The following is a 144,179-nucleotide window of genomic DNA, read 5'->3' as shown; positions in this document are numbered from 1 at the left end:
TAAACAAAATGAGTCACGTGCTGTCCAGAGCTCTATACATCACACCTGTATATATGGCGGAGTTAGCAGAAGCTGCTAATAACCCGTTCTGGTTCTTCTTAGAACTGTAAACACAAATATTCACGTCTTTTTGTCTTTTTAAACCATTTCTCGTGCTGTGAGCAAACTCAGTCATGTGACGTCTGAAGTTCTATTAACCCAATAACCCAATTTTTGCATGTTTCGGACTGTGGGAGGTAACTGGAGAACCTGGAGAGAACATGCCAAACCGGTGACGCTCATGCTGTGAGGCAACAGCGCTAGCTGCTGCTCCACCGCGTTAGCGCTCTCCCAAATGCACCAAAGTGAATCCCTTGAATTTTTTATGACGTGCTCGGCACCAAAGCAAATTTTTGATTGTGTTTGTGAGACGCCTCACTCTGTCACACTCTTCTTCTGTAATTGCCTTGATTGATGTCTTCGCTGATTGTCGGGGCGTAAAAAAAGCATGAAAAATAGATGTTGACAAGACAGACGAGGACGAGGAGGCGATTCATTTTTCCTGTCACCACCGCGGACAACAAGGTCGCTCTCGGGTGAGAATGCGGACGTCCCACTTCAAAAGTATTGTGTTTTTTTTTTTAAACCAACGTCGTCTCTAAAATATGAATGAAGCGAGGCCGAGTCAGGACAGAGGGATGTTAGACTCCTTCATGTGAGAGCGACTGATGTTGTAAGGGAGGATCAGAGATGTTACTTTTGATCTCAGCGGGGCTTCGTCTGCTTCATGTAGATACTGTAGATTCAAAGGCTCAGCTCTGACGGACGGAGATGCAGACGCGAGGAAAACAAGAGCTTATAGGATAAACTCACCTTTGCCGCAGGTGCACACAGAGGGGAAAAACACATTTCACTGACTTTAAAACTGCACCGTGCAACTTTTTAATGTAAAGAAGTGTCCGTTAGATTCAAAACATTGTGCAAGGAGTTCACACAATGCTGATTAACTCTCAGTAAAGCAGTGTTTCGAGCTGGTGTCACGGAAAGTGCAAACTCCAGTCGTTCAGCAGGTTGTTGGTTGGTTTGTTAACAATTCTTGTCTCCGTCCGTCCCAGCTCTGCTGCTGTATATATACAAACGCTCCCTGCTTGTGTTTCCTGACCGATTTCCAGATGCAGGACGCAACAACAAATAAATGCATTTCTAATTTTGCATTATTGCATTTCTGCAGCTGAAAACTGAACTTTCTTCATCCCACACCAAAGTCCATAGAGAAAATCAGTGATTTTAACATCACAGCACACAGGAGTTGCTGGTCTACTGCTGCCTCGTGTGGTCAGTTTATGTCACTGAAGTAAATCTGAACAAAGGATTTTAAATGGCGAAGTGACAAAATAAGACATTTGAACTTAGTGATGGAGGCAGCAGTGGATCAACGACTCCTGTGTGCTGTGATGATAAAATTGCTGTTTTTCTCTATGGAGTTTGGTGCGGAAAAAGAGTGTTTTACAAAACTTTGGTTTCTTTATAAAATAAGTGGCTAAATGTGTGTGTTTTTGTTTTGTTTTCAGTGACCGTGAACCTGGTGTGAAGTTCAGTGGACACTCTGGATCACAGTCGGCACCATCTATGTGTGAGTACCTCAAAACAACCACACTGTAATAACTTTTAATAAGCTCCCTCTCAGTGTGATGGGGAGTTGGTCTGTTAAGTTTAACAGCTGTGAAGTGTGAGCGTACACACGCACACACACACGCACACACACAGCAGAGCTTTTCTGAGTCACTGATCACAACAACTGCAGCTAATCAGTGTTGAAACATCTGTTAACACGGCGACGACGCACCGGACTCACAAACTGCTCACAACACAGTCAAACAAAGGCTGAGTTCCACGTCATTAAACTCATTCCTACTCACAGAAGAGAGGGAGGAAAAAAAAAATCCTATTTTCAGATATCATCTTTTATTTAATCTGTAACAGGAAGTTGAGAGGATTTAAAATGTAAACACAGCAAAAAATAATCCAGATATTTCTGTCTGGTACATACAAACTATAACCTGCATACGTGTACTGCACTATGTGTGTGTATGTGTGTGTGTATATATATATATATATACATATATATATATATATATGTACATATATATATATATATATATATATATGTATATATATATATATATATATATATATATATGTATATATATATATATATATATATATATATATATGTATATATATGTGTGTGTGTGTGTGTGTATATGTATGTGTGTGTGTATATATATATGTGTGTGTGTATATATATGTGTGTGTATATATATATATGTGTGTATACTATTAATGAGGCGACAGAAAAACACAGTTCTCAGATGAACCAGCAGATGTCGCCCTTTCACAAGATTTAACATTCACTGCTTCTTTCACCTCACTCCAGCACATAATATATATATATATACACTGACACAAATACATGTGTTTTTTTTAATAATTAAAAAAGTGATTTTTCAGCGTCTTAAATGTGAATATTTTGCTTTCTTTGCTCCAAATAACAAAGAAATCATTTTTTTAAAAAAACATAATGTACAAACAATGAATCGATTTATCACGAAAATAATTGAGAGATGAGTAATTTGATTATGTTCAAATATAATCCATGAGATTTTGCGGAATGTGAAATTTAGCATCATTTAATTTCATAATTTTGGTTTAATCCTGTTTTAACAAGAACCCTAAAGGTTTTTAATGGGAAATTAATCACATTTTTTTGTTTCAAATTAATCAAACGTTTTTGAGAGGGTTTAAAAAATAGAATTCACATAAATATACAGTACAAGACCAACACATCACAATTTAACATTACATTACATTAAACTGCAGCATCCTCATGCAGTTCATTCACTAACACAACCACTAGGTGGCCCCAGAGGTGCAACAACACACAACTTCCTCTGTAGACTGATATAATATAGACTTATGTGAATACATACAATTTACAATATTACATCATTGATAAAGAGTTAAAGGGACATTTCACTCAGTTTGAAGGGAAAGGGTGAATACATTTTGTCTGGAGTGATTTTATCGAAAAAGTGTAACGACAAACAGTAAAAAGGTGTACATTTGAAGATAAATTGCAGCCAAAAAATGTGAAAGTTATACATTGGACAGGTGATTGTGCAATCAAGATGACTGTATGCTGTATTTAGGGGGTTATAAACAAAAAGTAAAAAAAAAACCCACAATTTCTCAGTTTCTTTATCATAATATTTTATTAAAATTAAAAAAAGATATATGTACAAAATAACTTAAAGATAGACAAAATTGAGGTTTATCTGAAAACTACTTCAAAATGTGAACACCAACTATTCCCTCAAACGTAAACTTTCATAAATCACTGAAAATATAATATTTAGTCTATTAAAATTGGAATAATCCCTTAGTGAAAAGATAAAACTTTTCAGACACATTTGAGTAATAACTCCTTTCAAAATACTCATCAGTCCTCCCCATTATTGCTATATTGCTGCTACCTTGTCTGCAGCAGCAGTGAATGTTGTTGCCGCTCGATGAATGAGTGAACTCTGTTTCACAAATGTTGAGGCCAAACTTTGGGGGAAATCAGTCATAATTCTGATTAAACAAGAAGGTCACTAATCACTGAATAACCCTGGTTTTCACATTTTTTTGTCGTGTTTTTTCAGTTTGTTTTCTGCTTTTGGCTCACGGCAATAGTCCAATAATTATGTCGTGACATGGTTTTATACACGACACAAACACACAAATGTAATCGTTTTTGTGTCATTGTTGGGTCAATTCTTACCAAAATTGAATGGGAACAAACTTCAACTCAAGTCAAATTTTTACTTTTTTGGTTGCAAATCGTGTTGTTAGTGTTGACCTTTGTGCGCCCGGAGATGGCTAAAATTATGCAGACCCGCTCAATACGAGATGACGGATGACTTTTATTCACTTTTCCACATTTTTCCCTTGTGATATGTTGTTGATGAAGAGGAGGAGACGGTGGTGGAGGAGGAGGCGGAGGCATAAAAGCAGGATTAATCAAAGAAAAGTTGCAACCTGCCTCAAACTTTGGTTTTAACAAATGAACGGTAGCATTAATGCACTTCACCCTCAGAGACTGATGGAAATTGAAAAAAAGTGAAAAAGTGAGCCTTTTCCATTTCCTTATTTTTGCAGATGCAGTGAAATGCAGTTCACCCTCATACTTATTGCTAGTATTTAAAGACATGCAAATGGATTATATAGCGTTTTTCTTGTCTTGATGACATAGAGCACTCTACGTGCTCAAATGCATGTAGAGTAGCAGATCCGGGAAACAAACCCACAACCTTCGAGTTGAAAGACGACTTATTCACCACTGACCATACTGGTATTTTTGCAGTTAAGTTAGCGTTAGCGTTAGCTTAATGCTAGTATTCAATTCAAAATTAATTGACAAACAGTGCTAGCTAGCTCATCTACCGTAGCTAGGAGTCATGTTATCATTAGCCACATCTGCCTTCATATTGTTATTAACTGGCTAACAACGCGCTATCAACCCCGACTTCTCGGACACCGAGTGGTGCTTGATTTATGCGCTGCCGTCAGCAAGTGCCTCAATCCAGGCTTGAAAACCTACGCGAAACTACTTCTGAACAGGAGATGACGGAATACAATACTGCTGGTCTATTCGCACGGAATTAGTATTACTTGGCGTCATTGTTCTGCACCTTTTTACCACAGTTAAAAGTGGCCATACTCTTTACTGACATCGTCTGGTAATGAACATTCATATGGCACTAAAATCACTGAGAAGCTCTGGTAATATTTACTTTACCTTCACCTCTACATATAAAACTAATCTTGTCCAAATAGGGCTTTTGCCAACACTTAATTAACTGAGAAACAAGCATGTCGTGTTAGCTAGCTACATAGCACATCTACTACTCGAAGATGGTGGTCGATGTGGCTAATGATCACATGATTCCGACATCACGTTATTTGGACAAAACTTACTTAATTAATAAACAGTCATGCCATGTAAGCTAGCTTCATAGCTAGCATGTACTGTGCGAGCAGAAATATCCCCAAAAACTAGCTTCCACTGTGACATGTCTGCTTTAATGCCCATGTCGTTTTAGCACATTTTCTTTCATGAACATTAACTCATCATCGTCAACAACATCTCCGTGCAAAGGTGATTTCAGTTTAAGAGCTAACATTTCCTTTGAAGAAGAAATGAGAGAAATAAATGGATGCAGCGTGTGTCGTATTAGCTGCTGGACAATTAGGTTTTTTTTTTCTTTTTAAAAAAGCGAGCTGCTGTGAGCAGCGTCTGCCTTTTGCGTCCATGCTGTCCTCTCATTAGCACCAGCCCTTGTGTGTGTGTGTGTGTCACAGTAATGTATTGGATGAGCAGCGCGTGTCCTCCATGGTAATGTGGCCATCGTCGTCCGTGTGCTCCCAGCTATTACAGAATATTATAAAATTAAACCTAACCTCATTGCGTGAACATACAGAGCCAAAAAAAAGTAGTTAAATGAGGTGAATCAGCGTTTGATACTCGCACTAAATCTTATTTGTCAGACAAGTTATAAATGCAGCTAAATGGACAATATTCACAGAGACACTGGCACATCTCAATATTCTATTTAACACACAGCAGACCACACTGTCGCCTCATTATTTTACATTATCTGTGCATATACGCTCTTTTTCTACCAACTCAGTCAACAGATCGTATGTTTCCACTGTCAATTTCTGCAAAAATGTACAGTAATGTACAGAGTGAACCACAGAAAAAAAGTGTAAAGATCCTCCTTATTTCAGTTACTTTTCCAGGTAATGAATGTGTTTTGGTTTTAAAACGCTAGTTTTTGCTCCATCATACGACCACGTGACCGGATTACGACACATTATTGTGTCCCGTCTGGTTTATATATTTGACATTTTCCTCCCGTGCTGCACATCTGGACAATTTTCTTGTGTCGCGGTTGATGCGGTTTTCTGTCATGCAGTGTGATTGATAGCCATCGTCGCCATGGAGACGTTTCGTCTTCACCTGTTGGACCAAATCCCCTTCTCCCCTTCTTCTGCTCCCATCGTCTTCTCTGTAAAAGTACATTCAAAATTTCTTCCTCCTCAATCATATCAGTTTGGTACAATCCTGAAGACGTCCAGCTGGAGGAAAGTCTGTGGTTACCATGGCGATGATTGAAACCTTTTTGCCAAATTATTGCGTGACTATTTAAACTATGCCAGGTGATGGAACAAGTGACAACTTACGACATACAACTGAAATAATAATGTTAACTCGTACAAATTGGCACGTTTTTTTTATGTCAATTCAACAAACTTCTTCTACTTCAACTACTTCAGCTTCTTCTTCATTTTTACTTCTACTACTTCTTTTTCTACTTCTTCTACTACTTCTATTTCTTCTTCTTCGGGTCAGTATAGGATGCAAATGGCCAAAATGGACGCCAAAATTCACCAACATCATAACTCATAACGCCCTCATAACAAGGCCTTTAAAAATAGAACCTTTTTCACGGGGTAAAATCAACTATGAATATCCTTCTAGCGTCGCAACAATCTGAAAAATGTTGATATGATGCATATTTGCCAAAACACTACATTCAAAAAACCACTCTGTTCCCCGCTGTGTAAACAAAACCATGACTTTTCCGTCTGCTCTTTAGTCCCCGGGAGCTTTGCAGAGCCTGATGGATGAAGAACCGTCTCAACAGGAACTAATTTGCACCTCAAGCATGTTGAGATGTTTCATCTCTATCTTCACTCCAGTGTGTGGTATCTGATGTTTTGTTCTCTAATGTCCTCTAATGTCGTCTATGTGTGAGTGTTTGCACTCAGAAATGAATCAATCTACTGTCGGTTTGAGTCCTTCTCCTCACACTGAGCTTGTGTTTGTTGTTCCACACTCAGATTTCTGGTCTTTTTTGTTGTGTTTGACCAATAGAAAGGTCTTGTTTGGTGCTGATGACCTATGAACTTGTGTTTGGACAATACAAGAGTCGATGGGTGACGTTAATTCATGCACTGATATAAGCACCATTGGAGTAGGTGCTTTTTATTGGGAGCAATAATGATTGTGTTGCTCTTTGAGTACTCACTCAATTCTCAGGTTTTTCAGTTACATCCTGTTGTCAACAACGGAACCCCTAAGGAACTGAGGGTTGTTTATGTTAAATACATATGTCCACACTAGAAAGAATAAATGTCAAAAAACCCTCAAGAGGAAGATAAAATTGCAGTGTGCAGTGTTTAGAACCATTAAATGTACAACTGAAGGAATATGTTTTAATCCAGTTTAAAGGTTACGCAAACACCAATTTTTTTTTAACTCTATCTCCTTAGTTAAAACATCTTGTGATGAAAATTTCACAAAAACACGATTGACATTTTGGAATTTTGTGTCAACAGCTCACTGTAGCGTTTGATTTGTCCATATTTGCGGTGGACACCGGCTCTTCTTTGACGACTTTATTTTTTCCGATGTCATGTGAAGAGGATTTCAGCAAATGACTGAAGTTGAAAGTTTATTTTGACTGTTACCTCGTTACTTATGTGACGATTTCTCTGCGACAGATTGTCTTTCGTCGTGGGTACAAAGCAGACGGAGTTAATGTAATCACCGTCTTAATCATCTAAGATTCTGTAGTTCTTTTTTTTGTGCCACAGTGCCAGTGCAAGAGCTGCAGACACACTCAGGCTTTGACGGTGTCCCATTCATGCGACTGTAACGCACATCTGAAGAAGGACTTTCTTTAGCTCTGATTTCGGGACATTTTTATCCTGCATTTGTCCGTTTTTTTGTCCGTTGTGAAGCTGTGTGTGTGTGTGTGTGTGTGTGTGTGTGTTAATGGTTGTGGAGTTGAAAGGCGGCTCTCTCCATTTAGCCTGAAATTCAGCAAATTGCTCACCTCTGGCCTGATCCATTGCAGGGAAACATTTTAGGGTAATTACACTTGGGAACATGTCATTGTTCCATTTAGGCCTTTTTTCCCACACCGGAGGTTGTTTGTGCTGCTGTGTGATGTAACTGTAATTACTTAAACACAGAGAAAACGTGTAAAATTTCCAAATTCAGACATCTAAAAACGTCAGGATTAATTTGATTTGTGTTTTGTTGAGTGGTGAACCTACATCAGCTTAAATGGTTTCTGTTTAAACCCATAGAAATATGTATTTATATTAAAGCTAATGGACTGTTTAATTTCAGTCACTTATAAATGAAAACAACCAAACAACAATAGAGCTTTTGTTTGCATGTCACGCGTTTTTCAGTTTCGAATTGCTCCATGTTCTACCCACAGATATTTTAAAATGTGCATGTGGTCTTCTGGTGAATACTATACAGCCGCCACTGAATATCAGTGGACACCAGCGTGATTGACAGCTGGTTTCGTCCAATCGGAGCCGAGCTGTAAGTGATTCCACTCTGCTTCGTCTTCTGTTGTTGTAATTGAGAGACTCCTCGTGGTAGAAATGATGTAGTGTTTTTAAACATTTCAACTCAACTGTTGCACAGAACTTAAAGTTCAGTTTCTTCTTCTACTTCTACTTCTTCCACTCCTTCTTCTACCTCTACCTCTACTACTTCTACTTCTGCTTCTTCCTCACTTTTACTTCTTATTCTACTTGTTCTACCTCTTCTTATTCTACTACTTCTATTACTTATTTTACTTCTTCTACGTCAACTACTACTTCAAATACTTTAAATACTTCTCATTCTTCCCCTTCTTTTTCTATTTGAAATACTTCTAGTTTTACATCTACTTTGCATTCTACTACTTCTATATTTCTTTCTTTCTTTCTAGTTCAACTACTTCTATTTCTTCTTCTACTTCTTCTACCTCTAGTTCTTCTTCTACTACTTCAACTACTACTTCTTCTACCTCTATTTCTTATTCTACTACTTCTATTTCCTCTTCTGCCTCTACTTGTCCTTTCACCTCAACTCCTTTTACTTCTTCGACTTCACCTACTCTTAATTCTTGTAGTACATCTTCTCCCTCAACCACATCATTTTCTTCTTCTACACCTTCTTCTTCATCTCTTCTGCTAAAACCTCCTCATCATTGTAGCTGGTAACTGACAAACACAGTTTTATGGTGAAAGGTTCGTGGTCTAATCTAATCATGAAACTGCAGATAGTCGAGGACTTCTTCACTCACTTTTCTTAAGTGCATCATCGAACTACAGTGGCCTTCACAGACCAGAAAGTATGTTCTCAGTCTTCCTTTTTCAAAACACAACAACTTGTTAGTTTGTGTATTTATACTGAAGAATATTGTTCAGTTGAACGTCATAAAACTATTCATCATCTCCCGAACTTTTAACCCCGATTGTTGCTTATTAAGACACATGGAAAAACATTTTTAAATATGCTTAAGATGATGAGTTAAGCGGTACAAGGTCATCACTAACCTAAAGTAGCATAACTGTCAGACTGAGCTGGTGAAACGTGCTGGAACAAAGCAGCAGAGGAGCCTGATGATTCCCTCAGGAGCTGGATGATCGTTATCGGCGCCCTCTAATGCTGGACGTGCGAGCTACCAGCTGTTTTCTAACCAGCTCTATCTGTTTTAGAGTCGATGACGTGTCAGTGTCGCGTTCTCTGCCAACCTCTCAACTTCTGCTGATTGCAGTTCAACTCTCTGGTTTTGATTGAAGACCGTCTTGTTTTGTTGTGTGACCATGGAAACTGCAGAAACCTCACCGAGATCACACAAAAGAGAGTGGAGAGTAACAGCATCAGCTTCAAAGTCACTATGCTACCAAATAATCCTGGTATGATATTAGTTAAAGGTGCAGTATGTGAGATTTATTGGCAGAATCTGAATATACTGTACACCCCATAAGTATGTCTTATGTATGTATGTACATTACATGTCATTAAGCTGATGCTTTTATCCAAAGCGACTTATATTGATCAATTCTCACATTTTTGAGAAGGGCCTAAGGGCCTACGTTATATGTATAAGTTGACCCCTGACCAGGATTTGAACCCCACACCAAGGTCTGTGGACTATACCACTGAGCTATACTAGCTATACTATACTAACTAGCACTAAATAAATAAAGGGGAACACAACAACACTAGCTTTAATGTTTGAGTTGCTATGCTAACCGATAATATTGATTCACAAGAGAAATTAAATATGGAATGTACTTCTGCCACACACTGTGGATCAGTGGTAGAGTGAGTTGTCTTTCAACCAGAGGGTCAAGGATTCAATTCCCAGCTCCTTTAGTCAACGTCTGAATGGAAGATTTTGTGTGATAGATTGCAAACACACAGGTAGTTTTGAGTTGCCATTGAGTGGATAAAAGCGTCATTTAAATACAGACCCTAACCCTAACCCACAATGCAGTTGGGCGGCACTTGACGTTGCCCCATTCAATGTAAAGCGTTTTAGTTGACGCCTACAAGCACCGTCAGCTGTCAAAACTGTACTGTATACGGTTTATTTACACACAAACAAATTCATAATCACATGGAAGCAAATATAACTTGAAAGTTTTTGCGAACTTTGAACTGCATCAGTTTTGGGGGAAATTAAACTTTGAGTTAGTGGAGAAAGCAAAAAAAAAACCTTCATCTTTCCTGCGAGTTTCTGCTGACGCTTTGACAAACGCTACTCATCTGCAGTCAGTGGGACAAAATGAGAAGCAGCGAATGACTGAGCGATTCACCCCACAGCTGCATGACATCTCCCTCAGCCGATTGTCTGGCAGTAATGGGACTGTTAGCGGGAATTAACCTGATAATGAGTCGAAATTAATCACTCTGGGTTTTTTTTAATTATAGATACTGTGCCGCCGTCGTCGCATCTCGTGAATTGTAAGAGGTTTTACAGTCGACATAAGGACGTTTTTGATGAAACCGCAGATTCCACTTTGTTTAAATGTCAAGTGAAGGTGATGGGGACATGAATTATACTTACATAGATTATACAATGTATGAAATTATATATATATAATACATATCAAGAGGGACGAGGTGATGTCAACTGAGAGGAAGCTGCAGGTGAGTGCTTGTCTGTGTGTGTGTGTGTGTGTGTGTGTGTTAACAAGTCTGTACTAAAGGTCAAATTGACCCTTTTCACTCCTGGCTGTGTCCACGCATCCTGTGTGCTGCAGACGCTTTTCTGACATAAACACTTTTTAAGAGGACTAGTAGTTCTCTTAAAGACCCCTTAAACGAGACGGACAGAGCCCTAAGTCCATACTTTGTGTTCATATATACATTTATACTACACATGGTGTTGCTCTGTTCAATCGTCCAAAATAGTCCAATGGTCCTCCACCGCGTGGAAAGGTTGACTTTGGTGTAGTTCGCCACATATTTGTTTTGCTTTTCCATGAGGAATGGTTCCACAATAACCAGCCCCAACCGCTCCATTCTTTGGCGCCCTTCCCTTTGGGTACAGTACGATCAGGGTGGATCACGATTGGGCGATAAAAAACGTCACTCCATTGCGATTGGTGTTTCTTCAACATCCACAGTCCATTCTTAAGGCCACATTATACTTCTCCGACTGCGTAATGCGTTATCGGACTGCGTCACCACGGAGACCCCTCCAGCCTTCATACTTTGGACAGATACGCGCTGCAATTTCCCTCCCGATCAGTAGGGGTCGCTGCGCAAGGTTGTTGTGCTTTTGGCTACAGTGAGCAATGGCGTCCGAGAGAGAAAGACTGTTGTTGTTGAAACAGTGGCCGTTTATCACTTTTCTGTGTCACGGAACGCAGTTTTTAGATAATTTGAGGCGAGAAATTGGCCATTAAGAGTCTAAAAATTTGCTGTGTGTGTTAAGATATGACATGTTTATAGTTTGACAGCGACATTGTCGGCGGTGATCAGCCCCGCGTCTGTGGACGCTCGTGCGCACTGTGAGCCGGCACAGAGCAGCTTTAGCTTGGCCTGTCCTGAGGACCAATCGCAGCTCTTGCCGTCTCCGTTGTCCCTTGACGGAGTGACGGACACTTAAAAAATATTTCGTGCAGTCGGCGACGACGCATAGGCTCTACGACAGGCTCTCGGACTCTGCGTAACCTACGCAGAGCACTTTACGCAGGAGTATAAATTGGGCTTTATACAAAGCTTGATGTCTTCTTGAGACAAACAGCCACAAACCCACCGAGCTGCTGGATGGACCCCACACCCCGCCTACCATGGGAAAGGTCTTGAGCCTAACCCAGGACTGTTCCATACTCTACCAAACCAGACCATACCATGATGGAAACACAGCAGTAGAGACAAAAACTTGGTCCTAATGAGGCAGAATGTCATTTTTGTGGAACTGGTTAAGTTTAGGACAAAGATTTGAATTGTATTTTTTGTGTCAAAATGAATGGAAGTCGATGCAGAGTCCTAAAAGGAATAGCTGCACAAACCTGTGTGTGTCTGTAACGGAGTGTCCTAACCGTCAAACTGTTTGTCTCCTCGCTGGCGTCCGCGCTTCCTGTGTGCAGATGTGTGTCCGTGTGTGAGTGTGTCTCTTTAATGAAGCCTGATTTTGCTGCCGCTGAGTCAAAGCCGTGCGCAGGTAAAGATAACAGCGAGAAAAACAGGAATAATTCGTTCCGGCGGCAGCAGCAGCATAACAAGAACATGCATGCAAAAAAACATATAAACCCCCATATAAATCGACAGAGGCCAACAGAGTTTGTTTGTCTTTCAGAGTCAATGATAACTTTTAATGTGTTTTCTTGAAATAACAAATAATGTGACACATCTTGCAAGAAAAAAGAAATATAAAAATATATATACACAGTATGTGTGTGTGTGTGTGTGTGTATTTCATCACCATGGTAACAGCTTTTACAGATGCGAAGCAGCATTAACTGTAGTTTTCAGTCATGTAACCACAGCCTAATGACTCATGAAGTAGAGATTGCACTTTGTAAATTAATGTTCAATTCTATTATTATTGAATTAGTTTCTGCAATTTGTTTATTTTAATCTACTTTAAGTTGTGGCTGTGCTCATATGTTTATGTTTTAATTCTTCTATGACTTATTATTTGTAAAGCACTTTAAAGTTGTTTTTTTTTTAGTATCATAGCAAACACATTTTTGTTTCGTGTGGGTTTCGATGCCCAGGAAGTGAGTTACTTTAGAGCCCCTTAATTTGTTTTTTAAAGTTGCATTATGTAATAAATCTAAAGCAACTGGCCATAAAATCCTCCTAATATGTCACAGAGACTCAGGAATAATGTTTATATAACAAACTGAACTCACCAACAACAACAGTACAGACAAAATATTTGCATAAAAAACAAATATTTTGCAGACTGCAAATCATGTTTATGTTTTGAAATCATGTTTTGGCATGTGGCGCCACCTACTGCCGTCTACCAATCATCGCAGTCGGTAGAGTCTCAGCTGCCGAGCAACAACGGGTTGCCAGTTACGTCAAAAAACGAAACCTAAAAGACCTCTGTATTTTGAATTTGAATGTAGTAACAGTTTTTTTACCACATTCTTACATATGGCACCTTTAAGTATGGATCTTTTCCCTGGTGTATCGATTATATTGCATGAGGAAGGACGACAATATTGACCCACGCCTACCTTTGACATAGTTTCAGCTGAGATCAGTTACTTCCACGTCCTCAGGTAGTGGACAGGTTCAACCCTAAAACAATACTGTTCTAATGCCTGTAACTGGTGACAGTATAGAACAGTGTAGTGAAAATGCTTCAAGCGTTGTCTTACCATTGAAATCTATGGGGCATTGTACCACAAACACATAATGGATTGTCTGTTATTGGCAGTGGACGTGGTTATACATGATGCACAATAGCAGAAAACACCTCGTTCAGTTCTTTCAGTATAAAATACTCAGAAAACTAAGAAAAGAAAAATAGCTCAAAGCTCAATAGCAACAGTTGTTGTTGTTAGCGATAGCCTTGGCTTATTGTGCTCTCTCTGAGAGACAAAGGAGTCACACAGCGGGGTCGTACCTATGTTCCCCGGGTCCTATGTTCCCCGTTTTTTCCCAAAAAAGGTCCACTTTGTATGTGACAGGGGAACATAGGACCCTTTTATTTAAAAAAAAGGTTAGGATTAGGGTTAGAGAAAGGGTCCTATGTTCCCCGGTCACATACAAAGCGGGGAACATAGGACCCGGGGAACATAGGTACGGTTCCCACACAGCAGTAGAATTTATACACACACATTGTGACATAATGTTTGTTGATGAAATGTGCCCCGCGCTCTCTGAAAACCTGCTCTGTTAACCTGCTGCTCTCGCGTCATCAAAAACCACAAGGCCAATGATAAATCAGTGTGTTGTAGCAGAAACTGTCTGTGATAAATGAAAATGGAGTCACACTCTTCTACAGGAGGCAAAGTTTCTCTCAGTGTCACACGATCACCATTATATCTTTGTTTATTGGTAATAATCGCTATTAAAGGTTGTTTGTGTGCCGTGGATAAATCCAATTACACTCACAGTTACTGTATTTTCACAATAATTGTTTGAAAGATATTAAAACAGGACGGAGAAGACATTATTTCACAATGTAAAGGTGATCGTGAGGTGAATCTGTAAGAACTGAACGCATCAGCGCAGAAAAACAAAAGGATTAAGAGAAACACTCTACATCTGCTTCACTTAGATTTGCATAAAAAGAACTTTGTTCCCAGTTGATAAATGCTTCTTCTATGTTTGCCTTTGTGAGTTTGATGGCAATATCTGCAGCATGGATTATCATAAATGGGTCTTTTATCTGGGACCACTGTTGAAACTTGCTTTCAAGATGTTTCATCTCATGATTTATGCAATGCACAGAGACTTATTTTTAGTAACCACCTGGACAAAAAAACCTCCATCTGTGAATATGTATAGTATTGTATTTTATTACTACTACTACGAGTGTTTATTTTCATTTATGTTTTTACTTGCTAGCTAGGTAGCTATACATGTCAACTTTCAATACATGTACAGTACACTTGGAATATTGCTAGTTTATGTTTTTAAAAGTAGTCATTGTTTAAATTGTATAATATCAAAACACAATTTAAACTGAAATAGATCAGAATCAAACTTCTGACTAACTAGCCTGCTAGCTAGCTAGCTAGCTGACTAACTAGCCTGCTAGCTAGCTAATAGATAGATAGATAGATAGATAGATAGATAGATAGATAGATAGATAGATAGATAGATAGATAGATAGATAGATAGATAGATAGATAGCTTAGATTTCAAGTGTCAGTACCGCAGTTTAAAAGATCAGAATTGTAATTTTAAGGTGTTTATTGACACTAATTAACCAGTATTTATGCTTTATTTATATGTATTTATTTTACATTCTGTGCGACTCAGTAAAGTTTGTCCTGTACTGAATAAATACACGTTGGTGGATTTAGTTTTGCTCTGAAGCTTGAATGATCTCATTCATCTCCTCTCTTTTAATCCACCCTTTTTCTTTTGTGTTAAACTATACCAGCATTTATGAGAGTGACTTTTCCCCCCCATCTTATATCCGAGCCAATAGAGCGATATTTATTAATTAAATGTTTTTCTTTGGTGTGTCATAGAGGGTGGCAGCTGCAATGCAGTTGTTTCTCTGCTCAGCGCCACTTTCTAAAGGAACAGACCTTGAACAATGGACTGACACATTCAAAGAGAAACAAGCTGCATCATCTGCCATGGTTTATATAACCTGCATATTTGTGAAGTACAGAGCATAGATAGATAAAGAAAAAGACTTTAAAAAAAATATCCAAATATTTCAAGTTAGCTCAAAGTGGAGGTTTTGTTTAAACACTGGTATTTTGGTGGCATTTCCTTTATTTTCCTGTTGTGGTTTGGTCTCTCTGCTCCCAGAGTGTCCAGCTTTAACCATGTTTAACGTAACATAACAAAATATGTTTTACATTTTTATTTTTATTTTTATTTATTTTTTTGACTGAAATATCTTGAGTGCTTGGGTCAACGACCAATACCAATATGGTTTTTTTCCCTGCACTCAATTGCATGTTATGTATTATCACAATATTTAAGTCATGATACGATATTATAACGATATTTAAGTCATGATACGATATTATCACGATATTTAAGTCATGATACGATATTATCACGATATTTAAGTCATGATACGATATTCTCACAATATTTAAGTCATGATACGATATTATCATGATATTTAAGTCATGATACGATATTATCATGATATTGAACTCACAAGATGATATTATATATTAAGCCAATAACGGCCGATACCGATATGTGCTGATAACATCGTGCAGCACTTACTGAGAGAATTAACTCATCAGGAAAACTTTACTGACCTTATAAACACAGAGAGCTGCCCCCTGGTGGCTATTCCATGTATTCTTACTTCCTAGTTAGCTTCAACTGGCAACCTGGCAGAGCAAATCCACTTTTTTATGTAAATTAAGCACTTCCTGTGTGCAGCGTCAGGATTTAAACACAGCTTTTGAGTTTGTATGGAGCTCAGTGTGAATGTGTGAACTCATTTGAACACACATGTATTTAAATATATATAGAAGTTACACACGCAGGCAAAACATCAGAGCTGCGTGTCGGTCGGCTTGTTGTGGAGATAAAGTGCACAGTGTAATTACATGTAATGATAGTATTTAAAATAATGAATGACACAGTTGTGCTGAATCATTAGTACAACATTGTGAAAAATAAATGTAATTAATTGCAGCTCGTCTCTGAAAACCATTTTAATATCCATTCGGTCTTCTGCTTCGAGCCGTGCTCCTCCCCCTCCTGTCTTATCAGCCACCTGATAGGACGGACATCAGTGGAGTGTGTGAGTGTGTGTGTGGTATAAAGAGGGTGAGACGGAGAAAGAAAGGGAAAATCCACAGCAGCTCTCTCCTCCACTCACTCTTCGTCAGTCTCACATGTTTTTCTTTTGCACGGCAATCGGGACTTTTTAAGAGACATTTAAAGATTCCAGGTTCCTACTCCCTCGTCTCTTTGCGAGTGAGGAGAGGACGAGTGTGCCACAGCTGCAGCAGCAGATGTTTGACGGTACTTTTTCATTCTCCTTTGAGGACGCTGAGGTCGTCCTCTGGATGACGAGGATGACTGAACACCGCACGCCCTGAGAACCACGTGCACAATTGAGAGCAGAAACCAGGAGACATCATGAACACCACGGGACATCATGGACTTATCCAAGGCTTCCAAAACACAAGCCAAACTGTGGCCACTTTGCCACTTCACAAAGACCTGTCGGCCGACGACAAGGACCCGTCTGCGGGATGCTACGAGCAGCTGCTGATCTCCACGGAGGTTTTCCTCACGCTGGGCATCGTCAGCCTGTTGGAGAACATCCTGGTCGTCGCAGCCATCGTCAAGAACAAGAACCTTCACTCGCCGATGTACTTCTTCATCTGCAGCCTCGCTGTCGCGGACATGCTCGTCAGCGTCTCCAACGCCTCGGAGACCATCGTCATTGCGCTCATCAATGGCGGCAACCTGACCATTCCTGTGACGCTGATCAAAAGCATGGACAACGTTTTCGACTCGATGATCTGCAGTTCTCTGTTGGCGTCCATCTGCAGCCTGCTCGCCATCGCCATCGACCGCTACATCACCATCTTCTACGCGCTGCGATACCACAACATTGTCACCCTGCGGCGAGCCATGCTGGTCATCGGCAGCATCTGGACGTGCTGCACCGTGTCGGGCATCCTCTTCATCGTCTACTCAGAGAGCACCACTGTGCTCATCTGCCTCATCACCATGTTCTTCACCATGCTGGTTCTCATGGTTTCTCTCTACGTCCACATGTTCCTTCTGGCCCGACTGCACATGAAGCGGATCGCGGCGCTGCCGGGCAACGCACCCATCCAGCAGCGCGCGAACATGAAGGGCGCCATCACGCTCACCATCCTCCTGGGCGTGTTCGTGGTGTGCTGGGCGCCGTTTTTCCTCCACCTCATCCTCATGATCACCTGCCCCAGGAACCCGTACTGCACCTGCTTCATGTCCCACTTCAACATGTACCTCATCCTCATCATGTGCAACTCCGTCATCGACCCCATCATCTACGCCTTCCGCAGCCAAGAGATGAGGAAAACCTTCAAAGAGATCTTCTGCTGCTCGCATGCGTACCTGTGCGTTTGAGACGTCAGCGCGGCGTCAAACTCGATGCTCTGAGCTTTAAAGGAAAGTTGGCCTACGGGGACTTTGATGTTTGGGGCTGTAATATCTGCTGCTGCTGCTGCTGCTCTCACACTGGCTTTAAATGATTGATGAGCACAGTGTTTGCCTCTGGCATCATGAGTCAGGTTTGCTTATTGAGGACGTACGTTTACAAACACCTTGTAATATAGAGTATTGATCTGCAGATAAATGCTTTCTGCTTTGCTCTCAAGTGCAATTTGAAGTCAATATGACCAGCATGTATATAAGGAAAATCAAATCCATCATGATTACCTTAAAGAAATGTATCTATTATAGTACTCTGAAGTGATTGTTCAGGGGTTTATTTTGTTGTTGTATGAGGTACAGACTCTCACTGACAACCACTTAACAAAAGACTCATGCCACTGCTTTACCTCATTGTTAGACAGACTTTTCCACCAGGAAACTGAAGTTTAGAAATCGCCACACCAAAGTCCGTAGAGAAAATCATCAGTTTTGCATCACAGCACAAAATAAAATCCTTTGTTCGAATTTGCCTCAGTGACACGAAATGACCAAAGAAGGCAGCAGTTAAACCAGCAGCTCCTGTGTCCCTGAGAGGTAAAAACACTGGTTTTCTCGAGTGATTGAGTGACAGAAAATGCTCTCTTATGTCAAGAAATAAGAGGAATACGTCATCTAAAGACAGGGTAGACTTGAGATGGTGTAGATTTTATGAATTGAGCCTTTTGTTCAGTGGCTAAAAATCTGTCAGTACCTGAAAAAAACCTGAATTATCCCCTCAGCTTAGAACCTTGATGCCATAGTGCATGTACTTTATACAGTAAATATAACATTACATTGGACCAACTACCTCCTTGTTTGAGGACATAATTCACCTCAGAACAGAGAACATGAGGGTATTTTTTATACACTGGTACGTTCGTCCCTGACATCTACAGACTGAGCACTTTATTCCTGGAGATCATTTACAATCAATGGATTTGCTGTTGTTGTTGTTGTTGTCTTCATGAAAGCAGTTGACTTTTATTCCTGGTCATGGAGCTTTATCCTGCTGGAAGTGAGCTTAAGAATATAGAAAACAACTCTTCGATCTGTAAAGTTCGATCTGTGCAAAGCAGAACATTGACTAATTGGGTTTTAATGGACCCAGTTTGACAGCACATGACCGTCACCACCAGCCTGGACTGTCGATGTGACCCTACGAGGTTTGACTCTGTGTCGTGAAACCACCCCGTCATGAATGTTCTCACCTCACGGTTGGAGGCATTGTTTGTTCTGAACGTTTTTGACCAGCGACCTGCTGCTCACTGGACATTTCTTCACATCAATATGGGTAAAAAAAAAAAAACAACAACTCAAACCTGTATTTGAGTAAAAAACAACATTGAATTAAATACTTAGCACATGGATAATGTGATTAATTAGCAGATGTACAGGAGTTTCTAATAGATTTCTGGTGTAAATACAGCGTACATTCCTTTTGTTCAGCATTACAATGAAAGTAAAGATAATATATGTGACAACAAAGCACTTATGAAGTGTATGTGCCAATCATGAGGTCAAGCGATCGAAGTTAGTAGGAACAAAGGTTAATTTTTTCATATCAGACCTCAATTTATGAAATAAATCTATTTATTTTTGAGTTAATTTGGAATTTTAATCTGTAAATAGTGTAATACTATGTTTCTCCGCTGTTTTTGAACGTTTACGCACAAGATTGTGTTGTCAAAATGCAGGGTTTGTAAAAAAAAACTGAATCATACACTGAACTTTAGCGTATAATTGAACATGAATACACTGAATGTACAAAAACAACACATCTAAAGTACAACTTTAAAATGAGACACCTGAATAATGTGAGTTCTTTTTCTTACTCAGGCATGAAAATGTCACTGGCTATGTAACTGGCTAACCTAGCCTTTAGCACATTCCGAGGCTAAGTGCATCACAGTTTCCATAAAAAGTTGCCTATTCAGGGGTTAATTTTAGCATTATAGCTAGGTCCGCTAACAAGCTAATCTAGTCCATTTTGATGAACACCTTATATAGTTCTTTATACGTAAAAACACAGCAACAACTTACATAATGGTAGCACAAACAGCCAAGTGAACATTGACTCACTTAAACACAACTGGCGGCTACTTGGCTGTGGCTAATGCTATAGCTAACCGACAGGCATGTTAGTATTTAGTAGCATTACTTGTGTTGTAAACACATTTGGCTATTTTTGGCTGGGGCTAATGCTAGAGCTAACCAATAGCCTGTTGACTTGCATTACTTGTGTTGTGAACACAACCAGCTACTTGACTGGGGCTAATGCTTAAGCTATTCAACTGCTATGTCAATATTTATTTGTATTACTTGTGTTGTAAACGCTACCGGCTACTACTTGGCTGGTGCTAATGCTAGAGCTAACAACAGTTTTTACTCAGTTAAACACAGCCGGGTGCTTGGCTAAGGCTTATGCTAAAGCTAGCCAACAGCCAAGTCATCGTTTACGCTGTTATTTGTGTTGTGTACTGGCTACTGCTCAGCTGACGCGAGTGCTAACAAGCAGCTAAGTGAATATTGTGACAAAACAGTATTTAGCTCCACTTTCTCTGTGATTTATTTCCCAAATTTTTCTTACTGACTCATGGTGCGCACACACAGCAACTGTCTAGCTAGAATTTGCGATATTGCCTCACGCTAAAGTTCAACGAATTTAACTCAAGCGAGCACTCAATTTGGAGCTATTTTACTGAATTTCACTGAGGACGGGTGTAATTGTCTCTGGTTTAGAAATATAATTGTTCAAGAGGACAAATATTAAGCCTACAGGACATTTTTGCTAGTGTTTACCCTCTGTTTCCACATTTTTTACAGAATCATCAACAATGTTTTTCTTCAAAAAAAGTGACTATAATTTGAATTAAATCAAAATTTCCTGTGAATAAGCTGGTGAAACCTCCGATTCCTGTTGATTTCCAACCAGAGCTCTTGTGAATTTGTGGCGTCTGCACACATGAATGTATAAATTTGCACACAAGTCGTTCACAGCATGCACATGTGACTGTACACAGATCTATTTTTGCATCACGTATCTATCTTCATGTTTGTATAGTGAAGCTTTTGACCCTTGCCTTAAACACTGTCTGTTGCACTGTGACGTAACGAGCGACCATATCCTCTGTGACAGTTCTTCACACACTGATCGGTTTTTCTATTTTGAGCAAATGATATTTTCAATATTGACTTATTTATCTGCTTATTTCTGCCTTTTTAAACTTGAGAAAGTGCTTAATTCTGGGCTCATGAGAGACAAGAGGCATAAACGTGTTTGTTTCAAAAAGCTTGGAGTCATTTGTGCCAAATTGTAGATGTTTGCTTGACGACTACGTCCTCTGTAAATCCCTTCAGTTTGACTTCAATAAATCAGATCCCAGCATCGACTTGTTTGTCAACGTTTGTCAACGTTTCTCTGAGCTTCAAACTGTTTTTCAGGTTGCTCACTTCACATAATTAACTCTTAAGAACAAATGCGCTGAGAACGAGTTTGTTTCAAAGACAAAATGTCACTGCTCGTTATATACAGATAGATGTACGGTTTTCTTGTTATATACAGAGATAGATGGACAGTTTTCTCGTTATATACAGAGATAGATGGACGGTTTTCTCGTTATATACAGAGATAGATGGACAGTTTTCTCGTTATATACAGATAGATGGACGGTTTTCTCGTTATATACAGAGACAGATGGACAGATTTCTCGTTATATACAGAGATAGATTGACAGTTTTCTCCTTATATACAGAGATAGATGGCTATTTATCTTGTTAGATAGATGGGCAGTTTTCTCATTATATACAGAGATAGATAGACAGTTTTCTAGTTATATACAGAGATAGATGGACAGTTTTCTCGTTATATACAGAGATAGATGGATATTTATCTTGTTAGATAGATGAGCAGTTTTCTAGTTATATACAGAGATAGATGGACGGTTTTCTCATTATATACAGAGATAGATGGACAGTTTTCTCGTTATATACAGATAGATGGACGGTTTTCTCGTTATATACAGAGACAGATGGACAGATTTCTCGTTATATACAGAGATAGATTGACAGTTTTCTCCTTATATACAGAGATAGATGGCTATTTATCTTGTTAGATAGATGGGCAGTTTTCTCATTATATACAGAGATAGATAGACAGTTTTCTAGTTATATACAGAGATAGATGGACAGTTTTCTCGTTATATACAGAGACAGATGGACAGTTTTCTCGATATATACAGAGATTGATGGACAATTTTCTCGATATATACAGAGATAGATGGACGGTTTTCTTGTTAGATATAGATGGACAGTTTTCTCGATATATACAGAGACAGATGGACAGTTTTCTCGTTATATACAGAGATAGATGGATATTTATCTTGTTAGATAGATGGGCAGTTTTCTAGTTATATACAGAGATAGATGGACAGTTTTCTCGTTATATACAGAGACAGATGGACAGTTTTCTCGATATATACAGAGATTGATGGACAATTTTCTCGATATATACAGAGATAGATGGACGGTTTTCTTGTTAGATATAGATGGACAGTTTTCTCGATATATACAGAGACAGATGGACAGTTTTCTCGTTATATACAGAGATAGATGGATATTTATCTTGTTAGATAGATGGGCAGTTTTCTCGTTATATACAGAGATTGATGGACAGTTGTCTCGTTATATACAGAGATAGATGGACAGTTTTCTCGTTATATACAGAGATTGCTGGACAATTTTGTCGCTATATACAGAAATAGATGGACAGTTGTCTTGTTATACAGAGACTGATGGACAGTTTTCTCGTTATATACAGAGATAGATGGACAGTTTTCTCGTTATATACAGAGATTGATGGACAATTTTCTCGATATATACAGAGATAGATGGACGGTTTTCTTGTTAGAGAAGATGGACAGTTTTCTCGATATATACAGAGACAGATGGACAGTTTTCTCGTTATATACAGAGATGGATGGACGGTTTTGTAGCTATATACAGACAGATGGACAGTTGTCTTATTATACAGACACTGATGGACCGTTTTCTCGTTATAGATAGACAGAGGAACAGTTTTCACGTTATATACAGAGATTGATGGATATTTTTCTCGATTTATATATACAGGGATAGATGGACAGTTTTCTTGTTATAGAGAGATGGATGAGGAAACCTTCTTGTACTGTACATCGTCATCATGTGATAGTTTCTCTTCAGATTCATAAATAGCTTTCTCGTACAACATGATAGTTTTCTCCTGAGATGGTTTCTGTTTATTCATTGATTGACTGTTATCATGATTGTTATAGCACCTCATTATTATGAGAAAACGTTCTTCTGCTCAGATGTTTCCACTCCCCTGTGGCAGTTCTGACTCTTCTGTACAATCATTAAAAAACGTAGACACAGACACAGAAATATCTCGTGTTGATTATTAATAAAAGCAGAGCGAGCGATAAGATCTCGTCATTTCACCTCAGCTTCTCCTTATCGCACATCGTCAGCCTCCGCTTTTTTACGCCTGGGCTCTTATCGTCAACCTCAGGAGAAACTCCACCTCTGTCCAGGTTTCAGTGACACGCTGAGACGTCACCGTGTCGCTCGGCCTTTAAACAATCATTCTTGACATGTTTTGACACAGACGGAGCAATTTGCGTGTTTCCCTCGCAGCACGATGGCGGAGTTCAGGTTGTTCAGTGACATTCACACAGCGAGAGTCGTTATGCTTCACAAAGACAACTCTCCACCCTTTATTATGTTCAATACAGAATGAATCACATTTTCACACCACCCACACACACACACTTAAAGATGCTGCTGAATGTCTGACCTTACACCTGAAACAAGGACTATTTTAGTGAAATGAAGAATGTGTCACTGGAATTATTATGTTTATTTTGCTGTATGGTCAAGGTCACAGTGGCACAGAGGGACTCATTATTCCTTGTTTTTCTTTATCAAGAAAATCTTGATTTACTGACTGATTTTTCACCTTTTTTATAAACTGGTTGTTTCTCTTTTTTCACACATTCCCAATTTTTTTGGTCCGTTATTATACATTTCACGATAAATTGCTGCTGCTCTTGCTCGCCTTTTACCATTCCTTTATACTTTATATTGCAAATATCTGGTTAGAAATTTGAAATGACCTAAACCTGAAATAAAACAACCCATTCTATCACTATATAGAAAAATACTATTCATTTTTTTAATCTCAATTATCTTAATTGCCTCCATTTTGTTTGGATTCTGCTGTGTCAATATATGAAGATCAGTCAATATATTATTGTGTTTCATCTCATCTTATCATGTAATATTGTATTGTGTCCTCACTCATCGCATGGTGCATATCATATTGTATATGTTATCGTATGTATCGCAATTTATCTGTCGTAATGCATCGCATTGTATTATATAGCATTATATAGTATCATATCGCATCTTATTGAATTATATCATCATGTATCGTATCATCATATCGATTGCATCGTATCGTAACGTATCACATTGTATCGTATCGCATCATGTCATATTGTATCATATTTTACAGTATCATGATCATGTATTATCTCATATTGTATTATATTGTATCGTATTGCTTCACAGTGTATTTTATTACGTCGTATTGTATCGTGTGATCATATAGTATTGTGTTATATAGTATCATATAGTATCGTATCATATAGTATCATGTCATTTAATATCGTGACGTATAGTATCGATCCATATAGTATTGTGTCATATAGTATCGTATCATATAGTATCGTAATATATAGTATTGTATCATATAGTATTGTATCATATAGTATCGTATAGTATGTATCATATAGTATCGTGTCATATAGTATCGTGTCATACAGTATTGTGTCGTATAGTATTGTGTCATATAGTATCGTGTCATATAGTATCGTATCATATAGTATCGTGTCATATAGTATTGTATCATATAGTATCGTATCATATAGTATCGTGTCATATAGTATTGTATCATATAGTATCGTATCATATAGTATCGTGTCATATAGTATCATATAGTATTATGTCATTTAATATCGTGACGTATAGTATCGATCCATATAGTATTGTGTCATATAGTATCGTATCATATAGTATCGTAATATATAGTATTGTATCATATAGTATTGTATCATATAGTATCGTGTCATATAGTATCGTGTCATACAGTATTGTGTCGTATAGTATCGTGTCATATAGAATCGTGTTATATAGTATCGTGTCATATAGTATCGTGTCATATAGTATCGTATCATATAGTATTGTGTCATATAGTATAGTGTCATATAGTATTGTATCATATAGTATCGTGTCATATAGTATAGTGTCATATAGTATTATGTCTTATAGTATCGTATCATATAGTATCGTGTCATATAGTATCGTGTCATATAGTATCGTATCATAAAGTATTGTGTCATATAGTATAGTATCTGAGCACATCCGTATCACAACCTTCATGTGGGATTTTAACATTAACTCTGAAAACATGTGAATGTTTGAAATAACCTTGATGTGAATGAAGCCTTGAAGTAAATGCATCAGATTAAATTCTACTTTCATTTAAAAGTGGACACAGGACACTGAACAGGACAGAATAATGATATTTATTCATTGATTCATTGATCACATGAACGATAATATCTGCTTCCATTGTGTCGTCCATTAATCCTCTGGTCGTTCTGTTCTTGTCTTTTCTCAATCCCTTCAATCTCCTTGTCTGTCTGTACTTATAACATCATCTTATTCCATCCTTTTCCTTTCTTTTTTTTTTAAATGAGCGTAATCCACATGTGTGCACTGTGACACAGTGATGCACCACTTCATCTCAGCTCCTGACTCCAGGTGCACAGATGAATCCCGATCAGCTCCAGAGAAGCCGACTGGCTCTCAGCGGCGCCTCGCTGCCTCGTGTGGATCATTTACATTCTCACCGCCGTCTCGTCCTGTAATCACCACTTCATTCTCAGCATCTTTTTCTCTTTTTTTTTTATCCTTGATTTACAGGAGGTAAAGGATTCTTCTCTCTCTCTGTGTTTCCTCTTTGTGGCACAGCATTACTCCTGACTGTCTGCCATCATCACTCCGGTCTCCGCGGGGATTTGTGCACCGAGCTCGCCGCAATAAATGAGTCCGTGTTGACTCTCGCCGCGTCAGCGCCAGCCTCGGGAGATAATGGTGGAATCTCCTTCCAAGTCAGATTCTCTGCGTTAGGTCTAATCAATGCTTTATAAGAGGAAGAGCAGTGAGACTGCGGGGGTTCTCTGAGAGATTTGTGATTTGGAGAAACTACAACTAAAGGTCGATGATGGTTCAGTGTTCAGTGATCGCGGCATAGCCTGCACGAAAGAAAAATGTATAGAAAATATCAGATATCATGTTGACTGACAGGATATTCCAGGAAAATTTACGAAAATAACAGTATGCAATTGAAGGTTCAGGGTGTATATGGGTGCTGGAAATCCTAGATGGACGAATACATACATAAATAAATAAATACTAAAAACTGGGCCTGAATCCCGCTTTAAAACAAAATTCCATTTCTTTGTATTTGGTAGAAAGAGAAGAAATCATTGTGTATTTATTCATATTAATTTACCGCAGCTGCAAGGTGCTGGAAAAGCATTAAAAATAACCTTAAAAGTTTGACCCTGGAAAGTATTTTTTTTAATAGAAGGACAAACTTTGTTGTAAGGTCCCCAAAGACTGGGTTGGGAACAATAAATGGGTTGCAGGCTGTTTTCTTTTTAGTAAAACTAATTTACCAAACATTTCTTCAAGTCAGTCAAGATGAGCTGTAAATGAGTCTCTACAATGTGTTTATTTCCATAAAAATTGCTTATTGGCTGAACAGTTTGCTTATTTGATAAATAAACACCAACAAGTTGGCCAATTTTGGTTGTTAATAGCAAAATGATTGCTATTTTAAGGTGGTATAAAGAGTAAAACCATCATTTAGATAGTATTAATTTACCCCAGCTGCACGGTGCTGGAAAAGCATTAAAAATCACATTAAAAGTGCTTGAATTTGACCATGAAAAAGATTGCAGAACTTTTAATAAAGATTTATATTTATATGTTTTAAATGGCATTCATAGCAAGAATTTTTAATTTATTTACCAAACATCTCTTGGAAATGATTAACGTACATCATTAATGGGTAGAAAAGAATCAAGGACATGGAGGTTTCTGACAGAACGACTCACTCAGAGATGTCATCACAGCAGATCCTTTCCTCAGCTGGTGCTTCATGTAGTGATTTTCATGAATGCGTGTTGTATAACTGAACCATCTGGTTTTCCATTCACAGTGTGTATCTCTATATCTTTTTGAGTGCGTGTGTGTGTGTGAGAAGCCGAATTGGTCACCATAACAACGCATGGCCCTCTAGGATGTCATCTAATGAAAGTTGTCTCCTTTGCAAATAGAGAAGCAGGTACATTCGCAGCACTTCTTCAACCTCTCACTGAAAACCACGAGGGAAGAAAAACATAAGAGACATAAAGGGCTGTGAGAGGCTGAGGACGCCCACGCAGCAAACATCCCGGCAAACAAACACAAAAACCTTCACGCGTTCTCTGAAAACATGAGTGAATTAAGCACACAAGTCTTAGTCAGCGTAACACATCTCGCACAAGAGAACTGCATCTTAGAGACGTTTGTTTTGTGTCTGCGGTGCTGTGAAGAGCTTTTGCCAGAAGTATGTTTATATGAATGTTTTATAGCTTTAGAATAAAACTCAAAACTCAACTTTTTATGAACTTTAGACGAGGGCTTTGCTCGACGAACGCCGCCGCGTTGCACTGCCGTATTTCTCCAGCAGAGTGCGTGTTTCGCATTTTGAAACGCAAAACAAATAAGAACAACTCGGTTTCATGTTACTCCGATGTGTAAACTGAAAGCGAAGAAGAACAAATCGGTGGAGAGTTTGTTTTACGTCCTTTTTGGTACGTTAAAAGGAAACAGCTGTTGTCTTAGCTTGGCTAAGACTGCTAATCAGGGGTTAGCAGCTAGCATGGCATAAATCTCGCACAAAATAACTGCGTCTTTAAGTGGTGGGATTACTTTAAAGGTTCAAGGTTCATTTGTTGACCTCTACGACCTTTCACCATCAGCACACGTTCCTGACTGTGTTTATGATCACACGATCTTTAGGTAGTAGCTGGTGAGTGGTTTCTCTTGAACAAATCATGGAGAGATGAGGTATTGATTCTCCCGTGACCCTGGACCAAACACTTAACTGTGACTACTGTAGAAGCCTCAGCTACAGTCGCACAGAACATTACTTGCTATTATTGTCATATTGTGTGCTCTTATTTGTTCACTTACCTTTTCACAGAAGATGTTTCATTACTGTGTCAAGAGGGAGCACAGACACATTAGCATTGTTCAAGGATCTGAGATGTCAGGTGGAGGCGATGGCGCTTTTCCACGACACAGTTCCTGCACGACTCGCCTCGGCACAGTACCTGCTACTTCGATCAGATAAAAAGACTTGAAAATCCTTAAAAACTTAAAAAAATAAACATTTAGCAAAGGAAATGTATAATATCTCAGTATTATATAAGTGCTGGGCATGTTAACGCGTTAACGGTGCTTAACTGTGTTAACACATGTTAGCGCATGTTAGCACATGACGCGTTTCCATGATGACCGACTGGAAAATGATGCGCGTGACATCATGTTAACGTGACGTCCCAATTGTTAAAATTAAGCTCTAAAGTAACGCTAAACTTTAAAACACATACGCAGTACACAGGTTATTTCTAGCGCTGTTTTTCTCCTTTAATAAACAGACAACTCCAGTTCGACTGTAGGCACACTAACGGCTAACGAGCTAACGCAGCTAACGGAGCTGACTGGTAAATGGTGCCTGGACGCGCGTCTTTTTCAGGTCAGTCGGCATGGAAAAGTGTCATGCGTTAATGTGTGTTAACGTTAACGCCGTTATTGTGCCCAGCACTATATTATGTAGATATAGTCGGGTATATTTAGCGACAGCACAACTCGTTCAGCCATATTTCAGTTCACTAATAGTGAGGATTCCGTAAACAAATCTTTTTAATGAACTGATTCTAATGAATCAGTTACACAGAAAACAACTGCTTCACAAGTCACTAGTTTGTGTGTTTGTGTCGCGTGTAAAGCTACGTCACGGCGGTTTCGTGCAGTCGTGGCGATCCCGCCCAAGTTGAGGAGGAACCAAGGAATAATGGAAAACCAAACAGATAGAGTCGAGCTGTGTCGTCGTTCCGAGTTGTGCTTGAACTGTATAGTGGAAAAGTGACAAAATTATTAAATACAATGGGAACTTGTTGACAGTAAAGCTGTTGTGGGTGTCCATCATCACTCACTCATGTTTGTGTGCATTTCTTTGATTCCTCACAGAGACGGACGTCAGCACAGCTCAGGATGCGGAGCAGGTCCATGTGTCCGAGAGGTCACCGAGAGGTCACCGTCCCCCCCGTCAGGAGCTGACAGGGCGGCCTCCCTCGTCCACCTCCATTGCTGTGTGAGTGTCTCTGTGCATCCTGATCACCAACACCAACGCTCCATCTTTTATTCATTTCAGTCACTTTCAGTTTCACTCCAGAAACACCAGAGATTCAGCCTCAGCCTCACTAAACCTTCAAGGAAACTTTTATACTATTCACTATTTCCTTTATTTTTTCCCCTCTCACGTCTTTTTTTCCCACATATTACATGTATATATGTACATATGTATATATTTACATTTCTTGTTCAAGTGTAGAGTCAGACATATATATATATATATATATATATATATATATATTTATCTTATATACTTTAGAGTTTACAGCTTTTCATCTTATATAATTTACATATTTTAGATATTACTACTTATTTTATCTTTAATACTTTAGATTTTACAGCTTTTTTTTTTTATCTTATATACTTTACATATTTTAGATTTTACTACTTCTTTTATCATATATACTTTAGATTTTAGTACTTCTTGTATCTTATATACTTTATATATTTTAGATTTTACATGTCAGTGCTGCAGTGAAGTGGAAATAATCCCGAGGCAAAGGTATATATCTAAGATATATCTTAGATATAACTGCTTTTGATATCATATACTGTGCATATATTTTAAATTAAATTACTTATTTAACTTTTTTTTGCCTAAACTCCCAAACTGCATGATTATTCATGTTTCAAACAGCATGTTTTTGTTTAGATTTATTCTGTATAATTCGGTCTTTTAACCCACCTGTAAGTAACCCTTGTGTCACTGACCTCTAACTTTTGCCTCGGGATTATTTCCACTTCACTGCAGCACTGACATGAGTCACCAGAACATGTTGTTTTTTAAATGTCTATCATGGAAATGTATTTTAATCATCATCCTCTGTGGGCTGTGGTTTCCTCTGGTAAAAGTTTTCTAAAAACACATAACGGGGATTATTTTAATGCAGAAGAGAGAGAACAGTGTTGAGCAGAGGCTGAGTTTAATGACACAAACTGTCAGAGTGCATAATGAATTCAGGTGAGAGCTTTTCATCCCAGGCCTATTTATCTTTTCACTAATGTGTTCAGCAAAAAACCCTCAAAACCAAAACCCTCGTTTTTTCCCTTGTAAGTGAACAACTTGAATACATTTAGGACATAAATCATGCAGGAGGTAACTTGGTTTTACATAATGGAGACATTTTTGAAAGCAAACAGCCGCTTTTTCAGCAATGACGTCACACACACACACACACACACACACACACACACACACACACACACACACACAAACACACGCACACACACACACACACACACCTACACTTTTTCTGTTCACATCTTGTCTGTTTTTCTCTCTGAGCAACAGCAAAACTTTAAACCTGCACCTGAATCTTACGCCGTTATTTTTGTTCCATATTTTCCTTTAAAAAAAAAAACCTACTAATTTTTCCCCAATGACAGAAAACACCACCTTCTTAAAAACTGCTTTAAAAATGTAATATATTACTATATATAATATATATATATATATTATTATATTTTTACAGCAGTTTTTGGCACAGTGACGTTTTCTGCCACTAGGAAAAACTCACAATACATCAAAATCAATGTTGCTTTTTTATCTCATATACTGTATATATTTTTGTGCTTTTCTTAATCTCATATACTTTACATATTTTAATTTTTACAGCTTTTATTTTATCTCATATACTATATATATTTTACATGTTAGTGCTTTTTTAAAATCTCATTTACTTTACACATTTTACAGCTTTTATTTTATCTCATATACTGTATATATTTTTAAATTTTAGTGCTTTTTAAACTAATTTACTTTACATAGTTTACAGCTTTTATTTTATCTCATATACTGTATATATTTTTGTTTTTAGCGCGTTTTATCTCATATACTATATATATTTTACAGCTTTTATTTTGTCTCATATACTGTATATATTTTACATTTTATTGCATTCCCAAAATTTTTTTTCAGCTTCTTAAATCTTAATATTCTGTTTTCGTTTGTTCCACATGAGCAAAGACATCTTTTCGTTTGTGGATGAAACAAAAAGCCATTTTGAGAACGTTGACAAACACTGATCAACATTACATGGACCAAAACAATGGCTCAATTCATTTTAGTTTGTTTGTATAATAATGCACAAAAGCAGCTTTTTTAAATAGATTTTCTCCTCATAGTCTGTGAAGCTGAGCTCTGAACAAACATTTACCCAAAACCAATTTCCATCTCAACAACAAAACAAGAACGGTGTTTTTACCATCATTTCAGTCTCACTTTAATAAGAAAGTATATATATACAGTCTATATACAGACAGCTATTGGATTTTTGGGGGGATAAAGGAAATAAAACAACATGTGGATCAGCGAGTAATAAAAATAAAAAGCAATTATTCATTCTTTGACATTTATCAAAAAAAAATCTTTGTTGACGTTGAGAGATTATTACAGAGCTGTTGTTTTCTAATGAAAGGAAAAGTGCATTGATTTCATTCACTCACTCAGATTTGTTACTTTGTCGCATCATGAACCAACTTTCACTGAAATTCAACCAATCACTAAAAACAATCTTCATTATTATATATTTCTATAACCCTAATGAAGTCAAATTTGTCCCAGAGACAAGATTTTGGTCTGATTTTTGGTCTTATTTTAACGTATATATCACCTTTAAATAATCAACAATGTACAAATGTATGTATAACCGTACTAAATAATCTTAATTAACTCTGATCAATCATTACTTAAACATACTTTACCTTTATTTCCATTATTGTTAAGTGTAAAACACACACACATCCCTTAACTATGACTTCATAAATGTATAATTAAACATGTATTAATGTTTACTGTTGCCCTTTTGTAAAGTTTAAACTCCTGTTTTTGTTCCTAAAACACTACATTTGTCATTTTAGTCTTTTTAAACTGATCTACAGTTGGATAGTTTGCTTTAGATTCTCGTGACTCTTCCAGTGACGACACTCTCTGATCTTCCAAGGCTGGTTTTCCTCTAACAGACAGTAGGGGGCAGTGGAGACGACACCCAATCTCCCACACAGCAACAAGACTCAGAAACTATTGAAGTCCTGCATACTTTCATTCACCCTTTCATAGTCATCGACCTGTTCACAGATGGAGTGGGCGACTCTCAGAAGCTCTAATGAGCCGTTTACACCTGTTTAAAATGTAAAGTGACTCACAAGAGACGATGGAGTGCAGATGTTTTATTCCGGTGCTGTCACCTCATCAGGCCTCCGCTGCTCTTCTCATCCATTAACTAAAGACTAATGAGACTCACTTGTGTCTCACTCGGGGTTAAATTGAGACCCCACTCAGTCAAACACTTGTTGACTCCACTTCAATCTACACCTGGAGGTTTTTGCCACTGCCGTGTGGTTCACTTTTGTTTGGTGTGAACGCAGGAGAAAACCTGCACAAGAACCACCAGAGACCAGTAGAGCTGCAACTAACGATTCATTTCGTAATCGATTAATCTGTTGATTATTTTCCTCCATTAATCGTTTGGTCCAGAAAATGTCAAAAAAAACATTAATCAGTGTTTGTCAAACCTGGAAATGATGATGTTCTCGAATGTTTTGTTTTTTCCACAAACCAAAATGATTCAGTTTTAAAGCAGACCTAGACCGGAAGTTCCAATTAACGCTGTTTTTTTGTGTGTATCTGTGTCATTACCTTGTTTAAGAAGCCCTGAAGGTTCAAAACAAACAGTTCAGCCACTGCTGAGAACGCTGTGTTTTATTGTAATCTCGGGCTCAGCGAGATCTCTGAAAAAATCCGGTCCGGTTACGTAAACACCGGTTCTCCTGAACAGCAGATCGTCCTGCTCCGGGCACTAGTCCGGGCACATCCGGTTGCATACATTGAACCGCAGAAGAAGAATAACGTCCGTTGTGGAGGCGTCTCACGAACGACAGTGTCTTCTGACTCTGGGTCTGACTCCGGGTCAAAGTCATAAAAGGGACTGCGGCGGGGAGTCGTGAAGAAGCTATTTTTAAATGCTGTTAAAACAATGTTTTGATAATGAGGAGCAGTGCATCCACCGTTCCAGAGGGGGGAGCTGCGCTTCTGAGAGCGGATGTGCTGAATATACTGGCCAATCACAAGACTCTGTCTTCTGGGTGAGAGAGTTGAGTCTCAAATATCGCGGCTGGGAAACAGCGTCAGAAAAGACAGATTTCTATCGGCTCATTTACAGCAACTAGGAAGTTTTTGAGCATAAAAACAAGTTAATGTATGTAAGTAGACCGCCATAACTAACATAGATGAGCAACAGGACCACTCTAGGTCAACTACTTTCAGGTTTCTTCAGTTCTTTTATTCCACAACCACAGAGGTCATGACTTTTCTCTTTCTTTCAGTCGTTCAGTGATTCCACTGAATGTTTTCGTTGCTCCACACGTCTCGTACAAATGACAGGTTTTTGCAAATGGAGTCTCCGACTGCTCTGTGTGTTTTTCCTTCACAGAGGACAAACAATCAGGAGGAGGTCTCACTCCTCACTCACGCAGGAGTTCGTATGTCCAATTTCCACGTGCCCCACTTTGATCGCGATTGATTTGATCGACTGAAATAAAAGAGTCTGTATCCAAATGTGAGTCAGAGCAGCCTTCGCCTTCATGACGCCGTCGCCTTTAGAGAAACAGTTTTTCTATTTGAATTCAATCAAGGTCAGAAACACAGAGACACACGGAGATGATTCACGTCCAATAATTTGTTTTTTACGAAGCTCTGATGAATCCCTGCAAGTCAAACTAAAGTCAATACAGAGCATGAACACACAAATACACCAATCCAGTTTTTTAAAAAAACTATTTAATAATGAAATGTGAAACCAGTGTGTTTCATTATGTTTGTTTGTTTAACAGACACATTTAAAGCAGGGCTCTCACTCAGAGTCATCCGTGCTGGATGTTAAACTTTTCCTCCACTTTAATGAGTTGTGATATCGCCGTATAAACGATTACAGAGATGAGAGAGAGACAGAGCGAGAACTCTGTGGACTTCCTCAGAGGTGTTGGATCCAGGATCAGTGCCAGGTCTTTTATCAGGTCCGGAGCAGACCTGAGGTCAGTTCTGCTCCGGCAGCCGACCACAAACCTGTAAACAAAGCCTAATGCCAGCTTCTGTGCTCAGCCTGGTGGAAAGCACAGAGCCACGGGCGTCACCGGTGAATGTGAGCTGGCTGCTAATGTGACAGCATGTTATTTCATAGCCGTGTGCGATGAAAGCCAGTGTGAACGTCCTGTGAATATAATATCAGCTTTCACTTGGAGTCAGCGAGGTTGTATCAGAGAAGCAGCCTAAGAGAGGCTGACATGCTCATTAAAAACACATTTAACCACTTAACAAAAGACTCTCCAAATAAAATATATGCATGTTTAAGTCTACAAGTTCTTTATTTCACTGTTAGACAGCTAAAAATTGTGATTTTCTCTATGGACTTTGGTGTGGGAGAGTGAGCGTTTTACAAACTTTAGTTTCTGAAGATATTGTAGACTTACACGGGTGAAGAGTTGATTATGGGAGGATGGCAAAAAATTCCTTGTCTTTGTCTGGTAAATGTCATAATCATAATAATCATAATTACAGTCACTCTGTCATTGTATTTATAAATATAATGACATGCTAATTATGCTAATTATGGTTTTAACCTTCATGCTTTTGAATGTTTCAACAGCATTTGAAGCAGGAAAGGGTTTGACAAAATAATTTAACTGAGAATATTTATTTTTACAGTAAAAACAGCAAAAATATGAGTGGAAAACCAACATTCTACATATTTTTACATATATACATATTTTTGAAATGTACCATCATAATAGTTGGCATCGCCCTGAACAAGGATGTGTTGAAAATATTTGCAAACCTCTTAAGGAATAATTTTAATGAATTTTTGAAATTCAGGAAATGATCCATTTACACTGTATTTTCCATTTACAGGATTAACGTACTCTGTAGTCAAAAGTACTCTGCCTTTGCCTGGATGATTGTAGAGGGAAGGCAACATGTTATATCTGAGGTGAGTTTGTCAACTAAAGCAGGTTCAGTGCACAAAGAGGCTTAAATCTGCTGCTGCTGCTCTTCAAGATTAGCAACATCTGAGTGGTCGCATCAAAGAAATGCTATATGAGCTGATGTTGGTCATAAATTACAAAGTGCAAAACATTTTTGCCAAAATTCCCCCAACGAATTGGCAAATAAAAATGTTTGTCTGATCTCAGTCTCCCACATGAACATTTGTATTTTACTTTTCTGCAAACCTATAGGGAAACAACAACAGTCGATCAGTTGATCTTTTATACTATCACTTCCTTTTAACCTGGCTTTCAAAATAAGAGCCGCTGACTTTGTCTTTTTACTACTTCTTATATATCAAACTTTTGCCATAGTAGAAGAAAAACATATATTTTTCCTGGATGTTCTGATTCTTTGCCTGCACCCTGTTTGAGTTAATGCTGCGAAACAAAGCTGACAACAGCTGAGCGCGCGACAAACTTTGACCGAGAAGTTACTCATTAACTAATTGAAATCCGCACTGCCGTCTCCTGCAGAAAGCCTCGGCTGCTGTCCACCAGACTTAACCTCCTCAGTGAGAGTTTGATAATGAAAAGACAAAGAGACAGGGGATTCAGCTGAATGTGGAATACGTCTGTCAGGAGCTCAGCCGTGTGACAAATTGCAGAGCAAAACTGTCAATCGACATCAGCAGACACGTGTCTCCTCGTGTTGACGCGTGAGGAAAATTATGTTCCCCCCAACAACATCAGAGACTCAGCTGGCCCAAGTCGGCGTCTGATAATTTACATCTTCTTATACAGAGGAACCAATCAGGCACATGTGCCACTTATGTTCCTGATGTAGCATCTCAGCATCATAAGAGACGCTTATGTCCACTTATGAGGAAATGGAAGTGGACGAAGGAAATAACGTTGAGACATGAATTCCCACATGCAATTATGCTGCTATTTGTTTCATGGCACTTACAGGATGTCATCATCATGCTGGTCTATGCTGATCCACCACCATCATCATGCTGGTCTATGCTGGTCCACCACCATCATCATGCTGGTCTATGCTGATCCACCACCATCATCATGCTGGTCTATGCTGGTCCACCACCATCATCATCATGCTGGTCTATGCTGGTCCACCACCATCATCATGCTGGTCTATGCTGATCCACCACCATCATCATGCTGGTCTATGCTGATCCACCACCATCATCATGCTGGTCTATGCTGGTCCACCACCATCATCATCATGCTGGTCTATGCTGGTCCACCACCATCATCATGCTGGTCTATGCTGGTCCACCACCATCATCATGCTGGTCTATGCTGATCCACCACCATCATCATGCTGGTCTATGCTGGTCCACCACCATCATCATCATGCTGGTCTATGCTGGTCCACCATCATCATCATGCTGGTCTATGCTGGTCCACCATCATCATCATGCTGGTCTATGCGGGTCCACCACCATTATCATGCTGGTCTATGCTGGTCCACCACCATCATCATCATGCTGGTCTATGCTGGTCCACCATCATCATCATGCTGGTCTATGCTGGTCCACCACCATCATCATCATGCTGGTCTATGCTGGTCCACCACCATCATCATCATGCTGGTCTATGATGGTCTTTGCTGGTCCACCACCATCACCATGCTGGTCCATGCTGCTCTATGCTGGCAGATACTGGTCTATACTGGTCCATGCCGGTCTATGCTGGTCCACCACAATCATCATGCTGGTCCATGCTGGTCCACCATCATCATCATGCTGGTCTATGCTGGTCCACCATCATCATCATGCTGGTCTATGCGGGTCCACCACCATTATCATGCTGGTCTATGCTGGTCCACCATCATCATCATGCTGCTCTATGCTGGCAGATACTGGTCTATACTGGTCCATGCCGGTCTATGCTGGTCCACCACAATCATCATGCTGGTCTATGCTGGTCCACCATCATCATCATGCTGGTCTATGCTGGTCCACCATCATCATCATGCTGGTCTATGCGGGTCCACCACCATTATCATGCTGGTCTATGCTGGTCCACCACCATCATCATCATGCTGGTCTATGCTGGTCCACCATCATCATCATGCTGGTCTATGCTGGTCCACCACCATCATCATCATGCTGGTCTATGCTGGTCCACCACCATCATCATCATGCTGGTCTATGATGGTCTTTGCTGGTCCACCACCATCACCATGCTGGTCCATGCTGCTCTATGCTGGCAGATACTGGTCTATACTGGTCCATGCCGGTCTATGCTGGTCCACCACAATCATGCTGGTCCATGCTGCTCTATGCTGGCTGACACTGGTCTATACGTCTATACTGGCCCATGCTGGTCTATGCTGGTCTATATATATATATATATATATATATATATATATATATATATATATATATATATATATATATATATATATACATATATATATATATATGTATATACTGGTCTTTCTAGCAGGGTTTGAAGATGTTTTGCTCTGTTTTCAGAGTGATCTGAAATGATCTTTCCAGTTTGACATCATCATCATTCATCTTTTCACCTGCTTGAGAAGCACTCAGCAGTATTATTCTCCTGTTTCAGGCTTCAGGAGAATAAAAATGATGAAAGAATGAAAGGAGTAGAGGCTGTGTATTTTCACATATATACACACACATGCACACGTGTACCCTCCTATAGTGTTTTCCACTTCCGGTTATTCACTGGCTCTCCATCAGTTTCTCTTTTTCAGAGCTTTAAATTGCCTCCTTTTTTGTATCAGCAAACTTTTGAATTGATATGTTCTCGCTTGACCACTGAGATCAGCTGATGAAGGACTGTTTGTTATCCCCAAATCTCAATTTTTGATAATAGAAGATTTTAGAGTCTTTGCTGTTAGAGATCAGCATCTGAAACTCACTTCCTCGTGACCTCAGACAAATTAAACATGTCTTTATTTCATTCTTCAAAAGCTTTTGCGAATAATTGTTTTGTTGTATTTAGACTGAGATTTGACCTTTTTAACACTTAAGAAAAACACGACTTTAGTCATCATGTAAGTTTTAAAAAGTCCTGAGCCTCTGTCACGAGTTGTTCAAAGACAGAAGTGTGTGCTTCACTTTGAACAAATAACTCAAGGTCGTGACAAATAAGTCTTCATTCATGATTCTTCCTTGTGTTTTAGGTGAAGGGAAAAACAAAAATCAGCTTTAACTTCTCCCACTTATTTAAGAAATAATGGCGCGTTCCATTTGGAGTGGAAACTCGGAATATACAACTTGAAAACTCACGTAAATCAGTCGTACACAGACTACTGTTAATTAGGGCCCGCAAATCAGAAGTGGCTGGAAAAAATTATAAAATAAGTGTAATATGTAAAAGTAGTGCCAAATGGCTCAGTAGCGCCCCCAAAAGGTGAAACCTAGTAGGACAAAGCCAAAACTAAGTTGCACCAAATTTCACGAAACTTGGTGGAAACATGTCACAGCCCAAGACGAACAAAAAAGTAAAGTGGGACCATGGCCTCAACGCAACAGGAAGTCGGCCATTTTGAATTTGCCGTCCACCTTGGCTAATGAAGGAACTCATCTGAGCACGTTAATTGTACCAACCCACGTCAATTTGAACACACCACATCATAATATTTTCCTTTAAAGAAAAGTATATCACAAATTGTGTTGTTTTTCATTTTACCATTATTTTTATTATCGTGTAAGATTAGATTTTATTGAGCCATTAACTGGTGACATTCAGTGCCAAATAGCAATAGAATATAATATGTAATTATCCACAGTTTCTTTCTGGTTCTGAAGGGGAGAAACTACAGAAAAATTTAAAAGCAGTGCAACATGGTGACATTTATAATATGAAAGTATTTATTTATTTATTATTTATATTTATTTAGGATAATATATTATGATCCATGATTAAAGAAGTACAAGAATGATTGTGAAGCACTCCCAGTATGGTTCAAGACTTGACGCTGCTTCGGCGTAGGAGACACTGCTGTGTCCTTCCTCTTGGCTCATCTCAGATCCTCAATGATGATGATTTCCTTGAAACATTCACAGAACAGATGAAAGAAACCGTCTCTGAGAGGCGTTCGTTGTTTGTGACTCTGTCTCTGGACTCTCGTCTAATGTGTCGCATTTAACAGGGTTTATTGTCAGAAATTGAATAATCTGCCTGTGTCAGTGAATAATTGCTTTAAAATGTTAAATTGTTGTTTTTTTCTGGTCTTTTATGCTTCTACAGTGGCCTGGAGTGGACAAACTAGCCAAAGCATGCGTTTGGTGTTTTCAAGCATTAACTACACAAAACAACTCAAAACAATGCGACATGTTTTGAGTCGCTAACCCTAACCCTAACCCTGCAGTCTCACCATTAGATGTCACTAATTCTTACACACAGCACTCATAAGACTCTTTTTCTTGTTTTTTTTTTTTTAAATGTTTGCATTTTTTTTACGCTGGAACAGTGCGTAGAGCTGCTTTGTAGAGCGGCCAATAGGAGGCGCCGTCGCTCTCTCTGAACTGTCCTGTGATTGGACAAAGTCGACTATGACTGTGAGTCGTCTAGAAAAGTGGTAAAAGTTTTGTTCTCTTCTGATTTACATCATGATGAAATGTTATTATGGAATTATTGATGACTAAAGACAAATGTGTGTTGCGTAGCCCAGCTTTAATGCACTGACGTCTTTTCCACGCTGTCTCCTTTTACTTCCCCCCCCCCCCCAAACCTTATAATCAGGTAAAATGGCAGAGTGACTCTACTGACACTCTTGCCCCTGGTGAACCTTTGTTTTTCTGTGAAACTCATTTCCCTCTTCTCGGCACTCAAATATAACCCGTCGTCCTCTGCCAGATGAAAAACCTGTTCCGGGCTCTTTGGTAATTATACGTATCCATGTATGCACGTCCGCTGCGCCGCACACTAAACATGTTGACCTAGGTCATTCAATGCGTTTCAGTCTTGACAATCACAGTCATGTTTTTCGCTTTTGAACGGGGGCTTTTTTCATGAAAAAGAGCATTTGAATTTGTCTTCTAATTCACTGACTTAATCATTCTTATTAACGATGTTTGTTTCAAAGCCTCCTGCAGATTTAAGAAAATGAAAACGCTCACCAATGAGCGTCTTAGTCTGTGTCTAATTCTGGACTGATAAGTCTTTGTTATCTGAAGAATATGTTTGTCACTTTACTTCATCCTTAGACGGTGTTTTCCAACAGGAAACTGATGTTTGGAAACCACTTCTCCTGCACCAAAGTCCATAGAGAAAATCAATGATTTTGGCTCACAGAGGCACAGGAGCTGCTGGTCTACTGCTGCCTCGTGTGGTCACTTTGTGTCACTGAAGTAAATTTAAATGATGGATTTCAAACACTGAATTTACAAAATAACACATTTGAATTTACTGATGAAGGCAGCAGTGGATCAACAACTACTGCGAGCTGTGGTGTAAAATTGTTAATTTTCTCTATGGACTTTGGTGTGGCAGAGTGAGGGATTTAAATGTCAGGTTCCAGTCAGAATAGACTGTGAGGAGCAAACATATTTTAAAGATTATTTAGACTTAATGTTGTTCAGACTTGGCTTATGGTCAGTCTGTCACAGCTGATACAACTCTGCTATTCGTTATTTTTGACCTTTTCTGTTCCCAGTGTGAGTTTAACAGCACGTTGTGAGCTGTTATTGTGCAGAAGACAGCAGATCACAACAGATGTGGAACACTTTGACTTTGACCCAGGTCAGAGATGAAAAGACCAGTTAGAGTTCCTTTTTTTCAATTTTATTCCCCCCCCAAAGGCACCAAACCTCTAAAATGTCCACTGTGATACTCTGTATTTCCCCTCACGATGCCGCCACCGCGATTCATCTCCTCTCTCATACAGTTTTTAGATTTTGAACCTCGGATAATACACTGCTCTCCACCTCGCTGCTCAAACCTCTTTATTTTGCGTCTGTGAGTTATCCTGCAGGTTAATGTAAAGCAGTGCTCACATCTGACTCACGCACATTGAAGTCAAAGGGAACTCGTTGGCCTTGTTCTGTCCTTTTTTGGAGCACAAGTACAATTCATTAAATTGAGTCAGCGTTTCTATTGAGCTAATGCATCACTGTCGTTCCAGCTCTGAGATGATGAGAACCTTGATAACCTGCACAACAGAAACATATGTGGACATTTTCTGTCATTGGCTTAGTACCTGAGGACAGCAGAGAAAAGTGGCTTTTTTGTTAACATCGAGCGTGTAGGCTGAAAAGATAATTACTGGGATGTGGAGCAGGGCACGGGGACAGTAAATGTGAAGAGCGGAGTATAATCATTTTTATTTATTAGACTCCGGGACAGCAAAGGTCTCACCTTATTCTCATTAGTCTCACTGACAAACCACGCTTTATCAAGACAGAGGACAAAACATGCTCCTAATTTACCTTTTTACAAATTAATAGTTAAAAGTTAAATTGTAGCTTAGCACTGTGTGAATCTGACTGAACTCTCACTGAACTTGTACTAAATTGGATTGAAGTTGGAGTATCGGGAGTCGAGCTACTACTGCATTAATGTGTTCATTTGGATTAGTCGGACTTGAGCTGGCCCGGGAATATCCGGAAATACTATTGCTGGCCTCAACGTTAGCGCATGTCACGTTTCCATGACGACTGATCGTGAAATGTGCATGACGTCATGTTTACATGACTCTACGCTGGTTATTTGTAGCGCTGCTATTTTTGTTTAATAAACACACCGCTCCAGTTCGACTGAAGGTGCGCTAACGGCGCTAAAGGAGCTAACGGAGCTAACGGAGCTAACTGGTAAATGGTGCCGTGGCACGAAAAACTGCGTTACTTTAGAGACTCATTTGAACAATTGGGAGTCACGAAAAACATGACGTCACAGGCGTCTTTTTCAGTTAGTCGTCATGGAAACGCCTCATGCGTTAATGTTAACGTGCCCAGCACTAGGAAATTATACAAAAGAATAAGATAACTGCGACAAAAACATGGGGAAGCTAACCGCATGCTAACCACGGCAACTGCCTGCTACGTTGCATTTGTAGTCGGGAACAATGAATTTCCGAGGTCAGCACCCCCTACTGACAAGTGGTGGAACACACCTTATAGTTTGGTCGTTTTTGTAATTTGACTCGTAAAGTTAATTGAAAATGACTTTGCTAATTGGAATGCATTTATGTCACATATACAACATCACCCTGAGGGAAGGCAACATCGACACTCGTGGACGGATAATAATGTAATGTAAAAAAACAAGGGGAAAATGGCGTCCCTCGTTATTGCATCTCACCTCTCTGTGCTTCTTCAGGTGTTGTCTCAATGCCTAGCAACAACACAAAAGGTCAACACTCACGGTCTATACTGTGTATTCTCATTAATAAACATGAAGGCAACATTACAGCCCCTGAATAATAATCACACAAGTCGTGCTAGAACTGTATCATGGAAAAGCGACACAACACGGTTATTAATTGTATGAAAATGTATTTAATATAAAACAGCAGATTCAACATCTTCTCTAATATCAGTGCTGCAGCTTACATGTATTATTTAATGACGTAGAAAACAACATGGGGCAAAGAAAATGGATGGTATGTTTCTCCCCAGCAAGGTGATTAGTGGTCAGATATGAACGTAGGAGTTTCCTTCCAGCAAACTACAGTGTGTGGGCTTTTGACCTTCAACCTCCATGTTAAGTTAGCCAGCAGAGAGGGAGCAGCTGTGTTTGTAACCACACACCGAGGTTAACAAGTGGGCACTGAGGCGTGGACTCAGCCCCGCGGCTCCAGCGCTCATCAATGCAGAGAGCTCAGGCTTTCCAGTCAGAATAATAGTAATGCAGGAGAAGGAGTTGAAGCATCATTAATGCACTAAATGTTCCCCAGGTTCTTTGACAATACAATAACAAGAGTTTAGCCTCAGGGTGTACATGTACTATGTTGATCTGTTTGGCCTCCACATTCATTCATGAAATGAACAAGTGTGTTTCCATGGTAATGTGACTCCCAAGTCATTATTGTTGAATTTAGTTTCTTCAAAAGAAAATCTTCTGCCGCCCTCCAGTGGATGCTTGACACAAGTACAAGTTATCTTTTTTTTTCTTTTTTCTTATAATGCATTATTCATCATACATTCATATTCAGTAGTTTTGTGTCACATATTTTAAAATATATGGAAAGAATTTGATACAAAAAAATGACAGAATTCAAAATTTCTCCAAGACATTGACTTTTTAATGTGTTGTCTTGTTAATATTATAATCACTTTTGCCAAATTAAAAAAAACGAATAATAATCCTGGTATTTAAAGATAAATTCTTAGCAACAAGTGAATCAACACGTTATAAGAAATACTATTAATATTGAAACATTCTAGTAAAATGAATAAATTATAGGCATTAGTGTTTTTTTCAGAATGAATAGTCATAAAAACAAAACACAAATAAACAAAGGTGTATTTGTCCTTCATTTAATATACTAGTTTAATTTATTTTTTAGTTTTTTATTATTACTTGGTGTTTGTGGAGTTTGTTTTGTGCTGCAGTGAAAACCCATCCGTCTAGAAACCATACATCGCCTCTCATTGGCCATCGACCAAAACAGCGCAACTGTGATTGGTCACTTTGGTGTTTCCTAATTCCTACCCTCAAAGTCTTCCGTCTGGAAACACAGACACATACTCGGAGAGCGTGATTCAAACCGGGTAAGTGATTTCATTTGTACAGCACATCAGTTACAATTAACATATGTTCAGCTATTATAACTCATATAAGGGTACGTTTTTGAACCGGAGATGATGACGCGGATATACGTGTATCTGTTGTTTCTTCTATGTCTTTCCCCCGGGTGTATATATTTCCATTCGGGATTCTGGCGTGATGTGCTAGCTGGCTATGCTAACAGGTTACCCGGTTAGCGATGGAAGCTACACTTGGCTGCGTTTGCTTCAAAATAAAATGTTGTTGTTGTTGCTGCTGTTTTTGTCAAGACTTAAGACTTTTCCCGCTTATATTAACATTAATACTCTGGTGCTTTTAACCACTTTCGTGTCTTTTTTACGAGTGCTTCTTCTTCTACTCGCACAGTCACACCGCTGTAGCTCGTTAGCTGATGAGCGAGAAGTGACGTTTAGCCGCTGTTTTAAAAACAATTCAGATTTGTGACACTTATAGTGCATGGCAAATTCAGTTTTAAAGTACATTTTTATTTGTCATATATTGTTTAAGGACATTGCCCACTTCCAAAGACAGTTAGGTTTAGTAGTATTATTGTTTATTTACAACGTGTCCTCTTGAGTTGGTCATGATTTTCGGCTGTGTTTTTTTGTAATGATGTCACGTAATTATATTTTTCTAACAGATCAATAGAACTCTATCTATGGTCAGCTATACCAGTCGATAACAACACTCTACAGGTGTAGCAAACATGTCTACGGTTAATTAATTATTAATTAATTAAACACTTTATGTGTACAACTGATTTACTGTGAAACATAAATGGACAATAATGGGAGAGGGAGAGATAAGTGACAGGCAAAAAAACCCAAAACCAAATAGGCTGATTTGAAACCTCTACCTAAACAAAATAAACCTGTTTAAAAAATACTATTCATATCACAGGAATAGTTATATACATATACACAGAGTATATTAGGACTGCAACAGTAAATCAGTTATTAACCCATTACTTAAATACTAATAAATACTTGTAACACGTTTTCAGATTAACTCTAATGCGTGAATCCAAGTGAGTATACATTTTAATTAAGATATTTTCTGTCTTGTCCTCAGTCATGTCTTTCCATCAGGACCGTGGTGGACCCAGAGGAGGAGGAGGAATGCCTCCAGGTCAGCACGGATCCCCTCAAAGCTACCGGCCCCCCAACCTGAGGGCGCCGCCCCCTACGCAGCCTCCTTTACCGCCCTACCACTACGATCCACAGGCTCCACCCAGCTCTGGCTACCATGGAAACAGCAGCTACATGCCTCCACGCTCTGACTTCATGCAGTTTCCTCCTCCGGCGCCATCCCAGACTCCCAGTTCTCTCAACCAGTGTCCAGTGCGTCCACCTTTCCCCAAACCTCCAGTCCGGCAGGGTTTCCCTCCTCCCAACTTTCCACCTCCTCCGCTGCCCAGCTCCACAGGAGGTCCCGCGTCGGGGTCGCAGGTGTCCTCTCAGAACGCCTACCATCCCTACATGATGCCACCTGTGCCGCCACCACCGTTGCCACACCCCCCCGTGCCTCATCCAATGGCTTCGCAGTCCATGAGCTACCACCCACCGTACTCAATGAACTACCCCCATCCTCCACACCCTCCCTTCCCTCCTCCCACCTTCAATCCCGGCTACACTCAGAGCCCGGGCTCGTTCAAGCCGGACCATAGCTTCAGACACGGGGGCCAGTTCAAGTACGAAAAACCAATGGACAACAGGAGGTCCTCACCAGAGCGAGGCTATCGCCACGATGACCACCGGCAGAAGGGCTATGGCTACGGCAGCGCTGGAGGCGGCCACGGTGACCGGCACAAGATGGAGTTTCCCGCAGACAGGAAAGACCACGAGAGGAGTCCAGACAGACGCGTCAGACCAGAGGGAGGACGGTACAGACCCGAGTACGACAGAGGGAGGACGTCACCTCGACACAGGAGCAGGGATCGCAGCAGGTTTGCACATTCATCACCGCTCATACAGAAGACCACATATTTTAGAATCTACTGAAAAAACACAATCACATGTGATAATATTAAGATTAAAATGAAGGTGGAATGACTTCCCCCCTAACGCCTTTCACTCTGTTTGTGTTTTTGTGTGTGTTTAGAGAGCGGCATCGCCACAGAGAAAGTCGGAAGTCGCAGTCTCCTGACAGGCATAGAAAGAGGCCTCGGAGGTACATGAGTATTCCCTAATTTGTCCTATTAAAGGCTAGTTCACGTTTTTGAGAAGTGTGGTTGAATGAAACATAATTAATACTGCCCTTTTCTTGGATCTGCCTGAAAGCTGCACACATGCTGTAATTGATGACATAGCTTTTTGCCAACTCATAAAAGGGTCCCTGAATAAAATCTATGTCAGCTTAAATCTGTGATAGCCTCAGCCTCCTTTAACTCACAATGAGACAGCATTTTTAGGCTGGAAAAACAGCAGATTCTCCCACACCAAAGTCCATCAAGAAAATCAGCAATTTTAAATCCATAGTTTGGATTTACTTAGTGTCACAAACTGACCACACGAGGCAGCAGTAGACCAGCAGCTCCTTTGAGCTAAAAAAAATTATCCATGGACTTTGGTGTGGGAGAGTGAATTGACACATTTTGGAGAGACAAACGTCTTTATCTGTGCGAATTTTCTGGTGTTGCACAATTTGACATGGAGTCTTTTGTTTGGTGAATAAAATGAGATGCTGTGAAAGAGTGAAGCACACGACAACTGTCAGGTTTTTACCCGTCACCTCTGCTTACTGCTGTTTTGTCGTTATCTGCAGTCGGTCCACGAGCAGAGACAGGAAACGTGGTCGCTGGGAAGAGGACAGGGACTGGAGGTCGGAGAGCTCCTCGGGGCTGAGCAGGGAGCGCAGCTACGCGTCAGCCAGGAGCAAAGACTCTGACGAGGCTTTCAGCGACAGAGAGCGCGACAGAGAGCGCGACCGAGAGCGGGACAGGGACAGAGAGAAGGAGAGAGAGAAGGTCGATGAGGAGAAAGAGGAGGAGGAGCTGCTGAAACCTGCCTGGATCCGCTGCACACACGCAGAAAACTACTACTCCAATGACCCCATGGACCAAGTGGTACTGTAACATTTATCTGCTAAATGTCATAGCCTGCAGTTAAATCAATCAGTCTAACATTATTAAATGCAGGAGGTTAAAAGTCAATAAAATTAGATCATGAAAAACAAAATTATTCATAATAATGATAAAAAAACAACTGTAACAGAGACTTTAAGTTAAATAACCTTTGGTCACAGAAACCACTCACTCCCTGCATCAGTCCATTGAGCAAATCAGTGTTTTTGCTTGCAAAGACACAGGAGCTGCTGGTTCACTGCTGCCTCGTGTGGTCAGTTTGTGTCGCTCAGGTAAATCTGAAGGATGCATTTCAAACACTGAAGTGTGAAAAATAACACTTTAAAACTTAGTGATGGAGGCAGCAGTGGATCAACAACTCCTGTGTGCTGATTTTCTCTATAGGATTTGGTACCCGGCGGATGAGTGGTTTACAAAGTGGGACAAACTTCAGTTTCCTGTTGGAAGAGTCTGTCTGACAGGGAGATAAAGCCGCCAACATATTCTTCAGATAGCATACACTTAAGATGGTGTAGATTTTATTCAGTTGATCAGTGCCGAGAATCTGTTTTCCCCTTGTTATCTTCACTGGCAGCCCGTCTGTCTCCGGCTGGTTCTCGAAAACGAGCGAGCAGAGCACAGCCAGCATTAACTTTGTGTCGGGACCTCATTCAAAAACCCCAAAAACCCTTCAAAAAGCCCTTTGTTCAGTGAATAAAATTAGTTTTTCAGTCAAGACGTTTTGTCTTATCTCAAGGACTGAACACACGAGAGAAAGCGTTTAGAAGAATTCGCAAAAGTTTTATATAGAATCAGCTTTTCATACACGCAGAACGGGGATGGGGGTCCACGTCGTCTGTATATCTGTCTGTGCCGCATGCAGGCTTGGCATACATACTCCAGTTTTTAGAGAGGATTTTTATGAATGAAAAAGATCATATAGGGAACAAAGCTGTGCTTCTCTGTGAATAACTATCCATTTTAACATATTCTTAGTAAAACGTGGCAGCAGTCTTCCATGATTTTTGTTTTGATTTGATCTTTTATTGATGTTTTTTTAAAGAATTAACACCAGATGACTTTCTGCACCTGATGTTCAAGACATCTTTGCAAATCACTCCTCGCACTCTTGTGATCTTTCCCGGTGTCGACTCATTTTTCTTTTTCCCCCTTCCTTTTTTTCCCCCAAGACTCTGACCTTTAGCGGTAGTCCATGAAAACTCACTCCACGCCGTTCCTTCGCTACCTCCTTCACGCAAATTATACATTCTGCCAGAGTCCTGACCCGTCCTTCAGTAAAAACTTAAGTGTAGGTTAAATGTCAAGACAGGGGCCTAACTTAATTTCTTCACAGATTTATGACTTTTACGTCTCTGTCTCCTCCACAGTGACGGCGAGGACACTTCCTGTGGGAGTTAGTCAGTGGAGCTGCTCTGCGGCGCGGAGAATTTGACAATGATAACGTTAAATAATTCGATTTATGTTGCATTTTCTTCTCAGCTTTCGCAGCAAGTTTTTATCTCAAGTATCAAAAATCAGTTGAATATATTAAATTGTAACTAAACTCCCTCTTCTCAGGCTAACTTTGAAGTCTGTCGGGAGCTCATTTGTCATCTCTGAATTCTCTGTGTTGTGGGTTTTGTTCCGTTTTCCTTCAGGGAGACTCCACGGTCGTGGGGACCAGTAAACTGCGGAACCTGTACGAGCGCTTCGAGGAGGAGCTGGGAGGGAGACAGGAACGAGCCAAGGAGGCCCGACCCAAGTGGGATCCTCCGAAGACCAAACTGGACGAGGATCAAGGTTTGTAAAGCGTCGAACTCGTACTCGGGAAGGCTGAGATTCAGATTTATGTACCACATTTATACTGTGCGTCTTATTTGTTGCGTCTTTGTTCCCAGACAACAGCAGCAGCGACTCGGACTGTGAGTCTGACGGAGAAGGAAGCTCCTGCTCCAGCAGCTCGGACTCTGATGTCTTCGACGTCATCGCCGAGATCAAGAGGAAGAAAGCTCATCCCGACCGTCTGCACGAGGAGCTGTGGTACAACGACCCGGGACAGGTGGGTGTGGCTTCACAAAGATGGGTGTGGTTATAATATCACAAATCCAGAGGTTGACCGATATGGGTTTTTCTTTGGCCGAACTGTTGCTAGACTAAATAACAATAAGAAATGTACCAGTATAAGCTCCAGTGGAAGCGTGCTCCCGTGTCGTACGCGGCAGGTGGAGAGCCTCGCCTTCTGATTTACGCCCATTTCCCCCCCCCCCCCCCCCTCTCTATCCAGATGAATGATGGCCCCTTGTGTAAGTGCAGCGCCAAGGCCAGACGTACAGGAATCCGCCACAGCATCTACCCGGGGGAGGAGGTATGACAACGCCGGGAATAAATCACCACTTCATACATGACCTTGAATTTCTGCCACACGGACGCCTGAGTGCACTTTCTGTACAGAGAGAGGAGGCCGTTTTCTAACATGTTAAAGTTTAAGTGTGTCACGCGTAGGAGGGTCTATGTGTATTAATTCCATCTCAGTTGCTATCTCAAGCTAGCCATCGCTACTCTACGCAGTATTTTGCGCATGTACGCTTCGCTACGTGACCAATGAAGACGAAGGCGAAAGGAAACGGTGTTTAAGAGTAAAAGTTTGCCTCCTTTCTGGTATGTGCCACCCTAGTCTATTAATCATTTTTAAATTCAAAAAAACCCACAAAGGCTGCAGTTAATCGTTGTATTTTTGATTGCTCTTTGATTAAAAAAAATCATTATATATATATATATATATATATATATAAATATATATATATATATATATATATATAAATATATATATATATATATATATATATATATATATATATATATATATATATATATATATAATGATACTTAAATTTTTACTATTATTATTATTATTATTTTTACTATTAATGTTGCTTGTGTGTGTGTGTTCTCTCTCAGCCTGTGAAACAGTGTCGCCCCATGAACAACAACGCTGGTAAACTGTTTCACTACCGGATCACAGTGTCTCCACCGACCAACTTCCTGGTAAGAAAAATTTCAAAATAAAACGAGGTGCTGTAACCCTCCATTTCTGGCTCTACCTGCTGCGGCACTTTATTCAGAAACAAACAAACGTGAAAATTGCTTTGTTTGTGCTGTGCGTCCTCTTCATTTGCTCCTCAGCAGTAACGCATATCCTGATATTTCCCTTTACTATACGACACTGAATGTATTCAAATAGACCTTGGTGTTTGGAGAGATATAATAATTACTAATTATGTGATTTTCAAGCAAAAAAAATAGGGCGTATGGTTTTGTCAACAAATAATTTCATGTTCTTATGTTCTTAAATTGGCACTAAACACAGCAGCTATTTTGACACAGTTAAGCAGGAAAATCATAGGTGTTGCTGATTACATTAACGAGAAAAATGCAACTGGCCGTCGTTATTTTGATTATTTTCACCTGTGATTTTCCTCCTGTGACCTTTCAGAGTGGCTGCTGTACAAACCGCCCATGATTATTATTGTTTTATCTTTATTTTAAACTGTCATCGTTTTTGTATTTGTATTTTCTGTAGACGGACAGACCGACGGTGATCGAGTACGACGACCACGAGTACCTGTTTGAAGGCTTCTCTCTCTTCTCACACACTCCCCTCACTAATGTAAGTCTGTTATTACTTCCTTTTTTACATAGATTACATTTTATAAATGTATGTTTCGTTTCGCGTCACGTTTGAAAAGGAGTAGGCAGAAGTATAAACTTCTGTTTCTGTTACACACCGCTCAATTTATCGACTACTTTATTACATCACCAAATATTTACACACTATTTTCATACAATGTTCTTCATGTTCTCAGTACAGCACAGGAATATTTCTGGCTTTAAACACACGACCATTTCCATTACTGTGCTGCTGTTCTTCGTCCTTTCAAATTTGTATTTGGTACATGCTTTTATACAGATTTACTCTGCTTATAGCTTAGCCCCTGAGATTGAAACACACATATTTTGTATGCTTGTCCTGTTCACACTGCATTTTCATATTTTTAGTTTCCACTCTTAAATTAAAGAATGTTGTGTCATTGCTTGGGTTTTGAGTCTTTTTCGCTGAAAAGAAAAACCTCATTCAACTTTGGGGTGAAGACCAAAACCATTATATGAATATAGTAATTTAATGAGTGTAACATAGATTTCTATAATGCGTTTCAGTGTTTTTGAACTCCTCGACCATTTGTGATGGCTCTAAAATTCAAAAAACCAACGTAAACCTGAGTAATAGAGCCTCACGCCCATATACTGGTCATTACGGTAGCCTTCATGTCTTGCGCCGAGCGACCGTCCAATCAGACGAGATTCAGCAGCGCGTCACACGTCTGTGACATCAGCTTATTACAGTGCCGTAATTCCGAAAACGGTTGAATAACTGCCAGATATCCAGAGTGAAGACAGTTTTACAGCCATAAAATCTAAATAAATCCAGGCCGCCTGATTATAACTACGGTCATAGGAGGGTTAAGCAAGTTTTCTGATGCCATGTAACTAAAAACACAATTGAATTTTTTAGTGTGGATGTGGCCTTAAAGTTGACGTGTCCATAATGACTTCAATTCCCCCTCTTCACACACAGTCAGGCAGCAAATATCGTTTTAGATTAAGTGAAAAATCTCTCCTTAACTGTATCTCGGAGAATCAGCTCTCGCCTTCAGCCGCGTCTTTGTAGCTCCGCTCCCGCTGCGCTGACCTTGCTGCGACTTAAAAAGAACCTGAACTCTTTCTGTAGCCACTTCTTTTTCTTTTCACACTCTTCTTCCAAGAATGACGTTCAAAAGAAATGAAAAATCGACTACAATGTTGTTAAAAACCATGCTTTGTCCTGATCTACACACACATGCGTGTGTGCTTTTGTTCATCACTGTGTGAGTGTGTGTGTGTGTTTTCCCTCTCTGCATGTTTGAATAATAAACGACTCAGTCAATATCTGCCAACTCTGAAAAGAGCTGCGAGGATTACGGATGATTTGAACTGGATAATTTAAGCAGCCCTTGTTAAAAGCTGGGGTAAACGCTTTGTGGCGGCGAGGGGATTAGGAACCTGGGAGCGCGGCGATATTTAGCCCCCCTGCTAGTTAGCCGCCAGGATGGGCAAGAACGAATGTGACTCCCAGGTTAATCCCTGAAAATGGACTCCAGCGCCGAGACAACAAAGACCGTGTAACTGGGGAGATTAAACACAGAAGAGCAGGCTTATCTGTTCACTGAGAATTTAGTTACTCAATTTTTAAGAGTCAAGTGTGTGTGTAAAGGCATGTCACGTCTCACATTTAAAAAAAAAAAAAAAAAAAACGTGTTTTATTTTTAAGGGATGCTTCAGGGTTTTTGTTATGTTTTTGAAGCATCCTCAGACACGTGGACATGTGGACACAAAATAACAGATTTTAGCCACTTAACAAAAGACATGCACAATCAAATTTAAGTCACCTTAAGACTATCTTTTAGCTGATTTATCTTACCGTTTGACAGCCTTCTTCTCCACAGGAGACCTGCGTTTGTGCTGCTTTAGGAACTGCTGTCTCTCAAACTCCATAGAGAAAATAAGTGATTTTTCCATCGTGTCACACAGGAGCTGTTGATCCACAGCTGCCTCCATCAGTCATTTCATGTTTGTCATTTTGTGATTTCGGCATTTAAAATTCTTCATTTAGGTTTACCTAAGTGACTCAAACTTGCCAAACAAAGCAACAATAAACAAGCAGCTGCTGTGTCACGACAAGCTAAAATTGCAGATTTTCTCTATGGACTTTGGTTTGGGAAATGAAGAGGTTGATGAACTTCTGTTTCCAGTCAAATAAAGCTGTCTCATGGTTAGATAAAGCAGCAAACATAATATTAAGATACCATAGCCTAACGTAGATGTATATTTTATTATGTGACCCTTTTGTTAAGTGGCTAAAATTGAACCAATCAGCCTTTTTTTTTGACAGAAAACTGAGATTGTGTCACTTTGGTAACCGTCTCTCTGCACCAAACTCCATAGAGAAAAGAACTAATTTTACACCATGTCATGCAGGAGTTGTTTATCCGCTGCTGCCTCTATCAGTCAATTCAAAGGAGTTATGTTGTGACTTGAGCATTTAAAATTCCATGTTTGGGTTTACCTCGGTGGCTCAAACCTACCAAACAAGGCAGCAATCAACAAGCAGCTGCTGTGTCTCTACAAGCTAAAATTGCTGTTTTTCTCTATGGACTTTGGTGAGGGAGATTAAGCGTCTTTCTAACTTCACTTTCCACTCAAATAAAGCTGTCTCGTGGTGAGATGGAGCAGAAATCATATTATTATTAAAAAAACAATAGATTTGAGCAGATGTGTATTTCATGATGTGACCCTTTTATTAAGTGGCTAAAGTCAGTTTTTCCTCACGTCCCCGCTGACTTGTTGAAGTTTTGTGTCGCAAGGCAAAGTCGTGTCGGTGTTAAATCTGCCAACTGTCGTCCGCAGACTTCAGCGGAGTGGGATTATACGTATACGTTTTCTTGGCCGCGCGTCGGTGTCATCTCGGTCAAGCTCTGAGTTTTTTAATGAGTTTTCCTTGAAAAGCTGTAACCTCCACCTAACGCCATGGTAATGAGTCAGCTTGTCCTCTCTCTCTTTTCCCCCCCTCTTCTCCCTTTCATCATCGCAGATTCCATTGTGCCGTGTGATCCGCTTCAACATAGATTACACCATTCACTTCATAGAGGAGATGACACCGGAGGTCAGTGAAAAGCCACTTTATCTCCACAGCTCTTTCTCCTCACTCTTTTGTTTTTTTTTATCTGGAGTGGTTCAGTCTGGGAACAGCTGAGCCCGCACGTACACCTTGACGCCTGGCCGAGCAAAGGTGCTAATCCCTTTTTTAGAAGAAGGGGAAGAAGATTCTTTTTTTTTTTAACCTGCTGAAGTTGATTACATCAATAAAGTAGCTTATGTGATAAAGTCAGTGGAAGTGGATTTACTTATCGGGCATATTTCTGAGTCTGAAACCGGTACTCTTACTTTCTCTGTCTTTGTCTCTCTGCAGAACTATTGCGTCCGTGGCCTCGAGCTCTTCGCCTCCTACTTGTTCCGGGACATTCTGGAACTTTACGACTGGAACCTCATAGGTACGACTCAGAAGAAGAAGAAGAGACGGGTGTTAGAGCAGAAGCTTTTACACAGAAAACGCATAATATGGCAAATTTGTGCTTCAGAAATAATCATTTTAAAATATATTTGATTCATCTTTGTTAAAACGGGGCTAATAAACCAGGAAATGTGCACTTTTAGCTGAGAAATTATATTCAGAGCTGATATAAATTTAGTAAAAACATAGATAGACAGGTGCTTAATTAATGCAAAAAACCTGGAAAAAAAGTACAATAACAGATAAGATAACCTGCTATCAGTTAAGTTGATAATAGGAATTTTAATGAGCCATAAGCCATTTTATTGTGAAAAATAAACCCTTATTCTCTGTCCAATCAAATGTCTTTGTCCAGGTCCTGACTGCGACGACGAGACCTCCGGATGCCAGGGCTTCCATTTCATGCCACGCTTTGTCCGATTCTTACCTGGTGAGACTTTAATTTCATTTATTTGTGCACACAAACTGAACGTTCAAAGCAAGGATTGCTCTCAGTGGGGACACGTGGAATGTATCCACTAAACATTCTCCTGCTTGAGTATACAATATCTTAAGAATGTGTTTGCTGCTTTATCTGGCAATTAGAGGGACTTTTCTGACAGGAAACTAAAGTTTGTTCAATAATTAATGAAACTTTGAGCAGTTTTACTTTCAAAAGCATTCCACTTCACAACAATGAGGTTTTATAAGTATTTTCCATCTATATCATCTTTTAAATCCCCTGCCAGAAAAATAAAACAGCTTTAACTTGCCGTGCTTCACCTCCTCTGCTGTTCATCCGTGGAACACACGATGGCGCTGCTGCACCACGATTGCCACGGCACAGAGTTTTGTTGTGACTGATCTGTGCCACCCTGCTTTCTTTCCATCACACAAAAACACAGAACATTGGGTTCACATCACAACACAAACACACGCATGTGCTTCTTTCATGAAAAGCACAAAGAAAAGTGTCTGATTCACTGTTTCTGTGTCGTTTAAAAAGAGACCGACCTTGAAGAGAGACGGGGATTTAGAGCATGAGAACTTACTGTGTGTGTGTGTGTGTTGTTGTGTATTAATGCATTTCCAGCTCTGAGAGGGCAGTGCATTTTTGTGTCCACATAAAAACACGCGCGCGTAAATGGAGGTCAATCAATGTCGCATGAGTGGCTCTAAAACTGTATCTGTGTACTGTTCTTGTGTTTGGCATAAACTCTCTGTCAGTCTGTTTGTGTATGAGTGAAGACCTGGTTTTAGGGTTAGAATTAGGTTTAAGTTGAGGGTTAGTTTGGGCATTTTGTTGTCATGATTATGGTTGAGGTAACTAAGGCTGCTATAGTCCAAACAGAGACCTAAACCTGGTCCGAATGAGGCAGAACCTCATTTTTGAGACCTGGTTTTAGGGTTAGAATTAGGTTTAGAGTTCGGCATTCAGTTGTGATGGTTAAAGTAATGGGGCGATGCAATGCATTGTGTCTGTGTCCTCACTACGAATGCTGAATTCTTGTTTTTGTCTTCTCTTTAGGACACTTTCTGTCACGTAAACACTGATTTGTCAGGACCGCTAGTTCTCATGCGGACCAAAAACCTGGTCCTCAACGAGGCAGAACCTCATTTCTAGTTACTAAGATTTGAATTGTGGTTATTTCACCGCACATACAATCGTGTTTCACTCTCCTCACTGTAATTCAGATTCCCCTGCTCCTCCTTGAGTGAGTCATTATTAATGTGTTTTGCATGCCACCCGACCTTTCCCCGGCGCTCTCACTCACCTGTTCGCTTCCTGAACAATGCAGCTGCAATGCATCAGGGACATTTTTTATTTTATATTTTCCTCAGAGTGTGTAATATTGGTCTCAAAATCTCAGGGTGAGGACGATGAGGTGAGGCACCTGCTTAAAAACAGTCGGTCTTCTTTCTTTCTTTTTTTTTAAAAACATCCTTGGCCCAAAAATCAGCATTCATGTTAAAGAAAGTGTTAACCTTCATTTCTACTGCGGCTACAAAGACTTTTACGGCTGTGCATGTGCATTTTCAGAACAAATCCCTGTCAAAGTGTTAATATGAGGTGTGAGACACAGCTCATGTATTTTAAAAGTACAGTTATAGCCAGACTAACACAACATTTGTTTCTAACTTCATATAAATGTACTGGCACAAACACAGGGAAAAGCAGGGTTTATAGTCACTTAACATAAAGGTCACCTTATAATATCTACACCCACGTAAGCCTATGATATCTTAAGAATATGTTTGCCACTGTGTCTCGCTATAAGACAAGCATTTTTTTAAAGGAAAACTTAAGTTCGTACAAAATCAGTGATTTAACTCACATGGACACAGGAGCTGCTGGTCTGCTGCTGCCTCGTGTGGTCAGTTTGTGTCACTGAGGTAAACCTGAACAGAGGATTTCAAACACGGACGTCACAAAATAACATATTTAAACTCTGTGATGGAGGCAGCAGTGGTTGAACAACATGTGTGCAGTGATGTAAAATCACTGATTTTCTCTCTGGAGTTTGGTGGGAGAGTTTAGTTTTTGAAGTTATGTTTCCTGTCAAAAGAAAGCTGTCAAACATTGAGAGGCATTTATATTCGTAAGATATTTTAGATTTAAGCAGGGGTACAATTTTTTTTTAACCTTTTGTTAAGTGGATAAAATCCGTTCCTGTTTGAAATTTGAAAAGAAAAAGACATTAACTTGTGTAAAAAAGTTGCTTCTTTTTGTAGCTGTCATGACTCGACGCTTGGTGGGCGTACAGCATTTCCAGCAGTAATAAACATGTATGGTGTCCCGTAGATGGCGGTAAGGAGGTGCTGTCCATGCACCAGGTGCTGCTGTACCTGCTGCGCAGCAGCAAACCGCTGGTACCCGAGGAGGAGATCGCCGACATGCTGCAGTGGGAGGAGCTGGAGTGGCAGAAGTACGCCGAGGAGTGCAAGGGCATGATCGTCACCAACCCCGGAATGGTGAGTCTTCGTGTCACGACAGGAGGCGGCCTTGTCTGCCGCCTCAAGGGCGTTCCTTGCCCCCCCTCATACACACAACCCCCGACACTGGACAGCCGAGTCGGGCTATTCCTTGTTAGCCTGTGACACACGCAGCCTCACCTTTTACCTCCCCCCAAGGGCGTTGGCTGTCATAGACTCTGTCCGAGCTGTGGTGAAGTTGTTCAACCGTCCTCTCTCGTGACCCACATCGTAAAGAATGTACAGTAATTGTGTTTGGGTTTTTTTTAAAGGTGAAGATGTCAATGCTAGCTTAAAAGGTTGCGTTGGAACTATGAATATGATTGTGTAACCCGTGGCGTGGGTGAGTTATTGAGTCGGCTGCTCTTCCTGACAGCATTGAATTGTCGCTGTCATGTTTTTTCCACGGCGGTTGGTGTGTAATCGCCCCCAGACTCAAGTTAAAGATTGCTCTGCCACTCAAACAACGTCTTGTACGCTTGTTTTTCTCTATTTTGTCCAGAAATGGAATAATCGGTCAACAACGATTATCTCCATTGTCAGTCTTGTGGTCGTCAGTTTGGTTGTGGCCCAGTGTGTTTTTCGAAATCATAGAATCGCTGGGCTGTTCACACTGTACGACTCGCCCTCTTGTGATATGCGGTCTTAAAGGGTTAGTTCATAGTTATTTGAAATTGTGTTGTCTGAGGTACTGATTCTCATTCTCCCACACCAAAGTCCATAGAGAAAATCAGCATTTTTACCTCCATCAGGGACAGGACCTGCTCTTCTTCTGCTGCATCATTTGATAAATATGAGTCACTAAAATACATTTGAACAAAGGATTTCAAAAGCTAAAGTCAGAAAATAACACATTTAAAGTTAACTGATGGAGGCGGCAGTGGATCAATAATCTCCTTTGTGCTGGGATGATAAATCACTGATTTTCTCTATGGACTTTGGTGCAGGCGAGCGAGGGGTGTACAAAGTCACATAAAACTTGATTTTCCTGTCAGAAAATACTGTCTAAAAGTGTTATAATGTGGTGAACATATTGTCAAGATATTTTAGACTTAAACAAATACAGATTTTATTTGGTGAGTCTTTTGTGAAGTTGCTGAAATCTGTCATCTGACATTTATTCTTTTTTCCTTTAGTCACTGAGAGTCGGCATCTGTCTGTGTCTCAGGTTGCTCTGCTTCAGAAAACATGAATTATTCCTTTAGACGTGTGCAAACTCAAAATGACAGGCCTGCACACACACACACACACACACACACACACACACGGGCTGCACCTGACTCTAACTCAAATCTAGCTGAATCAATAAGCTTGTTTTTTCTGTGTTCGGTTTCCTTTGATTAATTTAATTAAAAGTCCACAGTGATTTCTGTTGATATTTTTCAAATTACAGACCCTGGATTGAACCATTGTGATTTATTAGTATCATATATTAGTGTCAATATTTGTTCTGTATGAACTAAATGTGTTATGAAAACCCATTTCAGTCATGTGCCATGACTTCACTCCCATGAGAGATGTGCTGTGTGTGGCCCAGCTCAGTCCCTACATGCTCTTATTTTGTAGACCTCTCTCCCTCTGTCATATCAAAGTCACATGTTGTTTCTGACGCCAGTCAAACAGTCGGCGTCATCATGGTCCACGTCCTCCAAATCAACCACGGCCCATTAAAGCTCAGGCAGAGAAGCGGGAGACGCCGCATGTCCTCATGTATGTAAATTAGCATTTGCGGTGTATTTGTGTCGGGACTGTAAACGTGGCAATCACAACTCGCTCCCCCTCGCGACATCGCGCTCTCAGACATGATTATGTCATCAGCAAAGGCACAATCAAAGTCGACGGGCGACCTCTTGCTCTTTTAATCTGAGTTCGTATGCAGGCTGTGACGAGCGTGAGCGGCTCATGTCAAGTTGAGGCTGAGCGTTTGTGCCGTCTGTACCGCACTGACCATCACACTGCGTGCTACTGCTTTTGGAACCCATTAAAAAAAAAAGAGAAAAAAGGCGATTACCATAACGTGGAAATAAAACGGTATCTCAGAGGCAGCCATTTTGCCATTTTGAACCTAAAATCACTGCAACTTGAGAAGATAGCATGACACTAAAGCTTCTTTCATACTTAAATGAGCTTAAATGCCTGGTATTCGTGAACACGCTTTAAAAACAACAACAAAGAAATCCAATTGTTGGTGGGTTTTTTCTGCTCTGATGTGTATTTTTCGATTTTTGTATGAAATCTGATGCCGCTAACTCGCTAGAAACTTAATAAGTCGGAGAAATAAGACAACAACAGTAATAACATAGTAATACTAGTGTTTTATGTCTTTATTTCAGTCCCTCTTTCAAATCTGACAGCGATAGGACAATGTACGCCATAGGATGTAATAGTATGATGTAATGTGCTGACACTTCTTTCTTTTCTTTTCTTTTTTTTGTAGAAACCCAGCTCTGTGCGAATCGACCAGCTGGACAGGGAGCAGTTCAACCCGGAAGTCATCACCTTCCCCATCATCGTTCACTTTGGAATCCGTCCCGCTCAACTCAGCTACGCAGGAGACCCTCAGTAAGACCACACTCTGACCTGGTGTTTCATGATATGAAGTATCATATACCCAGTGTCTTATCATATACCCAGTACTTCATCATATATCTTGCATCATACACTCATGTACCCAGTATTACTCTACCCAGTATTGTATCTACTAAGCTCTTATACTCATTATCGTGTCATATACACAGTATCATATTGTACCAAGTACCCAGTATCGTTAGACGGAGGCAACGGCAACATTGACTTTGACTGAAAACTTGTCCCCGCCCACCCCTCTTCTGCTGCTGTATACACACAAATGCTCCCTCATTCAGGGCTCGGTGTTTCCAGATGGAGGACGCAGAAAAACAGAGGCGGAATCATGACGTCAACGGCAACAAATATCACCACTGCAGCTTTAAAATAGCCAGAAGGCTGTGATATCCATTTCGTACATGAAAACAAAGTATGGAGCCATCCCCGCTCTACACACTGGCATAAATGTCGACCAGTCATCCAGAGAAAGATCTCTCCCCTCTTATAGCTGCCACCTGCTGTTCGGCGTCTCCCTCGTTCCCACGTCTCCTTATTCACAGCCTCTCTCTCAGGACGCTGTTGATGGCAGAATCCTTCGTGTAGCACATGGGAGGACAAGAACAGTGTATGTCGAAGGAGGAGGGGGGGGGGGGGTGAGCGGATGGATAGAGATGGGAGTTGAGTGACGAGAAAACGAGTGGCATGACATTTTCACGTGCGTCGTCACGGGTCCCAGGTTTCCACTGGGTGCCGCCGCCGTGGGAGCCGCTGCGGTTTATGTTACGTGAATAGTAATGTCACACACACACACACAAGACAGGCTGCAGCAGGGAATAGTGCACTGTGCTGCTGCATAATTAACAAAAGCAGTGTATTAGACCATCTGAGCTGATTCCTCTTGAGGTGTTCGGGGAGATGTGACAACGCCACGGCACGCGCTACTCCAAAAAAAGTCGGCACATAAATAAGCTCTGCATTCTCTCAAACTAAATTTAACCCTGTAAGTTTCTCTTTAAAGGGGTAGTTTGCTCAGTAACATTAGACTACTGTTAATTAAAGCTGATAAATACGCACAATTGAAGTAAAATCTACTTAAAAACGAATATTAGTGAAGTGTAGCACAAAATATTGCGGGTTTATGAATGACCTTTAGTAAATATTAGCAGGGAGTTGCATATAATCAGCTTTCTTTCAGGAAAAACTCATTTTAGCCACTTTACTAAAAGCTAACCTAATCAACAGTCACTCAGCTAAGTCTTTATCTCACTGTTTAACAACTTTTTCTGACTGGAAAGCTGGAGTTGGTGCCACTTTGTAAACGACTCCCTCTCCCACACCAAAGCCCGTAGAGAAAACTGGCAATTTAACATCACAGCACAGAGGAGTCGTTGATCCACTGCTGCCTCCATCACTAAGTCCAAGTGTGTTATTTTGTGACTTTAGTGGTTTGAAGTCTTTCCTTCAGATTTACATCAGTGGCACAAACTGACCACACGAGGCAGCAGTAGATGCAGCTCCTGTGTCACCACAAACTTAAAAAATACAGATTTTTTTTTCTATGGACCCTGGTGTGGGAGGTGGTTTGCAAACTACAAGCCTTTTTTTAAAAAGACCTAACAGTGAGATACAGTATCAAACATGTTCTTATGATATTACAGACTCTGTTGGGTGTAGATTGTATTAGGTGATGCTTTTGTAAATCAGTTTTTTGGGGGGGAATTCTTGGTGTTTGGAATCCGTTATGGAGGCTGACCTAAAAACTAACTCAGTGAGGCAGCAGTCGTCCCCCTCTAGCTAAAAAAAACGCCAATTTTCTTCATGGACTTTGGTGCATGAAAATGAGCCATTTTTACATCGGTATCTCTTCAGCTCAAATAATCCCTTCTCGGTGCCAGCAGTGAGGAGGTGGCGCCGGAGGAAAAAGGTTTTTTTGATGAAGATGCAAAGGCGAGGACGAGTATTAGGAAATCCACTTAGGCAGAACTAGTTTGCCTCCTCCCTCTGACTAATGACCTCTCCTCCCCGCTGCTACAGTTTAACTGTCTGTCCGCCGAGCTCTTTCATCCCCCGTGCACCCTGCTGTCATGTCAAACTTGTCTCAAAGCTGCAGACGACGACAAATTTATGGATGGACTGGGACATCATTAGCTGATGCAGACGCAAGTGGTAAGAGACCAGTGGAAAGGACTTCCTACCACTGCTAATGATGCATATAGCAAGGGGGCAGTAGCTGAGCGTGGACCGAGCATACGACACAGCATCAGCAGCAGAATACAGTATATTTACTCTGGAGACGCCGAGTTGTCCTCGCTCCTTTTCACGCTGCCTTCTGGACACGATTGTGTTCACCGCTGCTACTCGAGCCTCTGCAGTGCCATCACTGCTGCTGAGGCAAGAATGATGACATGTCAGAGGTCAGCGAATGTAAAGAGACGCGGAGCAACGAAGGGACGTTTGTCGAGGACAAATCAGAGAGATTTTAAAGCCCCGTTTGGCAGCTTAATTGTATTATTTATCAGCAATTCCATAATAAGTGTGGTTGTATGAAGTCTGGTCACATAACTGGTGCTTATAATCATATGTGTCTGATTATGTCTATGATATCTTATATTTTCAGCCTTTTCACTCTCCCAAACCAAACTCCATAGAGAAAATCTGCGAAATGGTGTTTAGAAACACAAAAGTCACAAAATGACACATTTGAAGTTTACTGATGGAGGCAGCAGTGGATCAACAAGTCCTGTGTGCTGTGATGTTAAATTTGCTGCTTTTCTCTATGGACTTTGGTGCAGGATAACAAAGCCTCACAATGGACCGCACTGTCAGCCATGTTTTCAGTGTCTCAAGCCTTTATTTGGTGCATAGGGCCAATTACACTTACACACATACTAAAAACCTCTCACACTTATACTGGACCTGTCATGGTGGAACAAAGCTGAATGTAGTTAACACAGACTGTGTTTGAATTCCTAAAAGCCATTACTTCAGCAGAGAGATGAAGCCAGCGATGTTGCAGACGCCGTGTGTGAAAAGGGCAGAAGATAGGGGAGGAAGGGGAGGAGGGGTGGGGATGGCGATGGCCATGAAGAGACAGGAAGAGGTTGCATATGCTAATGAATGCATGTGCAAGGAGTGGCCAGAGCCGTGCAGGCGCAGCCCCGAGTGCACACAGTGGATATGTGGAAAGGTCATTGGAGCGGATTGGGGACGAGTAGGGCCTCCCAGGCTGGATAGACTCTCTCACTCAGGCTGTTTCAGTGTGGAGGTGGTGGTGGTGGTGGTGAGCTGATAATCGGGGCGGTAAAGCCGTCTCATTCCCTCTTCTCAGTCTCTAATGAAGTCCCTGTGATTAAAGCTCTATAATTCTTCTGTTCCACAGTTCTCCTCCTCCTTCTCCTCCTCCTCCCCCTTTTCTTCTTCACTCTCTCATCTCTCCGTCTCACACTTGTCTCTCCGTCCTCTCCGCCACCACCTCTCTCACCCCTGCGTCCCACCAATCATAATTGAATAACTGTGCGTAAATGAGGAGAAAGTCTCCTGAATGGGAGCAGAACGGTCACACACTTGGGCCTCGGTGCATCAATCAGGAGGTCTGATTGAAAAACGAGACGAGAGAGAGAGAGGAGAAAGGGGGGAGGTGGGCGCGACATGTCACCTTGCTGATAACTGCCCTCCCTCTTTTCAGATGCAAATTAGAGCAAAGACGGCCAGTACATTCATAATAATCAAAGTATTGTGTTAGTTGGATTAAAGCTGGACTTCCACACACTTGAATTAGGCCTTAAATTCTACTATTTCACAATGTGAAGAACTTGGAAGTCGCTTTTTAGATTATATTTTGCATAGTGGCCTTGAACGGCTTTCCGACGTCCTGAAAAGCTTGAACACTGAACAAGAAGACAACAGCAAGGGAAAACCAGACTGGTGCAGTCAAGGAGACTTGAATTTATACACGCACAAAGTGTTGAATTCACCACCTGACGAGCTGAAAGGGCTCATATCTCCACCTCCCAGCACACGTTAGTCTATAAATCGATTATGTCGTTTAATTGGACAACCGCCCGACTTAAATGTTCACCGAAACAAAATGAAATACATTTTTGTGTGTGTGTGTCTTTGGAAGCTCATGAAGTGTTCCATGACCTACATCTTCACACCAGGAGAACCACACACACATCATCATCTTCCAAGTCCACACTTGCCCTCACACGAACCCCCGCTAATGCAATAACGGCCGCAGGCAACTCTTAAATTATGTTTAATAACGGCAAAGCCACGGATGAAATATTGATTGTGTTGCCGCTAATTGGCAGAGCGAGCGGAGATGGACTCCTGTCAGCCTCACGTCAATGCTTTTTCTTTTTCTTTTTCTTTTTTAAACCAGGTACCAGAAGCTGTGGAAGAGCTATGTGAAACTACGCCACCTGCTGGCCAACAGCCCCAAGGTCAAACAGATCGACAAGCAGAAGCTGACCCAGAGAGAGGTGGGTTGAAAACATACAAACACACTTTTCATTTCTGTTTTACTCTGTCGCTTTGGAGAGGTTCACAGAAAGTGTTGTCAGTATTTCAGGCTCCGTTTATATCGACATACATGTTTATATTCTCGTTTTTTTGCACGGCTAGCTTATGCCATTGTACTTGCGCAATGACAAATCTAAATCTAAATTCCCCTCATGTACAGTTTTTCAGCCATTAAAAAATAAACTTGACAAATCCACAGAGGTCACATGGACACATATTTGTTTTTGAAGTAAAGTGATAATATATCTTCTTCCCACTTTGTCACCGCGCGGGCAAACGTGCTGCTGACCACTTTGACAAAGTTTTTCAAAATAAATACACGATTTAATAAATTAAATTGTGTAAAAACTCAGCTTTGTGATGAGCCAATTTCAGCATCATTTCAGATGAAGTTCCCGCTCAGACTAAGACGGTGGTTAATGTTCTCATGAGTTGAGTGTGAAGGTCACGTCAGCACCAGGGAGCGAGGATGGAAGAGGTTTAAGTTTTAGTGAAGGTAATGACTGTGTCGCCACAGGGAATCACGGGGGTTTTACAGGTGGTGTGTGTGTGTATGTGTGGCCAAAGAGAATGTGCTTCTCTACATAGAGACCTGTAAAATCTTTAATCTCCCTCTCTTTTTTAATATTTTACCAACTAAAAGTGTCTTAAGATGTGATTAAATTATATGCCAACAACCTGATAAGTAATAAAACACAACATTACACTGTTTTATCTTGTTCTTTAAGTGTGAAATGCGTACAGTAAAGGCTATCACTTCTTCGACATAGTGTACTTAGATACTGGTGAGTTTGGCCACGCCCCTTTTTTTGTTTGCAGGATTTTGCTCATAGCTTGAGCTTTTCTAGAGGAACGTGCACAGACAAACGGCCTCGTCTTTAACCTGTTCTTCCTTGATTCTTCTTATCTTACAAGCTTTAGCTTCTCGTGTTTTTAGGGGCTTCCAGACTTCCATTCTGCAGCAATCCCTATATTTATCACTGAATTCAGCATCGTACAAACCGTAGGGCCCTATCTACAGTAGATGCAGCTCTCTCTCTCTCTCCAGCACATATCCCACTCTCTCCCTTTCCCTTCTGTTTGATCGACTCTGAACCAATAATGAGCAAGAACTCGCAGCTCAATTAGCTTGTTTTGCAGGTAGCTCGGCAAAGCTGTCCGGCTAACGGGGCCCTGACAATCCCACTGTCAAACTTCACTGCAGCAATTAGTGAATTCAAACACATGCACACTCACATGCTGGGTCCGTCAGACTCCAGCAGCAGCAGCAGCAGAATGTCAGCGTCTCCTCGCTGCAGTATCAGAGTAGCATCACTTCTTTGATTTAATGCTGCAGGGAAGGCTGGAGCGTCGTGGTGTAAACGTTCCGTCTCTGACTAAACACATGTTCCTCCGATCGGCACTTGCCACCATTAAGAATCACTCTCACCTCTCTGCTGTTCCTGCTGGCCATTACACTCCTCTGCGTTTTTCCTCGTAGCATCAGCGAAACCTTCTCTACGGTCGTCTCTAAATCTAAATTCTTAACTTCACCTAAGCAAGCAATTTTCTTACTACAAATGAAAACCACATGGATTTGGTAGCAAAAAAACAAACAAATTATCCACAGTTTATTCAATATAACCTACTAAAGTCCTTTTCTCTTCATATTTTGGTGTGTTTATTGAGGAATTAAATAGATGTTGCATAACATGGAAAAGACAAATTAACTTTAATCTACTCTAGTCGCACTGTTTTGAAAACAAAAGTAAATTAAACCAAACTCAACAGATATCTTCTCACTGTCCGCAGGCGTTGAGTCTCAGACGGTGTCTTTTCTCTCTTTGACCTCCACATGATTACACCCCCCCCCCCCCCCCCCCACAAACACACACACACACACACACTCACTCAACAGAAGGATGTTGTGATGATAGAAGTCAAATGTAGCGCGAGCAGAAAGTTTCCCCCTCTCCGTGTCCCGGTGGTTAATTATGGACTTATTTGTACTTGTGTCTGTTCCCCTGACCTCGTAGAACGCCCTAATGCATAATCAAGAATTTTACATATCATTCTCACAGTGTCTGTCTGTGTGTTTGGCTGAAGTGCGCGTGGACGTACACACACACACACACACAAACACATGCGTGTTCACTTTGATGCACAGTTCAAAGTGGTAATGCATTATTTATTCATGCCTTTGTTGTTCTTATTTTTCCTCGGCGAGTCAAATTTTTTTTTTTTTTTCCTGGCGTTCCATAATACCGACGCTAGCAGTTGAATGAAACATCTTTCTCGGTTTTTTTGGGGGGGTTTTTGAACGACCCTCTTGTCTCGAGTAGCGGTGACTGAATTTCTGTTTATTAGCTGCGGGGCTGACATGATGCTGTTTGTGTGTGTGTGTCACTGATGGAAAGACCTCCAGGCGCAGGCAGGTGCCTCGGACAAACATGGTGACCGTGTCCCTGAAGCTTCGGCATCAGCCTTCCTTCCTGCCACACCGCTGCCCACAGCCACGCTGACCCATGGGCAGCGCCTCAATTAGCCGGCACCAACAGAGCTGTCACTTCTCGCGCTGCTCCTGTCCACTGCTGTGCTGTATGCTTGTCACGCTGTGCAGGTTTCAGTTTATTGCATGTGCCAGCTCCATCTGAAGGCAAGGGAGAGGTGAAGGCGGGGTAGCAGTAGCGAGCAACGGTGATGACGGTGGGGGAGAGTTTGAGGATGCGAGCTGTCCCTGTGGGCCTGTGCTCCATGCAGCAGATCAATAATTGACTGGCTGGGTTGTTTTTGGCAGGAAGCACTTCAGAAGATCCGGCAGAAGAACACCATGCGCCGTGAGGTGACAGTGGAGCTGAGCAGCCAGGGCTTCTGGAAGACTGGCATCCGCTCTGACGTCTGTCAGGTAACACCCGTCACACTGTGTGTGTGTGCGCGCACACACATACTGTATGTACTGCACACATCTGACATGTTAGTACATGTGTTTTCTCTCATGTTCTCATGGAAACTAAACTGTACACGTGTTTAAAAATAGGAACGTTCACACGGTCATCACAACAGGCATGCACAGTCATTAAAGTTACTGAATATACTGCATGCTGCACTCCTTCGTGAGTCGAGACGCAGCTTTGGACAGGCATGAATTGGGACAGAAAAAGCTGATTTTCACCACTTAATGAAAGGCTCACCTCATAAAATCTATATCACCTTAAGTCTATTGTATACTTATTATGTGTCAACTGCTATAACGTGATGAAACAGAATTCTTCCAGCAGGAAATCAAAGTTTTTTTTACTTTTTGAACATCGCTCTCTCTACCACACCAAATACCATAGAGAAAGTCAAATATGTTATATTATACAGGCACACAGGAGCTGTTGAGCCACTGTTGCCTTCATCGGTCAGTTCAAATGTATGATTTTGTGATTTCTGGGTTCAAAATCTCTAGTTTGGACTGACCTAAATGGCCCAAACTGACCACACGAGGCAGCAGTGGAGCAGCAGCTCCTTTGTCCCCACAAGCTAAAAACGCTGATTTTCTCAGTGGACTTTGGTGAGAGGACAGTGAGCAGTATTTAAACTTTATTTCCAGTCAACATTTAATGTAGCACGCGATGTAAACATGTCTTGCGATAGCATACACTTTAGTTGACATTGGTTTTATTAAGTTCACCACTTTTTAAGGTAGCTAAAATAGAAATATATATATGTATATTTCATAGCCCTTACTTCTTGAGCTTGAGTTCACACAGAGTGCAGTCATCACCATGTAACTCACTCATTCAACCCCACTTAAAGAACAATCAAAACAAAAAAATCCCAATTTTTCTGTCATGTTAAGTGCAAAAATTTAACTTTTCTTAAATTTTCTTTTCAGAAAAGCCTAAAACATTGTATTAAAACCTTTTTGATTCCATGTTTTGTCATAAAAACCCTGAAATTAACAATTAAGTTTTTTTTTTTAATCTTTGTGTTGACATTTATATCAATACACCTCATTAACTACAAAGAAACTTTGGATCACTTTGGTTTCAGCAACTCAAACAGGAGACAGACAGTGAAGAGAAGTTATAAATAAATGATCATTATAATCAGTCCTAAAAGTGACTAAGAGCCAGTGCAGTGCAGCTAAGTGCACTGGTCGTATTTAATGGCTAATTCCTCTTTATTACAACTTATTATTAAGTCAGAGTATTGCCGATACAGTTATTTCCTGTCTGTAATCATAGCAACGTCGTCGCCGGGTAAAAGTGCTGACGGTGCGGGGAGAAAAAAAATAATTACCCCCACCGTCTGTGATCATCCGTCACAATTTACCGACTGATTTTCTGCTTTAACTTTGGCCGACTCTTCTTCTCCTGGACTGTAAATGAAGACAGATGCAATCGCAGTAATCCTTAAATTCAGAGGTCGACAAACACGTGGCTCTGGGCCCACATATGGCCCACCAGATGATTTCACATGGTCCACCACTCACTATCAACTTCAGTAATAATACCTGGTTTATGAAGGATATTTACGTGCATTAGAAACAATGAAATAGACTATAAATGTGGTCAAATTTAGCTATAACACAAATAATTATGATTTGGTGACTTTTTTTAAACATAGTTTTGTCGATCACATGTCTTTTTCTACCTAGCTCTCTAGCTAGGTAGAGCTTCTCTAGCTCTACCAACTAAGCTACTTTGCTAAATAAAGTCCATGTTATAATGTTTATACACCTTTTCAAACATACTTAAGTGTACTACATTCAACTTCAATCATTCAATCATTAAAAAAGGTCAGTATTACAATTGGAAAAAATAAACCTGACAGAACATGGGAAACAAGTGAGACTACTTAACTACTTAATTGCATTCCATAAATAAATAAAAATAGATAAAATAGTGATATACTGAGTAAAAATGGTACATGAAATTCTCACGACATGACGATATAATATCGACGTTTTGCCCTTCACCCTACTTACGACCAAATTGGTACGATCCCACCCAGAGCTACAAACGCACAAAAAAATATCCTGCAGTTTCCCTTCAAATGAGCTGTTCCACTCAGACGGACATACTCGGGGAAAACTCTCCCTTCTCCACTGATCTTTCCACGCGTTGCATCACTTTCACCGTTCAAGTGTCAGAAACGTGTGTAAAGGAAAGTGGACTCCCACAGAGCCTCGGCTCCGCTGCCCTTCATTAAGTCACGTCTCCAGACCTGACACTTTATTTATATACAACCCCAGCACAGCCACAAAAAAAATGTAATCTCACAAAACCTTATCTCCATGTCGGGGCGTAGTGGAAGTACATTTATGTAGCAACGCAGGTTTAGGTCCTAATGAGACCTCGAATCTGTTAACGCCACGCCGTGCTCACTGGAACATGCACGGCTACACATGTAATTCTTTACTTAATAATTCTTTAATTTCGCCTTTTTTCCAGTAATTTTCATCTGGTTTTCTTGAGAAATATTTGGCATAAGCTTTTTTTTCCCCTCGCTCTCTCTCTCTCACTGTGTCGTAGCCTACAGCTGATGCTCACACTTGGAGAGCGATGACAGAACAGAAGGGAAAAAAAAAAAAGTTCTAGCCTCTCGCACACCAGACCTCTTCTCGCAGCGAGGTCTAGCAAAAGAAGGAACCGATCCATAATTGCCGCCCAATTATATTTGCTTCAAGCTGCACTGCTGCGACTAATTGGTTCATGAATAATTTCACTCCGAACTCTGCACAACATGTGACACAGACTGAGATGACGGCGAAAAAAAAAAGAAACACACACAAACTGACCCGTCGTCGTTTCTTGATTCGAAAAAGCAGCCTCTCAGTTCGGGAAACAACCGACGTCGTTTCGCCTACACCCAGGTTATTTAAGACGAGGACCAGGCTGTGCATTATTACAGGCTGTTTATTTATCAGTGTTTTTTTTTCTCTATTTCCTGTTTTTAAATGTTATTTTTAAACCGTTCCCCCGCTGCTCCCGCCTTTGTTGTGTCCCCAAACATTTCCAGAGGAAGACGGCTTGTTTTCTCAGTGTGGGCGTCGAGTCTTTATTCACCGCAAAGCATCGAGGTGCATTTATTAGTTTGTCATTACTTACCATTTACATTTATCCACCTACTTGTGTAAATATATATCACACAATCACTACATTGAGTCTGGCGGAACGGTTAAAATTAATTAATTTAGATTTGTACCGATGGCAACTAAGAAGTAGATTGAATTCCTTCTGCATATCTGAATTGCTTTTAATAGACTTTTAATACAGAAAGTAGGAGCACAAAGTGCTTTACACAGTAAACAAAAGGCCATGGAGCCAATCAAATCACATTGAAAGAGACAAAACTGTCTGGAAACGCCATAAAAACACATTAAAACCACGGTTAAACACTCCGAGATTAAAATACTAAGAGTGAAAGAAGTTTTTAAAGGTAAATAAGACGAATCAGAGACAATAAAAACAGACTTTGCGTCGTGGAAAAGGTTTGTTTCTTCAAACTTTAAAATCGAGGCACTAAAAGTAGGAGTGGGGGAGGGCAGGGGAGGGGTTGGATCGAACCATTATTTTTTTTTTTTTACCACTAGCTGTACCATCTGAGCTATTCTGCACTGTAAAAAATATACTTAGACGGCTAATCCAACACTTTTACAAACATACTTACAAGTACTATATTCAATTTCTGCCAATAAACCGTCCTAAATATTAGACACTGCAAGGTCTGTATTACATGAGTGGAAAAAAGAAGTCTGACAGAACTTGGAAAACGAGCTGGACTAACTGCGTAATTGCATTCCACTTGGTAAAATAGTGATATATATTGAGAAAAAGTGTGACATGAAATTCTTGCTTGTAATATTTCAGCTCAGGAGGGAAGAGGAAATCGGGTTCGGGTTCATTTGGACGGCGTCCAAACTGCACCGACATCCTCTGTGACAGTAAATTAGAAATTTCCCACCTTTTAATTACTGCAGTATCAACTTTAACAAGCCCCCGCCTGCCTTTCTGTGCACACACTCGCACTCAGCCAGTCATCAGAACAGGTCAGGAGCCGTGGACATGACCAGGGCCCGGCTTTGTTAATTGGCTGCTTAACAAAGCCCGGGGAGTGTGTCACCGTGGCCCCTGTGACGGCCCTGGGGCGACGTGGCAACGCCGCTCGTAGCTGCCGGAGCCTCGCGTTTCGCCCTCCCCGGCAGCGCTAATTAAAACATGCGCGGCGCCGTCCTCTCTCATGTGGTGGCACGGGGTTAATGTGTGTTGTACACCAGCCTTTGCTACAGTCTCTGCGCCGCTCTCTGATAAGACTCCTCTAATGATTCTGTAGATTGGCTCTCTGATGCTCACGCTCATTTTACGGACTGCTCTCTCCTTTTCGGTCCCATGTTCCGCGTCATGTTCCAAACTCGCACGCACAGTTAAGATTGTTGTAGCTAGTTCCTTACCGACCTGGCCATTTAATTGGACGACTGTCCTTACAGAGTGAACCTTTGGTTTCCTTGTCAGACCAAAAATTATATTTCTACATGTTTGATGTTTGCTCTAAAGGAGCTAACGTAGAGAACGGTGCCCATAGTCCAGTGCCGCGGCGCGCAAACGTGATGTCACGCGCGTCTTTTTCTGGTCAGTCGTCACGGAAACGCGCCATGCATTAACGTTGACGCCGTTAACGTGGCCAGCACTCTTAAAAACGTGTTTTGTTGTTCAATAAGGGCTTACTGAAGTTAGGATATTTTATGTTATATTTTCTTAGATGGGGGTCAAACGTTGTCCATTGGCTGTCCCGGTTTATGAGAATTGGTATCAGTCAAAGTCTCATATTGGTCGATCATATTTCAACACAATAACTTTTTCTGATGTCGATCCACCGAACTCCTCTTTGACTTTTCCTTCACTTTGTTGTCAAACTTTTTTTTCCCTTTTCAGGTTATATGAGGGTCACCGGGGGGCGCCAGTGTTTGTCCGAATGTAAGAGTGTCAACATGTCGGGAATAGGCTTTGATTCGACTGTCGTGTCCACGTGTTGATTTCTCTCCTCCCCGTCGTTGCCTCTCACAGTGCAACCATCGGGTTTTTGATTATTTCATCTCTCTGTTGCCGAGCACCACTTAATAAATAATGACCGGCTGATTGATTTTTCTCCCTCTCTGTTCCCTCCATCAACCCCCTCTGCCTTTCTCTTTCTCTATGTCTGCTCATCACCCGTCACACCACATCACACTCTTCTTTTTCTGTCTGTCCTTTTCCTTTTCTTTGTCTTCCCTCTGACCCTTTTCTTTTTTCTTCCTCAGCACGCCATGATGCTGCCAGTCCTCACACATCACATCCGCTACCACCAGTGTCTCATGCACCTGGATGACCTCATTGGCTATGTCTTCAAGGAACGCTGCCTCCTTCAGGTAAGGCGCGGTCACAACAACATCTTAATAGCTTATTTTCGCGTGAAAGCCCGATAAAGTCCAGAAAAATGGATCCAGACTGTTTCTTTTTGTTCATGTATGGAGTCGACACAAGTTTGGATGAATATTTTTGACTGTATAATGAGTACTGCATTTTAGGGAAGGGAAAATGTTAGCATGACATACATTATTGGCGAGCTCGAGAACATTCAGACAGTTGGTTGTGCCCTGGATTACTCGTCGATTATTCAAATAGCATTTTTCCCTTGAAATAGCCGTCCCCTACTGTGACGCATCTCTTACCGGTCTTCTCACGTGGACTCGTTGTGACTACCTAGGTTCTTGAGTGACTTTCATGGACATTTGCGCTCTCAAATCCAGCCCCTCTGGACAATTTCAGGTATATGTCCAGACTTGAATGTACAGTACATGTAGGTGTGAAAACAGCATTTCAAAGCGAGTCTATAAAGTCTATACTCCAACCTAAATTACTTTATTTAAAGAATAGTTCATAGTTATTTATGAATATGTTCCCACCGTTTGACAACCGTTTCCAATTGCATAAAAGTCCATAGAGAAAATAAAATTTTTTAGCTCTCGTTGTCACAGGAGCTGCTGGTCTACTGCTGCCTCGTGTGGTCAGTTTGTGTCACTGAGGTAACACTGAAGTCACAAAATAACACATTTAAACGTACTGACGAAGGGAGCAGTGGATCAACAACTCATGTATGCTGTGATTTGAAATTACTGAGTGTCTCTATGGTGTTTGGTGTGGGACGTGAGCAGTTTACCAGTTGGAAAAAGGCTGTCTCACAGCAAGATAAAGCAACAAGCACATTCTTATGGTATTGCACATTTGATATGTCTTTAGTTTGGTGGTTAAAATCAGTTCAGATTGTGTCTGTGCCTCAGCCACACTTAAACAAACCTGAACTTTCCTTTTTAATACCTGGCACAGTTGATAACCCAGTGGATGGTTCTGTGCAGACACAGCCCTGTGTTTTCCTTCAGCTGTGTTGCACTCCACAGCTGGTTAGGTAGCATTTTGTGCTGGGGCTTCAGATCCAGGGAGGCAGCATTTGCCTCATTATTGTTTCCCATTCCACCTCTGCAGGGATAGTTCAGGCAGGAGCGGGGCCTCAGAAGTCAGCTAAGGTAACCCACACAGCGGCCTGAGTCACATCTCTGCAGTGAGCAGGCCCTCTCTGCTGTGAGCTGCAGTGACAGTAGTCAGGACAACAACAGCCTCCACCGTCACGCCAGCTCTCCCCTGTCAGGTCTGCAGCCCAGAGTCGTGTGTGCTCTCAGAGTAAAGCCCCGCGGCTGCCTCCAGCAATATTGAAGAGCTGTCATAATCTGAAATATTAGAAATCAATGTGCTGTAGCCCATACATGGTTAAAAAGGGAAAGGATGCATTAAGATTGGCTCAAGGCTCATCGTGTGTGTCCGTGTGCTTGGTAGCTCGGAGCTCTGCGCTCGTCTGTGTGTGTGCGTTGCTCTGCACGTATCGATCAATGATTGGCCTTTTCGGTCGTCTGTATAATGATGACTTGTCATTACGAGCGCTGAAAAGGAAACGCTGACCCGCGCGACGCCAGCGGCCGGCAAGCCGCGGCCCCTGTCACTGAGGAGACGTACATTTGGAGTTTGACGTCTCATTCTTTTGAGGACAAGTTAATGGATTTCTCACCACCCTCCCTCCCTCCCTCCTCTACTCCGATTCCCTTCATCTTACAAAAAAAGTGACAAACAAACAAAATAATACAGAGTCAGTTTGATCATGACAGCTCACACACGAGCCTCCACAGTGTGCGTGCGTGTGCGCCTGTCGTCTTTGTACGTCGCAAAACTCTCCACTCAAGTGTGTGTTTTTTTAAGTTGGTTTGACTGAAGCATGGCTGCCTGTCGCAACACACGGAAAAACTTATTTTAGCCTCTTCACAAATAACTTCTATACTTTTAAATGTGCTGCTTTATCTCACCATTAGTCAGCATTTTCTGATTATAAACTGAAGTTTGTATACCACTCACTCGCCTGCACCAAACTCCATAGAGAAAATCAGTGTTTTTAGCTTACCTGGACCCTGGGCTGCTTGTCTACTGCTGCCTGGTTAGGTTAGTTTGTATCACTCTGGTAAATCACAATGAAGGATTTCAATTGTGGAAATCACATATTAACTTATTAGGACTTACTGGTGGAGGCGGCAGTGGATCGTCACCTTTCTCTATGGACTTTGGTGTTGGGAGAATGAGCGATATACAACTTAGATTTCAACTCAAAATAGGCTTTCTCAAGGTGGGATAAAGTCACTTACATATATTAATGATATCATAGACTTAAGCAGATACAGATTTTATGATGTTTTTTTATTTCTGATAAGTGACTCAAATCCGGATAATTCCCTGTGTCCTGGCTTGGCTTGAGGCCAGCAGGGGGCGCACACACATCAGGCAGTACTGACTATGTGTCAATACCTCTTACAAACACACTCCACAAACTCTGAACAGTTCTTATAAGTTTCAAAGCCATGACACTGCTCTGCATGCGTGTGTGTGTGAGAGAGTGTGAGAGTGTGTGTGGATGTGGACAAAGCTGTCAGCAGTTCAACACCACTGGGACTGAAATGGCCAAAGTCGGAAGTGGGAGCCATCATCTCTGGACTTATGGCACCATCCTCATCTACTGCACACACACACAGACATCAGCATCTAATGTTCCACAGTACACACACACACACACACACACACACACACTCTGCTCAGATAGGTTTGGACAGAATGGAGGCAGCAGCAGCAGCAGCAGTGAAATGCTGCCTGTTCAAACAGCCTCCACCGAGTCAGGACTCATTTCAGATCCGCCATCACTTCCCATTTGCCTCCAAACTCTGATGGGATGATCACATTTAATGAGTTGAATGTTTTCCAGTGGCAGTCTATTTACTTCAAACACGAGACGTGGCACCACTCTTTGATTGCATTATAATGGATTGTACTTTGAAACAAGCTCCGTGTGCTCTGAATTCATTTATCTGTCGCTGTGTAGATAATTTACGGGCGGATTTAGAACTTTTTCAGGCCACAGCATGGAGGCGATAACGCTGCACTTTGAAAAGAATCAGGAAAGCTGTTAAAAAAACGTCTATAAAATGGTAATAATAAATATAGCAGTTACAGTAAGTAAAGGTTTGCCAGATACTTAAACTGAAATGGCTCGTGTGCTATGCTTTGACTCAGCCAATCGACGAAAGCTACACCAAACCGTACTTTACCGAATTGAAGTGTATTGTGATGGGAACATGGCTGATGCACTTCAAGGCTGTATGTTTTTAACTCTAATGGATTATGAAGTATCTAAATTTTGGTTTAAAAAGTGACTTGCGCTTGTATTCCTGTCGCCTCCTAGTGGCTGTCCAGATTGGGGATGTTTTGGCGTCCACTATATCGGCTCATGTCCCACTTTAGTGGACGGAATAACCACGAGTAGGTCAGGACAATACTCTCCACTGCTTGTCAGAGTTTTCCTAACACCACAATTTTCCCCGTCGTGACCGAAATTCACACAGCGAAATGTCTCGTTGTTCTCCAAATTAAAGCGCAGCACAAAATAAAGAAATCCAATTTAGAATTTAATCGCCTTTTTGGACTCACTCGCGCGTTCCCCCATAGCCTTTTTTTTCCTCCTACTTTTCAATTATTGCAGAGGAGGGTTTTCGTCCCAACACAGGTTCCTGCTAATGTGCTTCACCTGCAGTTTGCTTTCCATGTCCAGGTCGTTTGAAACCTGTTTCTTCTTTCTATGAAACGTACAGTAAATACACAGTCCACAGTCATGTTCTCCCACCTCTGCCTTTTCATTGACAATGAGGTCGTAAGTCATCAACCAAAGCTGGGACATCAATAAGATTGATTCTCCGAGGCTTCGTTTACCTAAACCTCGGCAGGAAAAATTTTGAACTTGTCCATTTCTTGATTTGTGGAAGAGGCCCCTTCTGTGTTTGGTTTGCTTGTTTTCTTTAAACCCTGCTTGGTTGGTGAACCACTTTACTCCATACTATGTCAGTTTTGGACTTGAGCTGCTCCAATTTTGATAAAAACGTTAAAAAAAGTACTGGTTAAAAAACTAACGGGGAGTTCTTTTTTTTTTTTTTTTTTCTACTTTTTCTTGGATGTTTATTACCAGTCAAATACAGGAATATGCTTAAGATGGGGTTAAGTGATGCAGTACACAGTCGGGGTGTGAATCACAGGGTACCTCACGATACGACAAGATACTCGATGCATGGTCCACGATACCAATAATATCACAAAACAAAAATTCTGTGATAATCAAAGTATTACGAGATAATCATATAGAGATACATCACGATATCTGTCTCAGTAAAGGAAGCACAATGTTAACGTTAAAGGTTAAAAGTGCAGGATTTCACTATTTATTCACAACATAGAGAAGAAAGTGCATACAGTCTATGTAGTGAACGTGGATGGAGCATCTTCTCCACCATTATCGTGCTGTAAACTCCCTCTTCTTCAGCCCGGTAACTTCCACCCAAGTCATCATTATCATATTGCACAAGGAATCGATATTTTGAACCGCCCCTAGTACACATTCATGACTGTATCGTGTTGTTTTCTCTCCGCTGAGCGTTGATATTTGCACTCGTTCAGCCAAAGGAAGTCGAGCGGCGTCTGCGTGATCACAAATTCCCGCCATATTTCACTCAGTCGTTACCTCGACAGTCGCAGCCGCAGTCGTCGATCCTCTCCCCAGATCTCGGCTCCGTTGGATGTTGTCTTGTGAAACTGTGAAGGAGCGACGGTGATTGATGCTTTTTTTTTTTTTTTTCAGCGTCGCCAAACTCTGCACTTTGTGTCTGACATCGCACAATTTGGAAGCTGCAGACGTGGTTGTGGTGGTTGTTGTTTTTTATTTTGTATTTTCATCGAACTGTCAACATGGCGACTGAGAATCACAGGGGTTTTATGCGAGTGTCGTGTCGAATGAATCACTCTGTTCATCCCTCAAAGTAAAAAAAAAGAAAGCACACAAACTGCTGTTGAATTTGTCGTCCCGCCGTTCAAGGCTACAAAGCTGAAGGCCTCTTGAGCAACTCTAAATATTGAAACCTCTCCGTTAGCGTTTTACATATATATCTCATTGGAGCTTGAAATTGATTTGAAGTTGGCTGAAAGGAGACAAGCATTTTGAAAAGCAAGCCCGAGGGGGGGAGTTAGACAGACTCCTCTTTTTTATTTTATTTTTTTTACGGCCTGAGATTAACATTCTCGTAATGTAAGATTGATAAAGGCTCGACATCCCACTGAGTCATATCTCTCTCTTCTTTCCTCTTCCCTCAGTGAGTTTTGACTGCAGACCCAGCAGATTTCTAACACAAGCTCAATGTTGACTCATGCTTAGCTTCAGGGTCCTTTTACCTTCAAATTCCCACTCTGGGCAGGTTTGAGTAATTAATTTTCCCTACAAACAACATTTCACCACAACAAAGAGACAACAGGGATAAAAACACACACTTTCTCTCTCTCCCGCTCCTTCTTTGTTTCCCTTCAAGCGATTGCTGGCCCAGGATCTCTCAGGCTTATTTGCTCTGACCGCTGTTTCTCTTTGTAATTAGTCATTAGCCAGAAGAGGAAGTGGGATGCATGAGGCACGGCGGTGGGTTTTCACAGGGATTTGACCACATTCTCGATGTATAAATGCAGTCTCCTGTTGCTCCGTGCACTCTCTGTTACCAGTAATTAAGGACATGTCAACACTAAAATGTTTTTAGTTTTATTACAGAACTTTTCAGCCCCGCCGTTTCCTTTCACCTGCCTTCAAATAAAACTCCTGTCATTATTGATAATTAATTCCACAAAAACCTTTCGTCATCATGCAAATCAAGTGATCGAGACTCTGTTCTTAGACGTGGCCCAAGACTTTTTTGAGAATCTGGATTAAATTGTGGCCATATCTCAATCTGGATGCCATTCAAGATTTTTTATTTTTAAGTTGATCAGTTATTGTGTCATGTGTATTTGCAGAAGTGATGATATTTAGAAGATTCATTGAATGCATCTCGTTTGCTCAACACACTGTGAACCCTGCATTTCTTCCACTCGCTCTCATGAGCTGCATTTTTGAATATTCAAACAGAATTTCTGCAACGAATGCCCAATCCCTAAAGCTACCTCAAATGACAACCAGAATACATGTGAGAACAGCGCCCCCTTCTCCTTGTCTTTCTAAACATAGAAAATAACTCACTGTGAGTGAGATAAATCACGGTAACCAACGAGGTGCTCTGACTCTCATAGGAGCCCAAGCTTGTGTGATGGAGAGCTTCTTCTAGACAACCAATCATTGTCCTGTCCACATTAAGACCTCTCCTAGTTGTCCAGATGCAGGCGGAGAACCACAGAGCCTACTTTGCATGATCTGCAATCATTTATTTGCTCGGTGATAGGAAATACTGCAGAAAAATACAAGTAGTAGAGTATATTTCAACTGTTATTTTCTCAGATTTAAACACAGGCTCAGTTCCCGACTCCCTAGAAAGGTTCCCCTGGTTCCTGAAAGTGGCCCTCGAGTTGAAAATCGATAAGTTGCCTCCCCCCCCAACCCCCCTTGACTCACCTTGATTTCCTCCCTCTCCAGCTCGCCATGACTCACCCCAGTCACCACCTCAACTTCGGCATGAACCCCGATCACGCTCGCAACTCCCTCTCCAACTGCGGCATCCGCCAGCCCAAGTACGGCGACAGGAAGGTCCACCACATGTACATGAGGAAGAAAGGTGCGTCTTACTTTGTCTAATCCTAATAATAATGATAATAATAATAATGTGTTTATAACTTTCCCTAAATTTCTCCTTCTTTTTTCGTAGGAATCAACACGTTGATTAACATCATGTCGCGCCTGGGTCAGGATGACCCCTCCCCCTCCAGGTAGGCTGCCCGCCGGCCGATATCTGTCCGTGCTATCGCCCACCACAGGAGCAATCAAACGGGACGATTCTTGTGATTAATATACCCGGCAGGCCTGCTGACAAGAAAATTAACTTTAACTGTGAAAGGAAGGGATATCTCGCAGGGGAAATGAAATGAGCTAATTTTAAGGGCAGGGGCGGCTTTTTATCAAATGTTAGCTGCCGTTATTCTCCAAGCACTGATGAGACGAGGCTTCGGTGTTTGTCTTTGCTGCTCCTCAAACCGCCCTCACCTTTCTCCTCCTCCTCCTCATCCTCAGGATCAATCACAACGAGAGGCTGGAGTTCCTGGGCGATGCTGTTGTCGAGTTCCTCACCAGGTGAGAAAGCGCTCGCCGCAACCTTTGATAGACGCAGCTGCTAATTGAAGCTGACGACAACACTTCCCTTCTCGCCCTCTCACTCCATTTCCCCCTCTCTCATTGTCTTCATCTATCCATGTCTGTCACAACCACGCTCTCCTCCATGTTTTGGACTAATTCAAGACAGTGATTTACTGGTAATTGGAACTGGGATGTAATTTTTTTTCTCCTTTCTCCTCCCCATCCATTTTATAGTCCTTAAAATTCTCCATGACAACTTGCAATTAGCTGTCCAGAGCTGCTGTCTGGAATGCTGACTGTGTTATTGACTCCCAGGTGAGAGGGAGGGAGGGAGTGAGCTTTGCTGTCTGGATCTAAACCTAAGCACACTGCTAATTACACGTAGCTATTATTAAATGCGTACATTACCTTGCGAGGTGACGGATTGCGCTACGTCCTTCTGAGTAAACGTTGCAGCCGGAAACAGGGGGCGTGAGAACCTCTTTCATTTTTATGATTGGCAGGAGACAGAAATTACACCACGATTGGAAACCTTAAAGCTAACCTCATGCTACATGACTTTAAGAAACATTTTGACCACCCACCTCGGTACAATTTCCCCCCACAACAGGTGTGTTCAGAACAAAACTTGATGGTTGGAAAGTCGTTCAGCCTGGTTTAGCCGGGTTAAATCAAATCTGGTTTTGAACGTATTCTGAGACCTCTAATGCAGACCAAACAAGCTAACGCTGATATCAGACCGCGAGTGAGGAGCCGTGTCTGGCAGTGTCCCATCTCTTCCTCATCCACAGGCAAACTAGCGCATTTAGCCAAGCAGCACATCACAGAAAAGCACAGCAAAAACCACCTACTGGCAGCTGGTGAGGGTGAGGGGCAACATCTGTGGCTCATGGGTGAGAAACGACAGCGAGACGGCGGTTTCACAGTGCTAGTGCTGCTAGTGCTGCTAGCCCTGCTAAATGAGCTATCTTACCTGTGGAGGGCGAAGAGTCGTGGCTCTCACAGACCCGGCAGATGGACGACGCTTAGCGGCAAAAGTCCTCTGACACTGCTCCATACATTTCATAGTTACAGTGGTTTTGGAGTTGTAATCGCAAGTCTTGATTTCCAAGTTCCGAGAAAGAAGTTTTCCTGAAGTTGTGTTCAAAGAAGACGGCTGCTCAGATACCAGAGTTTTAACTGTTTTTAACACTTCTGTCTTTTCTTGTTTGTTTTTTTGTGTCCAATTAAGTCATGCACTCAGTACTGTCAGCTTAGCTCGCTAATTAGCAAACCTAGCTACCTTAATCCAACCCGTGAAGCTCTGCAGACACCGGCGCACACTTGACTTGTGATGTGACAACATTCACACCTCTGACTTTCCGATGTAAGTGGAGTCACATGGGTGTCTGTGATGCCCTGATTAGGCGTCTACAAACCACCTTTAAATAAGTCGGCGCTCATAGCGATTTGCTTATCACATGCTCATTTTGAGTGGGGTCACGTGCGACTTTAAAAACTTTGATGCAGTTGAAAAATCTACTGCTCTTAACAAGCTCCATCACCCTTAGCTTTTGTGGCACCGTTTGTGTCCGCAGGTTTGTTTTAGAACACATTCTTCTTCCCACACAGGTTTAAAAAGGGGGGGGGGGGTGAAAAAGGAAGAACAGATAATGGTTGAAGCATAACTTCTCCCAAAATGTAATTTGTACCCATCGATGCTAACACTTCCACAACAGTGAGCATTCACGAGCAGGATTAAACCTTAATAGGAAGCGACACGCTGGTACACACAGGACACTGCTTCGCTTCTGTTCTCTGTGTGTGGCTGTGAAAAGGACAGTTAGCCTCTGTTTCCCTGGGCCTGGTGTTTTCCACCTCTCTTCCTCCCTGCCCTTCCCCTCTTTGATTGTTAGCGTCGAGGCGAGACATGCTCGGCCTGCGCTCTGGCCCTTTTTGAATTATTTATCAGGCTCTTGTCCAGTTAAATGGGTACAGCAGAGCCAGCCGACTGCCTCGTACTGGGCCTCTGCACACCGCCCTCAGAGGCAATCTGTGTCTGTGCACCCTGCACAGGGAGTTGGTGTACAACATGAGGAGCGGTCACAGGATGATTCCCTTTTCCTTTTCTTTTTTTGTGTAGAAGGAGTCGACAAAAGATAAACGATTCCACTTGTAGTATTCGTAGTTCGAAAGTAAAAAAAGAAGATTTTTCTCATTAGCGATTCATCTGCCGTGGTTATTTAAGTACTTATTTGGTCCAGAAAATGTTGAAAATCTGTGTTTCCCAAACCTTGCAATAGCGATGTTCTCCAATGTCTCACTCTGTCCACAAAACCCCAAATTATTCAGTTTTAATGATTTCTTTGGCATGTGGAGCAAAGCAGTGAGCACATATTCACGTTTAAGAAGCTGAAAATTCACTGAACGTGGTTTAATTATTAAAGAAAAACCTCTCAAACCGATCAAATCAATTCTCAAACCAGCTCTATTTATTTATTCCACAGATGAAAAAGATCAAGTGCGAGTACAAATCTAAATATCGATACGAGAGCTAATTCGGGATACGCCAAAAAAGCTCATAAAACATGATTTAGTGATTCCGAGATGCCAGAGTTTGATGAAATGACGCTTCAGTGAACGTAAGAACATTTCAAACTTGTCTTAAAGTTGGTCCCAATCTGCTTCTGGTTAATAAAGTCAGGTACAAACGCAGCATTGCTTTTACTTTGTGTACCTGGAGAACACGACGCAACCCAGTCGGCCATTTTGTGTGACTGACAGAAAAAAGAAAAAAAACGGGTCTTGGCTGTAATTATTTTTCATTACACTAAGTGGTTTTTTATTAATTCCAAGTGCTTTGTTTCCACACTAAGATCACAATTCCCTGACAAACAGACCTCTGGTGAATTTTTTCTTTGGGGGGGGGGGAACGAACACCACCTGCTTTCCTCTCCTCACATTGATGAGAAATGACTGAATAAATGGCCTGTTTTAATTCAAATGAAATCAAATGACACGCCACGGTTAGGGAGACGCTGGACCGTAATGAAAATGGAACCTGCTCTCTCGGAACCCAGCTGTGGAACCACTGAAGCGTTGGGGGGGCCATTTCTGGGTTCCAAAACGTGGACCTGGAACGCCTGGAAATGAACAAAGTGGTCTTAAAAATATTGGTATATGTAGGGTGTGGGACAAAGACACACGACTGTCTTTATTTTGAAGGCCAGATCTTCAGATAGGAAATTAAAGTACTTGTTCAGGGTTTCTTTTTGAAGTGGGGCAGTGTGAAATACCGGTGACTCTGTTGCTCACTGCTCTGAACGCTCCCTGTGCTACACCAGCTTAAGTGTATGCTAATTTAAGAATATGCTTTCCACTGTATCTCACCATTATGCAGCGTTTTCCTCTTTGCAAATTGTGAATTCTTCCTGCACCTAAGTCCATTGAGAAAATCAACGATTTTAGCTCTAGTAGACACAGGAGCTGCCGATCTACCACTGCCTCGTGTGGTACGTTTGTGTCTCTAAGGAAAATGTGAACAAATGTTATTCAAATGCAGGAGTCACTAAATAACACAAATGGACCTACTAACGAAGGCAGAAGTTGATCAACAACTCCTGTATACCATGGTTTAAAATAGCTGATTTTTTCTATGGACTTTGGTGCAGGGGTGGGATTGGTTTACAAAGTGACAAAAACAGGATTTTTCTGGTTGGAAATGGGTGTCTGGTGAAAATATAAGGTGGCAAACGTGCTCTTCAGAATGTTTACACTTATACTAATGTAGAATGTATCATGTTTTCCTTTTGTGATCCTCACTGGCAGCCATGTTTATAAAACTATCCCTTGAAATTCTAACCCCCAGTCACTGATTCCTCCTCCTTCTGTCCACAGTGTCCACCTCTACTACCTTTTCCCCAGTTTAGAGGAGGGCGGCCTGGCCACGTACAGAACGGCCATCGTGCAGAACCAGCACCTAGCCATGCTCGCTAAGGTAACCTCCCCTCCTGCACCTCATAACAAGTCCTCCTCCCCGGTGCAGGTCAAGACAGTGTAAGGTCTGTGAGTTGACAGGAGACCATGTAGGAGATGGTGTTATTGTTTTCAGTCCTGCTGTTATGACTGAGCTTCACTCTAAGGGGGCACTGGGGAAATGTGTAATTTTGTTGCTTGCTGCGATTCCAGCCCTTTTTTTTATCCTCTCAGGTTCATAATTGGAGATAAAAGGTTGTTGTTTTGGAGGACCAGACTAGTGCAGCCGGGGTCCCAGTGGGCCCCTAGAGGTCTCCCTGAAACACTCTCCACTTCCTGTTATCACTTACTTCCCTCCGTCTCTCCCTCGCTGGCAGCGTCGTCGAGCCAAGCCCGCACTCACTGGCACGTTTGTAAAAGAAACACAACAATAATCGCTCCGTGATGTGAAGGAAAGCAATTAAAAACTTCAATCTTTCATGTTGCTCCCCGCTGAATACAAAGATGCAGCCGCCCGAATCTGCATTAGTGCCGTGTAGCAGTTTGGCCTGTTTCAATTTGCCGCTCGCGCTAAAGTGAGTGTGATACAGTGTTCCGACGTTGCCAAGTTGTTTACCAGGCTCCTCTAAAGCCTTCTGCTCAAGAACACTCGCAATTATCTTTCAGAAAATATCTTCAGCGAGCAACGGGCGCAATCCAGCACTTCACTCGGAAAGCTTTAAAAAAGTCAGAGCGGCTTCCCTCTGAGTTGGAGTATTTATGAATTGTGATTTTAATGTGTGTGTGTGTGTGTGTGTGTGTGCAATCACGGGAGGTGGGATACCACCAACAGTTAGCAGCCGTAATTAAATGGCACCCTGACTGTTTTTTTTTGGTGACTAATCATTTGTTGTGCACTGCCAGTGAAGTCTAGATTGGCTATTTTTTGACTTGGCTCAGGAAAAAAACAGTTGGGGGAAAGTTTGACTGACCCACAGTTCTGCACATGAGACTCTGATTCTCAGTCAACTCATTCCACATTATCACTAGTGTTATTTCAGTGTTTACAGCTTTGCACGTTCTCCCACTTTACTGCTTATAACTCGTTTCACTGGATTTTTGCTGTAGGAGAAGCTTGTTTGCAGTTGCAGAGTTTCACATGCGGGTTTTTCCCAATTTATTTTCCAATCACGTCAGTCTATACGACAGTGTGAACTCGCTCAATCTGAAGAGAACACCAGTTAAACCTCCAATCAATATCACCATATATCGAGCAGCTCACCTTGATAACGATAAATGAACAATAAGTTCTGTTCTGTCTTAAGTTCCTGGCTAAGTTAAATATTAGGAATTGCAACAAGAAATGATGGGTTTAGCAGCCACTAAGTCACAAAAATCACAGTACAGTCAAGCACAGAATATAATGGTATGGACAGCAAAGTTAAATTCAATAAAAAGCCAACCAATTATGAAACTAGAACCTTTCTACGACCATACTTTGACTCTAATCCCTATTGAATGTACACATTTATTAATACACAAAGACATCTTTTTAACTTTATTTTAGCCCTTTCAAACTATCACACTTTTTGGGTAATAAATCGGGTATAATTTTAGTTTTAGAGCTTTTCTAACTTCTTATTCAACGACTCATTCAATTAGAATGTTATCCTCTTTGCTGATGATATTTGCTTATTTGCTCAGGAAGTTATGAACACCTAATAAATCAGTGACCGCTGTTTGATTTTCAGTAATTTTAGAAAGTGTTTCAACAGTGAAGGAGCTTGACTAAGTTTCATAGAGACTGAAGGTCAACCCCTGAAAAATTCCACACTTTATCTTGGGATTATCTGGTGTGTGTGCCAGTGTGATTGTGTGCATGCATGTATGTGTATGTGTGCCCGGCTTAGTGCATCAAGCCACAGCTGGACAACACATGGGCACATCTGTCAGTGCCATGAAGTAGAACCTTTTCCAAAAAGGTCACTCAATCTTTCTTATTTCCCCCGAGTTTTTTTTTTCTTTTCTTGCTCTTTTCCCCCACAGAGTCTGTGAAGTATGACTTTTGAAAGTGGATATGGAGTTGGGCTGCAACAATTAATTGATTACTTAATTTTATTATATATTTTTTATTAATCAATGTTGATCAATATAATATGAGCATGAAACAATTTTACTGTGCTGTATTTTATTTTTAACTTGGGCAAGATTACGCACAACAATTTAACATATTCTAAACGCCGTTAACGGCGTCAACATTAACGCATGACACGTTTCCACGGCAACTGACCGGAAAAAGACGCGCATGACGTCATGTTTACGTGACTCCCGATTGTTAAAATGAGTCTCTAAAGTAACGCTAAACTTTAAAAACAGAGGCACACATGCGCAGTACACGGGTACGCTGGTTATTTGTAGCGCTGCTCTTTTCGTTTAATAAACAGATCGCTCCAGTTCCACTGTAGGCGCGCTAACGGCGCTAAAGGAGCTAACGCAGCTAAGTGGTAAAGGGTGCCTGGACTCCGGTGCCGCGGCACCTAAACATGGCATCACGCACGTCTTTTTCTGGTCAGTCATCATGGAAACGTGTATGTTTGTCGGTTAGCTTGCCATCAGGTACTTACTGCAATCAGGAGGCAGCACATATTAGCAGGCTATCTGCTAGCATCCTAGGAATCCATTTATCAAGGCTTCTTGTACCCGTGAACAAAACTGGAGTCATTTTTGTGAAAAAGTGATTTACTACTATTTTCTTTTGTTTTTTTGTAACAAGTCTAGATGAATGTAACGATTGATTATTGTGCTAAAAATGACCCGAAGATAGAAATAGAATGAAGTTTTGGTCATTCACACTTCAAAAGTAGCTGTTACTGTGGTGACAGTAGTGGTCGCTGACGTGTGTCTCGTCTTGTCTTACAGAAGCTAGAGTTGGATCGCTTCATGCTCTACGCTCATGGACCGGATCTGTGCCGGGAGTCGGACCTGCGCCACGCCATGGCCAACTGCTTTGAAGCTCTTATCGGTGAGTTCCCCCGCAATGGCGGAATAGGAAGTGGAATTAATTTTAAGTGGACTAAATATGTAAATGTGTTCCTAAAAGGACTGATTTACATAGAGTGAAAACAAATACTGTCCCTCGCGCTCTTAGCAGTGCCACAAAAGTTAGCCGCAGCTTTAATGCTCTTGTTTCAGTGAAGTGGACTTTTGCAGCAGCACGCACACACTTAATCTGAGACGCTTTTGTGCATAAATGTGTCGAATTTTCCCGCTAAACCCCATGTGCTTTGAATAAAAGTGAATCATTTAATAGTTTAGCTCAGGTTTTTCGAGTGTTAAAGTGTGTAAACAGCTGCAGTGGAATTCCCATTGGAAACATTACCCTGCCATATTGATCTCAGGAGATGGTGGTTTGACCTCTGGCCGTGGAGGCATTTCCCCCAGAGTCCTGCTCTCCTTTACCCACACCAAACACCCATACACATGCTCGCTATTCATCTTGATAACAGTTCAGTGATAGACTTTGTGCAGTGATTAGGAGCCAGCACTGGAAAAACCACAAACACAATCTCTCAGCAGCAGCAGCGGCAGCGGCGGTGGTGGTGGTGTTGGTGGCGTTGGGAAAAGATCTCCTTCTCCTCTCTCCACTCACAAAACCCACAGGCAGCGCGACGCTAAGCCTCGCTCCCGGAGAGAGCTGCAGAGTCGGCAGCTTTCCCGCGTCTTATCGCCATCTTGATTGCGCCGGTTTTGCCATCTCTGCGCCCCCCTGATGGTAGATACAGAAAGAGGGTTGGTGTGTTAAAGAAATCTTCCCTCCTTCCCTTCTGCCTGCACCAGAATCCAGCAGTGAGCTAAGAACGGCAGGGGGGTGAAAGTGCTGACTGGCACCATGGCCCTCTATCAGCCCCCGGGGGCCCCTGTACTTGTTACAGGTTCATTATCGGCACAGATGAAGTCATAATCTATTCTGTCCCGTGGCTCGTCACCGCACTCATCCGAGGAAGGTGGCAGGGCCACGACACTGGCTGCCTCTCTTCATTTCTTCCTCTCCTTCTCTCGCTCTCCTGTCTGAGATTTCAGCTTGAAGGGATAGTTCAGATATTTTTTAGGTGAGGTTGCATGAGGTAATGACTCACGGTCAGAGCTGACTGTGTTGTGAGACGGTGGCTCGCTTTCAAAACGGTGAAAACAGTGTAACTGTCATTTTGTCAGCCGCTCACTCCCCACACCAAATCCCATAGAAAAAAATCAACGATTTTATCACAGCACACAGGGGTTGTTTATCTGGCTAAGATCTCTGTCGGTAAGTTCAAATGTGCTATTTTGACACTTCAGCATGAAAAATCCTGCGTTCAGATTTACTTCAGTGACACAAAGTGACCACACGAGGCAGCAGTAGACCAGTAGCTCCTGTGTCTCTGTGAGCTAAAATCACTGATTTTTTCTATGGACTTTGGTTGCAAAGTTGCAACATCCCTTTCCTGAGTGAATATACTATCATACATTGACATGAAGTGGTGAACATATTATCATGATGGCGTGGACTCAAAAATGACATGATTTTATGAGGTGTGGCTTTTATAAGTGGCTAACGTCCCTGCCGGCAGCCATGTTGTCACTGATCGCGGGCCTCTGTGTCAGACACTTCACGAAAACCTCAAGAATGTCTTTAAACGTGATGAATAAACAGGGATTGGTGCGATAAGGGAACCTGTGAGAGAACTGCTGTCAGAGAGGACGCCCCGTGGTGAAGGGGTTTGGATTAGTAACTCAAAAATATCACACGCTTTAGGGGGCACAGCGTGCACACGTACGTACGCGCTGATCAAAAAAAAAGATAGTCACTTGAGATTGCCTGATGACTGATGTGATGCGTCTCTTTGTCAACTTCATTTGAGTTTTTCTTCTTTTTAAAAACGCTGTCGGACTCTCTCTCTCCCCGCTCCCCACCTCTCCCGCTTCTGATCAAGAGTTGGGCTGTTGTTAAGGTGAAAGATGATGAGTCATCCTGTCACTCGTAAAACGACAAACTCGCATGTGCCTCAGGGAGATACCAGGGGGTCACGCGAACGCTGTCATCTCCTCCTCTACCCTCGCTTTTCTGTCTTGACAGAGACGTCAAGCTGCCACTTCCCTCCCCAAAAAAAGCACCAGGCTCCACGATAACCGACGATGCTTCGATGTCTTGTTGTCGTTTGCCTTTCTCCTTCCTTTGTGCTGTGCACGCACGGTGAATTCAAATCATCCGTTTTTCGCCGCGTCGGGATATGACCCGCTCGTAATATTTCCGCGGCCTCGGCAGATCGCTTTAACGGCTTACCGTGCATGTTTGCTGACCTTTGTTTTATTTGTTTCTCCGCCGTGCGGTGACCGTTGAACCTGGAGCCGCGTTGGAAATGGCAGATAATCTCCTGCTTTGCATGGGCAGAGCTTTTTCCCTTCACGCAGCAGATGAAAATGTGTCTATCTGCTCGCCCTCAGGGCTGTGGCTCGAGACGGAGAAAGAGAGAAAGGGGGGGGGAGGAAAGAGGGAGAGGAGGGAGAGAAGTGGAGGAATGGAAGGCATGGGCATCTGCAATGCAAATGGATGCCCTGCAACCCTGAATAATTCAAAGTGTTGAATGGAAATCTTGCTTTTCTGATCCTCCGTCATTAACTTCTGCCGGAGTGGGCCATTCTCATTTTGGGCTCTTTTGGCCTGCGCTCCTCCCCGACTCTACCGCCTCATCCCCTTTTCTCTCTTCTCTCACCTCACCCTCTCTACTTTTGCCCACTTTAGAAACCTCTCTCTCTCTCTCTCTCTAGCGCTTATTCATAAGAAACTCAGCGTGCCTGTTGCCTCTTCACTGATAAGACACCTCGCTTCCCTCCTTCCCAACTGTTTGAAAAGAATGGTTGGAATAAGAAAAAGAGGCCTCGCTCTGTTTTTTTCTGTGGCTCTTAATTTCTCTGTACAGTTGATGGGTGGATTATACGCTGCCAGCAGCCATCGGGGATACAGATGGTGAACCTTTGTGAGGGCTCTCTCTCTAAGCTCTCCTTGTTAAAAGAACAAAAAAGAAAGGATTATCTCTCACTTGCTGAATATCAGATTCGTACACAATACATCTGCCGTATTCACCGAACAAGTGCTGCCTCCTTTGTTAATCACAGCACTAGTGGAGAGGAGTTTTTTTTTTTTTTTTCTCCTTCACCCAAAGAGGTCACGTTTGTGGAAAACTTTGTCCAGCCTTCAGAAATGTGTTAGCAACAGCGCCCCCCATGTTCTCTATACCCAGTGATCGGACATTATACATGCATTATGTCAACCAGAGGCTGATTTAAGGGGGCACTGTTGAGCTATAAGCATATATTTCAACTGTTACTCACTAGTGTGGCAAAATAGCTCAACAGCGCCACCTGGAAATCTGGTCGATGCACTTGGTTCGAACAAATATTGTTCTCCCATAAAGAAGAAATAAACAGCCCAAAAATGACTCTGCTAAAATGCTTTTGCTTGATTTTTATTTACATGTGTACAGCCATCTGTCTGATATCCGATCCAGTGTTTTTGATGGATACTGATTCATCCGTGTTTGTCAAGCCTGGAAATGACGATGTTCTCGAATGTCTTGTTTTGTCCACAAACCAAAATGATTCAGTTTTAATGATTTTGTTGTTATGTGGAGCAAAGAAACAAAGAAAATATTCACATTCAAGAAGCTAAAACAATCAGACTTCTTGTTCCCTGCCTTGTTCCAAATACAAATGGATTGTACCATTAAGGCGCATATGTCGATATTGATGTAAGGTGATAGCACTAGCACCACTTAGTGGACCCAGGAAGTATTTGTGCTTTTATGTGGCCCAGTGTCCAGCAGTGAGCTTGCGGTCACAGCTACTTGCAGCTCTAGTTATTTATTTAGTTTCTCCTCCTCAGCGTCTGCTCCCAGGCGAGTGTTTGGAAAGTAAGATGTTTGATGTGACATTGCACTCAAACCTGCCTTTGCTTCTGCCGTGGTGGAAATTCTATTTTCATGTTTAGGTTCTGTTTATTTATTATTATTATTTTTTTCTTCCATTTTAATATGTTGCTCTCTGTGTCCGTCTGCTGCTTCAGCTCCCACTGAGCTGAGAGGGAGCAGCTTAATATATTATTTGATGGATTAGAGGCTGAGCGTTTTTGAATAATTCATTCTAGGTTATTAATGTGACTGTCAGCCACTGGTGTTTCATATGCCCCTGACTCTGGCTTTTTATTGGACACTGAAAGCCCACAGACATTGGAATTCTATTCCTAAACATAACAGTGTACAGTCGGCGTGGCTGTCTGAATTAGACTGGTGACAGATGTGGAGATTCATTAGTGGCGGGTTTCCTCTGTCTGTGACTGATATTCTCTGCACAGCACTGGATAGGAAACTTGGTTAAAGTTTGTTCTCTGTGTTTTCTCTGACTTTGCTGTGAAGTTTTTTTTTATTTATTCATCAGTGTTGGGCGGCAGCTCAGGTTTAGCTCCAGTGAATCTTTCACCTTTCACATTTTTAAAAACCCGGGAAGTGCGTTACAGCCGGCGTACATGGCTGCCGTCCTACATTAGAGCAAACAAGAGTGAATGAATGAGAGAAAATGCACTTTTTAAGGACAGCAAAACACAACACCTAGCTAAAATAAAACATGCACATACATAAATGCCCTTAATTTTCGACTTTTCTATTGTTTGGCACTTGATCTCTTCGATAAGGGCTATGAAAGTACAGGAAAACACTGTACATTCAATGTACAGTGTTGTAAAGAACAATATAGAGAGCATTAAAGGTGACCTGATGGACAAATGGTAAGAATAAGATGTCCAGAACAGCTGCTCTTAGGTTCAGTTCCCAGCAGACTGGACCATTTGCTTTATACTGTGTCCTACATTTCCTGTCTCTCCTTATTTCCATTGTCCAATAAAAGCAGAAAAGCCACCCCCCCCCCAAAAAAAATGCCTGAAATAGCATTTTTAGTTATAAATACACAGGTTACCTGATGTTCTGAACATTTTCTCAAGTACTAAATAATGTATAAACTGAAAGGAACTGTAAGTGAAATCCTCCAGCCAAAAAAATATTTAATAAGTTGTTGGGAGTTCCTCTTACAAGGATTTGTATGAGCTTGGATTGTGATGGTTGTGCCTCCAGTATGAGCTGTACGGGGATGATCGCATGTATGTACCTTTGTGTTGAGTCGGTTGGACGTCCGCTGTGTGCATTCAGGACGTTGGCGTGCCGACGGGGGCGGACTGTGAAGCACACATCTCTGTTTAATGATTGCAGCAAGTTGTGCGATTGATTGAATCGCTTTGGGGCACACTTTTTGCACGGACAGCCTCCTTGTCAGGAGTGTTCTTGCTAGAATTAACTGCATATCTTGGTTTCTTCATCGATAGGCCCCTTTGATTGACACCAAAGGTGTTGCTTTGTGATTTTTAATACCGTTTTAAAATCCCTGGAGGCTTCTCCTGGTTTCTCCTTGCTTGTGTTGCTCCCCCCTCCACCTTTTCCTCTTTGAAAATACAAAAAAAGAAGAAGTTTTCTAACAAAGTAATAAGAACCAAAAACTTTTTGAGTTTTAACGACTTTCAGGCCTCCGTTTGGGGAACTTTCCAAATTTGCTGTGTCATCTAAACATGAAGGAAACCACCTCCAGGCCGCACCCACTCCCCACGAGCCTCATCACATGAATGCGTTATGAGTGGGGGATGAAATACATCGAAAAGTTGGTCCTTTGAGGGAGTTCTTATCCTCCCACAGCTGGTCTTCAGAGGAAACATCTGCTGCGTAGCACTGCCATTGAACCCAAGTCCACATTATGGTTAAAAACCACAAATCTCAGCATTGCTGCTTCCTGCGAAGATCCTCCACCCCCCTCTCTCTTTCTCCAGAGAAAGAGAGCAGCTTGTGGTCAACCACAGTGAGACACTCGCCTCATCAGGTCATGATTACAGAAGCCTCGCTCACTGATACACATCTGCAGTCGCGTGCGGCGTATCTGGACTTCAGGAAGAGCGAGATTTATGGCCACTGATTTATCGCCGTGGCATCAGTGACAGCCGTGGGCAGAGACTCAGGTTGTCCAATCATCCATCTGTGTCCCGTTCTTGGTAACGTGATATCTCAACAGCGTCTCGAGGTAATTAGGCTCAAACTTTCACTTGACCACAGAAATCAAACATTCTCCTGGAGACAAAGATGGTCGTCAGAGCTTGTGAACATAATATCTCAACGATGTCGTGATAGAATCCTTCTAAATTTGGCACATACATTCACTTCATGTTTCGGAATATTTTAAAGGGGATCATCGTCTTTAAACTTGGAACAACTATTCACTTCGATTCAAGAATAAACTGAAAATCTTGAATTTTTTGAGGCAACTTCTTCAAATTTGGGACAAATGTTTGCTTGGACTCGAGGAAGAAGTTATTAGATGATTAAAATTTGGTGGCCAAGAGTCAAGGTCACCATGACCACTATTTGAATATCTCCTTGACACTATCTTAAGGATATTTTAAGGTAATCTCTCTTAAATTTGGAACAAAAACTCTTTTCCTCAGAAACCAATATTTTTGTCCCTGTGAACAAGGTTTCTCAGGTTTGGCACACACATAAACTGGTAAGATTTTGGTCATCAGAACACTGAATGCTGGGAATCCTCGAAGGAAATTTCCCTACATTCGCACAAGAGTTTTAGTCGTCAAGGGTCCCGATGACCACAAATGTTCGCTCTTTGCCTCGCGATTGTGATGAGTCCGGAACAACTCCAGAAAACCTTTTTGAATTTGGTACAAAAGTTCACTTGGACTTGAAGTTTGGCCTCATTAAAATTTGGTGGTCAAAGATCTTTGTGACTCCACCAACCCGTCTCTCTCTTTGTGTTGTTTTTAATGTGTTTTAAAAGACCTTTCAAATTTGGCTCAATTGTTGACGTGGATTCCAGGACTAACTGCTTAGATGTGGGTGTTTAATGATCAAGGTCACTGTGGCCTCCAAAAAATGTCTTTTCAAAACAGGCGATGCATGTTTAAAAAAAATATATAGATTTGTAATACAGCAGCCAATTTTACTCTTTTATTATTTAACTGGAGATTTATAAAAGGAAAGAGCCTTTAAATGGGTTTGTGTCTCTTCTGTGGCCAAGCGGCTGCCGGGTTTTCGACAAAGTTGTGTCAGACTTAATCAAATTTCACAAACATTTGGGCAATGGCTGCTTGTAATTTCCAGTCCGTTTAGAACTAAAGGACCTTCGTCTTTGTGCGAGGTGGTTTTGTTTGTGTTTCTTTATGGGTTTCGGTTATGTCGGCGGCATCTTCATTGTGTGTCTCTGTATGTGTGTGTAAATGGCCTGTTAGCCATCTGAAAACAGTTCCCCGCCGCAGATGATGAATCCCTCATATGTTTTTGATGTCGTCCATGAAAGCGGCGCGCGCGTTTAGACTTTGCAGCCGCTCCGCGCCCCATTTCCACCGCCTCATTTATGCACATAATAAAAACTGCTGCACGATTGTATACCCAATTTGCCAGGTGGTTATTGCTTTCCAAATTGAATGAGCCGCCCTAAGTGTGATGGTTCGAACTGGTACGCAGCTTAAAGGCACCGTGATGGTTCCGCTGATTTAGAGACAGTAGAAGAATAAAAAAACAGAACACAAACACACACAGACAGAGAGAGGGTTTGACTTGTGTAAACGAGCTGGAGACGAGAAGTCGACTTTTAGAAAGCAGGGCAGTTGATGGCCGATAATCGATGCTGCTATTTTCAATGAATCTGTCCATTATTTCCTCGATGAATCAAGTCCTACATCTCAGATGTTTTAGTCAACAAACTATCATCATATTGTTTGTTTGTATTATATAAATGTTACTTACCAAAATTGGTGGTTTGTTTCAGTTTGAACAACTGATAAAATAGTGTCAGTGTGCGTCTGTATTTCTGGACGAAGAGTTTTGTCTTTTTCCATATTGTACGTGAAATTTCGACCATGTGTCGTCACTTCTTTTTGTCGTCACTTCTTTTTGTCGTCGTTTCTGCCGCTTTCCACGCGTCTCCTCCTCCACGTTCGGTTAGATCAACCTAGCCTCTGTACCTCGCTAAGACATTAGCCTGATGGGATCTCTAATCATCATTATTGTTCTCTTCTGATTTTTGCCTTTTAGTGGTTTTTATTCATTTATTCGGGCCGCCATAGTGTTTGTCCTATCACCTTTATTTGTATTTACATAATGTCACTGAAAAGGGTCGATGATAAACTTTTTCCGTCAAGGAACGTAGCGTCCGGCTGTTCATGCCTGGTGCTCACCAAAGTACTGAACTGTCAGTATGCTACTTCTTCTCCAGTTTCTGAAACCTTGGAAACAGAAAACTCCCCGACAACATATAGAAATATAGAATGTACGGACACAAATTTCTTTCTTTGTCCCTTGTCTTGTGTTTGTTTTTGTTGTCGCACTCATAAGTTCTAGCAGAGTGTGTAGGCGAGTGACAAAGAGGACACTGTGCTTTTGTTCCCTCCATGCATGAAAGGCTTTCGAACGTGAAGCTGCTCCTCTCTTTGTCAGTGTATATATATGTATGTATGTAGTAGAGTATGCATGTGACTCACTCCTCAATTTGATGTTTACATGACCTTGGCCACTTCCATCTTAGCGTTCCTTCCTCCTCCTCCGCGCCAGCGAGAGGGAGGTGAATCTACTCGGGGGAAACCCTGAGGTCATTTCACCGACAAAAAGCAATAAAAATGCACTCCTACTTTTTAATAAAGCAATTATAACTCATTGCCGAGTTCAATTAATTTTAAGTTTTCCATTAAGAGAGAAGTCTGGAATTGGCTCTGCATTGCTAGAAGTTTTTTTTTTTTTTTTTCACCGGTAAAACACCATGATTTTTCACACTCACGTTAAATGTGTGTGGTTTCTAATTTAAAGTTTGACATGTTCCCGACGCTATCCTGCACAATTTCCTGCAAATATCCCCACACACACACCCTGATTAAACTTAATTGTATTGATTTTATCTTTTTATTTATCCGGTTGAACTAATTTTCACCCGTTTTTTTGTTTGTTTTTCCCTCCTGCAGGTGCCGTGTATTTGGAGGGAGGTCTGGATGAGTCGCGGAAACTCTTTGGTCGACTACTTTTCAACACTGAGGTAAAAATCAGTTTAAATGTATTTGCATACCACTTTAAAACTCAAGAATGAATCTTTAAGAATAGAAAATGTCAGGAAAAAAGGAGGTGAAGGAACTTTATCTCACCAGTTTGAAAATTAGGTAACATTAGAGTCAGCGTTTCACAAGTAAATATTGATATCAAATGCTCAAAAGAAAAAATGTGGACTTAGACTATAGATATAGATAGAAATAATATATAAAAAGAAACCTCTGTGAAAACAACTAAAACTTTCTAAAATATGGATAAAGGGATCAATAAATAGATGGAAATTCAATACAAGCCAGACTTCTATTGAAGGACTCTGAACAGGAATCACAAGGGACACGGATGTCGTCTGTTATCCCTTTAATGGTTCTTCTGGCCTTTAAAACAACGACAAACTGAATTAAAAGTTAAATATGGCACCATGTAAATAAAAAATAGTAAAAATAATAAAACAAAAGCGGGCCCAGATTGAAACCTTGATGAACTCCACACCTACAACAACAATGGAAGAAAGTGGAAAATACCACAAACAATGTGAAACGGACTAGTTTTTTTATATGTTGTGAGAGTTTTCTTTTTTGGAAGTACAGTGTTAAAAACTGCAAAGTAAAACCACACTTCAGGTCAAAAAGGATTCGAAAAAATGCCCTTGTTTGGTGTGTACAGCGATGACCTTACCTAAACTCTTTGATTTACTTTTTCATCCCTTTTGTTGTTAAAATTCAAGGGGAAACGCTCTCTCTGTGTCGACACCCGGTTTTCCAGTCATACAGACACAACTCTCATTTTGTTCTGAGGGAGAGAGAACTGTAATGTTTTCACCAAATCTCCTTTATTCGTTCAAGCTGGCACACTTTTGTTCACATATTGAGGCCTTTCCTAAAACTCCGTACCTTTAGATCTCACCTAATCTCACTTTATCCTGCAATAAAAAAAAATGTTACGAGCCGAGAATTTTGAGCGGGTGTTGCGACATGCACAGCAGTGGAAAAATATGAAAAATAAGAATTACAACAAAAAAAGAAGATTAGGACAAAGCCATGGCAGCAGAAACATGGTTCTTCATAGATTGTACAAAATGAAGTGGAGGTGTAGAACATTGGTGTTTGAGCGGGGTAACTGCTGTTGTGTAGGTGTGTGTGTGTGTGTGTGTGTGTGTGTGTGTGTGTGTGTGTGTGTGTGTGTGTGTGTGTGTGTGTGTGTGTGTGTGTGTGTGTGTGTGTGTGTGTGTGTGTGTGTGTGTGTGTGTGTGTGTGTGTGCACAAGATCAGCGAGCTTGAACAATTGATGAAGGGATCATTATTTGCGTTTATCGCGGCTGAGGAATGTTATGAATCAATTGACTGTTGGCGGCGGCTCGAGCTTTTGTAGCAGCAGGCCGGGTTATAATTGGCCGTCGAGGGCGGCGTTCTAATATTCAACCAGCTACTCCCACACACTACAGCACACGCGGTGATCGAATTCAAAACATGTTTGATCAGAATCGGTGGTCTTTTGAGGAACCCGGATCAGAGGCCTCGCCACGGACTCTTTGAAAAACATCACACCGCACAAAACAACCTCGGTGGTGTAATTATTAATTAGAAACTCCGGCCTACATTAAAGTTTCATATTACCCTGGTTCAGGATCATTTAAATCTCAATCTCTTTATATTTGCAGTTTTCTTGGACTTTTTTTTTTTTTTTTGCATAGCCAGCAATTGTGTTTTTTAGTGCTGAGTGTGGAAGTTTGTCAGTAGTCCTTGGTTTGTGTTTTACTGTCGCCCTCTGGCCATGACAGCAGTTATCAAATGATTGAGCTGTCATCATGTGGAGGTCTCTCTCGCTCTCTCTCTTTCTTCTTTTTTTTCTCTTTCGTGTAAGGTTGACAGATTCTCATACAAGGAACAACTCTTTAGAGATGATGAACACGTTTCCAAAACTCAAAATGACCTGAGGGCCAATGAGCATCGAGCCTGGCCATGAGGGGGCAGCGCTCATGTGAGGAAAAAATAAAAAATGAACAAAGAAGCTGTTCAGTTGATATCAGCTTAAAATCATAATAATGCAATATTCATGAAGATATTTAGCAGAGTTTCAAAGGTGTTTGATATGCAGTCTTGTATAAAGTACCTAAATGGGATACTTGTGTAAAAAGTACAGGTATCTTACCAGAAAATTACTTTGGTAGAAGTTGAAGTCTCAAAGTATGTCATTTACTGTACTAAAGTATCAAAAGTCATTTGAAAAGCATATAACCCAGCATGAGTGTGCACGGGTGTCTCAGAGCAGATTAGTTTTATTTTTTTAACTTTTAACAACCTGTCTTAATCACTCGGATTCGTTAAGGTGGTTAGTGACACGTTTTTTCTGTGGGGTGACGGCGTCAGAACACCGAGATTTTATCACTTCTATACAGGCTCTTTAAATAAATTCACCCCCCCCCCAAAACATTTCAAAGGTTCTGTAGTGTTAGAGCATGAAAATCAATGAGAAACTACAGATATGGATCAAAACCTGCAGAAACATGCACAGGCAGGTTTGTCTTTTAAAACAGAGAAGAAATCAACAGCATCGAGCACATCAACATCCGCTGGCTACAGAAGATGTGCCTGCTGTTGTTTGTCTCTCTTTGATGGTCTCGCTGATGATCGGACACGGCGTCCAGGTGTTGGTTTCATCACTCACAGACACAACAGATGAGCGGAGAACGAGGCGAGCGCATGATGAAATTTCCAGATTGAGCGTCACTGCGCGATAAGTGTCCAAAGACACGAGGACGAGGAGTATTAGCAGCCTGTTTTCTCAACACAACAAAGCAATTCAAGGCGATGGTACTGCTGTTACGTCTTACAAAAATCAAGTTTGAATTAATTTTACATCACACAGGCTGCATATCGTTGCGGAGTTCCCGAATCGATTAGAAAAGTCGATTCAATTCGATTGATTTGATTCGATTCAGTATGATTCGTTCAGGGATTTTTGTTTCCACACCAATTTTCTTGGTGATGAAAGAGATTTTCACAGGAATAATACATAAAATTATTATACAAATATTGTTATTACAGCTATCGTCACTGTCGTGGTCTTGTGATGAGACCGTCATAGACACTTTGCCGCCTTACCGAAACTGAAATTCGTCCACACGCTGTTTTGCAGACGCTTTTGTTTCGCGATATTCCACTCAATGGACCGTTTCGCTTGTTTCCTCCGTTTCCAGCTAAGAGGGCATTCAAAGTTGATTTAAAGCCCTCTGCTGGACCATGTGGTAATTACACCAGACAGTCTGATGCATTTTAGGCTGTATATTTTCAACTCGTATGAGTTTCAAGATACTTTTTTTCAATTCACCCAGCAAGTTTGAACTAATAAAAGTATTTCTGTTTTAAAAAAAAAAAAATTGACAGCACTAGTAGTGAGTAGGATTCCAAATGGCGCATTAACTTCGGAAAGTGTCTGGAAAATTGGGTTTGCTGTCCACATACGACAAAGGCAGTGGGCGATTGTCTGGATCCGATGCAATCACAACAGCAGGCGATGAAGATGTAAAATATTCAGGAACTGATTGGCGTCTGGCTTGAGCTTGAAGGAGGAAGACACTCGCCCACTCACAATTAACCAGAGGCTTTCCCGCTGTGTTCTCACATGGGTTCAGTACAATTTTTATTGTCTGGAAATCTGTTCCTTGTAAATTTCCAGAGCAACTTTTGCTGGCTAGAGCAGACAATGTCAAATAAAATGTCCCGACTTCAGTGTACGTCTGACATTAGCTGTAGATGACATAATGGTCGATGGTATCAAATAGTAATAATAAAAGCTTTTATGACTAAATCTCGGGATCTTAGATGACTTCGGGAACAAGGACACTCGACCTCAGAGATGCAGACAGAACCAGACTGGACCAGACAGGAGATAAACAGTTCTGCACTTAAGTAATTAGTGAGATCTTAAAATCAATTCTAAATAGAAGGCCGTAAAACCCCCATGGGAGATGTGAGGTCTATATTCTTTCTTCTAATTAAAGGTGCTCCTTGTGTGTTTTGAATGTGCTGCAGAAGTGAGAGCTTTGTAGTGTGAGCAAGAAAACATGGAATTAAATTGGCCCTATATTGCACCAGAAATATAAAAGGACAAATATTAGCTCCTAGCAAATCTACTCTGACACTAGCTTCTGTGTCAGAGTAGCAACTGTGCACAAATCATACATTGTTCATTTAAATAACAAAAGAGAAACATGGGCCCACAATAGAACCTTGATGAACTCCACACCTACGATATCAACATTCCTTTCCATATCGGTTCTTGCCACGTTTATTATTGATCAGAATATGGGAAAATGTTTACAGTAAATCAGGTGTGAAATGGGTTAATGTTTTTCTCATAGATTTAGACACAAACTACGGTGGTTGCCCCCTGATGGCCATTCCAGGGAATACAGGATTCCCTCTCAGGACCTGTTGCCTACATCAAGGCTTTGTCTGCGTTTGGCTGAGATTCCAAAGTAAAGTTTTGCAAACTGAAGTTGAGTCTGGAGGATGGAAATAGTTGTCTAAGAGGAGACAGATGGACACACACAGGTGGTGTGATGGGTGGGTGGGTGCATATGAACTGCAGGTCAGACCAGAGGACGAGACGCTAATCTGAGGTTCTGCAGGCCCTAGTTGTCCATCCTTCCATTACCAGACTAATGAGATGTTGTGGAAAACTGAAGGACAATGCATTTTTCTCCCGGTTTTACCTCTCCTATTGCCCAGTGTGGTCTTCACAAACCTAAGTGATCAATACCTCTTTCTTATCCATTTTCATTCGCTTTCCCTCTCTGACACTTTGGGAATGTCACGATCCTCCATAGATGTTTCACTCCAGTCCTCTGTCAACCTGGGGTCCAAGCTGCAATCTTCTATTGGATAATCAGATCATTCGGTATCACCCAATTTTAAACCATTTATTGCCATTTAGCCATTGCATCCCTATCATTTCATGTATGAGAAGGCAGTATCTCTCGAGTGACCTTGGTTTATTTTATGGAAGTTTTTATCCACATACACCGAGAGCTGCCGTTTGTTTTTGCATATAAACATTTGTAATTATTCCCTTTATTCTTTTTGTCTGTGTGCATGGTGTTGGTGGGGCCTGGTTTGTCTATTACGACGCATCAACTCCGGAGGTAGAATTCAGAATTGACGACTGAAGGCAAAGCGCAGCTGTGTAGTTTCCACGTCAAGACCTCACCCACACAAACAGTAGCCCTCTCCCACTCTGCTCTCTCTGTTATTCCCTAATTGGTATGGCATTCATGACTGGAGTGCAACAGATTTTTTTTTTTTATTATTATTTCCATCCCCTTGTTTTTCTCTCAACACATCACCTTTGCTGGCACCGGTTCCCCAAACAATGGGGCCCTCGTCGATGATGGAATCTAGCTTCTTTGCACACACACACACACAGGCCCGGAGTAGACAGCAGATCCTAATTTGCTAATGACGTTACTGTGTGGGGTTTTAAAGCCGCCTCTCCTTCAGGGGGAGCTGCTCAATTGCTCCCAACCTGGACGCGATAGCAGATCGCTGTTGCTGCCACCGTCGCGTCCTGAGGGGAGTGTCTCTTGCGAGGAGCAATCGCGATAATGGCAACGACGCGCTCACCAGTCGCCCATCGGCTAATCTGTTTGGGTTTTTTATTAACACCACCTCACAAACGCCCAGTCTGAGGAAGGTTGCCGTGACAACTGAGAAATGGGTCACCATGGCAGTGCAATAGGCGTTTCTGGTGTCGTGTGGCGCCATAGCCAGCTACCTCCCACTGCTCTGTGTGCGGTGCCAAGACGGGTTTAATGGCATCTCGCTTTCAGCTGACTCAAGCTGAGTTGGTTGACGAGGCCAAAAACAGATTTTAGCCACTAACAAAAGGCTCACCGTCTAATATCTACATCCACTTTAGTGTAGGCTTTCATCAAATATGTTTGAGACAACCGTTCAGTCTCCTGCACCAAAGTCCATAGAAAAAATCATAGATTTAACTCGCATGACACAGGAGCTGTTGCTTAACTGCTGCTTTACTTTGGAAAGTTTGTTTTAACTTGGGATTATCTAAATAGATGTAGCTCACTGAAGTCACACTATGCCACTTTTGAACTTGGTGAAGGAGGCAGAATTGGATCAGCAACTCCTGAGTGCTGTTATGGTAAAATCGCTGATTTTCTCTATGGGCTTTGGTACAGGAGACGGGGACGGGTTTCAAGGCGACACAGATTTAAGTTCCCCCGTCGGTTAACAACACATCATTGTTAAACTCATCAAGTGAGCTGTGTAAGTTGGTAAAATAAGCAATTCCAGCCATGTTTTCAGTGACCATGTACTTTTTTGCGAACCTCATACAAACTGACTTCAAACACCCTGAACTGTCACTTTCATTTTAAAGCAAAGGCCCTGGTGTGTGTTACCAAACTGCATAACCAGCTTATAAACTACAGAAAATAATTATGACTTTATTTTATTTTAGCCTCTCAAAACATCTGTAGACTGCGCTCGACATACATGTTCCTATATCTATATCCTATGAGACAAGATATGATCTCAGTTTTTCGATATTGTCATATCACTATGACTTTTCCTGGTTTTAAAGGCTGTTGCGTTGCTAAACATATTTTTTATGGTGAATTAAGTGTTGAAGTACACTAAATATGATGTAGATTATTTTCAAGTCTATTTATTTGTGTTCTAGCAGAATTTGACCACGTTTAAAATCGATTTCTGATTGTTAATGTGAAATTAACGGTAATTTATGCATTTTGATCTTGTGGTTCTTGTTTGCGTCTTAAGAAGTGTTGTTTGCTAATAATAACACATTTAATTCTCGGAGTGTGAGTGTACACCCTGCTCTGGTCAGCCCTTGGTTAGGTAATATCATGCAGGAGGAAATCATCAGCCTTTATAGAAGCAGGAACTGTAAACGCAGAGCTCTAAAACCTCCACCATAACATGCGTCAACACTAGTTTTCCCACATTTGGAAGATCACCTTCACTCTCCATTGATGGACACCCACGTTTTTTTTTTTTTGGAGGTACGACCGCTTTTATGTTGGTATCGATCAGCGGCGCCATCTCTTCATCGATCTCCCCGCTGCACAACTACGTTTGATGGATTGATTGGCAGCCCTGTGGCTAGAGACCAATTTGTCAGGGAGCAGTGGACCTTGTCAGAGAAGAGCACCATTATGTCCCAATCATAGACGGCCAACAGTCCCAGGAGTGTGTGTGGGGTGTATGTGGGGTGTGTGTGGGCTGAGGGAATAAAGGTGATGTCTTCTCACGGATGACTTGTCCGCTCTGGAGTATCTGCAGGACCGAATGCCGCTCCGATTGAAATCCACCTTTTAAAACTGTTTTCTCTTCTTATTATGAGTGGGTCGCTGACACTCAAATAAACATGTTTGCGTATGTTATTTTCATTTCTCCCTCCGTCTTCTTCTCTGTTTGTACCACAAGGGCTTCGTTCTCCAAATGGCTGTGATTCAATTCAACTGCTGCACATGATGATTTGTGCCCCGAGTAATTATACCTTCCTCGTGCTGCTGAGAGGCAGAGTATGGGGAGAGAAAGGAGAAAAAAAAGAAAGAAAAAGTCTGTTGTTATTCTTAAATCCCCTCTCGATGCTGGCTTAATCATTGTCTGCCTTGTCTTTGGAATGGCTGTAATTGAAACATTAGCTGTTCGACTCTATATACAGCATGTGGGCGGATCGCGTGCGCCCTGTGGATAGATTTTAATCACGAGGCGAGGCAACTTGTGTGCACTTCACATCCCTCTGTCTTTGTTTTAGTCCTCTCGTCTCCCATCCTTTCATACTTGTTTTCCGTTTGCCTGAATGTGCGACAAATTGTGTTGCGGATGCAGCGCTTTGGCGTTTTATTTTGCGGCAGATTGTGAGCGAGTGCTGTCGACTTTTCTTCAAGTGATGCCCCGCCCCGGCAACCTAGAATTATGGGTCTACTCGAATACAAAGAGTGTTACAGTTATTCTACCTCCAAATTGGAAAATAGCCAAGTTAAAATGTTGATACTGCCTTTAACTTATTGTTTTTTTGTCTGGATTATTAGCTTTTCTTTCGCTGATATCCAATCCAGTGATTTTTGACAAATATTAGACCGATACTGGGTATCATATTGGCTCATTCTTATTGTAATCGACTATTTCTCTTTTTTTTTAATAAGTTTTCACATTCTTCTGCTTCTTAAATGTGAATATTTTCTAAATTCTGGTCCATGTAACAAAGAAATGGTTAAAAACTGAATCATTTTGGTTTGTGGACAAAAAAAAGACGTCATTATTTCCAGGTTTGGGAGACATTTTCTTGGATTAATCCAGAAAAGAAAATAACCACTATTTAGATCTGTGTGGTGGACCATATACAGTATGTGGATAGCGCTGAAGAACCCGCGTTGTATGCGCACAGTCGTGCTCCACGTTCACTTTGACACCTGCGCTGAACTCGAGCTGAAAACAAGACGAGGAACCATGAGAGGGAAGCGTTTGCTCAAAACCCATCGACCACTTTCATGAATTTTTCATCGGCTGCTCAGAGCGACGGGGGTAAACTCGCCACTCGGGCGGGTCGAGGAGGACGCGAGGCACACTTTGTTTTTTCTTTTCTTTCTTTTTTTTGATGCCGCTGACCGCACACGGCCCCCCCAACAGGCCAGAGCCAACACTTTAACGGATTATCTCCTTGAACCCGTCTTTAAACACCTGAGTGATTCTGTACTTTACAGACCCGCGTGGCACCACAATGACTCAAGCCACATTAGACCACGGGCCCAAAAACCAAGCCACCTCTGACTGTTGTCGTCCCTGGCAACAGCTTTAGAGCCAACCGCTCTATGTGTGTGTGTATGTGGTCTTGTGTGTTACTCCAGAGCAGGGCTGAGGAAACATGCTTGATTTTGCACATATTTTCTCTCTCTCTCTGTGTGTGTGTGTGTGTGTGTGTCTCCAGAGACGACACACCTCTGAAAGCCAGATCCCACAACCTCTCCTCCGCCCCCGCCCCCACCATCACTCCCCAGTGGGTGGTCGATACACAGACCTGTGGCTCTGAAAATGAGATGCCGACTCATTTGCTGTTATTTCGCCGCTTCCCACTGGAGCTGCTGATGGCACCTTTGAGTACCCGGAGTACGAGAGTGGCCCCCGACACAAGCGCCATCAATGGCACATCAACACCTCGTCTCGTTGTTTTTTTTTATTATTATTATTATTTTTATAGTTTTTTCCCTCTTTTTTTTTTTTTGGCTGCAATAGAATAAAAAAAAAAATCACACATTTTTATTTCCTAATGTTGAAAAACAGACACTTCGCTGTGAATTTGGTGAACAGCAGGTTGTGTAGGCCGAGAAGCGAAGTCTCACGGGGCTTTTTGAAAGGAGCAAGTTTTTGAGCTGCAATCATCTGGGTTAAATAAAGCAGTGCATATTTGTGATGTAACTCTTCACGCCGAGTGCCAGTCGAGCGTTTACTGTTTAAAACACGACGGCACATGTTGCTGCGTTCCGTTTGCCCCCCTGACCTCACATAAGAGCTGCAACTAACGATTATTTTCTCGACGAGTCGTTTGGTCCATAAAATGTCAGAAAATGTGCAGAAACGTTGATCAGTGTTTGTCAAACCTGGAAATGACGATGTTCTCTCATGTGTTGTTTTGTCCACAAACCAAAATGATTCAGTTTTAGTGATTTCTTTGTTATGTGGAGCAAAGAAACAAAGAAAATATTCACATTTAAGAAGCTAAAACAATCAGAAATCTTGTTCTAATCATGAAGAAAGCTTCAAACCGCTGATTCATTATCAAAAAAGTTACTACGATTAATTTAGTAATCGATTAATGATCGATTCGTTGTTTCAGCTCTACCTCACATGTCCTACGATTGTCATAAAAACACGACTATACTTTCTTACCGTGGATAGCACTTCTGTGGTATTTGTTTCACAGTAAATCAATCAGTCGTCCCCACACACTACTGTTTAGCATTTAAATGTAGACGTGTTGCTACACTAGCTTGTTTTTTGCTCTTGTCACGATATGAAACTGTGACTTGGCTCACGTTGGTTTAAACCAGGATTGAGAGTCTTGTCGTCGTGTGAAGTTGCCACACTCGATATGACTCTCACGTTGATATTAAGTGACTTTATATAAAAAAAATGTGAACGTTTGCTCACACACAGATCTCTCTCTTTTTTTTGTTGCTTTTAATTGTCTTTCAGCGTGTTCTCATGTGTTGCGACAGCAGAGACGCTGGCTCTCACTCCCCTTCATTAAACAGCAGCAGCAGCAGCAGCAGGCGGCAAAAAAGAATAAATCCCCTGTACACTCCCCGCTCAGCGGCGAGACAAAGTTAGAAACACGCCTGGTGGCGAGAGCTAAAAGCTGCTGAGCAGCCAGAGATTTCCACCAGGAATTGGTGCAAAGCAAAAACTCTGCTTTATTGAACAATAAATCCAAATAAATGCTGATGCTAATCCATGTCTGAGGGATGTTTCGCTAAACACTTTCCTAATTATTCACTAGTATAAGGTGGTAATATATGGCTGTTTACATGAGCACAGTTGATTTTCCACTCACATGGATTGAAAATGAGACAAAAATCTCTGAATCTTCTGAATGTTTTGGGTTTATTGCATTTTTTTTTTATCTTATGTAACACAAAGAAAACCAGTAAGAATGAGGTGGAAGAAGTAAAGAGTAAGAGAATTAAGCAAAAGACTGACGCAGTATGAGGTCCATATTAACGAGGATTACAATATTGCAAGAAGAAAGGCTGACTATTCATACGGTTTACCACTTTATTCTCATAATACTATGACTTTATTCTCATAATATCACAACTTTATTCTCATAATATCACAACTTTATTCTAAAAATATTACGACCTTATTCTCAAAATATCACGACTTTTCTCTCATCGTGTTAAGTTGATTTTATTCTCATAATATCACAACCTTATTCCCATAATATCACAGCTTTATTCTCATAATATTACAGCTTTATTCCCAAAGGAAAACATGTCTTCAGTTTGGCCTTGACGTCTCTTCATCTCTCTCTCCTCCTCTTCTTCCTCTCTTCACAGAATCTACAGGAGGTCTGGCTCAACTTCCCACCACACCCCCTGCAGGTCAGTGGAGATATATGTTTTTTATTATTGATGTTTATTTTGGCGAGGTGCCTCTCATTAAAGCTCACCTCACCCCCAAGACACAAACCTGTTCTGCCATCTTTGAAGTTCTCTGGCTTGAATGTATGTTGTTGTCCTTTCTTCTTCTTCTCTCGTGTGTGTGTGCACGTGTGCGTGTGTGTGTGTGTGTGTGCACGTGTGTGTGTGTGTGTGTGTGCACGTGTGTGTGTGTGTTGCTAACAGAGGTGAGCATGCTGTTAGTTTTCTGGCCCGCGGCTGACTCAGAGCTTTATAGCTGTCACAGCCCTGCACTGGTCTCTGTTGTTCTGCTCCCTTGTCTCACTGCTCTCCATTTTAGTTCAGACCCAAATCCTCTTTTCTTTTCTTTTCATTCATTCATTCACTCTCTCTCTCTATATTCGTCCTCTTCCTTTTCTCTCTGCCCTTCTCCATCATCCTCTCTCTCTGTCTCTGTCTCGGCGTCCTTCGCTTCCTTGCTCAGATCGGCTCAGAAACACTGAACATGTCAACAGTGTTTGTTTGAAATTAGGATTTGGAAGAAGAGATCAAAGATGCCGTAACAGGATTACAGTCCCGAATCACATGATTCCTCCAGGGAGCGTCAGACATCCTTCGCTTCTCTCTGATGTGTGTGTGTGTGAGGACACAGTGTGTGTCGTCTTTTAACCACTTAATTCCCTCCGTCTTCTTGCGTCTGTCATCTTTGGACACTTTTTCATGTTTTGGCCCAAAATAACATTGTGTTTCAGTTTACGTAAACAACGCTGTGTCTTTATCAGTGTGTAATGTAATCTTACTGCTTACAACGGTTCCCAAAGACGGGATCGGGACCCACAGATGGGTCAAGGTAGATTTTTTTCTGGGCCCACAGACAAATAAGCTGATTTTTTGTGTGTTCCTTTTTTAAAAATATTTCCAAGCCATAGATCGCAAAGTAAGGAATACATCTGCTGACTCAGCTGTTAGCTTCACCTGAGCTAACAGCTCACAGTCACGTAAAAAACTATTGTGGTCGATAGTCCTGGGGTTTGGTTTCTGAAATAGTTAATTCAACAACCGTGAAACAAGTGTCACTTAAATTATCTTTCCAGGGTTCCTACGGGTCCTTGAAGTCCTTGAAAGTTTGTGAATTTGGAAAAAAAAAAACATTTAAAGCCCATGGATGAAGACTCTTACAAGGTGCCCTCCACATCTTAAGCTGTGTCCCTATATTTCAGTCTTTGAATTTGAGGGAATTGGTCCTGGAAAGTCCTTAAAAATTCCTTGAATTTGATATCAACCAAGGTGTGGGAACTCTGTCTCTTGGTCCTAGATCATTTTTGACCTTAATTTCGTACTGTATTGTCTCACGAGCTAGCTGGACAAGCAACGAGTCTGACAAACCTTACATGTATAAAGACTGTTCTGATAAATGGAAGTCAGGTGAAACAAGGTGGAAACACAAACGTCTCTCGGGCTGCCCATTGTTGGCTATTGTTAGCAATATCAGTACATTTTTGGTACTGGAAAGTCCTTGAAAAGTCCTTGAATTTGATCTCAATCAAGGTGTGGGAACCCTGAAAACAATAACTCTGAATCCTTGTTCGTCAACCATCAAAATCAAAATATAATAGTAATTTCTTCTTTGGGCCTAAGAGGCTCATACAAGTTGTGCTCCCATCTTAAGCTGTGTCAGCACATGCAGTCCTTGAATTTGAGGTAATTGATCCTGGAAAGTCCTTGAATTTGATGCCAACCACCAACCTTTCTGATGCTGGGATGAAACCTCACCTCAACCGTGTCCATACGTCTAAATGCACAGAGTTGCGGCCGTGTAAATTGGCTAATTAGACATCCACGTTAGCATGCAGTTGAACAGGTTGTTGTGGATGTTTTCGTCTCTCTCATCAGTTCTCAGAATAAACTCATCACATCCAGCAGGCTGTTTTTTCCCCCCGCCGAGTCTCATAGCGGTCAGGAGCGCTGCCCCGGGGTCAGACCTGCCGCCGCTGTGCGGGGCGACCAGAACCTCCGCGGCGCGCCGCACGAGTAGTGATTAGCCGCTTCAGAGACGCCGCCTCATTATCACTCAGCGCTGGTCGTGGCTGAGGTTTCCTCCGGGTGGTCGCTCTGCCAGTGGGGTAATGCCTGTTAAATCGTGCCAGCCTCTCTGAAGCTCGATAGCATCTTGACCTTTTTGGCTTGAGTTGATAGAATTGAAACCGATTCACACAAAGAGGAAGAAGAAGAAAAACATCTTTCCTATTACCCATTATTTTATTTATTTGTTTGGTAACTCATGAAAGCCCAGAGGAGTATATTTAGATGAGAATATTCCGCCCAAATTCATAAGAAGGTGTTTTCTCCTTCCGCTCACCGACACGAGGAGGATGAAACAAGAGGCGAAAGAGACGGCGTCTTAATGAGGTTTTGAGAGGACGGGCGATGGCAGCTCGCCACGGCGTGGGTAATTATGCGTACGCGCGTCTTTGGCATACACGCATACATTAGCCTCGACACCGACGTGCCCCACAGAGCGCGCTGGTACGCTCAGCGGCTGACAGGCGCGTCTTTATGGCTTCCGAGTTTTCGCTCGATTCGCACCAGAGCCTCGTTTCTGCCTCTCCCCTCCACGATCATTTATCAGAACGTCATTTACACCAGATTTGGATTTCAAAAATTCTCCTTTGGTTTATCAGAGAAGATAAACGACTGCTTGGGTCCCCTCCTCCTCCCCTCTCCCTTTTTTGAGGCCTTGAAAGACCTCGACTGTGATTCTGCTTTCTATCTGGACTGAGCTGAAAGTGAAGCTTTTGAAGCCATTTCAAAAGTGTTTTTTTTTTCTCCCTTCCCTCCCTCCTCTCCTCACTCCGTTTGAAGCCTTGCTGTCGGCCATTCACCCCCCCACCCACCCCCCGAAGGACAGCTCACGCCTGCGAGAGCTGAACTCGTCAGATGTCATTAGCCGTGATGCCTGACATTTAAATGCCTTTCGTTAATTAACAGAAGGAGGGAAAATAAATGGAATGTTTCTCATTGGAAGATGTAGCCATGACATTACAGGCAGCACTCCAATTAAAGGAGCGCCATTTTAAAAATACATCTTCTGCTAAGTGCGTGGCAGTGGCTTGACACCAGTCCTGGACTCTGAGAAGAACAAGGCTGTTTACTTTCTCAATAAAAAACACGAGGAAGACGACGCTGCTACGCTCGCCTTTAAATATCCACATGAACCTACAGCGTATGTTTCTCTTCCTCTTTGGGAAAAAGACGTGTTGGTCAAGCTTTTACCACACAGAGACCAATTAGATGTTTCCAGCTGCCTAATTAATGCACTCTGAAGGATTTGTCTTTATTTAACAAACACTGGTGCCCGTATTTTCTCAGCATATCAGTCCGCTCTCTTAATGAGCTACGGCCGGCCCCACCTTTTGAACTCGCCGAGCCCTCCTTGGAGTTGATGTTTTAAAGTGCGTTCCACACTCATCAAAGTCACGAGGTTCAAGAGTTTCGGATGTGACGCGGCGTGAGAGAACGAGGGCGAGTCTCCAGTTTCAGGGAGGGATGGAAACAGGCGATGGCCGCTTGACTCCAGACTTTAACGACACAGAATTTTCCGTCTGCTGCAGATCAAGCCGGTTTGTTTTGAGGTGAAACTAAACACACACTCACTAAACAGAACCCTGAGCAGAGCACGCTCCACAGAAGCAGCTTCATCCATTCAGAGGGTTTATTTGTGTTTGGGGTCAAGTTTCTAAGATGTAACCGTGCTGCGAGTGTTAAGTTATAAATATAAATAAGCTCCACTTTCAATTTTTTACTAAATATAATCAATCAATGAGTGAGTTTGTTTCACTTCTCGACCCCCGAGTCACGACACCAACTCTGATTCACAGTCATTTTCATGGAAACCAAACAAAATCTTATGACTTGAAGTATGAATGAACACCTGGACAAAAAAATACCGCTATCGATATTTAAATTAAGTTTATTGTGTTTTAGTTTCTCCTCACTTTGTTTAACTAAAGCGGGGAATCAGAAAACACTTGGGCAATCTGCATTAGCCGATAATTATAGTTTATAGTTTTCATCTAAAAGTTTATTTTTTTCAGATTATTATTTTGTATTTGAATTAAATTGTGTATAACAACACTACAGTGCAGGCTTAAAACACTGAGAAGCATTTTCTTTGTATTATAAGTTATCAGTAAACAGTTTTATTAGATGTCAGGGAAAAAAGGAAATTGGACTACTATTCATTAACTTAAAATGTTGACTTCTGAAAGCTTACCGATCATAAATGAGCTCAACTCATCAGTCCAAAAATGCACTAATCTGGATTTATCCATGTTTTTTCTTCTCTTTCCGTGTTCTGTCTTCTAGGATTATTCTAGGATTAAAACCCAAAACCAGACTTTGACAAAATTTCACCGGACTATCGTGTGTGTATATGCATTTTAAGAGTCTGGTTTTAGTCGGACTAATGCAATAATGAGATTTTGGTGACGTCACGTAAAATCTAATCTGGTTATCTGGTGAAACGGGAAGGACCACACCATGAATGCAGACTTGGACCACAGCATACATGAGTGTCTAAAACCTGGTTGACCCTCTCTTCCAGGTCCAGGAGCCTCAGACGGACCGGCAGCTGATCGAGACGTCGCCCGTCCTCCAGAAACTGACCACCTTCGAGACGTCCATCGGCGTCTTCTTCACGCACGTGCGTCTCCTCGCCAGAGCGTTCACCCTGAGGACTGTGGGCTTCAACCACCTCACCCTGTAAGTGCAGTCACAGTTTCTCTCTCTCTCTTTGTTTTTTTTCTTACATCCAATAAAAATGCAAAAACGAGACACGGATGTTGGCCGGATGTAATTTGCGAGGAAGCTGAAGCAGAAAGTAGCCAGACTTTGTTCGCTGCTCCCCGTAGAGGTTGATGAGAACACGGTGCGTTATAATACGATCGGAGATTCTGGGAGTTTTATCAGTCAGCGTTTAAATTTCTTCATGAAATGTTTCAGCCTCTGGCTCTTGTTGTTTTTTTTTTTCGTCATATTTTTACCCTCCTGCAGCTTCTGCAGTCACCAAACCTTCCCGTATGACGGGAAGTGACTGGAATGTCATGTTTAAATCATCCCTGTGTCTAATCCCGGGGTTTCACAGCTGAGACGAAGAGAAAAGATAGAAAGGGAGGCAGAATCCCGCGGGACACTGAAGTCTCCATATCTGAAGTCTGTTTGTACCTGAGAGGTCGTAACCCCGGCCCCTCATGGGAAATTGAGATTTGATTCACTGGGTTGTCCAGAGAGGAATGTTTTAAAATTTTATTCATCTCTTCTTTTTTTTTGACAGTCATTTTTTTTTCCCTCCTCGCTCCTCCTGTGAATTCTGACCATATTTAAAGGTCCATTTCATATAAAATGTATAAGGTTACACCTGCAAATTTGCCTTTTAGCTTGATAGCCTTTTATTTTATGCTAGTTTGTTTTAAAGGCTGTTGACACACTTTATATATACAGATTAAAGAAAACTTTTTATATTTTTATATTACAAAAAGGTTATTTGTATAGCACAATTCATACTCGGGGCAATTCAAAGTGCTGAGATAATCATAGATTTTATTGTTTCTAACGCACACATCCTGAAATATTCTTAATTTAACATTAAAAAATAAAGTAATAATATAAAGTATATAAAGGCAATAAAGTAAAGCAGGTGTCGTCTGAAATGTAGTACAGGTCATAAACAGTAGATTATATTTCACTTTAGAGCGTATTTACAGTCACTCACGCCTGTGTTCAGCTTTATATCCACATATATCGACTAATATAGACGGATAATGTTCTTTATAAGCCGTATATATAACATATAGTGATATCGAATGATATAAAAAAGTATTAATGTCTTCCTGTGTGTTTTTAGTTAGAGTTTTGAAGAGAAAGTCAACAGTAGATGCATCGTTTGACATTGCTGGCTTTAAAGTGTGTATACGTTATGTATATGATAGGAGATATGAGTTTTGTTTTCGCTCTGCTTTTCTCTTTTAATGAACCATCACACAGTGATGCTGTGATACTGTAAACATCCTCCTCCTCCTCTCATGCCATGACATTTGTTCGATATCCAGTAAACTTGGAAAGTTCTACAAAGAGGACTTTAAATTGATCGGAGGGGGGAGAGAACAGAGGGTTTTCGTCTTCTTACAAACACGTCGTCGTCACTGCCGTCCGTCCGTCCGTCGTCGCTGACCGAGCGGGCAGCGCCACGGCCGCCACTTGGAAACGAAAGCCTGTTTTTTTTTTTCATCTGAAAAAATGTTTGCCGCTAATGAGGCTGTTCAGTCCAATTTGAGGTGTTTGTGACTCTGAGAATGAAGAGGATTATTTGCGCGGCGGAAAAAGCTTAACTCACTTCTGAGCTCCACCACAACGCAGCACTGTAGCCAGTTTGACAGCTAAAGCAAATTAGTCCTGGCAGCACACCTCTGATATCTTATTGGCAGGCTGCACTCTGTAATTGCTTGCTTAGTTTCGCCACGAGGACATTGCTTTGTGCGTTTGTGTGTTTGCGTGGCTGTGTGTATGATGTTCACACACACATAGTGCACTGCTGTGTGTGTGGATGCATCACTTAAATGTCAAACCTCTCCTCGCGAAATGGACTACAGGTGCAGAGGTTCATCTCCCACTGAGCTTCACTTTGACCAGTTTCTAACTCAAGGTCGATTCTGAAGATTTTTTCTAACTTCGATCACAACATTTAAGCCACTTATTGGTTTAAATGTTGACTTAACCTTGTACATGGACAATAACCTTGTAGTTATTCTGCTCACATTGATCAAAAAAAGACAAATTCAATTGATCTTTTGTTGACTGATTTCCAAAAACTGACAGTAAACTGAAAATCAAACCCTAAAATGGATATTTTTACTGCAGTGACTGCATTTAATCGATGAATCAAGAATATAATAGACCAATCAGTCCATCATGAAAATATTATTAGTTGTAACCCTAAAGCTAATGTGCTTAGTGCAATAATGAGCCATCGTAACACAAAAAAATACAAAAGAAAATGTAAGAAAGGGAAGAAATGAAAAATAGTTTGAACTAAAAATATGAATTATTAAAGTAACAGTGCAGTGTGAACAAAGAGTAATTATCTGATCTAAAACTGGAACACATTCATTTCATTCTCTCTGCCGCTTAATATTACAACATTAAAACCCTGTTAAATTCAAAATATACAGGCTAGAGGCGCCTGAGATCATCTGATGGATTTATCACATGATCCAGCTGCTGCTTTGCACCTCCTTATGGTGCTTTTAAACTGTACAGCTGTGAAACTTGGGATTAAAGTGTTTTTTTGTTGGTGAAAACATCCTGAATCCTTGTAAACATAACACCATAACAGTAGTTCAAATAAAAACACACTTTTCAAGGTAATTTGTGTTCATTGGCTCATAACGGCCATGGCCACGTTGACCTAAATTAAGTCGACCCGAGTAAAAGTCCGAGCCGAGCAACGGTTGCCCAGAAGGACCAAAGGTCAAACCAAAGTAGGTCCTGTTGTCGTGATGGAGAGAAGAGCGAGGTCACGTAAACGGAGAGAAAAAGGTCAGATTGTGAGGAAGGCAGCAGATGAGGAGACAGGAGCCCGTTTGACCTTTTGGCCTGGAACACTTTCTGCAGAAGTAGAGGACAAAGTGTCCTAGAAGAGGACAGAACGATGAGAAAGGGGGTGGGAGTTGACCCTGGAAAGAGGCTGGAGAAAAGTGGAGGCTTCCATCAGCTGGACAAATGGAGAGTCATGGCCCTCAGGCTCCGGCCTTCATTTCTCCTTCTCACAGCAAAATAATATAAAAGAAAACAATATTTCTCTTCACTGTTAGATAGAAACACTCCATCTGGCTCTTTTGTGCTTGTTTGTTTCAATGAAGCATAATGTTTAAGTTCTTTACTTCTCAAATATGAAAATACAGGACTGAAAAAGAATAGATTTGTTATTTTAGAAATGCGTGTAATGACTTAACATATATGTCATTATTTATTCATCTCTTTATTAGATTACAACCACAAAACAAGTGGCCTAATTACAGGACACATGTAAGCCGTATTAAAATAGGAGGAACTGTTTTAATTAACAGATTCTACACACTAAAGAGTCATTTAGTTTGACCTCTCTTTATATTTGAACAGTAGCAGAACTCGGGCTCCTGTTGAAGTGGAAGAACTAATTAATGTCAGTGGGTAAAACCTGCTTTTGTTCGACAAATTCAAGTTAAAAAACAACTCATGTTACCGTTTTTGCATCAACAAGGCCAACAGCAGAGCTCGTGGAGTAAGTATATTCTGTTTCGAACCGTTTTTCTACAGCAATAAATAGTATTTAACCTTTCCACAGTGTTCATTGAACCCTGCCTTATTTTCAGCGTTCACAGTCTAATGTGACCGCGGCTCTTTTATTAACACAAAAACCTCAAATCATCCACTGCATTTTTGTTTATACCTTTTTTAAACTATGAAAGCGTTTGGGTGTGGACGGTTGTGGCCGCGTGCATGCGTGGGTGAGTGTTGTGTGTGTGTGATGGATGAACCCATTAATTTTCCTCTGGGGGGTAACTTTGTACTGGGAACACCAAAGGTTGAACACCAACGTTGAATAAACCACTCAAATTTCTCCCATAAAAATAGGTTTTTCATCATTTTTGAGGCTAAAAGATGAAAAACAATATTTTTTCTTTTGGAAAAGTTGGAAAAATTGTGGGATTTTGGCTAAGACTGAATGTAAATACTCTTTAATGTTCAGAACAGTCATTTTATTTCAACTTCCTCCCATGTAAAGCTTTGGGTCGGTGACCGAATTTTGTCTTTTTGATCAATTATTCCATAAAAACCTGTAGCATCTCCCCAAACACTTTGACAAAGAAACTCAACCTTTTCCCCTGCGGTCATGACCAGCTGCACAGTTAATTTTCCAAAAATAAATAAGACCTAATACAGTCACATTTGCAGGAACATTTCGTGTGTGCACACGAGGTGAGAAATGTCATTAAAATGGTCGACTCCCCCGCTGAGAAAGTGCCATTAAAAACTCTGAAAATATAAAAGACGTGATTGCAGTATTTCAGTCTTTGGTGGAGAAGTAATCGTGCAGAGTGAGCTTTTTGTTTGCTGGAGATTCTGTTTTACAGAAAGAAAAAGTCTACAGGTGGAACAGGGGGGAGGAGAAAATTTTTGCAATCCAGTCTGATGCAGCTCTAGTTAAAGTCATTTTAAAAGTTTTCAAGATCAGACAGTGGGTTAAACACCTCGTCTGCGAAGATTTTATATCGTTTACGCACTTAAAAAAAAAAAAAAAAAAGAAGAAGTCACTTTTAGAGCATTTCACAGAAAACAGACCCTGAGATTTTTTTTTTTACTGCGCTCAAGCACCACTTTGAATTTATATTGATCTTTTCATGTAGTGGAATTTATCCTCGCACTTTACAGTTTGTTACGAGTGGACCTTTTTTATTCCTCGGTTACAATTTCACCCACTTCACACGTTTTTGAACCTTTACACGAGTTCACGCGCATTTTGAAACAAGAACATAATTCCCCTAAGAACCGACGACGGCGAACATGGAGAGGTTGGCGTTGTCGGCCTGTCGCCGCTTCCTCCTCGCAGCGGCTGTTTGGATCATTTTAGCTCAAAGTCAGAGGCGAAATAAAAACCTCTTTACCTTACTGCAGCTGTGAGTGAGGGACGGCTCTTTGTGCCGCTTCGCCCTTTGACCTCTCCTTTCTCTCGCTCGCGGACGCGGAAATTAGCTCCGTGCTAACGTTTCCTTCTCCAGCTCGTGTGCGGTGTATTTATGGCAGACTGTTATTATATTCTTCTTCGCGCACTCGTGTCGAAGCGCTGTGATTATTTTCAAAGTACCAGTTTGCGTCGAGTTCCCCCTAATGAAGCTAATTCATGGGCATGTCACGATCGATATATAAATAAAACATTTGTATCCCTTCATTACGTGTAATTGCTAATGTGTGTGTGTGCAATGTGTGTAATGCGAGTGTGCGTATGTTTTCTGGTCCTGAAAAGTGGAATGTGTCTATTCTAAAATTCGAGCTATAAGGACATTTTTAGGACATTGATTTAGTTGCTTGACAGTAGGGCTGCAACTAACGATTGTTTTTGGTGTTGACTAATCAATCGATGATTTTTTCGATTAGTCGACTGATCACAATTATTTTCGTTCGCACCTATTTTGGACTTCTGTTTAACCTACCTACAGTGGACTCACACGTGTGCTTTAATAACACAACATTTATTACAGTTAAATACCTGAAACAAATTATCACAGATTTCTTACAGCTTAAAGTGAAAGAGGTAGGTGAAAACGCTAGTATTGACAGGGGCTGAAATGAACCCTTTTAGCACCGTAATAATAGATATATTTATATACTTTCAGGGGCAGTTCGAATGATTAAAATTGCACGAAGTAGCGAGGAGTTACGGTAATTTGAAATACATTCCGTGGTTGTAAAAGTATGTCAAAGCAGCTTCGCCTGTAATTCAACTCAATTCAATTTAACGTAAGTGAACTAGCGCTCGCCATGCTAGCTTCTTCCGGGATTTTCCGACTGATAGACGTACGACAGACTGTTTTGTATTGGCATCAATTTAATTATAATAGCAATCAAATTAGAGTATGAATCAGTGGTCAATTGTAGGATCTACAATTCAAGAATGTGATCCGATTTTGAGTCTGAGCTACGTGTTCTGATGTCAAGCTTGTGTTCTACTTACAAAAGTGACATAAATGTGGTTTAAGTGACGATAATTTCCTTCCCTTTCTTCTGTTCTTAAAGAGCAGTGATGACAGAAACAAGCTCCGCTTCCTCAGGCTCTGACGCCGACCACGTTTTCTTTGATCAAAAAAAAAATCTTGATTTCATCAAATCCCCGTATTTCCTTTACGACAAAACTTTGGCTCAGATCTGAAACATTTTAGTTAAAGAAAAAAAAAAAAAACCTTGGTTTTGGATACTCAGTGATTCAATGACTGTGTTGTTCTCAGCTTTACATCATCCTGCATTTAGTCAGCGGTAAAATCAAAGTGAAAGCCGGACAGTTCAGGGGCTTGTTAGACGGCTCGGATTCACCGCGGCTCGTATAAAAGGCGGAGGCGGCGGGAATCGGACAATAAACTTTGACCTTTTCTCTCCCTTTGATGTTCTCCTCCTCCTCGTCTTCCACCTCTGCAGTGTTTCCCCTCTCATCTTTGAAAACTTCTGGCTCTCCTGCGAGGAGCTCGTCTCCGGCGGCGGACGCGCGCGCACCGCTGCTGTCAACACCTAGCTGCTCGCTTTACGCCGCCGCTGCCGCTGCCACCCCCCCAGCACTTCCTGCCCGCCTGGCACGGCACCAGCCCACTTCTGAAATGCTAATGTATAATTCTGTTTAATTAATGACCGTTGCAGCAGCAGCAGCAGCAGCAGCAGTAGCAGTAGCAGCAGTAATGTATACCTCCTCCCTCCATTGCTGCCTGTCTAACTCTGTGCAGGGAGCCACAGTATGTTTCACTGATGCTCAGACAGGAACTGTTCCGCGTTTCAAAGTCGCTCTAAAAACCCGTGTGCTGCTTTCATGGGCTCAGCATTTTGACAGGAACTCCTGCAGGTGAACCACAACTACACTTTTTGTTTTGTGGTGTTTTTTTTTTGTTTTTTTTACCATTTATATCTTAAGCTCAATCAAAGTGTAGGGTTTTGCTCTTTTCCTCAGAGTAAGCCTGATCAAAATGAGAGAAAAATCATATAGGGGTCAAAATATCGATTTGGTGGCATATCCGTCCATTCGCCGAGTGTTACTACTTATGTCTCCTCACGGTGGCGCTGCTGAAATGAATGAGGGAAACTTGGGTGGAAGTTACCTGGCTAAAGAATAGGGAGTTTTACGGCGGAGAAAGTTACATCAAGAGATGCTCCGTCCACGTTCCAGTACGTAGACTTTATGCACTTTGTTCTTCGTGTTGTGAATAAAGTCGTCTTCATTTGTGCAGGGGCCACAACCAGAGGATGGAGTTCCTGGGCGACTCCATCATGCAGCTGGTGGCCACAGAGTATCTCTTCATCCACTTCCCCGACCACCATGAAGGACATTTAACGGTAAGAGACAAACAAATCCACAAATATCACGCCACAGAGTGGAGCTGTTTGGTATAGTGCAGCACGGCTGCGTCTGAAACTAAAATACGGCTTGTGATTCGACTCATGATCGCCAGCTCTCGGTAGAGACTCCTCTGTTAAATATTGAGATTTTAGACATTTACCCGCTAATTGTTGGAGATTAACGGATGTTTTCATGATTTTTTCAATCTTTTTTTAACTGATCTACAGTTCGCCTGATCAATCTTTGAATCTCCAAACTAATGTCCAGGTGCTCGCTCCTCTTTTCCTTCCTCCTCACCTCAGTCTGTACTTTCCTGTACGTGCACTCTTCTCCTCCTGATGAGCGTTGTAATGACACATGGTTCTTCACTGCTTTTTCAATAACACGCCCTTTTTTTTTTTAGTCTGTCAAGTGAAACGACTCTCACAGCTTTTTAACACCGCTACAGAGAAAATTATCCAACTCTGAACATTCAGCTTCTGTTTTCCGACCACGTCAAACGCCATTTCATTCGACCATGTTGCGCTCCTCCTCCTCCTCCTCCTCCTCCTCCTCCTCCTCCTCCTCCTCCTCCTCCTCCTCCTCCTCCTCCTCCTCCTCCTCCTCTCTCGTAGAGCCACTGCTCAAGGCTAGAGGTATTGAACTGGTCATAAACTGGAAACGTAGCTCTGCAGTTGGATGCTTATTCCTGGATCTTCCTCATAGATGGAAGCCTTGATGTGAGTTGTATAAAAGCTTCCATCAAGCGTTTGTTGAGAGGCTGAAAGCCTCAGCAGCCATTCCTATGCCCAAGAGTCAAGATGGTGTACATCTGAAATGGATTTCAAATCGGGGGGAAATGGGAAAAAATTAAAAGTAGTGCTCATTCAACCAGTGTGAGTGTGTGTGTGAGTGTGTGTGCTCCTCGGGAGTCAGTTTGTCATTTTCATTCCATTTGCTCTTTAACTCGTCCTGTAGCTATATTTAACATGTTTGTGTTTTTCCCCCCTCTTACACGCGTAAATGCACCATGTTGTCAGTCGCAATGTAATATTCAACAGAGCGACGTGAAATCTCCCTGAAACATTTACTCCGCATTACGAACCCCCGTCTTTGATGAATTATTCCACTTCGCCTTTATTTTTGATGTTTCTCTGTATTTCTGTGGGTTTTTCTTATTCCTCCCCCCCCCCCCCCCCCCGTGCTTCTTTGAAGTCCCTTTTTGATCACACCTTGAGGTGACGCAACAGCTACATCCATACTATGCTGTTTTCCGTAGCTAGTATATTAAAACCAATGCAGTCAAACAGCTGTTTTGACGCCTTGATATTCACAAATTCTGTTTATTTATTTGTCTGTCTGTCCATATATCTAGTTTTAAAATATTTTTGTCCAACAAAATATCTGTCTATCTGCTTGGCTAATGAGCTATCTATCTAAGCTAGTTAGCGAACTATCTATCTAGCAAACTTTCTACTGTATCTAAGCTAGTACGAGAGCTATCTATCTCATAAAGGATCTACTGTATCTAATCTAATTAGCGAACTATCTCTCCATCTAAGCTAGTTAGTGAACTGTTTACTGTATCTAAGCTAGTTAGCAACTATCTATCAAAGCTAGTTTGCTAGCTGGCAAACTATTTACTGTATCTGTTAGTTAGTAACTATCTAAGCTGGTTTGCTAGCTGGCGAACTATTTACAGTATCTATGCTATAAGCGAACTATCTATCCATCCATCCACCCACTCCATTGTTTTTTCTTATTAGAAAACTTCCCGTTTTCCTGACCATTTAGTCAAAGGGAGGTCACATTATTTATATTTTTAGGCATATTCGTATGGACACGGATAGTTTATTTTTACCTGAGAATGCTGTTTTTAAATGAAAATATCATGGTGCAGGTGTGTAACATGAGTCTATGTTTGTGTGTAGCTGCTGCGCAGTTCGCTGGTGAACAACCGCACACAGGCCAAAGTGGCGGAGGAGCTGGGGATGCAGGAGTTCGCCATCACCAACGACAAAACCAAACGTCCAGTAGCACTGCGGACCAAGACTCTGGCTGACCTGTTGGAATGTACGTTGTTAGTTTTTGTTTTTTTTACCGTTCTTTGAAACATACAAGATCCTCGCAGACATTTATTGACCCACACTCAACCTTTTTTAAATCTCTCTGTGAAGTTTAAGAAGCAAACACGACGTATCATTATCGATTTCTGTGTTGTGCTAAATGTCAAACACAGTATTTTTTTATCCTCTGCCAAAGACGCTCCTTAAGTGATGATTTCTCTTCAGTTATATTCCAGCAGCTTTTGTTGCCATGGCAGCTAATCTACTCCTGGTATTGTTTTTAGCTTGATTGATTTTATTTTGACAGAAACAAGACATTCAGGGTATACGTGGTAAGTGAAAGGTGAAAGAATCACTGAAGAGACGTGCTATTATTACTATCGTCATGATGTTTCTGTGAAGTTCAGGTTCAACATCAGTTATTGTACCTTTTAGAAACATTTTGTTGTTTTTTTTACAAAAATAGGAGGGTACCAGCTATGTTACTAGAACTTGTTACCAGAGGATATACAGTATGTAAAATATGCAAAAAGTTTCTCAATCCTGGTCCTGGGAAACCCTACCTGATTCAAATGAACGTACTGACTATTTCAATCATTTTATTTTCCTGCATAATGAACAAAAGAAAGAATGATTGCTGGTGGAACCAAGCTGTTTTCTACTTGGGGTTTTGAAATCATTCACCAGATTGGAGGTATTTGCTAAGCTGTGGATAGAGATGTGGCTATCTAGCTAGCTTCTGTAATTCTCAGGCTCAGCTGTCAGTATCTTTATTCCAAAGGCAGATTTCCAAACATTTTAAACTGAAAGAAAGCCATTTAGAGAAAGATAAAAAAAAAAAAAAAAAAAAAAAATCACACTGCGGAGCTTCATATCATTTGCTTTTCAAATCATCCTTCAGAGTTCAGGCCGGAGCGGAGTTGATGATACGGGGAGGGGAGGGGCCGGGACGCGGGTCAGCGTTTGAAATGAGCGCAGGAGCCGCCGCCGCCGCATATGAGCAGCCATGCCCTGCAGCTACTGCAGGCCCTCACTGGCCTCCTGAAATATTACCTATTATTCCAGCCTCCTGTCCCACTGTCTTAGTCACAGAGATGAGTGAATGCAGCGGCAGCTAATGGAGGAGGGAAAACAAAAGGGAGGAGGAGGAGGAGGGAGAAGCCACGAGATGAAAATGACACCCGGCACATACCTGCTTATATTTTCCATCATTTTCAGCTCAGTTAGCTCGACACTTGCTCTCAATTCAGCCTTCCCATACGGTTTTATCTCACACATGGATGTTTGTGTGAACTCTGTGTGGCCCGTCCTACACCGGTTTCCTGTCTGAGGCGGCGGCAGAGCCATCCTTCCCAATTGTTTACATTAACATCACATTACTTGCTGTGGAGGGGTCGCAGCTGTGGTTTATCCTCTGGTCTTTGTTAATGTTTTATTTGTTCCAGTGGGAAGGGAGTCAGATGTTAAGCAGAGCAGAAAATATAAAATCCACACATCAACAGCCTTTTTTTTTCTCTCTCCCATCCTCTCTCTCCTTTTTTGTTTCCTTTGTGCAGCTTTCATCGCGGCGCTCTACATAGATAAAGACCTGGAGTATGTGCACACCTTCATGAATGTGTGCTTTTTCCCTCGACTGAAGGTGAGTCCCTATTGATAGCTGTTCACCAGATCAATAAGCCGCTGAGCTGGACAACTGCAGGAGAAAGAACTGGGGAGATGATGAGGATGAGGAGGAGGGAGCTAATGGCTGTGCACTATAATGGTGCCGGCATCGACGTAAAGGCCTCAAGTGTTGCTCGGCCCTTGAATGCCTCTCACAGCGCCGGCTCAAATTGCTATTTTAGTCATCTTTAATGGGAATCACAACTGTGCCAGGTTGTTGACGATAGTCCTCAATGGGTTTTCTTCCATTGATCCACGAGTGCTTGGGCAGTTGAATGGCTTCTGGAGTGTTTTGGGACGTAGATAGTTTCTGTCATCAAGTCCACAGCCAGATAAGAGTGGAGGAAATAGGGCGACAGATATTTTTTACTCTCGGACACCACTGAATCTCGCCTATGTTAGAATTGTACAGTGTGTGTCATGTATGCCATATCATCCAGCCCTACTAAGCTTTTTTTTATATCATTACTGTTGTTTCCTATGCAGATGATACATTCCTCTTCACATTTACCGCAATCATGTTTGAAACGAAAAAATCCCATTGAGATTAACCTCTCCTTCAAGGGAGGTCTCTGGCCAAGATAGACAGCAGCAAATACAAAAGTACAAAAGGCATACAGTTAAAACACAAGCAGATGACAAATTTAAAAAAAAAGGAAACGGATTAAATTTACAAGCAGATTATGAGAAACGAGTGCCTCAACAACTCTCAGTTTGGATTTGAAAGCACTCAATGTAAGTAACTCTGTTAACATCTCTCCAAGTAACGTTATCCGCTAAAATCATTGCAGAAAGACACAGCAATGCTAGATTTTGTGCAGCTCCGGTCTAAAATGTTGTTGTTATAACATTTTCTGCCTTATTGTCCAAGCCCTTCTCTCAACTTTTTCATGGATATTATTCTTTTCTATGCAGATGATGCACTCCTTTCCACAATCATTTCTGGAATGACTGCATATTTTCAAGTAAAGCTATCTGCTAAAATCTAATCTATTTTTGAAAAATTCATCGCAGAAAGTCATTTTTCCCCCCCGATATTATGCATCGCTGGTCTAAAATGTTATCATGCTAACATTTTCTAGAGGTTTATTTCTTTTGTTCTTTTCTATGCAGATGACGCCCTCCTCATCACAATCTTTTTGGGCCCGAGTTTAGTTTTTAAAGAAGAGCTTGTTTTCCCGTTAATAAAGCTGCTATGCTATTGCTGCAATCAGCCCCCCCACACACACACACACACACACACACTGTGTGGGTATCCACATAAGTGTGGACCTCTCCTTGTGAAGCTGCTGCAGTGGTCTGATATGCCATGCTAATTGCTGTCTTGGTGTCCCTCTCCAGGGAGAATCCCCCAGCTCTGGAGGAGCTGAGCTTTTGCGTCATGGTCGCTGCGAGAGCGCGCATGCACACGAGAGAGAGAGAGCATCTAATTTCCACTTCCAAGAGAAAAAAAGTTGTGAAACAGCCAGCGTGTCTCCTCACATAGCCTCCTCGTAACCACAGCCTTGAACACACTGTGCTGCTTCATCCAATTTGGATGGAAGTAGAGAGGGAAGGGACATAATCGCTCCACAATCCTTATGTTTTTGCTGCACTGTGTGATTGCGTCTATAGACGGGCTTGTACCGTGTATCCGTGCACTTCCCTTTTTTAAAACAGCCAAATTTCTCTGCCTTAGGCGGAACGAGTGTTGATGCCCCCCAGAGAGAGGAAAAGTGGGAAGTGCGGCAGATATGCAGGGGCAAGAAAGCTCGAGAAGTCGGCGAGGAAGAAGCGCAAGCCACAGAAGTGGAAGTACTCTTTGTAGAAAATTAATAGGAGCAGACAGTTCTGGATTCAAAGTCGGCCTTTTTATGACAGGGCTGCTTCCCCGTTAATGGAAGGGCTTTTAGAAAGTCCCTATAGGATAAGAGAAATGTATCAGGGCTGCACACCTGGGAGACTCCCAGACGCTCTTTATTTCTGGACGGGGATTGGCTTTTGTCTTAAGTAGCCTCTGATTTGTACTCGCCGTGAAGACACAGGCAGAGAGCGGGTCGGAGGCAGAGAGCGAAATAAGTGAGAGGCGGAAAAGGGAAAAATGTCAGGAATGAAATAAAAGCATGAGCGACCGAGGGAGAGCGAGTTTGTTACTGATGTCTCTGATTAAGTTTCAGAAAAGCAGGAGTGCGGTTACTTACAACTGTGTGTGTGTGTGTTGCAGGAGTTCATTCTGAACCAGGACTGGAATGACCCCAAGTCTCAGCTGCAGCAGTGCTGTTTGACCCTGAGAACAGAGGGCAAGGAGCCTGATATCCCGCTGTACAAGTAAGACTCCACAAAACACTGCAGCAAAAAAAGCACTACACACATTTCTCTGTCAACACTCACCAGAAATCCTCCTTTAGATTCTGGTTTTTACTCAGTAATCAGTATTTAGACGACCTTATATGATATATTTTGTTGTTTTGCACTGATTTTCAGGCTCATTCAGTCAATTAAATACCTCACAAGTCGAGGTAGTTTGTCGATTTATCTGCTTTATAAAATATGAATCTGTCATATTTATTATCATGCATCATTCCCAACAATGGTTTACTATGGTTGCTACCAAATATTCTCTTTAAATGTGAATATTCCATTGTTTCTTTGCTCCAAATGACAAAGAAATCATTAAGAAATGGGATGAATCAGATTTGTGGACAAAAGAGAACATTCTAATTTCCATATTTTCAGACACTTAATAGGCCAAACTAATCAATAGAGACATTAGAACAGATTAATCGGTTATGAAAAAGATCATTATTTAAAGCCTTAGATCAGAGAAAAATACAGCCCTGACTTTTTAAACCATTTACACATCGGCTAACTTCTGTTCTTTATTTTGAATATTTATTATTAAACACATTACTTTTATCAAACTATTTTTCATAAAACTGTAAACTAACAATTACATCTGTCACTTATTGTTATTATTATTGTTATTATTAGTGTTAATTAATTACAGACTTAACTGTCGATTATGGTGTGCAGACTAAACACGTCTGCTTTGAGACTTTTTCATCCGTTTATTCATCACTTTGAGCTACATTATTTGCATTATTCATTCCATTAAGATAACATTTTCATTAAAAGCTAACAATTGTAAGTGCCGCTCTGTTATTATTAATTACTACTAAATATTTAATCGTGTATCTCTGACTTTAAGATACAAATTTGAGCTGTTTGAGCTACATTGATTGTTTTTATTAGTTCATTCTTTACTTCCTAAAACACTGTTAACAACACATGCTACTCTTCGGATTGATTGTTTTAGCATTATTTATATATTTGTATGGCTGCAACTGATTATTATATTGATTATTTCCTTGATTTGTTGAGTTATTTAGTGCAAAAAACGTTGATCAGTGTTTCCCCAAACCTGGAAACGATGATGTTCTCAATAGTTGTTTGTCCGTACCCAAAATGATTCTATTTTAATGATTTATTTTTGTTTTATGGAGCAAAGAAGCCAGTAAATATTCACATTTAAAAAGCAGAAAAATCAGTCATTGCAGCTGTATATAGTTCTTATATTTATTTATGATCAACTTTATGTACTACTTTTATCTTTCAGTTTACACTTTAATTCTATTTAAACAGTAGCTCCTTGTTTTCCTGTCGTCAGTGGTTCAGTCATGTGTCGCGTGGTCGGTCCAGAGAAATAAAAAAAATGGCACAAATAAACATTATTTGCAGGACTTTTGTCCATGGACACTGTGTAAAGGTCTGTGTTGTTGTGATAAATAAACGCGGCCACAGAGACCTCGTATTTGACAAAAGGTCAAGGAGCAAGTGTCATTTGACAGAATGCTTTTCAGAGCTGCCAGGAAAGCCGCGCGTTTGTCACCATGGAGACTGACAAACACCGTTTTCATCGAGTAAAAAAAAATACACAGAGGGATTGACTGGACCTGCAGGGGCATTAGGAGATGATTTTTATTTTTTAAAACGTACAATGGACATTTAATCAGTTCCGTCTCCCTGCTATTTACTCCGCTGTCTTTCCTGCTCGCTCCTGTTTATTATTTTGTCTCTCCGTCTGACACGCCGGTGATTTTTTTGACGCGGCACATCCCTGACACTACAATCATCGCTTCTGCTCCGCACAACAAACGTGAACCGGAAACCAACAGAGAGGCTGAATGACTGGAATTTCAACATTTTCATCTCGCGCGCAAACATCAGCCCCTGTCTCTCAAATTCACACACACACACATCGCAACTGCTCTCGCGATTACATTTCAGAAAGGGAATGCGCATTTTTCTAGCAGAATATGTCAGTTTTTTGACACATTATAATATTTGAGGCGAAGAATGCAGATCTCACATTTGAAGATTTGTGGAAGATTATGACACTGGGCTGCAACAATTGATTAGTTAATAATTTACGACCAAATTAATCGGCGAGTGAAGCTCTGTGATTTCAGCTTCTTAAATGTCTTTGCCCCTCTTTGACAGTAAATTAAATATGTCATTAAAAGGGCAGTTTAGTTGTGTGGGGAAATAATAGTCAGCGTTAGGGTTAGAATAGAAGAATAGAACTTCGTAATAATGATATTAGGACAAATATGCCACAGGGTTGTTGAATAGAGCCGTAACGATATGACTTGCGCTTGACACTTTATTTTATAAAAATTTCCTTTAAATAATGTGGTTTCATTGGAAAAAAACAGCACCAAGCACTTTTTGCTAAGTCATAAATTAGCATGAGGAAAATAGTCTATTGTGCCACGTTGATATTTTGCGATTTGATTTTCAAAAACAGGTCTTGGTCTTAGTTGGACCCATGACAGTCATCGCAGCATCTACTGGTGTCAAATCTGTCAGGCTTTCATTCAAGGATGTGTCTGAATTTGTTTACAAGTGTGAAGAGTAGAAGAAGAGTCAGACACACACACACACACACACACACAGACACACACACACACACACACACACAGACACACAGAGACAACATGACCGAGGCGGGGCAGGAAAGGACACAGGAAGGAGGAAAGAAAGGGAGTTAATGCACCGCGGCCTCTGCTAAAGGTTCCCTGGTGAACGTGTCTGGCAGATGATGGATCCACACCTTCACCCCAACACCATCACTTCACTGTATACACTGTCTGCAGAGGACACACACAGTCTCACACTGTGCAGAGACAGAGACCCAAAGACATCTGGAAGTAGCTGTTTTTAGTGTCGGCCAAAGCCTCTGCAGACTCTCTCAGACCTACTTAGAAGTAATTTGTTCATTTATGATTAGACGCTGGCATGATATCAACTTTGATCACCTCATGATTCCCACTTTTAATCTAATTTCATGTTACAGCAGCGTGAGTAGGGCTTTGATTCACTCAGTTAAAACCATGTCTGAACAAGTCCAATTTGTGTGTTTACTTTAATCAAATTTGAATGGCACCAAACACAGCATACATATCTCGAGGCTCTTTACATAGTATGGTAGAGACGAGAAACTCTTCCGTCCCATAGGTGTCACTGGAGAGAGAAAATAGACATCTGACACAACCAGAATCCCAAAATTTGCAATTAGCAATTAAAACTTCTAATATGGATCGGGAAACCTTTACTTTTAGTGGTTGTTTTTGTAGTTAGCCCTGGAGGATTCAACATGGCCTAAAATGAAAAAGACACAACCTCTGCTAAACTCCAGAATTTGTCAGGAGTTGTAAGTACTCTATGGTCGTGCTGGATTATTGAAAACCAGGAAGCATGTAGTCTGTTTAACCCGTGTTCCTTTTAAGATCTAAAAAAAGGAACTTGTCCCTTTTAACGCCGTGTTTTAGCAGAGCGATAATTCCGTGTGAAGTGCTTTCCCGTCTGTTGAGATTCGACTTGAGCGTCACACTCACAGGAGTCTTATTTGCTCCGCACATGTTAGGTGCTCCTTCATTTGTAAGTGAGAAAGTGAGGCTGAATTATTGATAAAAGTGTCATAAGTGACCACAATGCATTAAAAATTGACGGCTCTCCTCAAATAAGTGAATTGTCTTGTGAATAATTTAGGCGACTCACAGCTGGTTTATGCTAATGTTAACATTTCAAAACATGTTTCCAGCTTTGTCTGGGGTCCTTGACGGTAAACGTCCCTGTAGAAATATGACAAAAACGACAAGTGGAGTTTAATTTTTAATTCACAAATTAGTGGAATGACTTCCTCTCTTTGTATGTTGTAGCTTTGTCATCGTTTACCAATAGCTCAGGGGTCTCTTCAGGACTATTATCATACTTGTATGTCAGTTCCTCATCTATCATGTCATTTTTGTCCCTCAAGGTTGGTGTGTGCACTCAAAAGCACTGTTCCCCTTCTCTCAACCTGCCTCTCTGGCAGGAAACAATGCTGTTCACCTCTATAGACGTACTGTATATACGAGAAAACACATAAATCAGACAATATGTCAGACAACTTGTCTCTTCAGGCTAACAGGAGTTTTGCGATATATCGGTCGATCTCCGTGGATTTAAAGTGCACAACGAACTCTGACAGATTCAATCCAGTTGATTTTTGCTGCGTCTTTGCCTGCCAACGTGGCGGTTCATAGAAAACAGCCTAGAAATCCTTGAAAGTTTGTGAATTTGAAAAAAATGACCCTTGAAGGTTTTTGAAAATCACATTAAATGGACATTGAAGTCATTGAAAGTGCTTGAATTTAAGTTGTTAAGAAGTTAAGTTGATATTTAGATAAATATCTCTCTCGTTTGTTACGACGCCACCTACTGGTTCATGCCCTGCCTTGCTCAATGTACGCAGACTAAGCCTACGCAGGACAAACAGCGTATCATAATGACTAGCGATGTCTCCGCCGTTTGACGTGAGATTCCACATACACAAATGATCTGTGAGGGCTGGGAAATTAAAAAGATCTCTGTCTCAACCAAAGAAAATTACAAAGACTGACTTTGACCAAGATCCCAAGGACAATCACTTGTCCAGTGGACGCCATGGACGAAGACACTCTTACAAGTTGCCCTCCCATCTTAAGCTGTGTCAGCACATTCAGATCTTTGAGTTTGAGTGAATTGATCCTGCAAAGTACTTGGAAAAGTCCTTGAAATTGATGTCAACCATGGTGTGGGAACCCTGTGTCTTGGTCCCAGATCATTTTTGTCTCATGATTTAAAATCACTTTACTTTTGGTACAAAGTGTTAGTGACGGTAAAGAAGAAGCTTTATTTATATCACACCTTTCAGAAACAGTGTTACAAAGTGCTCGAGAATCAAATGGAATCAACACAAAGTGAATGTCATCGCACCAACAGAAAGTCACAAAATGCAAATCACACCTTTTTAATTTAGTTTGAAATGGTGTGAGTTTGTCGTTCGTTGTCTGTTATTTTGTTTTTGTTATTTAATCATCAAGTATTTTGTTTCTCGTGTACAGCTGGATCAGATTAGATTGGCTTTAAAAGTTAGTGAGTTTTTAGTTAAGATCTATGTCTTTATAGTTGAGTCAACAATAATATAAGATATTGCAGCGATGGCTGTAAATTACACGCATTTTCACATATTATATTCATGACAGGTTGACCGATATCAAAAGTTTGGAAAACACTTAACAGACTAATCATTTAAAAATGTAAAACTATAAAAAACTAAAAATTATTACGTGTCTTTTCACATTACTCTGCAATTCTCCATCTCCTGGTGTCTTGTTATTATTTATCTCCTCTGTTCTCCCATTCTCACGCTTCACTCTTCTTCTCTAATTTTTTTTCCCGTTTGCAGGACCCTGCAGACTGTCGGCCCGTCGCACGCCCGCACCTACACCGTCGCCGTCTACTTCAAAGGAGAGAGAATCGGCTGTGGCAAAGGCCCGAGGTGAGTCAGACGCCTCCACAAAAGAAGACACAACAACAACAACAGGACAACTCACTCTCTGCTCCCCCCCCACACACACACACACACACACACTTCTCCTTCTCACTGCACCCACCGCTAATGTGCAGGAGAATAATGGCAGCGGTGCTTTATTGATGGTGTTTATTATGGCAATTAAGCTCTTGTTGGCCTATTCTATCGGGAGAGACATTATGCAGAATGAAAATGAATCGATTCATTATCGATTTGACGTAAATTGTGTTATGGAAATATCACTCTGGGCCGGGGAAGAGTCTGCGACGAGGCGGCGCTGTAGCTCCGGCTGCGTTTAGGGTCTACCTGGGATTTAAACTCTGTGTGTGTGTGTGTGGTCACACACGTCGACACTTTTATTCGAGTAAAGAAGGTGAATCTCTGCATGAAGAGTCTTTTCAGGCCTGTAAGGGTTTGAGCATAAAGCTGCAGCTGAGCCTGTGAGAAAGGAAAACTAAATCCATCAGACATCTTAACCCCCACCCCCCCACATCCTTACACACACACACATTCTTGAACAGCCTCCTTAGTGAGGACACTCAAAGACATAAATGCCATTACCAAGACCCTTACCTTTACCTTAACTGTCACAGCTAAATGCCAAACCCCAACTTTGCTTTAAGTCTTTGTGTTTTGCGATTTTGACAGAAAGAGCTAAAAGTGCTGTGGAGAGAGGTTTCCTACAGTCAAACCAAAGTGTCCATAACTTTACAAGTGTACACACAGATTCTATAGAAGAATGTTTATGAAGCCAGTACTTTTACCCTGCTGTAACTCACAATTTTTCCATTAAGCTGTAACGGTTCAGTTCGGTATGGTGCTGTTTCCTTTTGGAATGTTACCAAAATAACTGAGCTCAATCTTTGGCCACTTTCCCTTGGGCAGAGTCAAAAGGTACTGTAGAGTCAGGGTGGAGCTAGACCGCCATTGCACCAGTATACTGTACTGTATCAAACCAAACCGTACCATGATGGAAACGCAGCATACAGTACGTCGTCGCTTCCTATTTTGAGGAATATTCGCACACTCCCGGTCAGTCTTTGGCGTTATCAAGTATAATTTTAAACTATTCCCGTTATTTGAAAGTTGCTATATTTCAAAATTCAGTTGTTAGTTGTGAGTCAATCAGGTGATTAGACAGATGATTACTGATCTTCAGAGTTCATGTCTGTCCTGGTGTTGAATCTCAAATCTTCCTCAAAAATGAGGTTGTGCAACATCCAGTGGCCACGCCTCTTTGTAGTGGGACGTGACAACCAGCCCTCAAATGCTGTGATGGTTAAAAGTAAATCTAATATATAAAAAGTAGTGCTGTCCGACGCGTCAACAGCGTTTAAAGGCGTCAACCTTAATGCACGTTAGCGCACGATGTGTTTCCATGGCGACTGGCCGGGAAAAGACACTTTTTGGTCCTCACAAAGACATACATACAAGTATATAGGTGTCTGTATACAAGTATACAGACACAGACAGGCACACACACATGTAGAAAATCCCCCTCCATGACTCTCCTACTTGAAAGCACTCGCTCTGTCTCGCTCTAAGCTGCCGATAAGTTTTGTCCCCTCAGTAGGATCTTTGACAGCTTACTGTTTTTGTATTTACATGACTTAAGCTCCCATCCACCTCCACTGTGGTCACACACACACACACACACACACACACACGGTGTAAACACAGAGCAGAAGGCTTACCTTTTTGAAAACGTCTGCACGGCGTTACCTGGTATTGTTCGGCAAAAATGGCTCTTTGAAAACAAATGAAGAGCACTTTTGATAATCCTCTCACTATGTTTTTGACTGAATTTCATCCACGTTTTGAATAAAACACTAAAGAACTTTTTCTTTCTCTCCCTCTGTGCCTTCTTTTTAAAAAAATATTTCTAATCTAGCATCCAGCAGGCGGAAATGGGAGCCGCGATGGATGCACTCGAAAAATGTGAGTTGTTTGGCAAACACGAACCCTCCCTCTCTCTCTTTCCTCAAAACACACACACATTTTCACACGTTAAGCCTTTTCACACTCTCCATCGCCTCAGTGTTGAATTATAGCCACGGATGTACTGTATGCAAGATGGCTGGCAGGGAGCGGTGGCCCGAGCAGCCGGTTGGCCGCAGCAAACGCGGCGTCGGGCTGTTTGAAGTGCGAGCCCAGAGCGCCGGCACGAGGCCTCGCCAGAGATGGAGGAGCGGTAAAACAAGGACAGCGAGGCGAGATGAGCATCCTCGACCGCGTCCGTCAGTCCGCGGGGAAGTTTGCGTCGGGGGGGAAGTTTTTGTTGTGGTTCGAGGATCAGGAGGCGTCGCGTTCCCTCGTTGATCCTCTTCTCAGTATTTGAAGTGCAGCGTCCGATGGCGGCGCTTAACTGATTATTTCAAAACAATGCTGACACGTCGGCGGCGCTGGCCGCCCCTCTGTCTGGAACTTGGCTCGCTGGCTCTGAGTGAAAACACGGCTGCCAGTGGGGACACAAGGAAAAACACATTTTAGCCACTTGACAAGAGACTCGTCCAATTAAATCTACGCCCACTGAAGTCACAAGAACATGTTCACTGCTTTATCTCACTGTTGGACAGTCTTATCCAACTGGAAACTCAACTCTTTGTGTCCGCAGCTCGCTCTCCTGCACCAAACTCCATAGAGAAAATCATTGTTTTCAGCTGGCAGGGACACTGGAGCTGCTGATCCACTGCTGCCTCCTTTAATACGCTTGTGTCACTGAGGTTAATCTGAAAGAAGGATTTCAAACAGCAAAGTCATAAAGTAACACATTTGAACTTAGTGATGGAGGCAGCAGTGGATCAACAGCTCCTGTTTGCTGTCACGTAAAATCACTGATTTCCTCTGTGGACTTTGGTGCAGGAAAGTAAACAACTTTACAAAGTGACAGGAACAGTTTCCAGTTGGAAACGTGAGATTAAGTGGCATTATCTTAAGATATAGACTTAAATTGGAATATATTTGTGAGATATGCCTTTTGTTAAGTGGCTAAAATCACCTGCGAGATTGTGACGCACGTCATATTTGTTATATTCTTAATGTGCTCATCTTTACGATACTCAAACTCTGGCCTTTGTCCACTCTAGGGCTGCAACTATCCATTATTATTGAATTTTTTTAGTCATAGATTAATCTGTAGATCATTTTTTTTTTGTTAATTGTTTTAAAAACCACAAAAAGACAATTTTCTCATTGATTGCAATACATAAACACTTCACGCTTTTGCCCTCCACAATTTTAGAAGTTTATTAACTTATTACACAAATTGGGAACGGGGACGAAAGTGTTCAGTAGAACAAGTGACAAAATGTAGTAGAGCTGAAACAATTAATAGATGAATCGATTATTAATCGGTTTGAAGCTTTTTTTCATGATTAAAACAATATTTCTGATTGTTTTGGCTTCTTAAATGTGAATATTTTCTTTGTTTCTTTGCTCCACATAACAAAGAAATCATTAAAAATGAATCGTTTTGGTTTGTGGACAAAACAAGACGTCCGAGAAAGTTGTTATTTCTAGGTTTGACAAATACTGATCAATGTTTTTTAACATTAACAATAATCGACGGATTAATCGATTACGAAAATAATCGTTAGTTGCAGCTCTGAAATGTTCTTTTGTGTTTGTCCAGTAGAGTCACAAACTCCTTCAGCTTCCGCATGTTTTTCAGGGGTTTGGTTCTTGTCAAAAGGGGGCGCTCACACAGCACAGTGGGTCTTAACTGTCCGTGTGTCAGATGCACTTTGAGAAAAATCTTAAATATCCCATTAAGGAAACAAGAGAGTGATTTTCTGGCATTTTGGTGCCATTACCTTCCAAGTAAAAACACAATTACAGGTCTCAGTGACACATCCACGAGACGTCATTATCTCCCATTCTCCTCTCTGCACGCTGCATATGTACGTGCGCGCGCGTGTGTGTGTGTTGTGTGTGATATCTCGCGTCACACTGACTGCATGAAGTGTGTGTTGCTCTCTCTGTGACCTCGCCGCATTAGTCAGACACACTGTTTTGGGGTTGTTTTTTTTGTGGTGTTTTTTCCGTCCTCGGCTAATTAGTCGGCCTTGAACACAAATGGCTCTGTCGGAGCAAACCTGCGGAGCGTTCCGAGGTCACGGAGGTCGCGCTTTGATTCCATTTGGCTCATAAATGAAGCCTCCAGCCACTGGTGATTGATACTGTTTTTATGAAACATTAGTGTTATGGTGTTACTATTTAAAAGCGGTTGGATCTGGGCCTCCTTCGGCGTCTCCTCCTCCTCCTCCCTCCTTATCGGAGGGTGGAGATCAGTACACACTCTCACTCTCTCTCTCCTGTGCCTTCCTCCCTTCCCTTAATTCCTCCCATTTCCTCTCTCCCCAGTGTACACCTCTGTCACCATGATTGATAGATGCTCATTGCTCGTAAATGAACATTTCCCCTTCTCATAAATTGCGGATTCATGTGACTAGATTAGCGATTCCGTGCAAAAGGTCAGTTAATTTAAAAAGCGTCTCTCCGAGTCTTTCCCTCCCTCGTTGATGCAGAGCACTTCCAGTTCGAGGGCTTTTTTTTTTGTTTGACTTTGTGTCGTCACTTCATTTTAAGCCCAACAGTCGCTCGTTCACCCTCATGCTCCAGAGTAGCTGAGGTGAGTCACTTGCATTATTACAATTCATAAATTCATTAAAAAGGTTTGATGAATGATGGGATGGAAAAGGCCTTGTTGAGTCGTATCACTGACTAAATGTTGACGAGGTAATCTACAGAGCTACTCTGCTAATGAGTCCCAAAGTTAGAGGAAGACTGATCCATCAGTCATTTTTCCAAAAAACACTTATTGTTGGAGTGGCATGTTGCAGCTGAAGTGTTGAAGATACCCGCGTAGCCTTCACTTAGCATCAAAACGATGTTTATGCTGCGTTTTGTTTACCTCGGAACTCTGGGGTTAAATCACATGTGAATTCATCGCACTCCGTAGAGAAGTTAGGGGAAAAAACAATCAAGAGATTGTACATATAATTATTTAATCTTCACTGACTGCAAAATAAAACCTAAATAATTCTGAAGTTAAGTGCGTTTCATGTATTTAATATTAAAGGTGCATTATGTAATAAATCTAAAGTAACTATCCATAAAATCCTCTTAATATGTCACAGAGACTCAGGAATAATGTTCATATAACAAACTGAACTCACCAACAACAACAGTAGAGACAAAATATTTGCATCTACCAATCATTGCAGTCAGTAGATTCTCAGCTGCCAAGCAACCACGGGTTGCCAGTTACGTCAGAAAACGAAACCTAAAAGACCTCTGTATTTTGAATTTGAATGTAGTAACAGTTTTTGGCCACATTCTTACATATGGCACCTTTAACTTAATGCACTGTTTGTACTGCAAGGTCGACACAAAATGCAGATTAGAGACAAACCAGTGTTTAATTGCTTAGTGAAGCAATTTTGCTCATAAGTAAAAGTTTTCATAGTCGATTGGTTGCAAAAATGTCTGATTTAGGCGCTTAATTTGTGGGAAAAATAAAAAAAGATTTCTTTTTTTTATTTTGGTCAAAGAAAACCATGCAAAAACCTGTTAAAAGACTTGATTGTGGTCTAACATAATTACCACATGCTTAAATGAAAGAGTCGACGTCCTCATGTGGTTTCACCTGGCTGATGTTGACTGCAGTCGAAGGGCTCTGCTCCACGATCCATCACTGACGTTACATATTCATTCTCTTTATAGTGGAGGTCACAGTTTTGCATGGAGTTCAGGCGGCTGATCATTTTTTAATTCTCAGAATCCACTCGTCGAGCCTGAATTAATCATCCCGCTGTTACACTCGTATTCGTGGCTGGAACATCATCATCGCGTGGAGATAAATATGTCAGCAGAGTTCAAACGCGCCTTTGAAGTCTCTCCGCTGACCGCGAGCTTCTCTAATGAGACTTGAGCTCCGCTGACGCTCGGACTCCTGTCACAGCTTCATTGTCTCACGCGTGATTGTCAAGAGACGCGCTTCGTTTGTCCACACAGCAAGACTAATCAAGGACATTAGCTGCAGTGTCATGTAATTCCTCATCGATTGTCTTGTTGGCCCTCGCCGCGGCGCCGGCTACACGTTTGCTCCTCGTGTTCAGCAGCTTCCACCCTCGTGCTGCTCTTGAATCGGAAAAAGCAAACCTGTCAGGATTCATTTCCATGTTTTATTCAAGGCCTCCTCCAGCATCGGGATCACTTTGAGCTGGACGGAACTTTTTGTTTCTGCTGCAGAGCTTTTCCTGGCGGCTCCAGCGGTGTCGGAGAGGTGAGAGACACGGCTGTGTTCAGTCAGACAGCTCAGAGCTCATTAAACAGAACCAGGGGCCCGGTGTTTGGTGTGTGTGTGTGTGTGTGTGAGCGCTGTCTGAAGCAGATCCGCTGGTGGCTCGGCTGATTCACATTTCATTATTTGATGGCGCCCGCGTTTTGACAGTTTCCTGCCTGTATCTGTCAAGGCAGAATTAAATGTTAACCAAGGCCCGGACTGGGAGAAACATGAGTGCAAACAAATCGAGCTGAGAGCAGCCAGAATCGACAAAAAAAAGAGTGTGGAAAGAGGGAGGAGGAGGAAAGTAGTCGGCGGTGCAGCGTTTCTCAGGCCCTGAGGCTCCGAGCACCACGCACCGTCAGGTCTAAGGCGACGTCAAATATACATGGAAACGGCTTAAGCATTTATCATTCATCCTCACAGATAGCACTGTCTCACTTTAAAGTCTTCAGCCCCTCTCTAAGACTTCACTCTTATTCTTCCAAGCTGCTTGTTTTTCAAACAAAATGCTATATCTGTTGAATAAGAGAAGGAGCCCGGATCAGGCTAGTAGCTGGAAGCGGACTACATTCTTCCCTCAGCTTTCTTTAAACCCCTTAATCTCAGAATAAAAGTAGTGGATGGATTGAGGCGAAGGGAAATACCATGTGCAGGATCTCTATTCACCAGCTCCAGTCTTTTGTTTGCCCTTTGGCATGGCAGGGAAATCCCTTCATCAGCGCACAGGCACACGATTGGCTCGTTGACTGATGTGACGCGAGCGCGAGCTCTGCGTGATAGACTCAGCCGAGGCACTCTATTGTGGAGTCGACTCACAGCCTTGAGCTCAGGATGAATAGTGAGGAAACAGCGCCTTTACATAACATTAGAATAAAACGACTTACCAGCGTTCAATGGACTCAAACCAGACTTTTAAAAAAACGCTTGTTAGTCTGACTTTAAGTGAACACACTTAAGTGAACACGACGCACCATGTAAGAGAAGATACATCAGTATAAATGATAATAAACCTGCATTTTAACGCCTGGAAATGCACAATATAATAAAATATGAAATATTACCTTGATAAAACATAGAGTTTTGTCTGCAGTCTGGACCCAGTGTTTACCAAAATTACAAAATCTTAACTAAAAGTTTGGGGGGGGGGGACCAAAAAGTCTTATTCTCTGCAAAATAGAAGTTCAAAAATACAGATTACAAAAAAAATGACAATAATTTAGGAATTCCATTCAATTTGTGTAGTCGTTTTAAAAACACGGGCAGTTTTCAGTGGATACTCGTTGTTTAACGTTGAAGGTTGAACGAAAAGCTCCAAAACTCGATGCTCGTTTTCCCAAATTCAGTCTGAACTCTGGGAACAATTAAGTGACAAATGCCCCAAGAACATCATGCATAAAGGCTGTTGGTTCTCATGGCTCCATATCTCATCAAAACCCCTAGTGGAAGGACATGGAATGGTTCTGGACCACGGTACCAACTCGTCACTGGCTCAAGCTTTTGTTTGTTTTTGGGTCTGTGACATTATTGGCCAATCAGAAGAGGAGAGAGAGGACATATCACCGCCTCAGCACAGCAGAGTCGGACACATTTCATTCAATACATCGATTCGCCCTCTAATGAGACAATGACAAGGACAGTAGAACAATTAAATGGCGCGGTCAAGGTACAACAAACAAGCGCAGCTCGACTTGACTTCCAGGCGGCGTCGTTTCTGACGTTCTTATTTCTTTCACTCTGGAATCTCCGTCGTCCTTGAGAGGAATTAACTCCGTTGTCGATGAGCGAAACACCTGATGTGATCGCAGCGCTAATCGTTAGCACCTTAAACAAACATCAGTATTCACAGAGAAGCTTTTCTCAGCCGTGCTTTTTTCGACGGAGGATTCTCAACGCGTGGAGCCAAATGAAAAGCTGGTGTTTCCTCTGCCAGACCCTTTCTTCTCAGGCCTGCTCTTGTGCTGCATGCTGAACAATGTCAATGACCACAGCCCCCCCCCCCCCCACACACACAGACAGACAGTATTGAGTGGGTTATTCTCAAGTCATTTCCCAGGGAAAAATGCTGATGATTTCCATATTTTAACTGCAATATGTAGTTTTCTCTGCGAGGCTCAGCGAGTGTTGCTTACTCACTGAAAGCATATTGGAATAGTTTTTTTTTCTTCTTCATGTGTATGTCATATCTTCATTTGATGGATGGATGTTTCTCATAGTTATCTCTCTGTTGTCTTAACCCTCTTATGACCAGCCTGCATTTATTTAGATTTTATGGCTGTAGAATTATTAAAAAGGTAAAGTTCACTCTCCATTTCTGTCCCATAGATAGTCCTGACCGGGGTTTTTTTTTGGCAGATTTTGGACTCGGCGTGTGACCGTTTCCTCTGAACCATCGCTGTGCGTCTGCAACAGCAAAACAATAGCAGTTTCCATGAAAACACACACATTTCTCTGCCAGGCTGTTTAATAGAAGTTGGCTCTAACCCTGAGGCGATATATTATCAGCCGAACGAGAGCAATAATTAAATGTTCCCTTTATATCGGAGGATAATGTTCACTATCTGTCTAAGATAACGGCAAAGGCCCAAAGTATTTAGACATGTTCTGTTGATTTGGGCCGTGTATCTGACCTGTGTGTGTTTGTGTGTGTTTGTGTGTGACGTTAAACCAATTCCAACTTTACGTCCACACGAGGTGAAGACGTTGACAACACCTTTTAAGACCTGGTTGTTGTGGGATGTTCTTGACCAGGAAAGTTGGGATTAATCTAGGGCTGCCACAAAAGATTATTTTTGATAGTCGACTAATCGGATCAGTTGTAAATTGAATGTATAACATACAGTTTATCGCAGCTGCTCTTATATAACAATCATTAGCTTTCAGGTTGAAGTGTTTAAGGTATATGCTAACTAAAAATGAAGACAATTAAGATGATAGTTCATTAAACCTTTAATGAAATATGCTTGTGGCAACAAACATTAAATGCAAACAGCTGAGTAAACGGTAAAGGCACTGTTATGACGTTACAGAAAACACATGAAATGTGTGTGCTAAAGCTCATGAATCAAATCGTCATCGCTAATGTTAACGTTTACAGCTATCAATATGACTAAGTAGTAAGTTAGCGCCTTGTTTACGCTAATGTAAGCAGCTAACTAGCCCGTTAGCTTGCCGAGATGACGGTCCCTCTCCAGCCACAACGTGCTTCCTTTTCAGGTGCTCGTGCATCGCACTTGTGCTGCCGTGAAAGGCGAGTTCTGTCTCGCAGATATTGCATTGCACACTTTTTTTTTCCTTTTTCTTAAAATGCTCCCACACTTTTGAGCTCCGTTGCCGCCGGGTCGCCATGACACCAGCGAGCCCGTCTGGTGTAACTTCTCGTGACATCACGGCTGACCCAGATTACCACTACTGCGCATTGTGTCAAGGACAGAGAAGCAGACTCGGCAGTGGAAGGTGCCACAGCAGTTTTTAGAGAGAAAACAAAGAAATAAACCTTTTAAATTTTAATAGTCAATGTAATCGTGGCAGCCCTAGATTCATCTCCTGTCTTTCGTGGATCGTGGTTAGCTAGGTCGGTAGCTAACCTTGAGGAGCCACAAGATGCTAACACAAGAGGTTCCTTGTAAAAGGAAGTAAAAATGTCCTGTCCTCATTGATTTATAAACATTTTCTGAACTTGTAGTAAATATTGAAACTTTAGCTTCTTTCCGTCAAACTTCCTCCTAATTCGTCAGTGCTGTTAGCTTCTCGTTAGCCTCTATCTGTTGTTGGTTTTGTTTATTCCCAGCAGTAAAGTAATGTTCTTTTTTTCCATCCGAGTTCTCAGATCTCATCGTCATTTTGACGAAACCCAATTAGGCGTCGTGACTGATAATGACAAAAACAGCGTGAGGTCAGTTTGTACCGTGACGTTCTTCTGCTCATTTGACCAAAGTGACAGCGCGCGACACTTGATGTGAAAACTCTACTTCAGGCAATTTGAGCTCTTAAATTGGTGTCCTCGTCCAGCTGCAAACTGACCTTGTCTCATCACACTTGTCTTTCTGTGTCTCTCTCTCTCTCTCTCTTTATCTGTCCTCCTCGCTCCACTTGCCTCCGTTTCCCTCGGCCAGATAACTTCCCACAGATGGCTCATCAGAAGCGCTTCATCGAGCGGAAATACAGGCAGGAGCTGAAGGAGATGAGACGGGAGCGCGAGCGGCAGGAGATGGAAACCGACGAGGTGGACGAGTGCAGGAAGTGACGGCGCCCCGCCTTCTTTTTTTTTTTTGTTCCGTAGCGGTGGAAGGACGAGGACAGTCCTGTCAGCTAACGTGGCAGCCGTCCAGGCATGAGTCGGCAAAACGGAGACGCCACGAGTCGACCGCTGAGCCGTGTAGTTTAGAGAAGGACGACTCGATGTTCCCGCAGTTTTAACACAAAGCTCAAAGGGACGCGGGTGAAAGGTCACCTGCTTGATAAGACTGTTACCTCAAAGATTTAAGGTAAAATCTTTGTCTGATATGCTCAAATTTAAAGGTCCAGTGTGTTACATTTATGCAGAAGAAGTCGATTGTATTAGCATAAACAATCCTGTGCCATCATGTTTTCACAACAGCAGTTTCACATTTTGAAGAATATTCTTTCTGGTATGTGAGGGCCACCGTAGTTCACCGACGTGCTCATGAACTCGGAGCAACCTTGAATTATGGTTCTGAGATGGTTGCTAACATACAAACACTGCTAATTTTGCCGTTTACAGCAATTCTGTCAAATTAGTTTGGTGTTAAATCAGTCGTAGTGTTTAATTTTTAAGAACTGAACTGAACCGCAGTCTGCATCCTCACCACCAGATGTCACTAATGCTCGCACACTGGACCTTTTAAAGCTAAAAAATGAGAAGTGTTCATTCTTTAACTGTTTAGTGTTGTTGAGGCGTGGCCTTCACTTGTATCATGTTGACGTCGCAACGTTAGAAACTTAAAGGAACAGTGTGTAGGATTTAGCGGCCTCTCGGGCTAACGTTGCGCTTTGCAGCCGATTGAATCATGCATTTGCATCTGAGCTTGAACAGTAAACTGTCCAAACTGTCTCCATAGCAACCGCGAGAGTCGCCTCCTGAAAGCTGCTTCCAGCACAAACCGTAGAGCCTTAAAGAGACACAAGTCCTCGCAGCGACAACACGGCGACCTCTGTTGAAGACGTCCAGGTACCCTAATCCTCCAGTCTAATGCTAATGCTAAAGCTAGAGCGAATCACATTTATATTATTAAAAATGTGGCCAACAGATCAAATCAAGTGACAAGTAATTTCAGAAGTCAGCCGCGAGGAAAAGCCCAAAGATTCTTAAAGAGCCACAACGTCAGGTACGGCCACTTTTACGGTCTTTGCATCCGAGGTAAGGAAAAATTAAATTCTACACACTGTACCTTTAAGATTTTGAACAGCAGGAGGCAAAACATCAAATAATGTAACAAGAAGGAGAATCTGTTTTTAAATGTGATATGAAATGTTGAATAAAAATCATGAGTAATATTAAGTAAATAAAGCGTCTGTTTGATGGAAAATCTGATTCCTTGTCTTAATTCTCCAGGAGGAAAAGAAAGTGTGACGTCGCCATCTGCCTCACGTCTGCCACTCATCGTCTCATCGTCAAAATATGATTATTTTTAACCTCCGTTCTCCTCATTCCTCCCCTCCATGTGATTGGCCGTCCCACAGATCTTAATTATAGATTGACTAATTAACAATTTCCTCCGTCGCCTCTGGATCCAGCTCTTTAACAACAGCCGCCGTCATAATAACTGTCTGACACGTCGGCTCTTTTTCACTCAGATTTGTTGTAGATGATAAAAAAAACTTACCTGCGATGACGAGGAGGATGAGGAGGATGAGGAGGATTTGTTTCCTGAGGGGAGAAAAGTCAATTTCACTCCGTCTATGAATGAATATATAAATAAAGACACCTTCGCGAGGCTGATTTTTAAAGATATTTAATTGTGTCATATAAATATTCAGTACAAAATATCACGTTTTACAAAGCAGATCGATGAACGGCCAATGACGTAGCCCCGCCCCTCCCTCCCCCCCTCCCCTCCCCGTTCACTACCACGAACCTCCCGCACGTAAAGTGTTTTCTACATCGACGTAAACTCCACTGCTCAACCACGTAGTCACCGACATAATTAATAACCGCGAAGGCCGCGAGCGACCGGCCGAGTCTACACATCAACAACCACAGATCTACTGTATCTGGAGTCACCATCTATGATGCCTTTTTAAGGTAGTACGGGAAAAAATGAACGAAGGAACAGAAACACGGGTGCGTTTTGCGATATGCAAAGTCTTTTTTTTTGTTGTTCTTTTTCCTGCAGGGAGGCAAAGTTAGCTTGAAAAAATGAACAAACAGCAGCGCTGACGTCCTGTATGAAGAGAGGCAAGAGTGGGAAAACCGCGATGGGTGAGTTCTGCTGCTCATTTTTTCCCATTTGAGGCTTTGCGTCACACCTT

At 41.5% G+C, this 144,179-nt stretch overlaps 2 protein-coding genes across 2 annotated transcripts; both read left to right on the top strand.

The window, feature by feature from the left end:
* Positions 1 to 17,146: 17,146 nt before the first annotated feature.
* mc4r (melanocortin 4 receptor) lies at positions 17,147 to 18,130 on the top strand (the record flags this gene model as incomplete). The annotated part of the gene is made up of 1 exon (XM_083901352.1): positions 17,147 to 18,130. The coding sequence occupies one exon, from the start codon at positions 17,147 to 17,149 to the stop codon at positions 18,128 to 18,130; it is 984 nt and encodes a 327-aa protein (XP_083757478.1).
* Positions 18,131 to 45,543: 27,413 nt separating this feature from the next.
* Positions 45,544 to 141,933, top strand: drosha (drosha ribonuclease III; the record flags this gene model as incomplete). Its single annotated transcript, XM_083901759.1, has 31 exons — positions 45,544 to 46,415; positions 46,571 to 46,639; positions 47,234 to 47,534; positions 49,190 to 49,331; positions 49,430 to 49,590; positions 49,816 to 49,896; positions 50,490 to 50,576; positions 51,112 to 51,198; positions 54,217 to 54,288; positions 54,595 to 54,676; positions 55,052 to 55,126; positions 57,479 to 57,648; positions 60,086 to 60,210; positions 64,598 to 64,697; positions 67,514 to 67,621; positions 73,004 to 73,111; positions 79,765 to 79,903; positions 79,994 to 80,054; positions 80,356 to 80,415; positions 84,295 to 84,394; positions 87,271 to 87,373; positions 96,443 to 96,513; positions 107,623 to 107,667; positions 112,289 to 112,446; positions 119,709 to 119,814; positions 121,729 to 121,870; positions 123,420 to 123,502; positions 125,729 to 125,832; positions 131,276 to 131,368; positions 133,293 to 133,339; positions 141,803 to 141,933. The coding sequence occupies 31 exons, from the start codon at positions 45,544 to 45,546 to the stop codon at positions 141,931 to 141,933; spliced, it is 4,083 nt and encodes a 1,360-aa protein (XP_083757885.1).
* Between the last annotated feature and the right edge of the window lie 2,246 nt (positions 141,934 to 144,179).

This window comes from Microchirus variegatus (assembly GCF_963457635.1).
Source record: "Microchirus variegatus genome assembly, chromosome: 15".
Taxonomy (NCBI): domain Eukaryota; kingdom Metazoa; phylum Chordata; class Actinopteri; order Pleuronectiformes; family Soleidae; genus Microchirus; species Microchirus variegatus.
Note: the sequence above shows the minus strand (reverse complement) of the source record. Positions and strands in the feature narration are given on the sequence as shown.